This window comes from Aquarana catesbeiana, linkage group LG12, assembly GCF_042186555.1.
Source record: "Aquarana catesbeiana isolate 2022-GZ linkage group LG12, ASM4218655v1, whole genome shotgun sequence".
NCBI classification, from domain to species: domain Eukaryota; kingdom Metazoa; phylum Chordata; class Amphibia; order Anura; family Ranidae; genus Aquarana; species Aquarana catesbeiana.
Genome location: NC_133335.1, coordinates 91714529 through 91858707, shown reverse-complemented (window position 1 = coordinate 91858707; position 144179 = coordinate 91714529). Strand labels below are relative to the sequence as shown.

Below are 144179 nucleotides of genomic sequence, written 5' to 3'. Positions count from 1 at the left end.
ATGATAAACATTAAAGATGGTTGTCACATCATATTTACCCTCTCCATCGAATAGGCTCGCCTAACCAAAGACTTCTTTAATAAAAAACGTACACATAGAGGTAGCAAGTGGTTTCCCCATTGAAGATCCTGGAAAATACTGCTTGACCGTCCTCACCTCCACCCCGAAGGGGGCCACCCCCATCCGTGAGGCTTACAAGTGGTCACGCCTATTCGGGCACCCCAAGGGATGAGGAGTCTGGGAACAGGCAACACCTGGAAATCATCACAATTATTATATTAATTAATATCTACTGAATTTTATAAATTTATTGTAGATGTAATATTTAGGCTTAACGAGAAAATAATTACTAAAAAGCAACAGACCTCCTTAGGGATTGAATCGTACTGAGTTATGTGTCCTGGAAAAACATGAGCTTTCTGATGATAATATTAAATTGTTGTGTTGTGGTATAATATTGTAATATTGGATATTAGCATGTGAACTTGACAAGTGATAAAACTGTGATCAATTACGATTGATGTGATATTCCAACTAATAAACTACATTGTTATGATGAAATGTGGTGGTGAATTTACTTATGTGAAATTAACATATAATAAAATGTGAGTTCCTGATAGGTGATCATATATAATTGATAGTATATTGTAAATATGCTATGTGTATAGTGTTCACAAATAATTATAATATAATTTAATGAAATTATAAGGTTATTAGGATAATAAGTGAAAGGAGGTAAAAATTAAAAATAAATAAAAATATATAAAATGTATTTGCCATCAGTGTGAGAATGTGTGCAAACAATCAAATAATTGTGTACCATTAATACATACTGTATGTTGCTTGAAAAGAAAAAAATATATAATAAAGAGAAACTAAATTGCGTGAATAAATAAACAAAGTGAGGATGCAACTGTGAAAACATGAAACGTGCACGTGGAAAAAAATACTAAAATACAAGTGAGTACTGGTGAATGCAAAAAAGACCTTATTTAATACCTGATTATTGTATGGAACTTGTTTGAAACGTTGAGGCCCCTCCAATGTGAGGCACCAGGCCCATAGAATTAGTTTGGGTAGGCTCTGAATAAAAAAAGAGGCATACATATTGCTTAAAAAAAAAGTATGTGTAAAGAAGTGTGTACAACAGTAATAGTGCTAAAAAGAGGTATGTGTAAAAAAGTTTACAGCAGCAATAGTGCTCAATCACCATCTGCTGCCATACATTCTTACCAAGTAATCTAAGGGGTGCCTGGATTCAGCATGGATGCCTGGACTCTGCATCAGCTCTGCTCATCAAGGGTGAAACTCAAGTGTCAATGGTATGTGCCTCTATTATATACCCTACCATAAGGACACTGCATCTTATTGTAGATATATAGACGACCTGTTGTTTATTGTCTCAGACCCACATGTTAACATGGAACAGTGGTTAGAATACATGAATGATAACACGCTAAATTTAAGGTTCACAGGGAAACTCGATGCTAAGTCAATAGAGTTCTTGGATGTTCTGTTAACTGGGGAGGACAATAATATAATTTCTAATGTATATAGAAAACCTAGTGCAGGTAACACACTTTTACGGGCTGACTCCAATCATCCGAAACACACTATTAACAGCATTCCTGTAGGTCAATTCCTCAGACTTAAAAGGCTATGCAGCAAACAAGAAGATTTTGATCGGGAAGCTGCTTTGATGTCCGCTAGGTTTGAGGAAAGAGGCTACTCTAAATCCACTATAAAAAGAGGGCTATCTATAGCTCAAGAGACACCCCGTTCTAAACTACTTATAGATAAACCTGCCAGAGCCCAGGGTTTCAAACATGCCATTTCAATTCCTACTTTTTCTACTCCCTACAGTTTGGAGTTTCAAAAAATAAAAAAGATTGTAACCAAATACCTCCCAGTTTTATCTCATGATCCAGTATACTCACAGATTTTGAATAAAGGCATTCGTATGGTATCTAGAAAAGCTCCATCCCTCGCTAATGTTCTATCACCTAGCTTTTTCTCTAGTAGAGGCAAAACCAAAAATTGGCTATCCTTTCAAAGAACCTTCAAATGTGGTGGTCGGAGTTGTTCCTATTGTTCTTTTATCAAAGAAGGTGACATAGTGGTGTCTACATCCACGGGTAAATCCTACATGATCCATTCTTTTGTTAATTTTAAACACACGTTATGTCATATATGCTATTACATGTACAGCTTGTTCAGCTTGTTCCATACAATATGTAGGCAGAACAATAAGGAGATTGAAGGATCATCTCTACAACCACCTTTATGATATAGAAAAGGACCATGCTACCAATGCTGCCAGACATTGGAACAGTGTCCATCACAAGGACACATCCAGCCTAGTGATTCAAGGCATTGATAACATTGTCAAACCGCCTAGAGGTGGTGACAAATTCAACATTCTGTGTAAATGGGAAGTCCGTTGGATCTTCTTTTTAAATACTAGGTGCCCCTCGGGACTCAATTTCGAATGGGATGTATCCCATTTTTACCAATAGAGTACCCTCGGCTATTAGCCTCTTTTAGGCTGGGTTCATATCATTGTGAATTAGATGCTAGATCCAATTCACAATAGCAGGAGATTTTGACCGACTCTCTATGGAGCCGGTTCACATATGTCTGCAGCAGGTCCGGTGCATTTTGCAGAAAAACACTGTGCGTCTTTTGGACTCATACATACATACTGTACATACTCGTATATATGCAAGGGCTATTTCTACTGTCTCTTCTAGACGAGGGCAGTCCACAATTGTGACAATAGAAATAGACCTTGCCTATACTCAGTGCTGTGTTTTGGCCTAGGCCAACAAGGCCCAGGCCTAGGGCGGCACTTTGCGGGGGGGGGGGCGGCAAAAAAGCCCCCCCACCACCAAAATGGCATCCGTGCCCTCCTCCTGCACAGCAGGGCTCATCAGGAGAGTACAGCTTAGGAGTGCAGTGGCGTCGCGGATGCAGATGGGGCCAGAAAGCAGTTTAAAGAGGGGTTCCACCCAAATTTTGAACAATATCTGTATGTATTCTCTTCCTTGCCTAGATGCTGACATGCTCTTTAAAAAAATTTAAATCGCTGTAATTACCTTTTATTTTTCTATTCTTCTTTGCACTTCCTGGTTCTCCTCCCATGGGAGTAGGCGTGTTTCTAGCCTCTCCCAGACTCCTGGGAGCTAGTCTCAGGCTTCCCAGGATGCCACTGAGCATGTGCGGGAACGAACGGTGAATGCTGGGAGCACAGCATTCACCACATCCAGGAAATAAATGCTTGTGGGCTTCAAATGCCCACAATGAAGATGGAAACCGCCTGCAGTGAATAATATAAGTTATTCTTTCCGACTAAATCTGACACAGGCGGACATATTACACACAATATGTGAGTATGTAATGCTGAGAAGAAAAGTTTGTGAATGAACTCAAAAAAAAAAAAAACGATAGATAGGTGGACCCCCGCTTTAAGCAGGAGCCGTCAAGCCGCCCCCGTAAAGCCGTGATTCTCACTCTCTGACTGTCCCTCTGCTGTGGCCAATCATGGGGAGGGAAACAGCGGGCAGGAAGCTGGGCGGCGGCGCGGCAAAATCAATTAGAGCCGCTTTCTCTCTCTTCTCCCTTCGGCTGACAGAAAGGGGAGGGGGGGCGAGCGGGGGAGTTCTCTGGTAAATGGAGCAGCAGTGCTGTGACAGGGAGAGGAGAGCTGTTGGTTGTCTGTGTATCTCCCCGCTCGCCTCCCCCTCCCCTTTCTGTCAGCCGAACGGAGAAGAGAGAGAGAGCAACTCTAATTGGTTTCACCGCGCCGCTACCCAGCTTCCTGCCCGCTGTTTGCCTCCCCATGATTGGCCACAGCAGAGGGCCAATCAGAGGACTCTGGGGGCATCATGGGAAAAGTAATCCCTGAAGAGTGGTGGCCCCTGTGTGTCCACAGACATCATGCTATAGCCCCCAGAATGCATGCACTCTGCTGGGAGGGGGGGTTACAGGAGGAGAAAAAGAGAGTACTGTGCTGGGGGAAGCCAGAGAGGGAGCCACACTGTACCCCTGTACCCGCACCACCAGAGCCACGCTGTACCCGCACCACCAGAGCCACGCTGTACCCGCACCACCAGAGCCACGCTGTACCCCCACCACCAGAGCCATGCTGTACCCTCACCAGAGAGCCACGCTGTACCGTACAGACATGCTACACTACTGACTAGAGTTGGCCTGCGCAACCCAGAGTGAGCAAACGTCCAGCCGGAGGGATCACTGTTGCAGTTTCACTGGGTCTGGTAAGAGAGCCTGTTGGCCATTATCCATTACTGTTCCCAGGGACTGAGCCATTAGGAAGTGCCTAACCTGATATTCTCTAGGCCAACCCTAGTGATGCCACTGTCCCGGAGCCCACAACAAGTTCCAGCACTGAGTTTCGGTAACTCGCCAGACAGGGATGTGCCAGCATGGGCACCCAGGACATCTGCTGCCCGGAGTCCCACAAGCGGCGATGGGCTTTCCGTAGCAGCCGACACCTCTCTCCCCACTGTCAGCCACACACTCTGTACACAGCCAGGAGGAGGAGGAGCCACAGAGGAGGGACACGACTTCAGTGCAAGAGCCTCCCAAAGCACCCAGCACATATCCCCTTACCCCCCAAATGAAAAGATGCTGTATTGCTCACTGTTCTCCTCCCGTGGTGTCCCTCTGTTCTCCCATGAAGATGACAGGGCGGATCTTAAAAAGGAAGAGGTGTGGCCTTGACAGGAAGGGATGGGCCATAGTTAAATTAGGGGGTGCGCAAGCTTAGTCAGGCCTAGGGCAGCACAAAACCTAAATACCTATACTACCTGTAAAGTCAATTTGGTCATCATTTTCACAACAGTCTTAAACCAGATGTAGTTAGCAATCATGTAGTTCGGGTGGTGTCTATCAGTACCTCCTGGCTTTTCTGATAAACTTCCCTCTAATGTTTGAACCTATAGGTGCACCAGTCACAAAGCCTGAGTCCGCGGACCCGGAAGGAAGACGGGTGAAGATGGATGTGGCCCACATCGATGAAGACGAGGGCTTTGTTTGTAGGTAAGTTTCACATAATGTGCTAGTATGCGATGTGAGATATTTACTGTATATGCAGCCGATTATGTCATCGGTGCATGCGCTCTGAAGGGGGTGAAGCCAGGCAGGGAGTGACCTCACGCAGCTCAGGCTAGTCAAACAGCTGGAGTCCGCGAACCCTGAAGTAACGGAAGACGGGGAAGATGATGCGGCCTCCAGCGGTGACGACGAGGGCTTTGTTTGCAGGTAAGTTTCACATAATGTGCTAGTATGCGATGCATACTAGCACATTATGCCTTTAATTTTGCAGGTCAGGAAAAATAAAGGCGCTTTACTTCCTCTTTAAAGCATTGCCTATAGAGATTTTTAGGTACAGTAATTTGTTACCATTTCACAGGCATGTAAAAATCTTGATATGTTTGGTATATATTTACTTGGCACAACATAATCTTTTATATTTTACCAAAACATTGGGTCCTAAATTGTGTTTGTGTGCAGTAAAATGCATTTAGGTGTATTTATTCCTAAAAAGTTGCATTTGCTAAACAGCTGTGCAAATATTGTACAACACAAAACCATATTCTCCAGGGATTCTGCTTTTGGAACATATATAGTGTCTAAGGCCCCTTTCACACGGGGCAGATCCACTCAGAGGAGTCCGCCAGCTCACCGGGAGAATGCTCCGTTGATCTACACCAGAGGTTCTCAACCTGGGGGTCGCAATTGCCGTTTCACCAGGGGGTCACGAATGCTGGCTGAGACAGACCCGAAGTTACTGCCGGAGTCTGTCCGTCTCGGCCAGCGAGATATCACTTCCTGGAAAGGAGAGAGAAGTGATGTTCCGTCGCCGCCATCTTGGTACTCTAGTCTGCAGTAAGGCTACACTTAGAAGTCGGCAAGCGGACATCTTTTTACACCCACCGAAGTCCACTTGCTGCGGACGAGTGCACCAAGAGGGCGGCGACGAAACATCACTTGCTGAATCTAAGAACACCTGTGACTTTTGGTAAGTCAGAAACACAGTAAATGCTGACATGACAACATTTTTTTTTATTATGGTACATATCATTTTTATATATATATATATATATATATATATATATATATATATATAAATGTCCCAGTTGGTTCCTCAAAAGTGGTTATTCTGTGCCAGTGCTAGATACAGGTTTGGGTGCTATACACTTTGTATATCTAGAATAACCACTTTTGAGGAACCAACCGGGACGTTTATATATAAATTAGTGGTAGGGCGCAAACAAACTGAAAAAATCTGAAAAAAAAAAACCCCATTAAAATGCCGCCACTGTGCCATCAAATGCAGCTACTGTGCCCATCAATTGTCGCCACTGTGCCAGCAAACGCCTCCACTATGCCATCAAACGCAGCCACTGTGCCCTTTAATTGTTGCCATTGTGCCAAACACAGCCACTGTGCCCATCAATTGTTGCCACTGTGCCAGCAAACGCCATCACTGTGCCATCAAATGCAGCCACTGTGCCCATCAATTGTCGCCACTGTGCCAGCAAACGCCGCAACTGTGCCAGCAAACGCAGGAACTGTGCCCTTTAATTGTTGCCACTGTGCCAGCAAACGCCGCAACTTTGCCTTCAAACGCAGGAACTGTGCCCTTAAATTGTTGCCACTGTGCCAAACGCAGCCACTGTGACCATCAATTGTCGCCACTGTGCCAGCAAACGTCGCCACTGTGCAGCCACTGTGCCCATCAATTGTCACCACTGTGCCATCAAACACAGCCACTGTGCCCATCAATTGTCGCCACTGCCAGCAACGCCGCCACTGTGCCATCAAATGCAGCCACTGTGCCCATTAATTGTCGCCACTGTGCCAGCAAATGCCGCCACTGTGCCAGCAAATGCAGCCACTGTGCCCATCAATTGTCGCCACTGTGCCAGCAAACACTGCCACTGTGCCATCAAATGCACAAACTGTGCCCTTTAATTGTTGCCACTGTGCCAAATGCAGCCACTGTGCCCATCAATTGTCGCCACTGTGCCAGCAAACGTCGCCACTATGGAGCCACTGTGCCCATCAATTGTCGCCACTGTGCCATCAAACACAGCCACTGTGCCCAACAATTGTCACCACTGTGCCAGCAAACGCTGCCACTGTGCCATCAAACACAGCCACTGTGCCCTTTAATTGTTGCTACTGTGCCAAACGCAGCCACTGTGCCCATCAATTGTCGCCACTGTGCCAGCAAACGTCGCCACCTGTGCCATCAAACGCAGCCACTGTGCCCTTTAATTGTTGCCACTGTGCCAAACGCAGCCACTGTGCCCATCAATTGTCGCCACTGTGCCAGCAAACGTTGCCACTGTGCAGCCACTGTGCCCATCAATTGTCACCACTGTGCCAGCAAACGCCGCCACTGTGCCAGCAAACGCGACCAACGAAAATAATTTTACTGTTAGGGGTCCCCACAACTTTATTTTATCAAGGGGTCACGGCACTAGATAGGTTGAGAACCACTGATCTACACTGTGCCGGCGGATGACAGGTCCGTCTCTGCTCACTGAGCAGGGAGGGACCTGTCAGAGCCAGGCTGATCTCTATGGGGAGATCGGATGAAAACGGACAGCATGTCCGTTTTCATCTGATCTCATCCGACCCGACAAGACGGATGGCAGACATATCGCCATTCGTCTGTCTTGAGCGGATTGGATAGCGGACGGTTGTGAGTGGACACATCTCCACTGACATCCGCCTGCCCATAGGAGTCAAGCGATGGCCCGCTCGGATCTGCCTGTAAACGGACAGGCGGCTCCGAATGGGCTTATCGTGTGAAAGGGGCCTAAGAGTTCCAAGTAATTTCCTAGCAAAAGGAAGCAGATTTTAAGATATACCATATTTTTCGCTCCATAAGACGCACTTTTTTCTCCCAAAAAAATGGGGGGGAAATGTCTGTGCGTCTTATGGAGCGAATATTGCCCCGCCGTCTTAGAATAGTCAGGGCGGGGGCACAGCTGCAGCCGGCCACCAACTAGCTGAAGTACACTGATGCTATTGCATTCTGGGAGTTGTAGTCCACTTCGTGCACGCTCAAGCTCTCAGGGGGTGGAGAAGCAGCGGGTGGAGAAGTGCAGCCAGGGAACTACAACTCCCAGGATCTTGGAGGCAGGAAGTCGGGACTTGGGACCAACGTGACTGGCTCAGGCTGCAACTTTGCTTGACCCTAGGACAGAAGCATCACCCTCCCCCCCCAGGACTGGAGGAGGCAGTGAAAGGACCTGCTGAGCTGGCACTAGCATCTGCTATCACTGAGGGGAGAGACCCTGACACCTCCAGGGCCAGCTGATCCCCACATCCAATCTATCCCCCCCCCGAAACACACCCCATTTACCTTGACCCAGTGTCTGAGTAACTTCAAAATAGCCCTCAACACTGTGTGTCCTTCTGAGAGTTGGCCATGGTTTGTGGGACCTGCTGGCCTGTGTGTCCTACTGGCCACTGGCCTGTAGGTCCTGCTGGAAGCTGGCCATGGCCTGTGGCCTGAGGCCATGGCCAGCTCCCAGCAGGAGGACCTACAGGCCAGAAGCCAGCAGGACACACATGTCTGCGGCCAGGACCCACAGCCATTTGGTTCAGAATAATTTTTTTCTTGTTTTCCTCCTCTAAAACCTAGGTGCGTCTTATGGAGCGATAAATACGATATGTAAAAAATGTTAAAATTGCCCTGGGCAGCAAGTATTTCTTGAATAACTCATTTTGAATATTGGATCTAGCCCCAAGAGCCTGCTCTAGACCATCTCCTAATTTAATCTCCAGACTCTAGATGTAGGCTAAGGCAAAGCTTGTCATTACACAAAGATGTATTATCAAGAACAGCACTCCAGTCTGTATTCCTCCAAGCTGTTTTATTGGGTTAGCCACAATTGATTCACAGCCATACTGTTTCCACCCAGGCAAACCATCTCCTACTTACGCATTTCACCACATAGTGGCTGGATGATATATTCTGTGTATCCATTGGCCTTTGTTAATAATACCATCCAGGGTAATGTTTAGAAATTGCGTGCAAAGGTGTCTGTGTTTACAGTTGAACCAGTGTGATTCATTACAAAGAAATAAAGAGATGAATATTGGGACACTTCCACCCTCTAGTTTACTAATTACGTCAACTGGCTAGGAGGAAGTACTGTGGTTAAATTTACAGGAAAACAATCATGTTTTTTTAATAATATCTTGCTGAAATATACCAGCGAAATGATTATTTTTTTTATCAGATTATTAGATTTTTCATTATGACTGAATCAAGAGAAAAGTTTGATGCAAAGTCCAAAAAATGTAAACATCTGTTCTTAGGAGCTCGTCAATACCAGGCACTTTCCCCCCTTCCTGCCCAGACCAATTTTCAGCTTTCAGCACTGTTGCATTTTGAATGACAATTGCGTAGTCATGCAACACTGTACCCAAAACAAAATTTTATATAATTTTTTCCCCACAAATAGAGCTTTCTTTTGGTGGTATTTGATCACCACTGGGGTTTTTTATTTTTATTTTTTGCACTACAAATAAAATAAGACTGACAATTTCGAAAGAAAAAGCTTTTGTTTCTGTTACAAAACTTTGTAAATAAGTACATTTTCTCCTAAACTGATGGGCACTGATGAGGCTGCACTGTTGGGCACTGATGAGGCAATACTGATTGGCACTGATGAGGTGGCACTGATGATGAGGCAGTTATATGCAGCACTGATATACAGCGCTGATGGGTGGCACTGATGGGCACTCATAGGCGGCACTGATAGGTGGCACTGACACACCACACCATAAATCGCCAGGCTGCACGCCCCTGTGGGCGTGCGCTGGCTTGTTATCCTGCTGGACATCATATGACGCCCAGTCAGGACAACTGAACCACTTCCCGGCCGTCATTCTGCTAAAGGCCGGGAGGAAAATAGATAAAGTCTCAAATAATTTTTCCACCAACCTAATGGAACAATTTTTGACATATGGCAAGGTGAGTAAGTCACAGGGAAAGTGTTAAAACGGAGCTAAACCCATCAATTTATCAGATTAAAAAAAAAATAATCACATTACCGGTAAGTGAATGGGGGTCTTACAGTATGTGGATTCAGGGATCTGTCAGGTTTTTTACCTTCAACCCATTGGTTGAAGGAAAAAAAACTTTGTGCATATTCCCTGCTTAAGGTTAAACATTTAGGTAGGGACTGAATAAATCATGTGTGGGGGTGGCTTTAGTTTAAGGACTTATTTATTTATTCTTAACTTTAGGGAGCTGCAGATTTTTGTATTTATTTTTGGTACAGAACAAATGTATTGACCTTTTATGTACTTCAGCTTTTTCTATTTCACTTATTCACAGCTTTTAAATTTGGCATGGTTTTCATTTCAAAATTACATTTCAGGTTTTCTGAAAAAGTATGTATGTTTTAATATAATCTCTCTAAGAAAAGTTTCTCCACTTTTCAAACATTCATTAAAACATTCCTTTAAATGGGGTATAACCAGAAACTGCAGCTCATAGCTCACCGACTTTCTTTTCAGAGGAAAGTTTTCTTGATTCCTTTTGGAACATGTCACTATTTGTTTCTTTATATATACAGTATCTCACAAAAGTGAGTGTAGCCCTCACATTTTTGTAAATATTTTATTATATTTCTTCATAAGACAACACTGAAGAAATTCCACCTTGCTACAATGTAAAGTAGTGAGTGTACAGCTTGTATAACAGTGTAAATTTGCTGTCCCTCAATATAACTCAACACACAGCCACACACACAGGTTCCACTCAGAACAGGGCTCACCATGGTCGACTAGAGAAGTTGAGTGCACATGCTCAGCGTCATATCCAGAGGTTGTCTTTGGGAAATAGACATATGAGTGCTGACAGCATTGTTGTACAGTTTGATGGGGTTAAATTGGTCTGCATGGCTGTCGTCCCAGAAGGAAGCCTCTTCTAAAGATGATGCACAAGAAAGCCCGCAAACAGTTTGCTGAAGACAAGCAGACTAAGGACATGGATTACTGGAACCATGTCCGGTGGTCTGATGAGACCAAGATAAACTTGTATGGTTCAGATGGTATCAAGCATGTGTGGCAGCAACCAGGTGGGGAGTACAAAGACAAGTGTGTTTTGCCTACAGTCAAGCATGGTGGTGGGAGTGTCATGGTCTGGGGCTGCATAAATGCTGCCGGCACTGGGGAGCTACAGTTCATTGAGGGAACCATGAATGCGAACATGTACTGTGACATACTGAAGCAGAGCATGATTCCCTCCCTTTGGACACTGGGCTGCAGGGCAATATTCCAACATGATAACGACCCCAAACACACCTCCAACACAACCATTGACTTGCTAAAGAAGCTGAGGGTAAAGGTGATGGACTGGCCAAGCATGTCTCCAGACCTAAACCCTATTGAGCATCTGTGGGGCATCCTCATTGGAAGGTGGAGGAGCGCAAGGTCTCTAACATCCACCAGCTCCATTATGTCATCATGGAGGAGTGGAAGAGGACTCCAGTGGCAACCTGTGAAGCTCCGGTGAACTCCATGCCCAAGAGGGTTAAGGCAGTGCTGGAAAATAATGGTGGCCACACAAAATATTGACACTTTGGGCCCAATTTGGCGTCAGAAACCATGAATCAGACCGAGACAGAAGTACAGCTAAATCACACTTATTTAATAATAAAAGTAAATAGAACAAACATAGTCAAAACATAGCCAAAGTTTGGTAACCGGAACGGATAGTCAGACAAGCCAGGAAGTCAGGAAGCCAGAGATCAGCATAGTGGAACAGCAAGCAGGATCTGTAGCCAGAAGGAATGTCAGCCAAGCAAGTCTTCAACAGGAAGGCAGGAGATAGTCTCTGTGATGTTGACCAAGGCGAAGGCAGAGATCATCTGGGCTGGACAGCTTAAGTAGGCAGGACTGACGAGCAGGATATCATCAACAGGTGAGTCACTGTGGAGAGATAGGAGCTGGCAAATAGCCGACAGCTGAGCGGCCAGCTCTGAGAAGGAAGGGTTGAGCCCAGCCCTGACAGTACCCCTCCTCAACGACCCCTCCCCCTCGGCGGACCACCAGGCTTGAGGGAAAAATGTCTATGGAAATCACAGAGGAGGACAGGGGCATGTACCTCTGAGGATGAGACCCAAGAGCGTTCCTCCGGACCGTACCCTTTCCAATGCATCAGGTACTGTATGTGCCCACGGAACATACGGGAGTCAACAATGGACTGTACTTCATACTCCTCATGGTTCTCAACATGTACAGGGTGAGGACGTGGCACAGAGGTGGTAAAGCGGTTGCAGACCAAAGGTTTTAATAAGAAGACATGAAATACATTAGAGATACACATATTAGAAGCAAGGACTAATGTGTAAGCCACTGGGTTAATCCTGCGAAGAATACGGAAAAGCCCAATAAACCGAGGTGCGAACTTCAGAGAGGGAACACAAAGTCAGAGGTTGCGAGATGACAGCCTGACCCTATCCACAACCTGGTAGGAAGGCGCAGGCAGATGTCTGCGGTCAGCATGGAGTCTGTACCCATTATTAGCATGTCACAAAGCCCAAGTGGAATGAAGACCACGGAGATGCTCCTCTAACGCAGGAATACTCTGCGGAACAAATTAATCAGGCAACATGTAAGGTTGGAAACAATAGCTCGCCATAAACGGGGGACAACCGGGAAGCAGAATTCAAGGCACTATTGTGAGCAAACTCCACCCACGGTAAGAGGTGTGACCAGTTGTTATGATGGTCAGAAATATAGCAATGTAGGAATTGCTCCAAGGACTGATTGGCTCGTTCTGCAGCCCCATTAGACTACGGTGATACGCAGAGGAGAAAGCAAGCTGAATTCCCAACTATGCACAAAAGGCTCGCCAGAACCGGGACACAAACTGACTACCCCTGTCCGAGACAATCACCTTGGGTAGCCCATGTAAGTGAAAGATCTGCGGGGCAAAAATGAAAGCCAGTTCCTTAGAAGTGGGCAACTTCTTAAGTGGAATACAATGAGACATTTTTGAGAACTTTTTTTGAGAAGGTCAACCACCAGAAGGATAACTGTGTTGCCCTGGGAGTTGGGTAACTCCACAATGAAATCCATAGACAGGTGGGTCAAGGGCCTCACTTCATTGGGTATGGGTTGTAGGAGGCCCACTGGAAGGTGTCGTGGAGTCTTACTCTGAGCACACACGGAACAGGCAGCTACGAAGGCAGTTACATCAGCACGTAGACTAGGCCACCAGATTTGTTGGGAAATGGCCTAAAAGAGTTGATTCTTCCCAGGGTGGCCAGCAGCCTTGGGAGAATGAAAAGTCTGGAGCACGGCAGTACGGAGACTCTCTGGGACAAAGCAGCGGTCACAAGGTTTCTCAGGAGGAGCATTGACCTGAGCAGCAAGAATTTTGTCACCCAAAGGAGAAGTGAGACTGGTGTGAACCATAGCCAGAATACAATCAGGAGGAATCACACTGGAGCCAACATCTTGGAAGTGGAGGAAAATTGTTGCGACAAAGCATCAGCCCTTACATTTTTAGTACTGGGTAAGAATGAGACCATGTCATTGAAACTTGACAAGAAAAGAGCCCATCGCGTCCTTCTGGGAGAGAGGCGTTTAGCCTCAGACAAGACTGTGAGATTCTTATGGTCAGTAAGAATGAGAACTGGCACAGCGGTACCTTTGAGGAGATGTCTCCATTCTTTCAGGGCTAAAATGATCGCTAACAGCTCTCTGTCACCAGTCTCTTAATTGCACTCCGCAGGTGACAATTTCTTGGAAAAGTAGCCACAAGGATGCATAGCGCTCTCAGAGGTAGGACATTGAGACAGAAGGGTGCCAACTCCAGTCTCAGAAGCATCAACCTCAAGGATAAAAGGTAACGAAGGACCAGGATGTGCCAACACAGGAGCAGAAACAAAGTCAGCCTTGAGAATCTCAAAGGCCTTAATGGACTCCGGAGACCAACTCTGTGGGTTACCGTCCTTTCTGGTCATATCAGTCAGGGGCTTGACCAGAGAGGAGAAGTTATAAATAAACTTACGATCAGAGCCGATCCGCCCTATATGCTCACTACGCAAGCTGCGTAGGGCCTGGCCTCTGTGGGGGGGCCCCCCCAAGGGCGGATCAGCTCTGCTCCCGGTGTCTTGCCGAAAAAGGTCCCCCGGTGGATAATGACCCCCCTGTACTGTGCCCTGTACTACCCCTGTAAACCCGCCCATCAACATTGCAAAACCCGCCCTTCATTTCTTTAAACACACCCCACAAACAACTCTGCCCATTAATTTAATATTCGGCCTCTTCTGTAGCATCCGCCCCTACACGATATCACAGTAATACACCCGCCCCTTGCAGAGTAGTACGAGCATAGGGAGCGTGCGGCAGCGTCGGGCACAATGTCCTGCTCTTTGCGCAGGCGCTGTGTACAGCTGACTCACAGCTGTTCAGCTTCGGATATTTCCGACGGGGGGACCTTTCTCGGCAGAACACCGGAGCTCCAATCTGCTGCCCATTCCCCAGCAGCACCTATTTCCGGATGGCCTCTCCGTCCTCCTCCCCTCCCCCAGGCGGGCCCCTGATGGAGGAGGGCTGGCTTGGAGTGGTAACAAGTTTCTGGTCGGAACAGGGACAGGGAATCACTGAGAATGCTAGGAGGTGCTGGGGGTCTGACTGCTAATGTAAGGGGGGGGCCTCTGTGCGGACTCTGATGTAAGGGGGAACCTCTGTGCGGACTCTGATGTAAGGGGGGACCTCTGTGCGGACTCTGATGTAAGGGGGACCTCTGTGTGGACTCTGATGTAAGGGGGACCTCTGTGTGGACTCTGATGTAAGGGGGACCTCTGTGTGGACTCTGATGTAAGGGGGACCTCTGTGTGGACTCTGATGTAAGGGGGACCTCTGTGTGGACTCTTATGTAAGGGGGGACCTCTGTGCGGACTCTGATGTAAGGTGGGGCTCTCTGGGGACCCTGATGTAAGGGGAGGCTCTCTGGGGACCCTGATGTAAGGGGAGGCTCTCTGGGGACCCTGATGTAAGGGGGGCTCTCTGGGGACCCTAATGTAGGGGGAGACTCTAGGGAACCTGATGTAAGGGGAAGCTCTCTGGGGACCCTAATGTAAGGGGAGGCTCTCTGGGGACCCTGATATAGGGGGAGACTCTCTGGGGACCCTGATGTAAATAAGGAGGGGCTCTCTGAGGACACTGATGTAAGGGGGGCTCTCTGTGGACCCTGATGTAAGGAGGGGCTTTCTGGGGACCCTGATGTAAGGGGAGGCTCTCTGGGGACCCTAATGTAGGGGTAGGCTCTCTAGGGACCCTGATGTAAGGGGGGGCTCTCTGGGGACCCTGATGTAAGGAGAGGCTCTCTGGGGATCCTGATGTAAGGGGGCTCTCTGGGGCCCTGATGTAAGGGGAGGCTCTCTGGGGACCCTAATGTAGGGGGAGGCTCTCTAGGGACCCTGATGTAAGGGGGGGCTCTCTGGGGACCCTGATGTAAGGAGAGGCTCTCTGGGGATCCTGATGTAAGGGGGCTCTCTGGGGCCCTGATGTAAGGGGAGGCTCTCTGGGTACCCTGATGTAAGGGGAGGCTCTCTGGGGACCCTAATGTAGGGGAAGGCTCTCTGGGGACCCTGATGTAGGGGGAGACTCTCTGAGGATACTGATTTAAGGGGGGCTCTCTGGGGACCCTGATGTAAGTGTCAGGTGTGACTGTGTGGCAATGGCAAATGGTTTACATAGCTCACGGGTCAGGTAGAGGGCCCCTTTGCAGAATTTTGCTTAGGGCCCCAGGGAGGTCAGGGTCGGCACTGCTTACAATAATAGTTGGCAAAGCCGTGAAAACGATGCAGAGGACGTAAACCCACGGGTTGGGGCCACTGTAGGACTGCTGAAAGTTTCTCTGGGTCCATCGAAAAACCAGCAGTGGAAATGACATAACCCAGGAATTTAACCTGTTCACGATGGAATTCGCACTTCTCCAATTTACAATAGAGATCGTTCTCTCTTAGTTTCTGAAGCACACGACAGACATCTGTGTGATGGCTCTCCAGGGACTTGGAAAATATGAGGATATCGTCGAGATAAACCACTACACATAACTGCAACAAATCTTGAAGGACATCTTCAATACATTCCTGAAATCAGATAGGCATTCTTAATCATGAAACGATTGAAACCCCTATAATCAATACAAAGGTTTCAGTTCACCACTCCTTTTCTTCACAAAAAATAAACCAGCACCAGCAGGAGACGAGGATTTGCAGATGAAACCTCGAGAAAGCGTGTCTGCAACATACTCCTCCATGGCCTTATCCTCCAAGACCGACAAAGCGTAAACCCGGCCACAAGGGGGTATGGCACCAGGTTGAAGGTCAATTGCACAATCACACGACTGATGTGGAGGCAAACTACCGGCTTGACCTTTGTGTCAAAGACATCGCTAAAAACGCGGTACTCCCCGGCAGGGAAGAGAGTGAAGAGGTGCTCGTTGGTCTGAGTAGGTCGTACTTACGTCACTGCTGAGCACTGACGGCCGCAATAAGGTTTATCTTTACCTATTAGGGTGCACATAAGTAAATCTTTAGAGTCATATACATATTTTGGTTTTATGCACATTATGATTTGATACAAGTTAAAACGGGACACTTTTGGGTTACTTCATTGAGTACACTACTGACCCCACTGGTTTCACTTCCGGCGTTGGCAATTGGCTTCAGGGTGAAGCGTGGAACGCACGCCGAGCGGCCATCTTGCCCGAATACCGGAAGTGGCATTTTTACACAATGTGGAGTTGTCCCTCATTAACATGACTACTCTCTCTATATATACCTTGCTGGCTGCAGTGGGGGGACCCCCCAGACAATGTCTAATAGGACGAAACGCGTCGGGTAGGACCCCACTGCAGCCATATTTTCACAGCGCTGATTTTAAAGACTTACATGTGAGTGTATTTCTTATTTTAAATAAATTTGATACTTGTTTTATGGAATTGCGCTATGTGGCCTTTTTCCTTCTTGCTTTACATCATTACAACCTACTCCTCAATATCATCCTGAGGGACACACCAGTCCATGGTTTACTCTTAGATGTCCATCTTCACCATCTCTCCGGAACATCCAAGCCTGATTTGACCCATTTGGGCGTATGCCCTCTTGGGTCCACGAGATCTGGTAAGCCTTCTCATTTTCGGTGGTGGTGTGCCTCTTCTGTCTTCACTTCGGATGTCACGCATTTGATTTGTTTTTCACTTGAAGTCACTGCATTTATATGGACCATTAATCTTTATGAGTCATATAAACACTGAGGACTTTCTCTTTTTTCTCAGATGTTTTTTCACCATTAGTTGGACTTCATTGTCCTTATATTGAACTCTTACTTTTTTTAGCGCTACACATATTTTTGTTTCATTGTTATATGCTTATATCCTATTGGCTGTGTTAGCTGCTTATTCAAGTGCATGGGTTCATTATTTATACTTTCTTCCAATTGCACAATCATACGACTGATGTGGAGGCAAACTACCGGCTTGACCTTTGTGTCAAAGACATCACTAAAAACGCGGTACTCCCCAGCAGGGAGGAGAGTGAAGAGGTGCACAGGACCTTGGCTACCTTCTGGAAGCATCTCTTACTGTATTGTGGCGATCAGGAGAGAACCTCAGCACGGTGCCAATCAAAAGAGGGGTTGTGCCTCTGTAACCAAGTAAACCAATAACCAGCGGAAACTTAGGTGAGGAAATAACTTGGAATTGGATTATCTCATGGTGAAGAGCCCCTACAGCCATGGACAAAAGGAACAGTCTCATGAGTCACATGGGCAGGCTGTAGAGGTCTCCCATCAAGAGCCTAAATGGAAAGTTAAGTGTCACGCAGCTGCAGCGGAATCAAGTTCTTCGATTAAAGGCAGCATCAATGAACAGGCCTGCAGCCCCAGAGTCGCTTAGAGCCTGTATCTTGACGGACAATTCAGCCCAAGAAAGGATAACCGAAACCAGGGGCTTATCCTTCTGGATAACTGGGGATGAAACAACGCCACCTAAGGTCTGTCCGTGACAGGACCCCAAGGTTCGGGCATTCCCTGGACGGTTAGGACAAGACTTCAAAAAGTGACTGCCTGGACACCATAAAGGCACAATCTCTCCCTCCTCCTAAGGGTTCTCTCATCCGCAGAGAGACGCATGAAGCCCAAGTGTCATAAACCATGAATCAGACCGAGACAGAAGTACAGTTTATCACACTTGTTTAATATTAATAAAAAGGTAAACAGAGTAAGCGTAGTCAGTACATAGCCAGAGTTCAGTAACCAGATCGGGTAGTCAGCCAATGCCAATGTCAGAGTGCCAGAGATCAATGTAGTAGTACAGCAAGCAGGATCAGGAGCCAGAAGGGACGTCAGCCGAGCAAGCCTTCAACAGGAACACAGGAGAAGTCTCTGAGATGTGACCAAAGGCAAAGGCAGAGATGAAGTGAGCTGGACGGCTTTAAGTAGCCAGGACTGATGAGCAGATCATCAACAGCTGAGTCACTGTGGAGAGAAAGGAGCTGGCAATTAGCCTACAGCTGAGCGGCCAGCTCAGAGAAGGAAGGGCTGAGCCCAGCCCTGACAGTACCCCCTGCTCAACGACCCCTCCCCCTCAGAGGACCACCGGGCTTGAGGGGAAAACGTCTATGGAAATCACGGGGCATGTACGTCTGAGGATGAGACCCAAGAGCGTTCCTCCAGACCATACCCCTTCCAATGCACCAGGTACTGTATGCGCCCACAGAAACCTACGGGAGTCAATAGATTGTACGTCATACTCCTCATGGTTCTCAACCTGTATAGGGTGAGGACATGGCACCAAGGTGGTAAAGCGATTGCAGACCAAAGGATTCAATAAGGAGACATGAAACATATTAGAGATGCGCATACTAGGAGGAAGGTCCAACGCGTAAATCACTGGGTTAATCCTGCAAAGGATACGGAAAGGCCGAATAAACCGAGGTGCGAATTTCAAAGAAGGAACACAAAGTCGGAGGTTGTGAGACGACAGCCAGACTCTGTCCCCAACCTTGAAGGAAGGCACAGGCAGGCGTCTGCGGTCAGCATGGAGTCTGCACCTATCGTTAGCATGTCGCAAAGCCTCCTGGCCTTGTGCCCAAGTGGAACGAAGGCCATGGAGATGCTCCTCAGGAATACTCTGCGGAACAAACGAGGCAGGCAACACGAAAGGTTGGAAACCATAGTTTACCATAAACAGGGACAAATGGGAAGCTAAATTCAAGGCACCATTGTGAGCAAACTCTGCCCATGGTAGGAGGTCTGACCAGTTGTTATGATGGTCAGAAATATAGCAACATAGGAATTGCTCCAAGGACTGATTGACTCTTTCTGCGGCCCCATTAGACTGCGGGTGATATGCAGAGGAGAAAGCAAGCTGAATACCCAACTGTGCACAAAAGGCTCACCAGAACCGGGACACAAACTGACTACCCCTGTCTGAGACGATCACCTTGGGTAGACCATGTAAGCGGAAGATTCCCCAAGCAAAAATAGAAGCCAGTTCCTTAGAAGTAGGCAACTTCTTCAGTGGAATACAATGTGAAATTTTCGAGAACTGGTCAACCACCATAAGGATAACTGTGTTGCCCTGGGAGTAGGGTAACTCCACAATGAAATCCATAGACAGGTGGGTCCAGGGCCTCTCTCCATTGGGTATGGGTTGTAGGAGGCCCATTGGAAGGTGTCGTGGAGTCTTACTCTGAGCACACACGGAACAGGCAACTACGAAGGTGGTTACATCAGCACGTAGACTAGGCCACCAGAATTGTTGGGAGATGGCCCAAAAGAGTTGATTCTTCCCAGGGTGGCCAGCAGCCTTGGGAGAATGGTAAGTTTGGAGCATAGCAGGACAGAGACTCAAAGCAGCGGTCACAAGGTTTCTCAGGAGGAGCATCGACCTGAGCAGCAAGAATTTTGTCACCCAAAGGAGAAGTAAGACTGGTGCCAACCGTAGCCAGAATACGATCAGGAGGAATCACAGGAACCGGAACCAACTCCATCTTGGAAGTGGAGGAAAATTGTTGTGACAAGGCGTCAGCCCTTACATTCTTAGTACCGGGTAAGAATGAGACAATGTAATTAAAACTCGACAAGAAAAGAGCCCATCGCGCTCTTCTGGGAGAGAGGTGTTTAGCCTCAGACAAGAATGTGAGATTCTTATTGTCAGTAAGAATGAAAACCGGCACAGTGGTGCCTTCAAGGAGATGTCTCCATTCTTTCAGGGCTAAAATGATCGCCACCAGCTCTCTGTCACCAATCTCGTAATTGCACTCTGCCGGTGACAACACAGGAGCAGAAACAAAAGCAGCCTTGAGACTCTCAAAGTCTTTAATGGACTCCGGAGACCAACTCTGTGGGTTGCCGTCTTTCCTGGTCATATCAGTCAGGGGCTTGACCAGAGACGAGAAGTTACGAATAAACTTACGATAATAGTTGGCAAAGCCAAGAAAATGTTGCAGGGGACGTAAACCCACGGGTTGAGGCCACTGTAGGACTGCTGAAAGTTTCTCTAGGTCCATCGAAAAACCAGCAGTGGAAATGATATAGCCCAGGAATTTAACCTGTTCACAATGGAATTCGCACTTTTCCAATTTACAATAGAGATTGTTCTCACTTAGTCTCTGAAGCACACGACAGACATCTGTGTGGCGGCTCTCCAGGGACTTGGAAAATATGAGGATATCGTCAAGATAAACCACCACACATAACTGCAACAAATCTCGGAGGACATCGTTAATTAACTCCTGGAGAACTGCACAGGACCTTGGCTACCTTCTGGAAGCATCTCTCACTGCACTGTGGCGACCAGGACAGAACCTCAGCACGGAGCCAATCAAAAGAAGGGTTGTGCCTCTGTAACCAAGGATAACCAATAACCAGCAAAAACTTAGGTGAGGAATTAACTTGGAATTGGATTATCTCATGGTGAAGGGCCCCTCCGGCCATGGACAACGGAACAGTCTCATGAGTCACATGGGCAGGCTGTAGAGGTCTCCCCTCAAAAATCTCAATTGCAAGTGGAGTGTCATGCAGCTGCAGCGGAATCGAGTGCTTCGATACAAAGGCAGCATCAATGAACAAGCCTGTAGCCCCTGAGTCGATTAGAGCTTGTATCTCGACAGATGACTCAGCCCAAGACGGGGTAACCAAAACCAGGGGCTTATCTTTCTGGGAAACTGGAGACGAAACAACGCCACCTAAGGTCTGTCCATGACAGGACCTCAAGGTTCGGGCGTTCCCTGGACGGGTAGGACAAGACTTCAAAAAAAGTGACCAACCTGGCCACAATAAAGGCACAATCTCTCCCTCCTCCTAGGGGGTCTCTCATTCGCAGAGAGACGCGTGAAGCCCAAGTGCATGGGTTCATCTTCATAGACCGACTCGGTACCAGGAGGCATGGGAGGTGAGGGAGGCAAGGGTGGGACTGCAAAGCTCGGAGACAAATGTACAGGAGGCTTGCACCAGCGCTCCTTAAAAGAGAGTCTCTCTGAGTCTGGAGTCAATGAGGATGGCAAATGTGATCAACCTCTCCAGCTCAGTGGGTATATCTCTGGCTGCTATCTCATCCTTGATCTTATCCGAGAGACCATGAGAGAAGGCAGCCACGAGGGCCTCATTGTTCCTAGCAACCTCTGCTGCCAGAGTACGGAATTCAATGGCGTAATCGGCAACAGTTCTCGTACTCTGTTTGATGGACATGAGGCTCTTGGCAGCAGAAGCAGAGCATGTGGGAACGTCAAATACCCTATTGAAGGAAGCCACAAATTCTGGGTAACTCAAGACCACGGGTTCTTGCGTCTCCCATAGAGGGTTTGCCCAGGCCAAGGCTCTCTCAGAAAGCAAAGATATCATGAAACCTACTTTGCTTCTGTCCGTGGGAAATGCCTGGGGCAGCATCTCAAAGTATATCTCAACCTGGTTGAGAAACCCTCTGCATTGAACTGGATTGCCCCCAAATTGCTGGGGAAGCAGAGCGGAACCAGACATGTCTCTTATAGAGGTAATACTCGAGGCAGGTGCCTGCACAGAGACTGGAGCAGCAGCAGGGACGGCCTGCAACACAAGTTGTACTAGAGCAGCCATAGTGGAAGATTCCAGGTGAGCCGCACGACTCAGAAGCGTTTGTAATGCCAAGGCAAACTGATCCATGCGGTGATCCTGGTCATCCAATCTGGAAAAAATATTACCAACAAGTGGACTGACTGCATCTTCTGAATTCATGGCCTTCGCCTACTTTCAGAAACCATGAATCAGCCTGAGACAGAAATACAGTTTAACACACTTGTTTAATAATAAAAATAAGGTAAACAGAGTAAGCGTAGTCATTACATAGCCAGAGTTCAGTAACTAGATCGAGTAGTCAGCCAATGCCAATGTCAGAGAGCCAGAGATCAACGTAGTAGTACAGCAAGCAGGATCAGGAGCCAGAAGGGACATCAGCCGAGCAAGTCTTCAACAGGAATGCAGGAGAAGTCTCTGAGATGTGACCAAAGGCAAAGGCAGAGATAAAGTGAGCTGGACGGCTTTAAGTAGCCAGGACTGACGAGCGGATCATCAACAGCTGAGTCACTGTGGAGAGAAAGGAGCTGGCAATTAGCCGACAGCTGAGCGGCCAGCTCAGAGAAGGAAGAGGCTGAGCCCAGCCCTGACACCAAGTGCATAGGTTTACCTTCACTGACCAACTCGGTACCAGGAGACATGGGAGGTGAGGGAGGCAAGGGTGGGACTGCAAAGCTCTGAGACAAATGTACAGGAGGCTTCCGCAAGTGCTCCTTAAAAGAGAGTCTCTTTCTCTGAGTCTGGAGTCAATGAGGATTGCAAACGTGATCAACTTCTCCAGCTCAGTGGGTATATCTCAGGCTGCTATCTCATCCTTGATGGTATCCGAGAGACCATGAGAAAAAGCAGCCACAAGGGCCTCATTGTTCCAAGCAACCTCTGCTGCCAGTGTACGGAATTCAATGGCGTAATCGGCAACAGTTCTCGTACTCTGTTTGATGGACATGATGCACTTGGCAGCAGAAGCGGAGCGTGCGGGAACGTCAAATACCCTTTTAAAAGAAGCCACAAACTCAGGGTAACTCAAGACAACAGGTTTTTGCATCTACCATAGAGGGTTTGCCCAGGCCAAGGCTCTCTCAGAAAGCAAAGATATCATGAAACCTACTTTGAGACGCTGCCACAGGTATTTCCCATGGACAGAAGCAAAGTATATCTCAACCTGGTTGAGAAACCCTCTGCATTGGACTGGAATGCCCCAAATTCGCTGGGGAAGCGGAGCGGAACCAGACATACCACTTATAGAGGTAATACTTGAGGCGGGTGCCCATGCAGAGACTGGAGCAACAGTAGGGACGGCCTGCAACACAGGTTGTACCAGAGCAGCCACAGTGGGAGATTCTAGGTGAGCCGTGCGACTCAGGAGTGTTTGTGACGCCATGGCAAACTGATCCATGCAGTGATCCTGCACATCCAATCTGTACAAAATATTACCAACAAGTGGATTGACTGCATCTTCTGAGTTCATGGCCTTCGCCTACTGTCAGAAACCATTAATCAGACGGAGACAGAAGTAGAGTTAAATCACACACAAAATTTGGAAACCGGAACGGATAGTCAGACAAGCCAGAAAGTCAGGAAGCCAGAGATCAGCAAGTCTTTAACAGGAACGCAGGAGATAGTCTCTGTGATGTTGACCAAGGCGAAGGCAGAGATCATCTGGGCTGGACGGCTTAAGTAGGCAGGACTGACTAGTAGGAAATCATCAACAGGTGAGCCACTGTGGAGAGATAGGAGCTGGCAATTAACCGCCAGCTGAGTGGCCAGCGCAGAGGAAGGAAGGGCTGAGCCCAGCCCTGACATTTGGACGTTTTCACTTAGGGGTGTACTCAGTTTTGTTGCCAGCAGTTTAGACATTAATGGCTGTGTGTTGAGTTATTTTCAGGGGACAGCAAATTTACACTGTTATACAAGCTGTACACTCACTACAAAAAATGTGAGGGGGGTACTCACTTTTGTGAGATACTGTGTGTGTGTATAATATATAATATAAATTGCTGACTCACTTGTACCCTAAAATACCAAAAATCAAGGAAAAGGCTGTGAAATAGTTGTAAACTATTAGTAAGCTTTTAGACTTTTTTTTTTATAAGAATCAGGACTGAAGCAGTAGTATGACTTTTTTTGTTTTTGCAAAGTAGACTTTCAATTAACCCAGAATTATTTTGTAAATTTTTTATACATACATCCTAAACCACTAATACGTTCTTAAAGTTGTATTATTCTTGTTATTTCTAATAATTATATACTCTTTCTTATTTTAATTCAAACTATTTTAGCCTCTTATAGAATTTCATGATGTGGTAATTCCTGTGTGTTTCATCTCTCTTATCATTAAAGCGGTAGTAAACTCAGATAATGTTACCCCAAATCATCAATATGCAATTTCATGTTGCTGTTTAGTAGCTAAGCTCCACATACATTATGCAAATAGAACGTTCTTACTTGAAACAATTTACTTTTTATGATCGCCTCTGCTTGTACTCAGCCGCTGCTTCCTTTGATATTAGCAATGCATCCACATCATATACTGTAGTAGTAAAATATCCCTTGATTATACTTTGTTTTACTATTGGTTGAACATTCTTGCATTGGAATATTTAATTTATTTTATTTTCTTCAGACTTAACAGGATCCATATCAAAATTTGTGTTCCTGGATACCACCTCACTGACTACACACTGCTGGTTTTCATGTCTTTGTCTTATGATCAGTTCAGCATTGGAAAAATAAAGCTGTCCTTGGATCAAAGGCCTGCAAGCCCTCATTTATTTACAGGTCTGAATTTTTCAATTAAGTTTATTAATTGACACTGCTGTTCATTTTAGAAAGTCTTGGGTTATATCTACATGATTAATAAATGTCAGCACATTTTTTAAACTATGTCATGCACTTCCCGTAACTGGCAGAACTGAGATTATGTATTAAAATACTACAGGTGCACAGTTTCTATGTGAGTTTTCTATTTTTTAATAAATTGTTTTAGTCAGGGAATAGGTGCAGGAACTCACCTTCCCCAGCCAACTCTCCTCCGCCCCAACCCTGCCTTTCTGCGGGGAGAGAAGTAAAGCAGCGCCAAATCTGCGTATTGCTCAAGGCCCAAGAGTACTGCACTTAGGAGCGTATATCATATAGGTCTCTGGAAAGTGTACTCTGCAGTGATAAGGTGTGTGTATCCAGGACAGCCATCAGAAATTTTGGGGCCCCTTACACAGCTTTAGGCCTGGGCCCCCCGGGGCCTGACCACCAACATTTCTCAGGGCCCGCCCACAGGCTGTCCCACTGAATCCACCCACCGGCCATCCCACTGAGTCCTTCGTGCTCCCACTTTTATTTTAACACTCTTACAAATTATATGAAAAGTGTATTACATTGGCGTGGCATGGCGTGGCGTGGCTGCATCGTGGAGAGGGATGGATAGTGCTGGGTGTGGATGCATTGTGGAGAGGGATGGATGGTGCTGGGCGTGGATGGGGATGCATTGTGGACAGAGATGGATGGATGGTGCTGGGTGGGGATGCATTGTGGACAGGGATGGATGGTGCTGGGTGGGGATGTATTGTGGACAGGGATGGATGGATGGTGCTGGGTGGGGATGCATTGTGGACAGGGATGGATGGTGCTGGGTGGGGATGCATTGTGGACAGGGATGGATGGTGCTGGGTGGGGATGCATTGTGGACAGGGATGGATGGATGGTGCTGGGCGTTGATGGGGATGCATTGTGGAGAGGGATGGATGGATGGTGCTGGGTGGGAATGCATTGTGGACAGGGATAGATGGTGCTGGGTGTGGCTAGGGATGCATTGATGAGAGGGATGGATGGATGGTGCTGGGTGTGGATGGCAATGCATTGTGGAGCAGGATGGTGCTGGGTGGGGATGCATTGTGGACAGGGATGTATGGATGGTGCTGGGTGTGGATGGGGATGCATTGTGGAGCAGGATGGTGCTGGGTGGGGATGCATTGTGGACAGGGATGTATGGATGGTGCTGGGTGTGGATGGGGATGCATTGTGGAGAGGGATGGATAGGGATGCATTGTGGAGAGGGATGGATGGTGCTGGGTGTGAATGGGGATGCATTGTGGAGAGGGATGGATGGATGGTGCTGGGTGGGGATGCATTGTGGACAGGGATGGATGGATGGTGCTGGGCGTTGATGGGGATGCATTGTGGAGAGGGATGGATGGATGGTGCTGGGTGGGAATGCATTGTGGACAGGGATAGATGGTGCTGGGTGTGGCTAGGGATGCATTGATGAGAGGGATGGATGGATGGTGCCGGGTGTGGATGGGGATGCATTGTGGAGCAGGATGGTGCTGGGTGGGGATGCATTGTGGACAGGGATGTATGGATGGTGCTGGGTGTGGATGGGGATGCATTGTGGAGAGGGATGGATAGGGATGCATTGTGGAGAGGGATGGATGGTGCTGGGTGTGAATGGGGATGCATTGTGGAGAGGGATGGATGGATGGTGCTGGGTGGGGATGCATTGTGGACAGGGATGGATGGATGGTGCTGGGTGTGGATGGGGATACATTGTGCAGAGGGATGGATGGATGGTGCTGGGTGGGGATTAAGATAATTGAGTTGCATTGGGAAAAAGGATGAGGATGACCCTGGGTGGGGATGAGCATTACATAGTGAAGAGGCTCTCCACAATGTAACTGTCATCTCCACCCAGAGTCATCCTCATCTATTTTCCACAATGCAACTCAATCATGCCAACTTGTCAGCCTTGGTCCTCAGGTGTCTCATCCAAGGAGAAGGAGATTACATAAAGTCCAAATATACAGAGGCAGCACAGGGGGCACAGCAGCACACACAAAATGTTTGCGACTTACCCTCCATGCTGCTCTCTGGTATCTATCTGCAATGTATGCACCTGATAGGGCTGGGTCACCGTGCTGTTCAGCTGACCACACCCCCTGACCTTGTCATGGCCAATCACGGTGTAAACGAACCTAGCAGCAGCCAGTCGGCTCCGCCTCAGCAGGTAAGGAACAGAAGCTAGTGCTGGCTGCAAGCACCTGCTGAGGGGGGTTGCTAGTGAAAGGCGGCCGACAGAGGCTCGGGCTTGATCTAAGAATACCTTTCTCCACTTCTTCTGTACAGCCGGGGGGGGGGGGGGTGCTAGTGAAAGGAGGCTTCTTTCTCTATAGCGGCCAGGCTCCATGGCGGTGCAGTTGATTGATATTTCATGTGCTGTAGGTGGAAGGGGGCCCTGGCCAGCCGGACCCCTTGGCACGCGGGCCCCCTGTATCCCCCTGATGGCAGCCCTGTGTGTATCACACAGGGCGCAGAAAAATAAAATCAGTACAAGGGACAGTACGTACACATCTCCCCCAATGTAATCATCTATTGCTTACCTCTGTGCCCCCCATTCACACCTCACCTCTGCAACCCTTGTCCACAGCTCACCTATGCCCCCTATCCACAGTTCACCTCTTCTTCTCCCTGTCCACAGCTCACCTCTTTTTCCCCTGTCCACAGCTCACCTCTTCTTCCCCCTGTCCACAGCTCACCTCTTCTTCCCCCTGTCCACAGCTCACCTCTTCTTCCCTCTGTCCACAGCTCACCTCTTCTTTCCCTCATCCATAGCTCACCTCTTCTTCCCCCTGTCCACAGCTCACCTCTTTTACCCCTGTCCACAGCTCACCTCTTTTACCCCTGTCCACAGCTCACCTCTTCTTCCCCCCTGTCCACAGCTCACCTCTTCTTCCCCCCTGTCCACAGCTCACCTCTTCTTCCCCCCTGTCCACAGCTCACCTCTTCTTCCCCCTGTCCACAGCTCACCTCTTCTTTCCCTCATCCACAGCTCACCTCTTCTTTCCCTCATCCACAGCTCACCTCTTTTACCCCTGTCCACAGCCCACCTCTTCCCTCCCCCCCGCCCTGTCTGCAGCTCACCAATTGTTCCTCTGTCCACAGCTTACCAATTCTTCACCCCATCCACAGCTCACCACTTATTTTACAGCCACTAGCAATAATCATTTTGTTGTCCCGGTGGGGACAGCTCCCCAGCTCCCACCCCCAGTGGGAGAACACAATGGCTCCACGTGAGGGATTCCCCCATCACCACTGACTGTGAAACCCATAGTTGCAGGAAAGAAAATTGCTCTGCCTATGGCCACCTTAAGGTCCATCATTGAAGGTAAGATTGTGCCCACTGAGGAATGGTTGGTGGCTGAACCTTTTGGTGCACAATATACAGGCACAAATTAACTGGGATGATCATGGATTGATTTGTACACCAATAATTTAGAGGAATTTGGGATTTTTCACTTTTTTTATATCTTTTTGTTTATATCATGACTATTTCACTTATTGTACAATTGTAAAGTGAGCAATTTTCACTTTATATATTCCTGGTATATGTATGATAGTTATTAATATATTTTAGAATTATTGCTCGGGGGATTTTATTTGTTTATTTATTTAATATAATGCAGCAATTTTTTTTCTGTACATGTTTGGATGATATTGTTTCATTTAGGTGATAGCAAGATTGATTTTTCATAGCGGTGTTGGTGCGAAATAGCACATTGAGAGAATGACTCATTATACACATCCACATTCATCAAGCATGAAATAGTAGCTAGTCCTGATGAGGCAGGTTAGCAGTGACCGCTGATGCTAAACTTTTTTTGGGAGACACAAACCCCCCAGGTCCACACTCACCTCCTCCCCGCACTCACCCCTCCATGGCATGACCCCCCCACACACACACTCACCCCTCCATGGCATGACCCCCCAGCACTCACCCCTCCACAGCACTGTCCCCCTCCGTGGTTTTCTCGGCTTCTCCTCCTGGCCAACCCTATCTGCCTCCTGTCCTGATTGGCCGGGAAGAGATGCCGGAAGACAATAGAAAATATCGATTCACTAGTGTCACAAGTGGGTGGGTTCGGGGCGCAGTGCTCTGCCTCCTCCAGCCCAACCATTTGCAAGCCTCCGACTCTAATCATGTAACATGAAAAAAAAAAAAAACTCATACAAAACGTATGAGTTTGTACGTACGTACGTACGTACGTCCGGCACCCTGCATGCATCCCCACATGCAAACTAATGGAATGGCTGCTCCTGGGGGATAGTACATAATGCAATGACTGAAAACTATGAGGAAAAACGTTTTCACTTTTTTATGCATGCACATGCATGAATACTCATGCTGACTCACAAACTCACAAGCCAGAGTGAAAGGAATCTGGGCAATTTGTCTACCCAAACCTTGGTGATGGGAGGGAACTACTACCTGCATCAGCAAGTGTAGGATTTACAAAGCTTTGTTGGTTTGAAGAATTTACATGATCAGATCTTCAGCCCATAACTAGTCCCACAGACTGACAAGTAAAATATTAAATACATTGTAATGGATGTTTGCACAACCTAGTTGATTGTCACATTACTCTTATGTGGAGCTGATAGATCCCCTCGGTGAGTGCAGTAGTCTATATATTTTCTTTCAGATTAGATCCTTGCAACATAAGAGGATTTGTTTCTGAAGACGACAGCAGCTGCTACAATAAGTATACAAGTAGTACCTCAGGTGAATTCATCTTCTATATCCTCTCCATTCAGAATAGGAGTTCTTGTTAATGGTATTTTGGCAAAGGTACAACTTGGGGCAGAGCAGTTAGGGTTGCCACCTCATCCCTTTAAACCCGTACACCTATTAATTACACAGGTTGTGGTAATTAAACTCTTACATGGTGCCTTATCTGCATTAAATTAGCCTCAGAACCTGTGTAATTCATATGTGTTCAGGTTTAAAGAGATGAGGTGGCAACCCTAAGAGCAGTTAAGATTTAGAATAGAAAATATTAGCACACAGATTTAGAGTGCTTTCACACTGAAAGCGCCCGGGCGTAGGCGGTACCGTCATTTTAGCGGCGCTATTCGGGCCGCTAGCAGGGAGGTTTTAACCCCTGCTAGTGGCCGAAAAAAGTTTAAATCCGCCCGCAAAAAGCCACTGCAGCAGCGTTTTATCTGCGGTATGGCAGGAGCGGTGTATTCACCGCTGCTCCACCTTTGAAAATAATCTGCTGGCGGGACTTTTTGTGATGCCCTGCCAGCGGAGCGCCCCAGTGTGAAAGCACTCAGGCTTTCACACTGGGTTTGCAGCTGAGGCTTTTTTCAGGCGCTATGCAGGCGTTATTTTTAGCGCCTGAAAAATACCTCCAGTGTGAAAGGGGTCTTAGGGAAAGGACATACAGCTGCACTCTGATGACATCATGAACATCGAAACTTTATTCCATAAAGCCAAAATGACAGTCTATGCCAATAGATTGCCCACTTTGAGACATTTCATCCACACCGACTTAGTCGCATCAACCCAGGGCATCTTAGCAACCAATGACACTGTGCAGTGTGAAGTATTCATTTATTGGAGTAGTAATACTGCCTGGGCCATTAATCTGGCCAAATAGCTTGGCCGGTTCACGAACACTACGCATGCAAACTTCAGGTCGAAGTGACTGAAACCTTTAAATACTGAACATCGGGGGGGTGAATAAGGTTCAAGAGGGCAGTATTTTCAATATGAAACCCAAAACCAAGAACATGGGGACATCACCTCAAAGTAACTGGAGGAAAGTTCAAAACTAATCTTAGAAAGTATTATTTTACTGAAAGGGTAGTTGATGCTTGGCACAGACTTCCAGCAGAGGTAGTGAGACAGTCAACAGCAAGTGGTTTCAACCATGCTTGGGACAAAGTCAGACAAAAAAGCTAAAATATATATATATATATATATATATATATATATATATATATATATATATATATATATACACAAAACATCTATAAATTAAAAAAAAAAAATGCAGACATGATTGACCACTTGGTCTTTTTTCTGCTGTCACTTTTCTGTTTCTATGTCACTACCTTAAATTTGGAAGGCGTGATAGGATTGTCAGGAGTAGGTAGATTGTAAAGGGGCATTTAATATACATTTTATGGGGTTCACATTCCTAAGGCACGGGCAGGCTACATTGGTAAAGCCTTCTCAGAAGTTCACTGACAATATATGAGAGATTTATCAATTCTGCTGACTAGCAAAGCATGCAAAACAGGTGCAGTGAGACAGATGATAAAGTAGATTTACTGTTGCGTACCTTTGACAAGCTGTCTCAGTTGGATTCCCAGGATTACAGACTCAGGGGTCTCATATACTTTCCTAAATGAAAGGCAGCCTGATTTCCAATATATTTGGAAATAACTGTGTCACTAATGTCCCTCAGTAAGTATGATACACGGTAATAGATAACTGTTCTTCACTACCAGTGTGTTCTGAAATAGAGCATCCGTCGTACATATTATATGTAAGAGCTGTAAATCTTTCATTATGGTGCTGAATGGTAACTCAATTTTGAAATGTTAAAATAATTAAAAATAAATAAATAAATAATAATTGTTCAAAGTTTTAAATCCAGGCAGATATAAAAGACACACATTAATGCATCAAGTATTTTTACATTTAATGTATAGTTTTTAAATGCAAGGAATGTAATTTCCTGAGTTTGGCTTAGTATCAGACTCTTGTAGTCCATATACAGCAGCAGGTCCATGACAGCTTGTACTCAGGGGAAGTGGTTAAAGGATGCCGGCTGTCATTTAACCCAGAAGACTGACCATATCTAATGGCAGAAAAGAAGTACTGCATGGGATGAGTATTGCAGTGGAAACTGCTTTTGATTTTTTTTTTTGGAGTCCTGCCTTACCTGAGAAATGCAACAGCTCATGTCCTAAGGCACCTATGTCAGAGTATGAATTACAAGAATTTCCTTGCCCTGGCTCTAGATGGCACAGGGGAATGACTTATTATTAACTATTATTATTATTATTAACCTTGTAGGGATCTGCTGCCCTCTACTGTTAGGTGCTAAAATTACAGTGTTATGTATAATTATGTATTAGCACATCCTGTCTCTGAAAGGCTGCCTTTAAAACCCCAAAAGGAGAAAGTGGAGAGAGAGAAAGTTTCAGCCACATGTCCTGCCCATCCTGCTAAATCCAGACCAGAAGAGATTATTACAAAAGTATTCCTATGTCCCAATAGTTTAACTGCAGCTGCCCATAACTTTTTCAGTGTGTTTCTGAATCACTGTGACAGACAAAGTATCTCTTTTTTATTATTTCACCTGCACATTGCCAGATTGTTAGATCTGTGCTACTTATGTATGTAATGGTCAGGGCCGCCATGGGGGGGGGACAGCCCATACACAAGTAGGGGGCCCAGGCGTCCCGAGGGGCCAGGACCATGGTTCCCAACCTGGGCCGTCTTTAACACGGTGCAGCTGCTCTCAGATCCGACTAAACAGTAGAAAGAGGCGCCTTCTAAGTGCAGACAGTGCGGTATTTAATACAGCAAAGTTTAAAAACACTCACATGGAGGTAATAGGTGTCAGCATGTCAGACTAGTCCTGCCACCGGTGAGTCTCTAGGCACGCTGGTCCGGGGTTTTGCACAGCTCGTGTATGGATAAGTCCAGAAAGGAAGGCTGGAAAGCACATGCACCGCAGTGGCATGTGACATCACCGGAAGTGATGCAACGAAAAATGCTGGGGTCAGAATGATAGTCTTTTCTATTTGGTAACATTCAATTTGCAACAGTCACAAGCTCAAAATTGTGTGTGATTGATGACCAAAAAACTAAAACTATGTACAATTTTCATACACAGGAAAGTCTCAGCCAGGAGGTGGCCATGGAAAGCAGCCTGACGGAATCCCAGGTTCCTTTGGCCTCCAACCAAAAGTCGCTCACTGTAGGTCTTCAGTCACTGAGCTCCCAGTCTCTCTTTAGACTCTCAGACCCAATCGCCACTGAATACCCTGAGCTCTTCCACCTCCATTATTCAGTATCTTCCTCAAGCGTCACCCTCGCTTCCCTAGTGGGTCCTTGGCTTGGCACTCACAGATACTCCTCAAGCATCACATCTGCTGACTCGAAAGGTCCCTGGCTTGGCACTCACTGATGCTCCTCAAGTGTCAACCTTTGTTGTCCCACTGGGTCCCTGGCTTGGCACTTGCTGAAGTTTTCACACTTCTTCACCGTCCCCAGCTGATAAGAAGACTGCTCTGGTACTGGCACCAGCTTACTCACAATGGTCTCCGGTAACAAGGTGGATCGTCCCTTAGTGGGGCGACAGCTTCCCTCTACCTCTGACCTCAAATGGTTCCCCATCCAGCTGAACCATTACTCTCGGTTGGACTCCAATCCTACAGTCCCAACACTGCACTGCTTCTCCTGCTTCTGGATAGGCCCTCAGACAGCCTAGCAGCCAGATGTCCCCGGGTTAGGCCTCAGACACCCGGCCTAACAGCCGGGGGCAGCATAACACATGTCCACCCAGACAGCCATCCAGGTGGCACAGAACCCCGATCACCTGACTCCACCCTAATAAATAGGCTCTCTCTGCAGGCCAAGGGATTAAAGTAACCCCCGCCAATTGGCTGGGACACCCCATCCATTCATAACCTGACTTTCCTAAGCCCTTGTCTATCTAATGTCGCCAGCATAATGCCACCTAGCGACAGAAGAGAGAAGGTGCAGCAAGTCCAGAACTAGAGAGGAATCAGTGGATCTACTAACAATTAACCAAGGCAACTACTGCCTGGCAAACTAGATTTACTTAGCAACCCTGCCTAAACACCAGGGTGCTACACTAGTTTTATCTTAGGGCTCAATACCCAGCATGGGCTAGAGCCAGATTAGGCATCCAATGGCCATTTCTGGTAGTTAGAGGTTCAGTTGCAAGTCAGATTATAAAATACTAGTGAAGGACTAAAGAACAGAGTAGATGGGCTGACTCTGATTTCCATTGTCATATCACAGATTCTGTTATAGTGAGAAGCTCCATTCCAGGCCCGTAGGACAACAGTTGGAGGATCTCCCCATCACCGCTGATCTTGTCTTCTGGTCTTTGACACAAAGACAGACTCCACATCATCCTCAGGTGCAAGTGTACTTTCCTGCAACATTCATCTAGAGGTATCTCTAATAATAACTATATATATACTCGGGTATATGTGCACAACTCCTGTCTGGCTCTTTACTGATAACACCTGTTTGTACATTGGATGTATGTAATGTTATTAATATTTTCTTATACAAAGCTTGTATTATTATTATACTGGTGTGCATATACGCTTGTGGTTTATTTTGTATGCTGGTTGCAGTAGTTTCCAATTACATCGGAAATTACATGCTTCCAATTACATTGTTTTAGCTTATTGATTAATTTTCAAGGAAGGGAATCCCCTCTGTTCACAGAGGCCCTGTCCTGGGTGGCAGCAGTTTATTATCAAACTCACTCTTCCACTTAGCAAAGGTTCTGGCTCTCTTATTTATCTACAGGTTTAGTGCAATATTCTATTTGGGGAGGGTCATTTTCTATGACAACCCCCCCACCCCATTTAAAAAAGGGGGCTACACCCTTTAGTAAAAATCACCAAAATCCATCTGGAAGCAAACATCTTGCCCTTCCAAAGCAAGAATTCCTAGCTGAGCACAAATTCCTCCCTAATTTAGAAATACAGCAGCTCAAGCCACATTTGATATCAACACATTTATTTTGTGTAACAGGGATGGTGATGATGATCCCAAACTTAAAAAATCCAGCCTTTTCTCTACTCTGCTGTGTTTCAGCTATTGCTGTTTGTCATGCTGACATAGGCCTTTTTCACATGGGTGGTGGTAACAATAGGCAGTTGAACCATGGTTTTACCGCCTCCCAACTGCCTAATGCCTACCATACAGCTAAAGGGGGCAGTTCACATGCAGTACTGCATTCATGAAAATTCAGTACCGCCTGTCAAACTCACTAATTCTATTTAGCAGGTAATTAGGAAACAGCAGGATCCCCTTCTAAATATCTGATATCAGGGGCTGTTTAGCCACTCTCTGAAAAGCAATCCACCGATTATCAGAGAATCAACAACCTAGTCATGGGACATAGTCATGTAAAGAACTTTTAGTCTATAGGCAGGCGTTCAGTGTATAGACAGGCTTTTCTTTAGCGCACATTGGTAAAGACTTAACTAGATTGTGAAAAAGGACTGTAATGTTTGCTTTTCTGTACTCAATTTTTTTCCATGACAGCGGAAGATTTACATACGTACAGGAAGGATGTCTCTAACCACAGTGTGGGCGCAGTTCTTTACCATAACCAACATATACAATGTGAAGGGGCTTTCATCAGCCTATGCTTAGTGGTGTGTTAGAAAATGAAAACTATACATTATGTTTTTATTAATGTTTAAATAATGTGGCTCCGTGGTCAGTCACATATAAATGTGTGAAGACGTTTGAAATTTTTGGGGACAGACCTTCTCATTCAAAACTGTAGTGCAGTATTTTTCTTTACTGTTAGGGATGCGGTACTAAAATGCTGCTTGCTGTGCCTTATGTCTCAGAGTTTTCACAGATGACATTATAATCCAACAAAATAATGTAATCTTTACTGATTGCCAAAGGGAATATTTTTCATCAAGACATGGAAGACTCTAGTTTTATTTTCACAGTAAGGCCTCATGCACACGGACGTTTTTACAGCCGCTTTTTTGAGCGTTTTTTGCAGCTTAAAAACGCCTGTCTATGTTAGTCTATGGCTTCATGCCCACCTAGGCGTTTTTGAGCTGCAAATGGCATAGGCAGACCAGTGCATTCCGTGGCGCGGCGCTAGAGCTGTAAAAATGCAAAATGTGCAAAAACGCTCAAAAACGCCAATGCAGTGTTTTTGAGCTCCAGCGTTTTTATGCTCCAAAGGGAGTGCATATAGCTGAGAGATGTGTTTTTCTTTTAAAACGCTACTTAACGCTAACGCTAAAAAACGCGCAAAAAAGCTAATGCAAAACACGGTAAAAATTGCGTTTTTAACGCCGCTTTTTCCAGGCGTCGGGCCTAGCTTTACAGCACGTTTTTTAAAACGTCCATGTGCATGAGGCCTAAATCAAAAAGACAAAACATGACTGGTTTCAACGAGGAGGTATTCCAGTTTTTATATGTAGTGCTAACCCCCAGAGGAGCCGCTGAATTTCCGGAATTTCTCCACACACCTGAAGATGACAAACCTCATTCACCCAGCGCTTACTGACACACCTTGAGGTATTTCAAATAATTTATTAGGCTGAGCATAGCAGACAACAGATTATCTTGTGCAATGTTAGTCTTTTACCAGACCCAGGACCCCCTCTGGGTCTACAGATATGTGCTCTGATTCAGTTCAAGTCCTCAGACAGGGATAGGAGTTGCTGTGATCTCTCTTTAAATCCTGCTTAGACAGTGCCTCTTTCCCTTCCTTACCAGCGATGAGAGTGCTCTCTTGTATAGTCTAATCTCACCAGGCATCCAAATTACACCTTGAACCCTCCCCTTGGTCTCTTTATTTCTTAAAAATCTTACTCTATACAAGGGCAGACTTTCTCAACTTTTTAAACCCAGAGGGACCCTTGAAATTTTCACTAGGTCTCAGGGATCCCCTTCAAAAATTAAGCCATTAGGGGTCGGTTGGAAAATGACTTGACCTTGGTGGTCAGAGAAGAATGCTCTCTTTGAAGTGGTGGTCAGAATGACACCCTTCCAGGCAGATAAAAAGATCTTTGGTGTTGAGCTATTGGCTCTGCTAAGTGGCCTTGGATCCCGAGCTATCCAGGCAGGGCAAAAGGGGCAGCTGCCCTGGGCATTGTTGTGGGGCCCAAAGCAGCTGCCTCATACTTGCCAACTATCCTAGTTTAAACAGGGCTGGTGCTACCACTAGGCAAACTAGGCAGCCGCCTAGGGCGCACTGCTGCCTAGGGCTCCTGGCCACTGGTGTTCCTACTCTCTTCTCTTCTGCAGCAATCAACTAATTCTCAGCATCAGCAGGCAGCCACCGCTCCTGTCACGACTAGTACTTACCGAGGCCAAGATGCCGAAAGCGGCTCGCCCTTACGACCACGCGCACCCTGTCCCCCGAGGATGATACAGGGAGCAGGGGGCACGCAGAGGCACGGGCCACCAACAGGTGAGTTCTCCAGATGTTTAGAAGGACTGTATGCAAGGTGGTGAGTTTCAAGAGCTGACTGGAGGTTCTAATACTGAGTCAGAGGATCAGGTGCAGGATAAACAAGAAGTCCGTGAAACTAGCCAGGGGTCAAAAACCAGGTGAGCAGACAAGCAAATCCATAAGGCAGGCCAGGGGTCAACACAGGTAAGCAGATTAAAGCAGAGTCCGTTAGAGTAAGCTGAGCGTCAAGCACAGGTAATCAGATCAAGCAGAGTCCGTTTGGATAGCCAGGGGTCAAGCACAGGTAATCAAATCAAGCAGAGTCCGTTTGGATAGCCAGGGGTCAAGCACAGGTAATCAGATCAAGCAGAGTTTGGATAGCCGAGGGTCAGATCGAGGAGAGAGGTGGTGAAGTCAAGAACAATCCGGGTCAAACAGGTGATCAGAAGAGCAACACAGCAAGCAGGTACTACGGGAAGCTGACGACAAACCAGCAACCCGTCTGGGTGCTGGAGCCATCTAAAGTAGCCCACCACAGTGCGTGCGTCGGCGTGACGTGCTACCGCGCACCCGCACGAGCGACCGCGCGCACCCGAGGACCGTTGTGCACCCGCACGTGCCGCACCATCGGGCCGCGTACGGGTGTGCGCCGAAGCGCCAGTCCGCCGCGCATGCGCGCAGGAGCCAGGTGAGCGGAGGCAGGAGACGCCCTCTGACAGTGCCTCCCCCCTAGGGGCAGACACTGGACGCCCAAGCTGGACATCAACTCTGGGTACTCCCGGTGAAAGGCTTGAATTAAACGTGGTGCATGCAGATTCCTAGCGGGCTCCCAAGAATTGTCCTCAGGAGGGTATCCTTTCCAGTGGATCAGGTATTGAAGCTGCCTGCCCCTTTTTCTGCAGTTCAAAATGGACTCCACTTCAAACTCATTTTCCCCGTCCATAATAATTGGCGGAGGAGGAAGTTCCCTTCTCCCGGGAAAAGAGCTGGACACAACAGGTTTCAACAAGGATGCATGAAAGACAGGATGAATTCTGTAAGAGTTCGGTAATGCCAGTTCAAACGCCATGGGGTTAATCATCCTTTTAATTTGAAAAGGCCCGATGAACCTAGGTCCAAGTTTCCGTGATGGCAGAGGTAATTTAAGGTTTGTAGTTGATAATTGGATTCTCCATCCTCCCTCGATCATACTGTTTCTTATAGTTATCTTGAGCTTTTTGTAACATATCCTGGATCCTTTGGAAGTTAGATTGTAAGGAAGTTATCCGGTCTTGAACAGCAGGAACAGCCATCTCAGGGATGTTATTAGAAAGAAAAGTAGGGTGAAACCCAAAGTTTGCCCAAAAGGGTGTTTGATTAGTAGCCGAATGAATAGAGTTATTATAGGCGAATTTGGCGTACGAAGGAGACTTGCCCAATCGTCCTGAGAGCCAGAACAGAAAGGAGTATTGCTCCAGGGTTTGATTTGTCCTCTCCGTCTGGCCGTTGCTCTGAGGGTGGTATGCTGAAGAGAGGAAAATTTTGATATCCAAGGTCTTGCAGAGTTCTTTCCAGAATTTAGAAGTAAATTGCACGCCCATGTCTGACACAATACTTTTAGGCACACCATAGAGTCTAATTATCTCTTTAAAAAAGATATTGGCTGTGTCCACGGCAGAAGGGGTGCCCATCATGGGCAAAAAATGAGCCATCTTGGAGAGACGGTCAACTACGACAAAAATGGTAGTGAAGCCTTCTGAGGCAGGTAAGTCCACAATGAAATCCATGGACACATCAGCCCATGGTCATTCTGGGATGGGCAAAGGCTTGAGCAATCCCCAAGATTTGGTGTTTTGCCCCTTGTTACGCTTGTAAAGGGTACAGGAGGAGACGTACTCCTTACAATCCTGTCTCCACCCAGGCCACCAGAAGGAACGAGAGATTAATTCAGTCGTCTTCTTTGTCCCAAAGTGAATTTAATGGCCAGCAGCTCCCTATCACCCACGTCGTAGTTGAGTTCCGGCGGGCTGAGCTTCCGAGATGCAAAGGCTGCAGGGTGTAAAATGGCTTTAGGCACATGTCTTTGAGAAAGGATAGCCCCTGTTGAGATTTCTGAAGCATCTACCTCCAATACAAATGGTCGAGTTGGGTCAGGATGGCGGAGAATTAGTGCAGAACTGAATAAGGCATTCAACTTTATAAAGGCTTCTTGTGCTGCTTGAGACCATTGAAAGGAACTGTGCTGACGCGTCAACTGGGTAATAGGTGCCACAATAGAAGAGTATCCGACAATAAATTTCCTGTAGAAATTGGCGAACCCTATAAAACGTTGCACCCATTTTTTATCAGATGGAGCCGGCCATTCTTGGATTGCTTGAATTTTTTGTGGGTCCATTGCGACCCCGTTGGTTGAAATGATGAATCCCAAAAATTGTACAACCGACTTCTCGAATTCACACTTTTCGGCTTTCAGGTACAACTTATGCTGTCTAAGTATGGTGAGAACTTTCTTTACATGCCCTGGGTGCAGTTCAATAGTGGTGGAAAAGATAAGAATATCGTCCAGGTAGACAACGAGGAAGTCGTCAAGGTATTCTCGAAATATATCATTCACCAGCTGTTGAAAGGTGGCCCGGGGCGTTGCAGAGCGTGAACGGCATCACCAGATATTCAAAATGTCCAAATCTGGATCTGAAAGCTGTCTTCCACTCGTCCCCAGCCCGGATCCTGATGAGATTATAGGCACCTCGGAGGTTTAGTTTGGAGAAAATTCGGGCTGCTCAGAACCGTTGGAATAACTCAGGAATGAGCGGCAGCGGGTATCTGTTTTTGATGGTTATATTATTAAGCTGTCTGTAGTCCACACATGGCCTTAGGGACCCATCTTTCTTTCCTACGAAAAAAATGCCAGCTCCGGCAGGTGAGGAAGAGGCACGAATGAAGCCTTTCTCAAGGTTTTTGTCAATATACTGTTTGAGGGCTTTTAGCTCAGTTTCTGATAATGGGAATATGCGGCCGAACGGAACCTCTGAACCAGGCAAGAGATCAATCGGGCAGTCATATGGCCGACGAGGTGGTAAACAGTCGGCCATTTGTTTGTTAAACACATCCTGAAACTCGAGGTATACTGGAGGAACATGTTGGAGATTGTCAGGCGTGGTTGTGACTGCTGCGCAGACCCTCTGAGCTGTGGGGAGGCAGTGTTGGGAACAATACTGAGATGAGAAAGATACTTACTTGGTACTCCACTCGATCTAAGGGTCATGTGCCTGAAGCCAGGGCAGGCCAAGTATAATGGGGAAGATTGGAGAATGGATGAGGTCCAGTCGTAGAAATTCTTGATGGCCAGAGTCCGTGGTAACGAGAATGGGTTGAGTCTCCTGGGTGATGGGGCCTGAGTGGGGAAGCGACCCGTCTGCCAGGTGTATTTGTAAACCTTGTGCCTTGGTCTGAAGGGGAATATGCAGACTGTGGGCCAGAGTAACGTCTAATAAGCAGCTGCAAGCTCCTGAATCAATTATGGCCGGTAAGCGAGTTTCCCCTTCCGTTAGCTGTAGGGAGACAAATAACATCACCTAAGTCTCACGAACAGTGCTGACTTGACAGTTCATCAAATTTGGCCGATAGGACTTACTGGGTCTGACTGGGCAGCTGCGCAGGAAGTGTCCGGCACCTCCGCAGTATAACCACAAGTTAGATTGCCATCTGCGTTGCCTTTCCTCAGAGGTCAGCGGAGCACGGACCAAGCCGAGCTGCATAGGCTCGACCTCGGGTGTTGGTGTTGCGGCTGCAGTTGGATGTGACACCTGAGTTGGAATGGGTCTGAACGACGTCTAGGCTGGACGTGGCCCCTGAAAACGCTCTGAGCGTCGCTCATGCAAGCGCCTGTATAGCTTGGTGGCTGCTTGAATTAACTCTTCCAAAGAAGCTGGAGTCTCCATCCTGGCCAATTCGTCCTTAAGAAGTTCAGACAGACCTTGACGGTACTGGTATCTTAAGGCAGGTTCACTCCAATTTGTATCGGCCGCCCACCGTATAGTCCTAGATTGGTCTTCTTCCTTGTGACAGACTGTGTAAAGTCGCTTCAGCTGTGGCCGTGCGCTGTGGGTCGTCATAGAGTTGGGACATGCTCTCAAAAAAGGTGTCTATGTTATTCAGCACCGAACTTCTTTGTTCCATCAAGCCGTGGGCCCAGGCTTGAGGTTCCTCGGTCAGCAATGAGATCACAAAACCCACCTTAACAACCTCTGATGAAAAAGTTCTGGGCTGGAGGGCAAAATAGAGGGAACAGGCGTTTTTAAAAGCCCTATACTTTTTGCGGTCCCCTGAAAAACGCTCCGGTGTAGGAACCCTGGGCTCTGGGAGTGCCATTACTACAGTGGGATTAGTGGTGGCCTGAGAAGAGGGACCCCCACTGCTGGGTGCGGGAGCTGTGGCTGTAGACGGGAGTGATCCCGTGAGTTGCTGTAGGCGGTTGTCAATCTGAGTATATCCTTCCTGCAATCTTTGGATGGAATCAGCAAGAGCGGAGACCTGCTGGCACAAGATCTCCAGAGGGGAGCGCGCTCTGTCGGCCTCGGACATCTGGCTGGTTTGTACTGTCACGACTAGTACTTACCGAGGCCAAGATGCCGAAGGCGGCTCGCCCTTACGACCATGCGCACCCTGTCCCCGGAGATGATACAGGGAGCAGGGGGCACGCAGAGGCACGGGCCACCAGCAGGTGAGTTCTCCAGATGTTTAGAAGGACTGTATGCAAGGTGGTGAGTTTCAAGAACTGACTGGAGGTTCTAATACTGAGTCAGAGGATCAGGTGCAGGATAAACAAGAAGTCCGTGAAACTAGCCAGGGGTCAAAAACCATGTGAGCAGACAAGCAAATCCGTAAGGCAGGCCAGGGGTCAACACAGGTAAGCAGATTAAAGCAGAGTCCGTTAGAGTAAGCTGAGGGTCAAGCACAGGTAATCAGATCAAGCAGAGTCCGTTTGGATAGCCAGGGGTCAAGCACAGGTAATCAAATCAAGCAGAGTCCATTTGGATAGCCAGGGGTCAAGGACAGGTAATCAGATCAAGCAGAGTCCGTTTGGATAGCCGAGGGTCAGATCGAGGAGAGAGGTGGCGAAGTCAAGAACAACAATCCGGGTCAAACAGGTGATCAGAAGAGCAACACAGCAAGCAGGAACTACGGGAAGCTGACGACAAACCAGCAACCGGTCTGGGTGCTGGAGCCGTCTAAAGTAGACCACCACAGTGCGTGCATCGGCGTGACGCGATACCGTGCACCCGCATGAGCGACCGCGCGCACCCGGGGACCGTTGTGCTGCTTTGATGGGCGCTGGTGGGCTGCATTTGATGGGTGCTTCATTAAAAAGGTGGGGTATACATGGGCAGGGCAAAGGGGGTGGAGTCAGGGGTGAAGCCCATTGGGGGGGGGGCACAAAATGAGGTTTTCGTCTAGGGTGCAAAAATCCTTGCACCAGCCCTGAGTTTAAATTCCCTTGTCCCTTGAAGTTTTAGTCTCGTGCTGTGTCCTGATATCTCAGTGTAAAATTCTGTTACTAATGCTGCCCAGCTCTGCCTTATTGACTCACCTGCAGACCCCGTGTTTACATGTAAATAATCTGCACTTGAAAGTCCTGCCCGCAGGGCAGCACGTTTCTGTGTTGTCAGGAAAGCGATTTTGCATGCATTCCCGACACACACAAATTTAAACGCAGGCTAAAAGTCACAGTTACGTTGGGGGTCAGTGTAACTCTTCTCATACATGAAAACATTGGGGATTGGTGTCCTTTCATTCACACTATTGGCCAGTGTGAAGGTCCCCCTTACATTGGTTGTCAGTGTAAATTCTTCATTACATTGGTGATCACAGCAATGTAAACGGAAATCTACATTTCCGTTTACATTGGTGGTGAGTGCAGAATTGCTCTTACACTAGTGGTCAGTGTAAATCCTCCTTAACATTGGTGGTCAGTGTAAATCCCCCCTAACATTGGTGGTCGGTGTAGAAGTGTCACCTTACATTGGGTGTCAGTACAAATCTCCTTGACAATGGTTGTCAGTGTAAATTCCCCCTTATATAGAGGTCATTGTAAATTCCTCCTTACACTGGTGGTTGGTGTAAATGCTCCTATTACGTTGCTGTCAGTGTAGAAATCCCACTTTAGATTGGCGGGTGGCGTAAAATCCACCGTTACAAGGTGGTTAGTGCAAATTCCCCCTCACAATGCTGATCAGTGTATATCCCCCCCCTGACATTGGTGGTCAGTGTAGAATCCTCCACTATATACTTGTCAAAGATTTCCAGCTTTGCTCTACATGATTCAGAATTTGCCACAGTGTACTGCCTCCTAACTAATCCCATCCCCCTACCTCTGCCATTGATCCCATCAACCCCCCAGCATTTCCACTGATCACATCCCCCTCCCCCAGTATTGCCACTAATCCCGGGAGCCCTAGGATCCCTAGGAGTGTTTTGTCTATTGATGGGTCCCCTCACCTCCCCAGTCCATGGTGTGCAGGCAGTGAGGAGATGATGTGCTGTAACCTTTAGCAACCAGTCAGTGAGCAGTAATGATGTGCACTAACCTCTTGCAACCATTCACTGAGCGGTAAGGATATGCAGCAAACTCTCGCAAAAAATCAGTGAGGAGTAATAATGTGCAGTACCTCTAGCAACCAATTAGTGAGTGGTTAAGATGTCCAGTAACCTCTAGCAACCAATCAACAAGCAGAAGTCATGTGCTGTAACCGCTAGCAAATAATCAGTGAGCCATAATGTGTGCTGTAACCTTTAGCAGCCAGTCAGTGAGTGGTAATAATACAGTGTAACCTCTGGCAACCAATCACAATCGCTGCCTGATCTGATTCAGTAAGCTGATTTTGAGTCTAGCTGCTATTTATTGTATGTCTCAGAGCAGGTGGAGAGCGAAATTACATTGAAGGGGGGGGCCAAATAAAATGTTTGCCCAGGGTCCTATCAATATTAGCTGCTTCCCGACCGCCTCACTCAGATATACTGCGGCAGAAGGGCACATACAGGCAGATTAACGTTCCTGTACCTGCCCTTTAAGAGGCGGCTCGCGGGCTTGCGCGCGGGTTGCCGGGAGCTCCTTGAGCGCGATCGCAGGTCCCACGGATCCGATGTCCGCGGGGATACCCGCGATCGTCTCACGGTGAGGAAAAACAGGGAGGTGCTAATGTAAACAGCATCTCCCCTTTCTGCCTAGTGACACTGTCACTGATCTCTGCTCCCTGTGATCAGGAGCAGCGATCAGTGTAGTGTAACACACAGCCCCTCCCCCCCACAGTTAGAAACACTCCCTAGGACAAACTTAACCCCTGCAGCGCCACCTAGTGGTTAACCCTTTCGCTGCCAATTACATTTTTACAGTAATCAATGCAATTTTTTAGCATTGATTGCTGTATTAATGCCAATGGTTCCAAAAATGTGTCAAAATTGTCCGATGTGTTCGCCATAATGTTGCAGTCATGATAAAAATTGCTGATCGCCGCCATTACTAGTAAAAAAAAATTATCAATAAAAATGCCATAAAACTATCCCCTATTTTGTGGACGCTTTAACTTTTGCGCAAACCAATCAGTAAATGTTTATTGTGATTTTTTTTTACCAAAAGTATGTAGAAGAATACGTATCGGCCTAAACTGAGGAAAAAAAAATTTTTTAAAAATATTTTTGGGGGGTATTTATTATAGCAAAAAGTAAAAAAGAATGTGTTTTTTTTTCAAAAGTGTCGCTATTTTTTTGGTTATAGCGCAAAAAATAAAAACTGCAGAGGTGATCAAATACCACCAAAAGAAAGCTCTATTTGTGTGAAAAAAAGAATGTCAATTTTGTTTGGGAGCCATGTCGCATGACCGCGCAATTGTCAGTTAAAGCGACGCAGTGCCGAATCGCAAAAAATGCTCTGGTCAGGAAAGGGGGTAAAATCTTCTGGGGCTGAAGTGGTTAAAGGTGGCCCTGTACCCAGGCATCATCCAATGGGAGGTCAGTCAGCAACAATCAAAAAAACCTTACAGTAGAAACCTCCTGAGGGACCCTAAGGTACAACGGAACTCTGATTGAGAAAGGCTGGTCAAGGGTATGATCTAGAAAACTCTGTATACAGTAAAACCTTGGATTGCAAGCATAATTTGTTCCAGAAACATGCTTGTAATCCAAAGCACTTGTATATCAAAGCAAATTTCCCCATAAGAAATAGTGGAAACTCAAATGATTTGTTCCACAACCATTTATTCATAAATCCTTCAGTTTATAGTCCATATAAAAAGATTATAGCATTATGTGATAGGTTGTGTAACCATAAAATTTCCATCCACAAAAATCCAGCAGGAGCTACAGTGTATAAAAGAGAAGAGAAGCTCCTCTAATGCCCCGTACACACGGTCGGACATTGATCGGACATTCCGACAACAAAATCCTTGGATTTTTTCCTACGGATGTTGGCTCAAACTTGTTTTGCCTACACACGGTCGCACAAAGTTGTCGGAATTTCCGATCGCCAAGAACACGGTGACGTCAAGCACGTACGACGAGACAAGAAAAGGCCGGTTCAGAACCAAGCGCGGCACCCTTTGGGCTCCTTTTGCTAATCTCGTGTTAGTAAAAGTTTGGTGAGAGACGATTCGCGCTTTTTCAGACTCGTGGCTTTCAGATCGTTTTCTGCCGTTCAGTTTGTGCTTGTGGGTTTGTATCTGCTCTTCAGTGCGTGCAGTCAGTTCGTATCGGAGTTTTCTGTGCGATCTTGTCCGCTCGTTGCTGTTTTTCAGGTCGCTCTTCACAGGCCTTGCTGTTCTTCAGTGCGTTCTGTTACTTCGTTCTGAGCAGCCGACCGTTTTCTAGCCATGTTTCGTATGCGTACTCCTCGTAGAGTTCGTGCTGTGCGGGGGCTTGGTGTTGGGGTCCTGACCTTGACACAAGTCCAGTCCATGAACAGGGTGGGGAGGAGTTCATGGACCAAGAATTGGTTGCTTCAGCGTGACCAGTTCTGTCATATGCCTTTGCTCCGTGAGATCCGTGAGAAGAATCCTGAGGATTTCAGGAACTTTCTCAGGATGACGGACCCCGTGTTTCACCGTTTGTTGGCTTCGCTGACCCATTATATTAGCAGGCAGGATACCTGCATGAGGCAAGCCATCACTGCGGAGCAGAGGTTGGTTGCTACCTTGCGGTATTTGGCCACAGGGAGAAGTCTGCAGGACCTCAAGTTCTCGACAGGCATCTCCCCCCAGGCTCTTCTTTGTGGACATTTACTGCTTGTGTTTGTTTTAGCTGACCCTGACAGAAATGTGTGGAGTCCAGAAAATGGCGTGATTGTGTAACCTTATACAAAGCACTGTTGGCTGTTATTTACTAAATGCAAAGACACTTTTCACTACAAGTGCACTTGCAACTGCCCTGAAACTGCACTTGTAGTGCAAAGTGGATTTGCCCTTAGGAAATAACCCCCATTTTCTCATCAAACAACAATTACATCACCCCAAAAGTGTTGTAGCGTTGAGACAATAATCCACACATTCTTGATGAACAATCTTTTTAATACCTGCACAATCACATGTGCATTTACCAAAGGTTTTTCTGACAAACCAACATGTTTATTGTATAACATATTTTGTGGTGTCATTATCCAAAATCAAAATGTGCATTTTATAGAAAACAGGCCTGTGTAAAACCAACAAGAAAGAAACAAATCTTGATCTTACAAAGTTCACATTTGGTAGAACTTGAAGGCAATATCAGACATGAGTATTTAGGAACTGTGTTTGATATTGCGTTCAGATGGGGGAAATCACCCCTGGAAAAGCCAAATTTGGAAGATGCACACAAATTTCCCAATGTCAACATGTGCTATCTGCCATCAGGGGGGATCAAGGGACGTGTTTTGGGGGAGAAAGCCCTTCCTCACCGCTACTTTATAATTGAGGAAGGGGTTGCACCCCCAAAACGCGTCCATTGATCTCCCGTGATGGCAGATAGCACATGTTGGCACACTGTGTGCATCCTCCAAATTTGGCTTTGTGCAAAATCACAAAAACATTTAGCACATTGTAGCACACAAAAGAAGAAAGTGATTTGGAGGGGCTTTAAACTCGCCCCAAAACATCAATGATGTTTTTATATTTTGGAATAACATCATTGATGTTTTGCTTGATGTTTACCAATTGTAAATTACACCCCATGATCTCCCCGATCAGGATCTGGGCACTTTCTGATGTGAAAGGATCTTCATCCACAACCTCACGATCACCTAAAAAGAAAGGAACCCCAAAATAAATTAGGTCAAAAAAAAATGCCGCCATCCATCTCTTATCTGAGCCTGTAGTCGCAGACACTCACCTGTTGTGGTGACTACTTCCACCACGTCTTCTTCCTCCTGCTCAGCTTGTGTTGGGGGGATTTCACCTTCTTCCAGGGGGGGGGGGCTCTGGTCTCCTGGGATGAGGGGTGTCCTCCGAGTCTTTTCTCCCCTATGTAAAACAAAAATGGTATAATTAGCACACAGATATTTGATGGCAGAACTCTAAAGATGAAACATTGCTTGGAAGTGGGGTACAATTGTCTATTTTAGCAGAGTTCCAAGATGTAGCTTTTTTAGTGTCCTTTGTCAAGCTGCAATACTTTACCTGTTTAGTACAAGCTTCACAGATGTAGCCCCCCCTATAGTATACACTGGAGCACCTGTGTGGCCCCCCTAATAAAAATGGTGTTCTGGGGTCCCACACTAGTGCTCCAGTGTCCAGATGTGAAAACAGCTGCTGAGTGTCCTCTCCTTACACACAATCTAGTTTGCATTTCATTCTAGTAACAAAGCCATCTACACAACCCAATTCTTTGAAGACAAGTATAGGGCCTCAAAATGGTGGCCAAATGCATATGGGCTAAACAATGGTGTTTTATAGTCCGAAAAAAAAATGTGTGATCCGAACGAATAATGTGCCCATGAACATGAAAGTTGCCATTTTAAACTGTACAACAGTTCCTAAAAGCACATGGAGCAGCACGAACGTAAGAAACATAAAAAGAATAGGAACACAGCACAACTACTTACTTTTTTGCAGCACTCTCCGGATCTTTCTGTACTGCTCATGTTCTCGTAATTTGAGGTCTGACCACTGCTTCCTGAGCTGATCTTTCGGTCGTCGTACCCTGAATTTCCGGTGCAGACTCCTGACCACTTTCCCCATGATCTTGGCCTTTCGGACATTGGGGTTGGGGTAAGGCCCATACTTTCCATCATAGTCGGCCTTCTTCAGGTTGTCCACCATCTCCAACATCTCCCCAAAGGACATATTTGAGTCCTTTAATCTCCTTCTGGATCGGGACGTTTCAGGCTCCAGCCTTTCCTCCTCCTCCTCCTCCTCCTCGTTGCTGTAAATAGCACGATCCTGCTGTCTATCCGCCATGTGCTCTTCCTCCACTGCGCCGAACGAAAAGGGGCGGGGAATAGAATAGAAAGAACGTCAGGGGCGGGCGGAGTTATACGCATGCGCAGTGTGTATAAATCGTAACGCGCGCGTCTTACGTACGATCTGTGAGCGGAGGAAGGAGCATCGGAGACGCCGATCGTGCTAACGAAGGTAGGATCTAAACTTGGGCCTATACTGCTTCGAAATGGAAGCCTATATTGTAACAAGATTAGGGGAGTTTGGCCTGACATTAGGGTTTGTCTTGTGTTGTGTCTTGCAGAGAAAATGGATAGGTTCAACGACCACAATTTCCTGCCCCTGTTCATAGACAAGTACAAGGAGCTGCCCTGTCTGTGGCAAGTGAGACACCCCCACTATAATCACAAACAGAAGAGGCAGGCAGCGCTGGAGAAACTGCTGGAGTTGGTGAAGCCGGTGGTCCCCACAGCAACCATCCCTTATTTAAAAGCTAAAATTGGGGGCCTGAGGAGCACTTATCTTAGGGAGCGCAAGAAGGTCACAGATTCCCAGAGATCAGGAGCTGCAGCAGATGACGTTTATGTCCCCAGGCTCTGGTACTATGAGAGACTGCGATTTCTGTCAGACTACACTGAAGTCAGGGAATCCCTCTCTACTCTTCCTTCCACTCTTCCTTCCACCCCAGCTGAGGCTTCCGATGTCCAACCTGGGCCTTCCAGCCAGGAAGAAGTGGAGGAGCCCAGCTGGAGTCAGGTATAGCATTCTTCTACAGATTTCTGGGCAATAAAGAAATGATGTTTACTAGATGTTATTATTGATCACTAATTGCTGCTTGAAAGTGTTTTACATATCAATAGACAGTAGTGGGCACCCAAAATTGGGACAAGAATGAAAAATGCTGGGCTCAGAAGGATAGTCTGTTATATTTGTTAACATTCAATTTGCAGCAGTCAGGAGGTGAAAATTGTGTGTAATTGATGAAAACAATACTAAAACTATGTCCCTTTTTCATACACAGGAAGACCTCAGCCAGGAGGAGGCTGTGGAATGTGGCAGTCAGGAGGAGGCGGGGATTATCAGTGTCAGCCAGGAGGAGGCGGGGATTAGTGGCAGCCAGGAGGAGGCGGGGCTAAGTGGCAGCCAAGAGAAGCCTGGGACAAGTCGCAGCCTGACTGAGTCTCAGGTTCCTCCCCTCCGCCTGCCATATAAAAGGGCCAGGAAGGCCACTCCCAGTCCTGTGCAGGATTCAGCATACAGGCTGATCCAGGAGGCTTCGGCGTCCCTCAGAGCCTTCCCCAGTCCTGAAGAGGCCTTTGCCTGCATGGCTGCCACCAAATTGCAGGGCATGCAGGAGGGTCAACGCAAGATCTCTGAGGACCTGATTTATAAAGTCCTTCGTAAGGGGGAGAGTGGGGAACTGACACCCAAGACGGATGTCATGGAGAGGGACGATCCTCCTCCTCCTGCTGCAACAACTCCACCACCACAGCCAAAGCCTGTAAGGAAGCGTGTAAGGAAGACCAAAGAGTGATTGCCCTGGGTTCAGTCTGGTCTGACAGAAGCTGCAGTCTCTCGTATGACCACAGCCTGGGGACACAGATGTCATCTGCTGCTTTCCGGATCTCTGGGACTTCTGGACCAGACTGCCCTCCCTTAGATATGGACTCCTCAGGCCACCAATTTTGCTTTTAAATAATTGATGTCTGCCCTGGGGGTCCAAGGCTTCGCCCACTTCTGCAGTTTCTCCTGCGTTGCCTCCCTCTTTGTTTATAGTTGTGACCCCTTAATAAAATATTTTTAGGTAAATTCTACTCTCCTGTGTATGTTTTCATCCAAAAAGGACAGTTTGTTGGTGACGATTCAGGTACATTTCTAAAGTACAATGTGAAATTAACAAGGGACAACAACACCAAACAATCTCCTCCTACAGATTAAATAGAACAACATATCAATGGTGTTGTGGGAACTTGTCACCAAAAACACACAAACATTTTCGGGAGTACAAATCAAAATCACCAACAAAAAAAAAATAAATAAAAAGAGAAACACAAAAAAAGATTCTACATTAAAGTAAAAAAAAAAAAAAATTAAAAAATATGTTGTCAGATGTGAGAAATCAAAATATATTGAGGGAATCCCGATAAATAGTAACGAAAAAAGTTTGTGAGAAGTGTGTGTGAATATGAGCATCAAAACGACTTAATTCTTGTCACATTATAAAGAAGAAGAGAGTGCGCTATATTAAACCATTTTTTACATTGCAGCGTGACGAAAGTGCTTTATCCATTACGAACGCTAAGTTTACCAGAACGAGCTGTTCCGTGTCGGAATTTCTTCTGAGCATGCGTGGCACTTTGTGCGTCGGAACAGGCCACACACGGTCGGAATTGACGCGATCGGATTTTGTGGTCGGAAAATTTTATCTCCTGCTGTCCAACTTTGTGTGTCGGAAAATCCGATGGAAAATGTCCGATGGAGCCCACACACGGTCGGAATTTCCGACAACACGCTCCGATCGGACATTTTCCATCGGAAAATCCGACCGTGTGTACGGGGCATAAGTGTAGCAATATGGTTACATTTAATGAAGGTACAACATTTAGCAACTCACATGGTTGATGATTAAAAGAGGCACATCTAAGTATGTAGGCATCCAGGGTAAAGCTGTCCACATAGACCATCCTCCGCACCGCTGGCTCTCACCGCCGTCAGTCTGCAATTGTGACTGGGAAGACTACCCTGCAGTAGAGCGATCTGAAAGCGAGGCTTGAACTGCTTGTGGAGCGCAGTGTGGAAGGGAAGATGTCGATGGCGGTGCAGAGGATGGTCTATGTGAACAGCTTTACCCCGGATGTCTGCATACTTAGATGTGCCTGTTTAAATCATCAAACATGTGAGTTACTAAATGTTGTACCTTTATTAAATGTAACCATATTGCTACATTTAAAGGTGCCTCGCTTCTCTGTTACACTCAGCTGTGACATGACGCTACTTGTATATCAAGTCAAAATTTATTAAAGAATATTGCTTGTCTTGCAAAACGCTCTCAAACCAAGTTACTCTCAAACCAAGGTTTTACTGTACTGTGTTTCAAAGCATATAGTAGTGTATTTGCTGCTCCATGCCCTGGACTAAATGGCACAGTGCAATGGCTTATAACTGTCAGTAAAAATCAGAAAATAATCTCCACACTCCCAAGCAAATCTCCTCTCCCCCCCCCCCCAAGGAAAAATCCTCCCTCCCTCAACACCACATGTAAAAGTCCCACCTTCAACAAAAATTTCCTCTGCAGCACTCCATGTGTTTCTAAGGCTAGAAAAATTTCGATCCATGTATGGGAAGGCTGGTTGTACTGAAGTCAATTTACAGATTTCTGTAAACCAGTCTGTAGGAAAAGGGAAGTGTGGGAAATTCAGAAGAATAAAAAATCATATTTATCTAGATAGCAGCAGCACTGATCGCAGCAGTCCTCCACCGGCTCTACTCTGAGAACTAAGTGTTTAAAGACCACTGATCGCTCACTTATCCCCCTCCGCTCTGAGTCAGCAGCTCTCTGCTCTGCTTCTCCAGAGCTCACTGGAGTGCTGGGCTGCGGAGGGGGCCAGAGGGGCTGGCTTAGGCTGTCAGTGGCATGCTAAGGGGCTTAGCCAGCTGCTGGTCCAGGCATCTGGGTGTTGGGATCTCTCCTGAGCCTGGCTGAGTGACGTCGAATGAACTGCACTCCTGTGATCTATAGGAGAAGTATAGCCAAAAGAAGAATTTTTGTAGCATGAAAATAAAGAAAACTATTGCAGCACCACATCTAAGGACTTGCAAGCTGCAATATATTATAATACCTGACAGCGTGAGTTCAGAGACAAGCACCCACATGGTTTTCAAGTTGGGACCAGTGGCTGTGTCCATGCAACTGCTGCATCTCATTAGATCTTAATGTTGCTGCCGACATTTGGATGCATGGAACACCTGTCTCTCAAATATCTCTGTCAAAAAACTGATTAAAAGTGGTTGTAAAGTCTAAGATGTTTTTTTTTTTAAAATAGGCGTGTTATATACTTACCTGCTCTGTGCAATTGTATTGCACAGAACAATCCTTAACCTCCTCTTCTGGGGTTCTCCACCAGTGCGTCCATAGACACACACAGCACAGCTCAGCCCCGCCCCCTGCTTTATGCTCACAGGATTTGATTGACATAGGCTCCTGGTGTTCTCAGCCATGCTAGTGAGAGATGGGAAAGAAGAGAGCCCCACTGCAGATGGGCAGAGCTTTGGATCAAGTGAGGACTAAAGTAAGTATTTAGAAGGTGAGAGGAGATATAAATACTGGGACTTTTCTTTACTTTAAAGTGATATTAAACCTTCTGATTTTTTTAAACTAAAATAACAAACATGGTATACTTACCTGCTCAATGCAATGGTTTTGCACAGAGCCTCCCCAATCCTCCTTTTCTGGGGTCCCCCGCTGGCGCTCCATGTTCCTTCTCTTTGGCAAATGTCCTCATTGAAAGCCACTTTTCCTTGTATTAACCCGTTGATTTGTATGTTCAATAAAACCCTTTGTACAAGAAAGCCACTTTTCCTGGGGGCACCCGTCTGGGCCTGCTCCTGAGCCACCCAGTCTGCATCTATTAACACAGACCAGCAGTGGCAGCTGGTGCTGAATATTTTTTTGGGGGGGGGGCAGCAAACAACTCCCCCCCAAAATGGTCAGACAGGAAGGCGGAGATCTGTGCCTTACTTTCTGATGACAAGGTGGTGCTGGATCCTGGAAGTGGCTGTTGCTGCCCCTCCGACCGTTGCCTCTCGCTCCAGCTGTTGACGGGTCGCCGGAACACTGGGGCCATTGCTTCTCCTCCCAGCCAAACTGGAAGTGGGCCCTAAGACTCCCTTGCGCCCTGCATGTAGATTAGGAAATGGATGCATGGATTAGGGGGGCGTCGCCCCTGTGCCCATATGGAGCGGCCGCCACTGCAGACCGGGTGACTCAGCCCCGCCCCCCGTTCCCTTGTCACAGCTTTTCGATGGCTGCCAATGGCTGCCGCTGCTATCGATCTGCCCAATGAGAAGGGAGACAGCGGTGAGAGCTGCTGCTGTCGTGCTCATCACTGGATCGAATCAGGCTCAGGTAAAAAGTATTAGAGGGGCTGAGTGGGGGCTGCTGCACATAGAAGGCTTTTTATCTTAATGCATAGAATGCATTAAGATAAAAAAAAAAAAAACTTCTAACTTTACAATCATACAAATATCATGCCTTTACAACCATTTTAATTTATGCAAAATAGGAAAAATTAGCTACACGCCAACATCAGTCCAACAGGTTTATTGAAAGAATGTCACCAGGACTATGACAACGGACCAAGGGATTATGACGTTTCACACATACATTGTGCTTCTTCAAACACTTTAATTTATGTACATCGCTTAAATTATGGTTTTTAATTGATTGTCTACATTTGTAATAGTGGCCATACAGATAACAATCTGATGTAAGGATTCTTCACAGATTTAAATAATTTATTAGATCTATACATTATTGAAAAGACAGTGTTGAACTATTATACTGATTAGTCTGGACAGAAAATCTGATTGTAAGCGTTTGGCTCAATAAGCAATATTTAGTAAACACAGACTTCATTCAACAACATTTAGCAATATTGTGTTTTATTTTGTACATAATATATTAATGTTGTACTATAAAATATGTATTTGTACATAGATATATCTTTTGTAAAACACAAAAATAATCTAAGATTAAGAGTTCAAAATGTGCGTTGCTTAACCTCTTGCCACCCATGCAATGCATGTCATGTGCAAAATAGGGATGTCAAGGTTTCTGTGTTGAGGGTGTGCTCATGAGATTGGGATGTCTGTTTGCTCCGGGTGTAAAGGCCCATTTAAAGTGGAGCTCAACCTAACTTTCGTAAAACTGTAAACATGCAGCTTTTCCTTGCAAAAGAGACATGCTGTCTTTTTTGCAATAATACAAACTTACCTGCCTGCTTGCAGCTTTCTACCGAATGTACAGAGCTGCGCATTCCTTGCACACTTCGGCTGTGCCAGAATGACTGATTAATGTGTGCATGTGCCGGACAACGTCATCTCCCACCAGCCAATCAGGAAGCCAAAAACTGTTATTCAGGAGAAGGTGGCAGCAGCTGCCAAGGAATGTAACTGCCATGTAAGGGTGGGGCAATAGGGTGGTCAACATATCCTCTATGTTTCTCTCCTCATTGGGCTCCAGTAAAGGTCACATGAGAGGCCTACCCCGGGGTAGGTTTTTCTGGGCTACGCTAGGCACTTTGTATAGGGTTACTGAATACTGCCATACACATGGGGTACCTTTACCTGAGCCACGCTTATGACCCGGTAGATGACAAACATGAATGAAGTACAGTAAACTCTCTTGATGTCATATACAACTACACTTGTGCATTTAGGAGAGACATGCAGAGCCAATACCCTCTCCACCTGTCCAGCGTATCACACCCAGTAAGGGGATGGGGTCCCACCGTGCACCTAGTGTGGACTGCATGCATGCACTCCACTTAACTCTTCTTCTTCCATACCCGTGTACAGGATGAGAGCCCCAGGTGTGCAGATCTGCTCCCGCAGCTGTGGGAGATGGATCATGGATGAATGAGTGCCGACAACGTCTCCCTTGCTGCAAGAAGCTATTCCCTCTGCCACATGTACACGCTTAATGATCTGCTTGAGAAACCTTTGTTACCCTCAGTAACCACTTGTGTCTTCACACTGTAGTTGTACTGATGTATTTATACTCATGTTTTAATGTCCCAAGCTGTAGACTATATGTGTTGGTTACTTACATTGAACCCCTTTAGTAACATCACACAAAGGCTAAGTTTCCAAAGCTTTACTTTAAGAATAAATTAACATGATGACAAGGACAGTGGACAGTCTGAGATAAAGTGCAGACATTCCCTAACATCCCTAGTCCCCAACTACAGGCTTGGGGCTGCCCCAGCATACCTGTTCAAACAAAGTCCAATGCTGGAAGAGTTGATATCTGGAATTTATCTCTGGTTGCGGCCATCCAGACCCCAGCAACGGAACTGGGCAGAGCATTCCTCTCCGAGTGTGTATGAATTTCCCTCCAGGGCTCCCTGGATCCGGGTCCTTATCCTTTTTATAGCACACATGACCAGAGGGTCGAACCCAAGAAAAGCCAGCCAAGAAAAACTTGGGAGTGCAGTTAACCCTTAACTTCCCTCTGAGACAGCAGTAACCACTACCTGCCTACAGTCACATTGCATGAAGTTGGAGGTTAGTATACTGGGGGTTTAGTTCTGGGGGTTTAGTTTAGTTTAGGAAGTGCTGGGGCCGGGTGGAAAGGGTTTTGTCTACACCAGTGGTCTCCAAACTACGACCCTTTGCTTGCTTTTATCTGGCCCTTGGGATACTATTTTCATCCACTAATACCAACAATGGGGCATAATTCCTCCCCACTGACACCAATGAAGGGGCACAATTCCTCCCAATGACACCAAAGATGGGGCACAATTCCTTCCATTGACACCAAAGATGGGGCACAATTCCTTCCATTGACACCAAAGATGGGGCACAATTCCTCCCAGTCCCACCAACAATGGGGCCCAATGACACCAACAATATGGAGCTTTTCCTCCCACTGACACCAAAGATGGAGCATTGTTTATTCTCACTGACGTCAGGACCTCTCAATGCCCACATTCCAACCCCCATAATGTCTGAACGACAGTAAACTGGCCCTTTGTTTAAAAAATTTTGAGACCCCCTGATCTATACCAAAAAATACAGTACTAGTATCCATAGACATCTTTCTATAGATGTTGGTTTAACTGCTTCAGGTCCACCCTATAGCAGTTTTTGGGCGGCACCTGTGCACCAGATCACGATGCTTCCGCTGTGATTACACACAGTGGAAGCTGCTCAGTGGGTGCATGGTACACAATGCCCTCTGGCACCCTTTGATCGTTAGGCAGAGAACCAGAATGGTGATATGCCTATGTAAACAAGGCAGATCACCGTTCCGACAGGAGGGAAGGGACAGCAGTTGTGTCTCTGTGAAGCAGGGAATAAATTCCATCTCTTCCCCTAGTAAAAGCACCGCACACAGTAGAGTAAAACTCAGTTAATCCTTTGATCGCCCCTGATGTTAACCCCTTCCTAGCCAGTGTTATTAGCAGTGGCGTCGCTAGGGGGTGGCTTTTGGGGCTATAGCCCCGAATCTGGGGCCCGAGTCTCTGCAGCGGTCCCCAAGGGTAGGGGATGCTCTCTGGGGACCCTGATGTAAGTGGGGGGCTCTCTGGGGATCTTGATTTAAGGGGGAGGCTCTCTGGGGACCCTGATGCAAGAGGGAGGCTCTCCGGGGACCCTGATGTAAGGGGGGGGGCTCTCTGGGGATATACACACACACACATGTATATTATATACATGTGTATGCCCGTCCAAGCATATGACTTTCTTACTTCTTTCTACAACGCCCCAGATCTTTTGTAGACCTAGCTACACCCCTGGTTATTAGTACAGTATATTTTTGAGCATTAATCACTGTATTAGTGTCACTGGTTCCCACAAAGTGTCAAAAGTGTCTGAATGTCCGCCGCAATACTGCAGTCCCACTATAAGTCGCTGATGGCCGCCATCACTAGTAATAAATAAATAATAACATCCCATAGTTTGTAGACACTATAAAAAAACGCTTATTGGTATTTTTTTTACCAAAAATATGTAGCAGAATACATATTGGCCTAAATTAATGAAGAAATTAAGTTTTTACAACGTTTTTATTGAATATGTTTTAGAGCAGTAAGTGAAAAATATTGTTTTTTTGTTTGTTTTTAATGGTCAGTCTTTTTTTATTTATAGTGCAAAATGTAAAAAAGGCAGAGGTGATCAAATACCACCAAAAGAAAGCTCTATTTCTGGGGGAAAAAAACATAAAATCTTATTTGGGTGCAGTGTTGCACGACCGCGCAATTGTCAGTTAAAGTAATGCAGTGTCGTATCGCAAAAAATGGCCTGGTCATGAAAGGGGGTAAATCTTCCGGAGGTCAAGTGGTTAATGAAGCTTTTTATGTAGGTTACAGCACATCACATGGGATTGAAATGGGTCAGTCGGTTCCTAATGCACTAATCCAAACAGTGTGTTGGCGCCTGATCGATTTTCTGATTGTATTTTATTCCCTGTGACAAATAAAATCGTATATAAGACATATATCCAATATGTTCCCCCAATCTGTGTGTGTTTGACCAACATGATTGAACATATAAATGTATTTTTTCCCTAATCTGTGTGTGTGCTGCATTGTTGGATATTTTAAATGGATGAGAGATGAGTGGGATCAGATTGCTGGTATGTGCTTCCATGTGTGATATGATGAGGGCACAGCTCAGGTAGGACACGTCCCTGCACGGGTTAATATGATCACAGCTGAGTGAGTGTGACAGGAACAGGGTGTGACAGCTCCCCTCCCCCTCCGGGTGACGTGTCTCCCCGCCCCGCCCACTGCCTGTCATCGGTAAAATCTGCGGGTAGTTGGAGGTAGTGAGCAGAGCCGAGAATACACAGCGGCACCGGGACCATGGTACTGATCACTGACGGTAAGTGTCCACCGGGATTACCTGTATACCGGGGCCTACCATCCCCGCCCGCCCACCCAGGGGGTGATTGTACCGGTGTAATGTATACAGTGATTCATTGTTATATAATGGATCTGACTTCATCATATCCTCTACATACATACACTGCACCCACATCAAACACCGCTCACAGCCTGTCTATATTCTGTGTGTGTGTGTATATATATAATATTGTGGATACACACACTGCCTATATACTATGTGTGTATGTATGTGTATATATATATACACACACACACACACACACACACACTGTGTGTGTGTGTCTCTCCCTCTCCTGTGTGTGTGTGTGTGTGTGTGTGTGTGTGTGTATATATATATATATATATATATATATATATATATATATAATTACACAGTATATAGTGTGTGTGTGTACACGAGATAGAGAGATATATAATTATCGTGGGCACACACTATATACTGTGTATGTAGTATGTATATACTCACAGTGTGTGTGTATGTGTGTGTGTATATATATATATATATATATATATATATATATATATATATATATACATACACACACACACACACACACACACACACACACACACACACACACACACTCTGCCTATATACTGTGTATGTATATACTCACAGTCTGCCTATATACTGTATATGTGTATGTATAGTGTGTATACACATATATATATATATATATATATATATATATATATATACATACACACACACACACACACACACACACACGTAAATGCTGGCTGGGCAGACAGCTGCAATATTGTATTGTGCCCACCGATAACCTACCCTTCTAGTGAACGGGATCAGAAGATCCCTGCTGCTGCAATTTACACCGGTCCGAATCAACCTTGGAAATCCTGCCTAAAGCTAAAACCCATTCTGGTTATTTATTTGTGTGTCCCCCGTTACACATTTTCTCCTCACTTCCTGTCTGGTGAAAGTGTCAGCAGGACAGGAAGTGGGGAAAGAGTCTTTAGGAGCTCCTGACCAGGGTTCATAGTCCTACCTCACTCTGTCAAAAAAAAAAAAACTAGGAAAAAAAAAAAAAAAAAATAGGGGCTTGGCATACCCCATAATAAAGTGTCTTTTGGCTGACTGCTGACATCCTGCTATAAAAATGTATAATATGAATGATGCTATATATTGTGAGTATATACATACACAGTATATAGTGTGTGTACACAAGATAGAGAGATATATAATTATCGTGGGCACACACTATATACTGTGTATGTAGTATGTATATACTCACAGTGTGTGGCTTTTTTTTTTTTGGCTGACTGCTGACATCCTTCTATAAAAATGTATAATATGAATGATGCTTTCATCACAATGTAGCGATCATAAATATAACTTTTATTTCATATTAGAGGATTAGTAAAACCCAGAGGAGACAAAAACAACTTGTACTTTCTTACATTTTAACCAGGTCTTTTCATGTTCCATATGTTTATGTGTATATGTGTGTGTGTGTGTGTGTGTGTGTGTGTGTGTGTGTGTGTGTGTGTGTGTGTATATGTATATATATTCACTTATTATTATTATTCACATATTATTAATCCTTTTTATATGTGAATGATATTACTGTGTATAATATTGATAATAATAGTATTTATTCTTTTATATAAACACACACAATATTCTATAAATTATTATTTATAGAATATTGTGTGTTTATAAAAAATATGTATTTACGTAAGACCCCATTCACACAGGGGCAACACGACTTGCAGGTCGCCTCAGCGAGGCGACCTGAAAACGAATGCCTGGGCGACTTGCAAAACGACTTCTGCATAGAAGTCTATGCAAGTCGCCCCCGAAGTCGTACAGGAACCTTTTTCTAAGTCAGAGCGACTTGCGTCGCTCCCCTTAGAACGGCTCCATAGTACAGAACGGGAGGCGACTTGTCAGGCGACTAGGTCGCCTGACAAGTCGTCCCTGTGTGAATGGGGTCTAAGTGTGTGTATGTTTGTATAATTTTTTTTATATATATATATATATATATATATATATATATATACACATTTTGCATCATTTTCAATTTAGATTTTACATGTTTAATACAAGCTCTTCGTGTTACATTGCCTTGATCTGTTCGGTCATTTTTGCATTAAAAAAATTGCCCTGAAATGACTGTTTTTTTATGACCACCTTAGTGGATAATCTGTGGGTGTCCTGTGGCCCTCAGATGCTGGAGAAAAGCACATTTTAGGGAAGCCCTGACTGCCTTTATCTGGCAGAAGAAGATTGCCTATCAGAAGGCGGCAGACATCACCACTAATCTAGACGGTGACTATTCCGTAGGATGTGCTGGGACATGTACCTGGTAGAGGGTTACTTACTGTGTGATTATATGAAAATTAAGAACCCGTTTTATTATGGCTATCGCTTCCTATCGCATAGGTCACCCTTCCTTTCTTTTTTTTTTTTTTTTTTTTACGAATATGTTTTCCCTATTTTTGTTCCTTGATCAGTTCTAAAAACAGGTAATTCTGAAATATTACCTATGTATTCTGTATAGACCATTTTTAACTTGATAAGATGCTTCAAACAGGATCCTTACATGGATATTGCCCCTCTAATCTTCTAGCAGAGATGAGACCATCTGACTTAGTGGCAATCGACTTGTAAGAAACATAGAAAAGTGATGTCAGAAAAAGACCAAGTAGTCCATCGAGTTAAAGTTCGATGGACTTTAAACTTTACGTGGGAGAGAATCATGAACAAAGACTTGCCAAGCATGTGTTGAAGGATTTAAAAATCTTCTGGCAGCTCTTACCTGTATGACTCAATGTCATATCCCATATAGCCCAACTATCCATCTCCTAAGTAGCCAGTAATAGATGTGATGCATCCTTCCGGTGCTTGCTTTCTAGTAACGTATGGCCTTTCTGTAAACCATAGAGGAGATTTAGGCAGCTGACAAGCTTCCAATACCTTCTACACATTCCCCCCCCATTTAGAGCCCGATGACCCTATTTAAAGTGCCTATGTGCTGCTGTTAGTCAAATTTTTACCCACAGAATAGCTTGGGTACATGAGCGTTGTTTACCTGCATTTGACGTGCATTTAAATTGCACATCAAATGTAGCCCGACAGATTTTGAATCGGCCTCAATGTTAGATTGCGGATGGTAGTTAGACTGTGTTTGACCTGCTTTGTGTTTCTCTGAATGCAGTATGACCTACTGGAGATACATCAGCATTGCAGTTCATATGTGGCATACTACGTGTACGCATGTGCTTAAGCCATGCTGTGTTTGTAAAAGCCTGTATTTGGAACGATGTCTGTGTATTCAAGCCCATAGGTGCCTACAGATTTACTGGATTCCACCTATTAACAAAATTCCCTGAGGCCTTGTTCGCACCTGAGCGATTCAACAGAAGTGCTTCAATAATTGACACTAGGGGGTCTATTTATAAAAACAATTTGCTGTGTGAAAGCTTCAGGTTTTTGCACAGCCATCAACCAGTACTCTTTGTAATCTAATATGTTTATTTCCTGTGATTGTCAGCCCCATCTAGTGGCCATGATGAGGTATTTACCTGAATGAGGTATTTCAGCAAAATACTACATTATGGCCACTAGATGGAGCTGATGGTCATAGAAAAGAAACTAGACAGATTACAGCTTCTTTGGGACACGTTCTGGCCCCTATAGTCTTTAGTGGGGGAGTCTGAAAAACATGCATTTCCTTTCTTAGTAATCAGCGTTTCATTGGCTATAAATCATTATTATTACACTCAAGCAAAAACATTTTCTACAAATGCTAAAAAAAGAGGCCTAAAAAGCAACCCAAGGTGCTTAAATACAATAAAAGTGTCGCCTTCTCCTGCCTGCGCCAGCCAAATGAGCCAGACACATAGGCAGTTTGCTGCACTGAGCTCTATATAGAATCTCTAATTCCAGATTCCACAGTAAAAAAACATTAGCAGCTCATTGAGAAAGGTTTATTGAAATATCTCCAGAACAGAAGCTAATATAAATCTAAAAAAAAAAGGTTGGCTGAAGTCCTTGGCATTCATGTAGCAGAGAGGGAAGAAGGATGTTTAGCTAACAAAAAGCTGCTGTTTCACCTTTTTCTTTTTAGCGAATGTGCCAACCTGGAAACTTGTCATCAGAGCGGGTGCTGCTCACTATTGGGAAGCAGGTTATTGCAGACTGACGTAAGGATAAGGAGCATTAACCACTTTCTGCCCAAGCCATTTCTGACACTTCTCACGTACATGTAGAAATCCTGTTTTTTATTTTTTTTTTTTTATTTTTACTAGAGATTATCTCTATCTATCTAGATAGATAGAGATAATCTCTAGTAAAAAAAAAAAAATAAAAAAAAAAACAGGATTTCTACATGTACGTGAGAAGTGTCAGAAATGGCTTGGGCAGCAAGTGGTTAATGCTCCTTATCCTTACGTCAGTCTGCAATAACCTGCTTCCCAATAGTGAGCAGCACCCGCTCTGATGACAAGTTTCCAGGTTGGCACATTCGCTAAAAAGAAAAGGTGAAACCGCAGCTTTTTGTTAGCTAAACATCCTTCTTCCCTCTCTACTACATAAATGCCAAGGACTTCAGCCAACCTTTTTTTTTTATTTATTTATTTTTTAGATTTTTATATATATAGCTCTAAACTGGTAACCTGTAAAGGCTTTTAAAGCGTTGCCTATGGAGATTTTTAGGTAAGCAATTTAAAAAGTGTGACATGTTATGCTGAGTAAATGTAAACCTAACAACATCTTTTATATTTTACAAAAAATAAAAATCGGTATTATATTGTGGAGTTTTTTTGTGCATTAAAATTCATTCTCCCCCCCCCCCCCCCAAAAAAAAAGTGCTGCACAAATATCGTGCAGCGTTAAAAAAAAAAAAATTGCAACAACTAATATTTTTTTTACCAAAGGCCCTTTGATTTCAGAGTATATATATATATATATATATATATATATATATATATATATATATATATATATATATTTTCTCTGAAATCAAAGGGCCTTTGGTAAAAAAAATATTAGTTGTTGCAATTTTTTTTTTTAACGCTGCACGATATTTGTGCAGCACTTTTTTTTGGGGGGGGGGGGAATGAATTTTAATGCACAAAAAAACTCCACAATATAATACCGATTTTTATTTTTTGTAAAATATAAAAGATGTTGTTAGGTTTACATTTACTCAGCATAACATGTCACACTTTTTAAATTGCTTACCTAAAAATCTCCATAGGCAACGCTTTAAAAGCCTTTACAGGTTACCAGTTTAGAGCTACCCAGGAGGGAGGAGACCACCGTCTGCCACATGTATGTGATCTGGTGACCATATAGTTGCTCCGATCACTTTTACATTATAGATCTGGTAGAACCACTGTAATGTCCTGCCATCTCTTGTACCCGTTAGCCTCACAATAATCTTCAGAGAAAGCATTCACCTACAATGTAGAAAAACCTACATTTGGCACCATGTTAGTGAGCACCGAAGTGACCGAACGCTCCAGCTCATACTTGGCATATTCGAATAGTCATTTTGGTATTTGGTAACAGCTGATAGAACCTTTGCTAAATGAGTCTTTCAAGCACATTTGGTTAGCATGCTTTGTGTAACATACAACTCAAAGCTACATACTAACACTAGTTTAACTTTCAGCTTCTTCTAGTGGTTTTGGGGTGTTTTTTCTTGCAACTTTTTGGGCATTTTTCTTGTAGCCAATGGCAAGCTAGTTACAGATGCAAGAAATCAAACAAAAAACATGGTTACTCATCTATTCAGATGCTCCCATTGAAGCCTTTAGGGACCAAAAACGCACAGCTATACCCCAAAGAAGCTAATGTGTGTGGTGGTGTTTTTGTTTTTTTTTTGAGCTTTAATGAAGCTCAAGTGCAAAATGGACCTAATTACAGGATATACAGATTTTTTTTTTGCAGACTGCTTGCTATGTAAAAAAAAAAAAAAGAAAAGCCATCCCATAACCCTTATGAGTAATGTGCAGCTATGTCATACCTGATGCATGCAATCGGATGGAAAAGCCTATACACGTGTTTGTTTGTTTTCTTTATAGCTGTGTTTATTTTTGTGTCAACAATAATAGACTAGACTTGAAAACAGAGAAAAATATTATTTTTATTATTATTATTATTAGTTTAGTTTTCTGTTTTAATGTGCAATTCAATAAAAACGATAAAATAGCCATGACTTTAATCAATTTAGACTCAGATTTGATCAATCTGCATCGATCGGCCAGGACGGAATATTATCAACCTCACTTTGTTCCTGAATAGGATCCTATTTTGATCAGAGTAGGAGATTACATGATGGAGACAGATGTGATTGATAATTTTATGATAAATCCACTTTCCTGTGTTTGGCATATCCATCAAATGCGCTGTCAAGTATAGAACGATTATTTCTATTAGAAAAGATCATAAAAGAAATTGATCATTTATTGAATCGTATATGGTCAGCATAAAGTCAAACCTAAAGCAGTTTAGGTCTAGTTTTAACAAATAGTGAACATTATGAAAGGGGGGAGGAGGGTAGATGTCCATGACCTTACTAGTAATAAATCTTGGAGCATTGCGGTTCTCTGTCACATGATCTAAGCACAGCTATAGGATCACATGGCCTCTGGCACTTCTCTTTTATGAGCACTGTTGTCAGCAAAGTCTTCATTCACTTTAACTAAAGATTCTAGTGACAACATCCAAGTGTATGCGTGTCAGCTGTAAGTCCTGAGACCTATAGTGGGGAGCTGCATTATAATGCATGACAACTATTTTATACATATTACGGTCTCCCTTCCTAAGGCCTCCCTTTTAAAGTGGAACTAAATTTTAAGTTTAGGTCCATTTTACAGGGGTTGTAAAGGCAGGACGGTGTTTTTTTGTTTTTTGTTTTTTTTTAATCTTAATTCATTCTATGCATTACGATTAAAAAGCCTTCTGTGTGCAGCAGCCCCCTAATACTTTCCTGAACCCCCTCTCTATCTAGCGATGTCTGGGTCTCTCCCTCCTGATTTGGCTGAGACACAGCAGTGGCACCAATGGCTCCCGCTGCTGTCCATCAAAGTCAGTTAGCCAATAAGGAAAGAAGGGGAGAGCCGAACCGGGGCTCTGTGTCTGAAGGGCTACACGAAGATCCTGCTCAGGTGTCCCCATAGCAAGCTGCTTGCTGTGGGGGCACTTGGCAGGAGGGTGGGGCCAGGAGCTCTTCCCAAGAAGAGGAGGATCTGGGCTGCTCTGTGCAAAACCACTACACAGAGCAGGTAAGTATAACCTGTTTGTTATTTTTATATAAAAAAAAAACTAGACTTTACAATCTCTTTTTAAGAGTTGCCAAATAGCTCATTTTTAATTTTGCATAAATATGTCTATCATACAAGAAACATTAGTCATGGTGCGCCAAAGCTGTATTATCCCCACAGTTTACCAGGACCTGTGCCACGTTACCAGAATAGGACCTCCGATGTTCTGCTGAGTATCCATGAACCGTCCATGGCACTCCATCAGGCAGGGCATATGAGAAAAAAGGGACCATTCCGATCACCAGACAGATCATCGTTCTTGGGGAGCCATCTGCCTAAAATTTCCAGATGCTGCAAAATGCACCATTTATCACTTTCCAAATTTTGCCATTCTACAGACAATGAAATGTGGATAAAATATTAGAATCTGTGCCATTCCTCCAACCGGGAAGAGGTGGTGGAATTTTTTGCTTCAGAATAACTATGCTTTGCTCATGCAGGGAAAGTGACAAGCTCAGCAGATATCGCCCCCTGCTGCTTGTGCATATCTTTCAGCTCCATTCACCCATCTGAGTACAGTAGTAAAGGGCCACATACAATAAGTTCCACGTTAACCTGGTCAGAGGAAGTCTTATTAAAGCTAACTTAGTACAATATGTGCTGTGCCATTAGGCCACGTGGTAATTAATGTTACATCACTCCAATATCTGCTGTGTAATTACACCTCATGTTAATTAATGCTCCACTACTCAATATCCGCTGTCCATTGGGCTTCCGACATTCCTTTCTGAAATGACAGTTTTTTGAGTTGATTCACAGCTAAGGAAGGTGTAATAGTTCTCTGGCTGTTACTTTCTAAATCCCAAAGTGTGCAGATAAGGACACTTAAAGGAGAACCAAGGGCTGGTCCACCTGTGCATTCCCATGCCATCTGGTTTTGCAGCCTGCAAAACGCACTGAAATATGGAAAGTAGGGCAATCCCTACTTTCTCAGAACGCACTGCATGAAACCACATGGTACTGAGGTACCATGCGATTTGGTGCCTGCAAACACAGTGCAAGTTTCATATGCATTGCCATTAACAATTCATTGGGACCTGCATGCAGATTGCAAAGGCAATGCATTCACCTGTGGTGCAGGAAGCTTTGTGAAACCAGCCCTAAAGGCAAAACTGTTTTTTTTTTTGCAATTTGAATTGAGTAAGAGAGGGTTACAACCCCTGTCAGTTTTATTTTTTCCATCCCACTGGGGAGATTTACCTTTACTTCCTGTCCCTTTAGCATATGGTAGGGCTAAACCATTTGTAACTGGCAGCTGCACTTCCTGTGCAGCCATTGAGTGGGGATTTGTGGAACAGAAGACCCCACAGGGGAGGGGCTGTAAGTAGTCTTCAGAGAAGGTGACAACGCTGCTGTCATTTTAACAGCTGTGCTGCACCGTTGTCAGCCCTCTACAGGAAATTAAGTGGATTTGAAACAACTGGTAAAAAACTAAAGAAGTTAAAGGGAAACCACTATAAATAATATGCACAAGAAGTAATGCATATTGTATAAATTGCCTTGACCCAAATGTCAGAAGTACAGCCAGGCAACCTGCAATTTCAGAAAGAGAAGTTCAGCAATTGCCATCAGTCATGATAGGATTTTTTTAACAATACCTGGGTAGTTTGAGCTAGGAAACCTATTCCAAGTTAATATTAGACTAAAAACGGATTGTCCAGCTTGTGACTTCTTATACAACCATTTGCTGTTCACTAGAAGAGGACATAAAAAAGAAATTAACAATTTGTTCTGTTTTGCAGTCTAAGCTACTTAAACAGTTCTGTTCCAGTCTTTCATTTTTATGACCTGATTGTTCTTAATTAATCTCTGTTTCTAAACTGCTGAGCAGGGATTTTTTTTTTCTTGGCTCATATACGATGACCTCAGCAGAGTGCTGACGGAGTCCTGATGGAAACTCACCAGTTAACTCCTAAAGATTTCTCTCCTCCGCCCTGCGCTGCAAGCATATCCCAACAGGTTTTGGGAGTTTGAAACAGGATGAGATCTGTCTATTTGTTCCAGCCTGTTCACACCTCAATGTTCTTTACATTCCAACTTGGTGGAACAATTTGAGCACGTGCAGAATGTTCACAGGCACAAAAAGAAACAATAATATATAAAAAATAAAGATGTAGCACAAGAATAAAAAAATCTAAAAAGAAATATAGAAAAAAATAAAATAGAAATATAACAAAAGAATAAAAAAATTAAAAAAAATTGAATGGGGGGGAAAAAATATATAGAGACATAACGGCTTGTGCAAAAAGAAAAATGTAGCATAAGAAGTAAAAAAAAAAAAAAAAAAAAAAAAAAAAAAAAAGTGGATAGCTAGTAATGGCAATAAAATCCTTTTTGTGTTACCATTCTGTGTATTAAGGAGTAATGCGCTTTCAGTATAAATTATATTTGTTCATAAAGAGGTACTGCAGTCTGCTCACAAAATTTGTAATAAAAACATCATTGCCATTCTGAAGCTTCCCTCCAACCACTTTGCATATTTTATATATATACTGTGATTCTGTACTTGCCAAATTTTGCTGCAGAAATCTCCCTCCACTGAGTCTGGCTGCAGCCATTTTAACTGTGGACAGCTGAAGATGCTATCTGTTCACTTCCTGGATTTACACAGATGCACAGGAGCCAGCTCTGCAGCTTTTGTTGGCCCTCTTATGACTCATGCCCCCCCCTCCTCACAAACTCTCACAAGTGCATGATGTCATAAGCCTAAGCTTTTTACTAGACCACAAATAGGAAGTGGGCTGTATAAGGTAATATACTGGCAGAAAAAAAAAATTTACTATTCAAAGTTAAAACAACAAGGGCAGAAGGTTTAATAGATGGAATGTTGAAAAAATGACTGCAGGTCCACTTGGGGTGCATTCAAACTTGCAAATGTGCTGCAGTCCGATCACAGTGGGGAGTCCTGCTATAATATTAGCTGCAAGAGGCAACCCCATTGAAAGCAATGGGAGGCTGACGGCTCCCCCAGCTAGACACGTCCACTCCCATATAATCACTCAGACTGCCTGCATCCAGGGCCGATCACCCTCATGTGAATGCTGCATGAGCGATTACAATGGGGCTGCCTCTCACAGCTAACCGTGTGTACCAACGCAGGGGTTTTCGCATGTGATGTGTCTGTGGGTACATTCACAAGTATGGATGCACCCTTAGCCTGCATTCATAGCTGAGCACTTTGTAGCTCAAAATTGCATTCCCCAGCATATTTTAGCCTACCCATAGACTTTGACAGGCTGCCAGTATTGTGGCTGGACGCTGTGCGTGTCTCCTGGGCACACAAAAATGCCTTAATTGGGCGCTCAGGGGCTAGACGCCTAATGTGCATGTTGCTTAATAGTTGTTTACACTTCCCAGATAACTTCTCCTGCATTTTAGAAAAGCTAAATGCAGCAGTGCTGATGTGAATGAGGCATTAAAGTGATCAAAGTTTTCTTGAGATCTGACACTTCTGGGAGTGTCAAATCCCTCGGTGGTTGCCACCTATGTCCCTGGAGTGTGTGCTCTAGAGCTGAAACAACTAATCGATTAATCGACAACTAATCGATTATGTAATTAATCGATTACTATTTTCATAATCGATTAATCGGCCAGTAACATAATGGGGTTAAAAAAGCTAAAATTAGCCCTATATAGTACAAAAAGAGCAAATAATCTCTACTGTAAATATTACTTTCACTGTTGCACAGTAAAAAAAACAATTTTTTTTTTATTTTTAACTCCATTATGTTACTAAATGTCTTAGGCCTGGTTCCCACCTATGTGTTTTTTGGTGCTTTTTGCAGAAATGCACTACAGTTCATGTAACGTTCACATCTATGCTTTTTTCAGCTGCTGTGTATTTGGAAAGGGTCAAGGACCTTTTTCAATGCAAAACGGTGCTTTTTTGGTTTAATATACTTCAATGGAGAAGCTGCAGAAAAGCATGTAATATTACAGTTCTGTTTGAAAATCTGCAAAACAGTCTAGAATTTTTTTTTCTTTAAATAAAAAAAATTGATCTGAGTCCAGATTCAACCTCTAATAGTATATAGAGTATATCTCTTCTGTCTGTCATTCTCAGAGAGGAATAAAGATTTTACTCCCTAACCGTATAGTTGGTTATTTATATTTACCCCTGCGTATAAAGATATTTAGGAATAAATTGCCTTTTTTTAAATGTTGCATATTAACTAAATTATACACCACACATTTTTTTAGGGTTATTAACCGATTAATCGAAACAATAATCGGCCAACTAATCGATTATGAAAATAATCGTTGCAGCCCTAGTGTGCTCAATGTACAATCACAGGGCTGAACTTTGTAAGTATAGGCTGAGCCAAACATTACTGCTAATTTATCCTGAGGTACCATTGTCATTATAAACAAAGGCATGATGCCAGTCCTTATTATTGTTAACAGTGAGATCTGCTGTCTGCAGGATGTACTGGAAATTTTACAGGTTTAGGCACAAGCATAACACTGGTCCATCCTGCAGCTGCATGCTTTATCTTCCACTGTCAGCTGCAAGAGACGATCTTTGCTGTATGCTTTGGGAACATGCAAATGTAACTACAGACAGAATTCTGGCCCTTTCTGCTGCTGTCAGCTCTTTCTTTCACCGTCATTGGTAAGAGCCTCTTTATATTCTGTGAATACGCCATAAAGGCACATACAGCTGCTGACCATGAAAATAGAAAACTGGCAGCAGTAGTAAGGGACATCCTTGTGTCTGTGTTTTAAATACATTAGCAATACACCTGATGAATGTGGCACCACACACATATACAACAAAGCTACACTGGCTTGCCGACTCGGTTGGGGCCACTGCTGTCATAGCCAAGATTGTGGTGCCCAGCATCGGTCTGAAGCCTACTTGCTGTGTTCCAGAAGAGACAACTTTGCAGGCATATTGCTTGAAATAGATTTACATATTATGCTAGATGCACATACTTTATTATTATTATTATATATATATATTTTTTTTTTTTCTGAAGGAGATGGGTACAGGGTCTGTTTAAAAAAAATGAAATGGCTAGCCTGTATAGACAACCCTGAACACCCTCAACAGCTGATTGTTTTTCATTATTTTGGCGTACTTAGAAACAACAGTTAGAAACATCAGGACAATTAAAAAAAAGAAAAAAAAAAAAAAAACCTTTTTTGGTTTTGCTTGAATTTTAGTAATGAATTTGAGCTGATCATGATGTTTGGTAATGGAAAGAGGATGATACCCTTGGAAAATAATGATGGTGTTGATTACGATGGGACTGCACTGATTTTTCAACTATCCAGTCAAGCGTTTGCTGCAAGAAGTTGTGCATGGACTCCATAGACCACTAAAACTGGTGGGTTATGTCCTGAGTAGCTTTTGGCCCCATTCAAATAGGAACCTATATTGATCTTGTTGGAGAAGATGCCAGCTTCCTTGTATGATGACCTTCTTTTATCTCAGTGGTAAACTGAGCAATCAGGCACATACAGCAGAGTTATTGATCAACCCTTTTGGAACATGAACACTCCTGTAATATTGGATTCCAAAAGTCCACTGCAATTTTGCATTTGTTTGGCAGCTTTGTTCATCAAACTGAGGCCATCCTACATATGTTAAAGTGCAACTTGTTCTTTTAGTTTGAATAGTTTGGGGAAGGTTTAGAACCTATGTCAGGTTCTTATGTCTGTATGTGCCCTACCTGAGGAATTTTCTTTTTCTATATTCCTGATAGTTCTAATCTCTGGGCTTGAAAGTGATGGGAACATAAAGGCTTTTAAATTGTTAAGCTATGTAAGTTTGGACAGCTGCTCCAAGTGTGCTTAGTTTCCATACGTCTCCATGAGTAGCTTACCCCTAGAGATGAGCTTGAGCGTGCTCCGAACTATCAAATCATGTTTGTTTTTGTTTTTCAAATCCACCCAGTTGCAGGTGGGGTCATTCATTGCTCTGTAGCACACAGAAACAAAGGGGTGATATGCTGATGATGTCTTACCTTATGTGGATATAAGTGATGTAGCACCCTGATGTTTAGGCAGGGTTTCTAATAAATTTATTTGCCAAGTGATAGTTGCCTTGGCCAATTGTTAGGTCAATTGATTTCACCCTAATTCTGGAATCGCCGCACTTCTCTCTTCTATCACTAGATGGCCGGGTATCTGGTGATGTTAGATAAGACAAGGGTATTGCAAGAACAGATTATGAATAAATGGGGTGTCTCAGCCAATAGGCAGGGTATTTTTTGGGTCCCTTAGCTGGGAGAACCTATTTGGGTGGAGTCAGGTGATCAGGGTTCTGTGCCACCTGGATGGCTGTCTGGGTGGACCTGTGTTGTGTTGCCCCGGGCTGCTAGGCCAGAAACCTAAGGCCTATCCCGGGGACATCTGGCTGCTAGGCCTATCCAGAAGTAGTGCAGGGTTGGGACTGCGGTCTTGTAGTCCAACCAGAAGTAATGGTCCCGCTGCCCGGGGAACCAGTTGTGTTCGGAGGTAGAGGGGAAGCTGTCGCCATCCAGGGACCATCCACCTCATTACCGGAGACCACTGTGAGCAAAGCTGGGGCCAGTACCAGAGCAGACTTCTCGCCAACCGGGGATGGTGAAGAAGTGGGAAAGCATCAGCAAGTGCCAAGTCAAGGACCCAGCGGGACAGCAGAGGTGATGCTTGTGGAGTGCCAAGCCAGGGACCTAACGTGTCAGCAGGGGTGAAGCTTGAGGGGTATCTGTGAGTTCCAAACCAGGGACCGAGCAGTGAAGTGGGGGTGACGCTTGAGGAAGGTGCTGAGTGCTAGATTCGAAGAGCTCAGGGGATTCAGTGGCAGTGGATCAGTAAGTCTACTGAAAGACTGGGAGCTCAGCGGAGTGAAGTTCTACAATAGGAGATTGTAGAGGAAGTGAAAGAGTTCATTGCAACCTTTGGTAGAAACTTTCACAAGACTGTTACCATAGACAGCGGTCCTACTCATGCAGATGTGGTGTCTGGCTGGATACCTTTTCCTGCATGGCTGTCTGGCTATAGAAGTCTCGGAGTCTGCCAATTAACATTGCATCTACTTAAGGGTATCCAGGCCCCAACCCTCTCTTCCCCCAGTTCTGTTTTGAGACAATAAATCTTTTTGCATTCAAGAAGTGTCTGGCACCCATCAATCCACCTTGCATTACACCCACCATGCCTTGTAACCCACTATACACAGAAGGATGTTGGCTGTCCCTGACTGGAGGTCACCATTGGGCCGAGAGAGGCTCGGGACTTTGCTACACCATCTCAAATCAATGTCATTGCTATATATGAGCATGTATCCATATAAAGGTACTTACAGCGTCAGCATCCTATTCCTTTTGTTTATGTATGCTGTGGGGTAAGGAATGACGTGGTCCACAGTTGATTGGTTTAAAAAAAAAAAATGCTTTGATAGTTCAGATACTGATGAGTTTGGAGGATGCCAAAGCTCATCTCTACTCATCATAGTAAAGAATAAGCTGGGCCTTGTCTCAGGCGTGAGTCTAGCTTTTGTGTCCTTGTTGCTGAACTTCCGTCACAATAACTGGATAACCTTGCAGGCAGCTGCTAAATTAAAGTTAGTGCAGTTGAAAGTGGTGGTCTTGAATAGATTTGGGGCATTCTATGCAAGATGGAGCCATCCTGGGGGAGGGCTTGCGTGGGAGGGAGCCATCCTGGAGGGGATACTGCTGTACAAGAGGGACTAACTTTATTTCCAAACTATAGGAAAGGTTTTGAGGCACAGGCATGTATGAAGGGCAATTTATTAGGTTTTGAGGCACAGGCATGTATGAGTGGGGCAGTGTCATCTGGCGTGTGTGTGTGTCCTTTTTTTTTTTTTTTTTTTTTTTTTTTTTTTGTACTACTGTCCCATCTGTGCCCAATGTTAGGGTCACACTCATCTTGGCTAATATTTTATTTTTGGGAAAGATGACGAACCTACGGCAAAGCTATTGCAAAATCTTTTTCGTTTTAGTGACCTACTAAAAAAGGGAAGTGTTAGAAAAACATGCAAATTATGACCCATATTCAAGTTAGGATAACTTTTTTTCTTTGCCTAACCTAACACCTTCCTTTTTTTGAGTTTGGTTACCTATTTGTAATAACCTTGATTTAGGCGTGTGTGTGTGTGTGTGTGTGTGGGTTTTTTTTTTTTTTTTTTTTTTTTTTTTTTTCTATGAGTTATAATTCACAAAAAATGGATACTAGTACAGTTTTAAATATTTTTCCCACAATGATAGATATACATATACATACACTTTGTTTATATTGAAACTATATATCTAGCAGTATGATGATCAAAATAAACAAATATCTAGTGGTTATCAAAGCTTGACTGATATATTAAATATGAAGCAGTAAATGTACTTTTGTTTAAGTGGCTTCTGGCTTTTGTTTATTTATAAAAATTAGTAAGAAAATGAGATTGTAAGTTCCGCTGGGAATAGATGTCAATATGTCATCATTGTAATAGATTTCCGCTCTTGTCCAGAAGATATTAGATTGGTTAACCTAATACCCGACCAGATTAGATTAGGTCAGTTGATTTAACATAGTCACATCCAGGCAATTATTTAGGTAGTTCCCCCCTGTCTGCCCCTATCTCACTAATGGACAAAGCAGGGACCAGGGGCGGATTGATAACTCATGGGGCCCCCGGGCAATCAGAGATTATGGGGCCACACAGTATACACACACACAATATACAATCACACAGTATACACATACATGTACACACAGTATACACAGGCAGATGTAAAAAAAACACAGATTTATACATACTGTCCTTGGTTTTACTGAGGCTGGCAACCCTGATGGGGCCCCCTAGTGGCCCAGGGCCCTCGGGCAGTGCCCGAGTGGCTCAATGGTCAGTCCACCCCTGGCAGGGACTATAGAAAGGAATCATAGAATCACTTTACACAGAAATGTTAGTAGTGGGTTTTTTGTTTTTGTTTTTTTTTTTCCTACTGAATGAATGTACCCCCCTTCCTTCCTCATTTTATATCTGGTTTTGTAAATAAAATTAGATTGGGAATCCTGCTTTCCCTTTGACCCAGGCTCACATTCCTGGGTATCCATAGTGAAAATAGTCATCCTCCAATCTCCCATTCTCACGACAAACTGCTGAGGCTTCTAGTTCTGGTCCCTACTAAAAAAAAATCCTATAGCTAAGCTTTTGTTTGTCACTGTATTGCTTGAGCAATCTAGGCCACGCTGTTATGTAAAATCCTTGGATTGCTGGTAACTTGGTGTTCTAAACACCGCATAATACAGAGCCTCGGATTCAGCAGGCTGAAGATTTCTAATGCTACTCATTAAAGGCTTTCCGCTGCCTAATTATGCATACCCTTCATTCACAAATTATTTATGCCTCTGCTTGTACATCAAGTACAATTCTTGTGGAAGGCTGTAAATCTGAGGTTTCACAGCAAAGAATGAATTGCAAAAATCTGAGTTTCCATCAAAAAGCACCACAGGGCCGTTTTCATCTGGCTGTAAGGATCATAGGCCATGTGTATTGAAGTGAACATGTACTGTATATGCACAAGGCATAACACAGGTTTGCTAAGATGCATATAGCAGAAAGAGAGCTAAAAATTGGGCTTATTCCTAAACTGGCCATACATGGTTTGAATATCATCCAGTTCCTATTCAGTCGGCCAAAATTTAAGTCCTGGGTGGCCCTGTCGGCACCTTCTGGGTCCACAAGTCAATTAAAAAATCAAAAGTGTTAAGTGGAAGCTTCACAGCTGAACAGTGACTCCATAATGTTGAAGGCAGCCATGGATGCTGTGGCTGTTGAAATACAGTAGCCAGCAGGGGTAATTCCTCCATCTAAGTTGTCTAACATGGATGGGGGGGGGCGGGGGATTTTTCTAGTTTTGCACATGGTGCTGAATGGGAAAGAAGATCCAATAGGATAGGTCTAGCTTTACATTATACCATGCAAACCTTTCACCCTGACAACTCCTTGGTGGTGGTAGGGGAAGGATATTTTTTCTTATTTCATGTTCTAACACCCATTCAATTGACAGGAAGTAAAGAGAACTTGCCCATTTGGAGACACCGATTAAACAAATCATTAAAGCATCACATTCAAAGTAAGTGGTGAATAAGCAATAGCCACAGTTGTACGCTCAAGCCATCAAATGGCTGGTGTCATAACTGATCACACGTGCAGCTCCATGGCCACTGTAGATCAGACAGAGGCTAAGATGGCAGCTTCCTTGTATGTAAACGATAAGAGGGTTTAGTTCCGCTTTAAGAGAGGTTTTAACCCTTTCACACTCTATGCGTAGAAAACATAACTTCCGCATATGCGCATGGGAGTTAATTCATCCTGGCACCCAACCCATGCTAGGACTATACAAAAAGGTGTGTTTTTATTTGCAACTCGGTGAACAATGTAAAGAAGATTGCAGGGAGGAAAGTTAGAATGATTTATGGGAGAACTGACATGGTGCAAAAAAAAAAAAAAAAAAAAAAAAAACAAACAACAAAAAAACCTAAAGTCCGACTATGACAAATTGCAAATCGATTTTGCATGTTGCATAGTGTGCCCTGCCCAGAGGTTTGTACTTGCATATAATGTTGTTTTTCTATTTAAATTGCTTAACTTTTAATATATTATAATGATAAATGAGCACATTTTTAAATCCAAACCTTTTATGCAATAGGGTCAAAAGTTTTCTGTAGTTTGTAAATATCACAGAAACCTATTATATTATACATTTTTTTTTTTTTTTTTTTTTTTTTTCTTTTCTTTTCTTCATTTGTCTGGTCTCTCTTTAGCAGGATGGCGTGAGAGTAAATTTCAGAAATGGTGATGATATCAGATTTTTTTTTTTTTTTTTTTCCGCAGAAACTGCTAGCTTTGACTTCCCCATTTTGACAGCTTTGCATCATTTTCACTTTAAGTGTATCTATAGACAGAACTAAACCAACATGCAAAATTCCATACTAGTAATGACTAAAAAGAAAACCAAAGCTCTTAGCATAATCTTTATGTAGAGTGGTAAACACAGTAGGGGCAGCTATTTAAACTGAAATTTTCTTTTCTTTTTTTGGGTAGAATTAGAATGCCTGTCAGGTTTTACTGCAGTCAGAGGAACCGATGGAGAGATTCCTTAGTGTTTAAACTCAACTGATAAAAATATAAATCTATGGAGTCACATTTACTGTTCTGCTATGCTGTTTCCTTTGTTTCTTATTACCATGGAGCCATTGTAATACGCACGCTTTCCCCATTGGCTACATACTGATGTGCAACTATATTGTACACCGACATGCGCAGGTGCCTCAGAGCGGCATCTGCTCAACCCACATGAACTTGATTCATGGCTGGATCATCCCCAACCCCCCCCCCCCCCCCCCCCCTTTGCCTCTGCAAAGCTATATGGACAAATTGATTTTTCTTTTTTTTTTTTGTTTTTAACAAAAATTCTATACTATGTATATAGTCATCTTTCTAGACCTTTGCGTACTGTGCCATGGACCTCCAGGTCCAGAGCTATGGCACAACCTCTAATGTGGCCTAGTCTCTAAGGACTCATTTAGTGAGTAAGGCTCCTTTCACACATACGGATCGTTCAGGTCCGCCTGTCAGTTTTTCAGGCAGACCTGAACGGACGCTCCATTAACCTCCTATGAAGCGATGGATGTCAGCGGTGACATGTCTGCTGACATCTGATCCGCTAAATGCAGAAGAATGGAAACCCTATTTTCCATCCGTCTGGCGGATCGGATGAAAAATAGACAAGCAGTCCGTTTTTAACCGATTTCCCCCATAGAGGAGAGCGGTGCTCTGACAGGTCCATCCCTGCACAGTGAGCAGAGACGGACCTGTAATCCGCCGGCTAGGCGGGGATCAACGGTGCGAGCCCTGCTGAGCAAGCGGAGTCCGTCAAAATGGACAGCCCCATGTGAAAGGGGCCTAGGCAAAATAGGGTTTCCATCCATTTGCATTTAGCAGGTCGGAGTGGAGTGGATCAGATGTCAGTGGACATGTCACCGCTGACATCTGTTGCTCCATAGAACTGTATGGAGCGTCTGTTCAGGTCTGCCTAGAAACTGACAGGCGGACCTGAATGGCCCACATGTGTGAAAGGGGCCTAAGGCTGGTTGGGCTGAAGCTATTTGAGGTAATTCACAGCTGATAATCTTGGACGCCATTTTGATATTCATGCCACCACCATCTTACATTAGTAACGGTTAAGCCTGAGCACTGATATTCACTAGGTGAAGTGTTGCGCAGGCGTTTCCACTATTCCAGTTAAAGGAAGCATCTTGCTGCTGCTTATGAAACGTTTTGTGGATCAACCATCGTTGGTCTTGTTCTACTGCCTGCCTTCAGTGACCCTCTTCGGTATCTGCTTGGGTTTGTAAGTATGCAAGGCCTTGCCTCACTTTGGACCTAGTTGTTTTTCAACTATGAGGTGCACCATCTTTTAATAGACACACACAGGGCAGTCCCACTGAAAAGCATGGCTGCAACCCCTACTCTTCCATTGTTTCTACTGAAGATTTCTCAATATCCTAGACAGATCCAACATCTATAACCTAAATTCTGGGACTCCTATCACTATAGGTTCCTCCTCATTGGTGTCTTCTAAAGCTCTGCAGTGTGAGGCTGAGTCCTCCCATGTATCCACAAGATTCTTAATATCCACTTCTGTTTTTTCACAATCTGTGCACAATTATTGGAACAATGTGCTCTGAGCGCGCTGCAGTGCCATTCATTGCAGAACCTAATTTGCACCCTTTTGGGCCATTATCTTTATGTATGTCTCAGGAGGACCCTTTTATTACTTCTGATTCAGAGCCCTCACCGTTTACACCTGAAAAGGTTGTATTTAAGCAAGTTTTATATGACTCAGATTTACAAGGGGTTGTCTCTCTACCCTGCAGTTGGAGGATCAGCAAAATATTTATGGCTGCAGCTGCAAACAACGTGCCAATTCACACAATGTGAAAAATTCCTTCTTGAGGACTGGAAACAACCAATAGAATCATGGCTTCTGCTTAACATTGTACTTTTCCCTTTTTGAAAGGGATTTCTTGATAAATGGTCTGTGCACACTGTTGACACTTCAGTCATCCACCTTAACAAGCATACTGCCAAAAAAGGTTGATGATGTTCCCACCATTAAGAGATTTTACTGTGAGACTCTCTTAGACCTTAGTTTGTATTATCTGGAATGACTCGCTGTGTCCTGTTGATGGTGGCTCAGATGCTGATCAAATCTATTAAAGGGGACCCCTCCGTCTCAAGGACAAACCTTATTATCCTGGAACTTTTGCATCAAATGGCTTGAGCCCTTTTAAGGGGAGACATCTCTTTGGTTTGCCTTTGACAATGTCATTTCTGATATCTCTGGGTGTACGCATGCCTCATTGCAGTAGATCTATGTATAAGGCAGAAGAACCCCATTCTTCACCTGTTATTATAGTAGCTTCCATTTTAAACCCTTGAATAAGGCATAATTTTTAGCACCTGGGGATCCCTGATTTCTACTCTGGTAAGAATCTATCCTCGGGATTTGTATCCCAATCAGTTCTGTACTCCCTCTGTTGGAAAGTCCATCCATGGTATTGCCCTGTCCTGGTTTGGAATATTTAGGTTGATCCTTCCCTTGTCCTTGGTATTTCCATTTCCATTTCCATTCCAGTTGCTGATTTCTTCAAATCCCATGATCATATGGTCTCCACATCTTTTGGATCCCTCATTGGCGGCTGTTCACACCTCAGTTTTATTTCCAAAGATCTAAAGGCTGCTATACGTTGCCCAATTGTGTGTGTGTGTGTGTGTGTGTGTGTGTGTGTGTGTGTGTGTGTGTGTGTGTGTGTGTGTGTGTGTGTAATATATAATCTAATACATATTCAATTTTTTTTTTTTTTTTTTTAATGCAGTTTGGCTACACTTTCCCATAGATTTCTATGAGGTCCTGTTGTTTTGGTTTGGTTTCAGAAAGCGCACCAAAACTCCTCCATGCTGCATCTTTGGTGCACTTTCTGAAACCACACCACAACCATGGGACATAATGGATGTCTATAGGAAAGTGCAGCTAACCCTAACGTGACCTGCAAATTAGCTGTGCTTTGCCCATACATAGCACAGCAGGACCACACCAAGCAGTGTGAAGCCACTCTAACAAGTACTACATTCTTGTATGCCTCAATGGATCATCGTTTAAAAAAAAAAAAGGACATTTTTGTACTTTCCATTGAGGGACACGAGTTCCCTCTGTATTAGCATTATGTACTGCTTGCTCACAAAATAAAGGCATGACAGTTGGAGGTGGGGTTATACAGGGGCTGGCTTAACGTGTGTTTCGTTTTTTCCCTTTGTCCCAACCTATGCCAGCTTTTCACTGTTGTCTGTTTCCTTGTTGCAGTTGTTCTCCCAATTCCTACCTGGTAAAAGTTTTTGTCCCTAGAGAAGAAAAGAAATCTCTATGTGAAACTAAATTTTAAGGTGTTTGTTTTTTTTTTTTTTTTTTTGTTTTGGGTATAGAGAACACTTTTTCATTTCAAATAGCTGGTATTCCTACAGCTCTAGGTAAAACTTTAGCTTACAGCTGTGTTTTTTTTCTTTGACATTATCCAAAAAAGGACACAATATTAATCTAATTATTTCCCACAATTTTTACTGTATGTGAAAATATAGTAAAATTAAGAGATTTTTCTATAGAAAAAATTGCTATAGGAAATTACAATGAAAGTTACTTTAAAGAATATTACAGAGTACAAACTTTACATGCATATTTTATTTTAAACTTTAAGACATAAAGGAAAGCTAAAACTATTTTACTTTGCATTTTTAGCAAAATTTGGTGATGAAGGTAAAAACAAATTTTAAACAATTATTGTAGTGCTAAAAAATACGGGAAAATTATGTAGAAATTGTCTGTATAACACTTGCCTTGGCTTACTGCTCTTAATAACATACAGACATATTTAAAAAAAAAAAAAAAAAAATGGTGAGAGTTGTATCTGGACAAATGATTATTGTAACTTGTAATTATATAGTAAAACATTTCAGTGTTGTTGTTCTTATATGAAAGACTAAAAAAAAGGTGCATACTGGGATGTAGGAGAGCTCTAAATAACAGAATTGGTACAATAACTAGGGCATGTTATGAAAAGAAACTAGTAGCTTCTGGGTGGAATGCATGATGACTGAGAAAGTTCAAGTGTTCATAAATTATGCTGTTATTCAAGGCAAACTTCAGACACATTTGTTCAACTTGAAGCCTCATGCACTCAGGGCATTTGCCCAGCTCTTATACATGCCTTTTGCTCCTGCCAGTGAAGTTTTATCAGAAAAAATTACTTGCCACTTGTAAACGCGTGCAATGCGCGTCAAAATGCCATTGCTCCTGGATGGGCTGGCAGTATTTTTTTTCTTTCTGCCTCTAAATGCCTCTACTGTCTATGTGTGCATTTAACATATAGGCTAACATGCAGGGGCCTTTTAGGGGCAGAAAAAAACACCAGTGTGTCCAGTGTGCATGAAGCCTTATGCCCCATACACACGATCGGACTTTCCGACAACAAAACCGTGGAATTTTGTTCGAAGGTTGTTGGCTCCAACTTGTCTTGCATACACACCGTCACACAAGTGTTGGCCAACAATTACGAACGTAGTGACGTACAAGACGTACGGGGAGCCGATAAATAGGAAGTTCAATAGTCATGCGCCACCCTTTGGGCTCCTTCTGCTAATGTTGTGTTTGGTGAGCATTGATTCCAAGCATGCGTGTTTGTACTTTGGACTTTTGTCCGATGGACTTGTGTACACACGAGTGGAAAGTCTGACAACACACATTTGTTGGTGGAAAATTTGAGAACATGCTAGCCAACATTTGTTGGTCGAAAGTCCGACAGCAAATGTCAGTTGAAGCATACACACGGTCGGACTTTCCGCCAATAAGCTCACATCCAACATTTGTTGTAGGAAAATCCGATCGTGTGTATGGGGCATTAGAATGGGAAAGGATTATAACTTCATCTTCTTTTAGGTTTTAAAGCTGAACTCCATTCATCACAAAAATACTCCTAATGATAAATCGCAACAATGGTGCTTCATGGGCCCTCTTCCTTTAGGCTGAACCTAGGTAAGAGCTAAAAAAAAAAAAAGCTCTCGGACTAGATTTAGGCTTTATGCAAATCAAAGCTTTGTTTAGGATTTCCTGCAGCCATCTACAAACTTTAAACATAAATGCATATACTTATTAATAGTCCTTGGCCTGTAGTGCTAGGTTAGAAGGAAGGACTAGAGCAGTGCCTTTAAAAAGACCTCACATCTCATGCCCACCTCAATACCAGGCCTATTCTGGCATTTCTCTCCTTCATGTAAAAATCATAATTTTTTTTTTGCTAGAAAATTACTCAGAACCCCCAAACATTATATATGTTTTTTTTAGCAGATACCCTAGGGAATAAAATGGCGCTCATTGCAACTTTTTAACCCGCACGGTATTTGCGCAATAATTTTTCAAACGCCTTTTTTTTGGAAAAAAAAAACGGTTTCATGAACTAAAAAATAACAAAACAGTAAAGTTAGCCCAATTTTTTTGTATAATGTGAAAGATGATGTTACGCCGAGTAAATAGATACCTAACATGTCACGCTTTAAAATTGCGCACAATCATGGAATGGCGCCAAACTTCATAACTTAAAAATCTCCATAGGTGATGCTTTAAAATTTTTTACAGGTTACCAGTTTAGTGTTACAGAGGAGGTCTAGTGCTAGAATTGTTGCACACGCTCTAACGCACACGGCGATACCTCACATGTGTGGTTTGAGCGGCGTTTACATATGTGGGTGGGACTTGCGTGTGCGTTCGCTTCTGAGCGCGAGCTACCGGGGACAGGGGCGTTTTTAATTTTTTTTTTTTTTTTTTTTTTTTTTTATTATTATTATTATTATTATTATTATTATTATTTTACTTAATTTTTTTTTCATTTTTACACTTTTTTTTTTTTTTTTTTGATTACTTTTATTCCTATTACAAGGAATGTAAACATCCCTTGTAATAGGAATCTGTGTGACAGGTCCTCCTCTTCCCTTTTTTTTTTTTTTTTTTTTTTTTTTTTTTTTGGAGAGATGCGGGGTCAATAAGACCCCACATCTCTCCTCCAGGCTGGAAATTTTTTTTTTTTACCGATCTTATGCTGACAGCCGCGATCGCGGCTTCGGTTATTTCCATCTGGTCACCAGAAATCTCTATCGTCCTCCTCTGGCACCGGCCGATTCATTCTCCGGGCTCCCGATGGCACGGGAGAGACCGGAGAAGCACCGGATGGCGGCGGGAGGGGGGGGGGACGTCCCCTCCCGTCGCCTATAAGAACGATCATTCTTATAGGCGCTATGATCGTTTTTATCGTGCACAGAATTGCTGGCTGAAAATAATATCTGAATGATGTCTGTAGCTACAGGCATTATTCAAATATCACCCCCCAAAGTCCAGGACATTTATATACAGTGGCCGGTTTTGAAGTGGTTAAAGCTAACTATCAGCAAGACTCAGAGCATAAATTGCTACCTAATGAAGGCCAGCAAAAGCTTTCCAGTTAGCTTAAGTGTGTAAAAATGCCTGGGGAGATGAACAGTGTTGAAGGTGAAGTGCTCACATCTGGTGACTACTGTTGGCATTTGTGAAAATAAGAGCAAGGAAGGAGTTGCTGAAAATAGACATAAAGAAAATGGTGTAGCCACCTTGCTCTAAGCAGGAGGGGCATATTAAATGTATCTATGCTAGTTAGCCTAAGCCTGTTTAGATTTCCTCAGGTTCTTCCTAAGCTCAGGGTTATTGTTTGCTTCTGCCTGCTCTTAAGGAGTGTTCCTGTTCCGGGCAATAGTGAGATGCTACAATAACCTGAGTTATTAATGTTTGTCTCTGTGTCCAACCACTAGGAGGTTTATTGCCAGTGGTGCATGCTACAGAATGTATAAATATTTGGCAGTGAATTTGGGAACTCAGTCTTTTTTCCTGGGGCTTTCTGCCTGGGGTGGAATGTAAGTTGTATGTCTGTCTGATCCTACTGTATCAGCTGCTTATAAAGGTTGGCCATATACTTGCTAAGACTTTTGGTTGAGGCCTAAGGTGCTGAGTAAAGCTGTTCATACAGGTATAATTTATTTTCTTTAGTTGCGCTATTGGTTTTTGATGGCCAGCGATGCATACACCGCTCGATTTGCAGACATCAAAATTCAGCCATAAGTTTAGCCGTGTTTGGCCAGATTAAGAGAATTAATGGCCATGTACAAATTTCAGTCTAAAGTTGGCCATAGATTATTAGTTTTTTTTTTTTTTTTCATTTAGCAAACAAACGTGATAGAGGAATCCCCTCCATCCCTGCTGAACTGGCCGAATGTTGATCCATTTATGGCCAGCTTTATTGGGGTACCGTGGAAGCTTGGTCCTTGACTAAATTATGGTGACCTCTCCCGAAGGAGATAATGGCTGAACCACCAAGTACTTTTGCAGCCAGGAGATGAATTCACAAAATGCCAAGTCGGCTTCAAGGTTCTCGATCAGTAAAAGCTGTAAATACTTTTTGTCCCTCTTCCAGAGTCTGCCATGTCTATAGGTGTCCTGTGCCCCAACACTCTCATCCAGAAGTTTGAGTAGAGTTAATAAACTCCAAATTTTGATCTAAAAACAATATAGACCTCACCTGTACACATCACCTCATTATTGCCAAGGATCTGAACCTGACCACAGGGGCTTGCTTTCTGCCTCTAGAATGTAGAGAAAGAGAGGCGCAAACCAGAAGGGGAGGGGGATATAGAAGTATGAAAGAAACTGAAAACTGAAGTTTAAGAAACTGAGACAAAAACATAAAGCTATGGAAACCTCAAGAGTGAGCATGACCTGATGCAAGTCAGAACAGGACGTAGAGCCTGGGGACTGCAAGAGACCTGACAATGCAGAGTGCGGCATATGGTCTTAATTTATGAACTCTGTACAGTGCACAGCTTTTCATCACTTCTCTGCAGTAGAAATTACACTATACTACAGGCACATTTCTATTCATTTGTGGACGTTTAGTCTAGATTGTGCACTTCAAATAACCGTATTAAAATGAATGCTTCACGTAAAACGGAGGACAACAAATCAGCATAAATGAAATGCCTTATTAGTTTGAGTAAAAAAATACCATTCTTACCCTAACTTTAAAAAAACATGCTTTTGGTATTTGTTCTTTCTATTGTAGGAGATGCTTTGTCGAATACTATAAGATGTATTATTATTTAATTTTGATATAACCATAATATTATTACCTCCTTCTAGTATCCGGTGACCTGACCTCGCAAGAACGAGATGAACTGGAGAACATCCAGCGTCGCAAGCAAAAATTGCTGGAAGATATACAGGTGAATGTCCTCTATGGTATTGCCATCAGAACGCTGTTAAGTTCTTGCCAAACACTAACACATCATTACTAAAATGGTGCTGTATTCACCGTCTGCAACATCAACCAAAATTGTGTTACCAGCGCCACAGGCGTATGAGTAATGGCTAAGTACCCAGCCAAGCTGCTCAGTATGGGCCTAACTCTATGTGCACACCAATGTGAATGTGTAATGAAGAAAAACTTTGAGTAGCACTAGGGACTTAAGAATATGTAAGCCAATAAACTCCTTTAGAATTGCAATATCCAAAAAGTGTTTAAACATTACATTACATATATAAATTATGCCAATAAGCCATTAAAGTGAACCAGTGCAAATGTGATCTTTCATTAAAGATTATTCCCGTATATTGCCCGAAAAAGGTGTCCATAAATAGGATGCAAGTGCACTCTGTGCTGTGTGCACCACTGCTAATCGAGTCTGTGCTCCAATGCGAAGGAACTGAAAACAGTGCCACATATCCCTATTAGAAATAGACGCGCCAGAATTTTTTTGACCCTTTAGATGGATATTGGGTCAGTAAGCACTTTATAAATTTGTGGGAATCCACCACTCTGTACCACGCTGGGACCAAAGGATTTCCACACCAGGTTGTTCTCAATCAACGCAAGACATCCAGAATGGCGTTTAGGCAGTTTTTTTACAAGTCACACGAGCCTCAAAAAAGGTCCCATGTAACCTAGTTCCTATCAGTGGTGAGGTGTGGATGAAAGAACATTACGATGTCCATGCATCGGATAGAGGGGGTCTTGACTATCTGCAGTTTTTTTGTCTAGGTTCCTTGCTAGAGGACCCAGAATGCAATTGGTGGCATGCTATCCGGTTCAACAATGCTGTTAACATGACAGGAAGTTGTGCCAGTAGTTCTGGTAGCATATGAGAAGGGGAATGGTAAAACATATGGTCAGCTGCATTTTTAGGTCTAATAGGGAGACATTGACCAAATGTCGTCATGACAAGATAAAACTGTCAACTGCGCCGGAAACTTGAAAGGTTAAAATCCAATTCTTCTTTATTAAAAGCGATGTAGGGGTAAAGAAAAAAAAATGGAACAAAATATTTAACCATTTTGTTCCTGGGTTTTTATTTATTTATTTTTTAGTTTAGCAACCTTTACTTAAAGTATAACTAATCAGCAAACAGTAGTACATTAAGGCTGTGTCAATCTAGGTCTGTTGTGACCAATTGCAAAATGCCCCCGATTATGTGTTTTCCTGTAAATGTAGTAATTCAATTTTTTTTTTTTTTTTTTTTTTTTCTCCTTTCAGCGACTTAAAGAAGAAATAGCAGAAGTAACAAATGAAATTGAAAACTTGGGATCGTTGGAGGAAAAGTAAGAAGTGTTTTGCTTGTACAGTGTTCTTGCTTTTGGAATACACCTAAATTCCCTATTGACACATTTTAACTTTGTACAGATATGCTTCCAGAAAGCTGAATAGCTTCAAGCTGAGATCTGTGGAAATTTAAAAAATTACCCTTACAGTGGATCTCCCCCTGCACTGCAAGGATTAAATGCTCATTTTTGACTACGTTACTAGTAAAAAGAAATTTAAATTTCCTTATCCCTCACTCTCACAGGCTCCTCCTTCTTGTGACCAGTCCCATGATGCTGCTCGTCTTTCACTCTCTGTCTGTTGGTCACGGCTCTATCCGTTGATCATGCCATGTCGTTGTCATGTACGATGCAAGACCAACAGTCCTGCATTGCAAGTGTGTAAGTCAACGGTTCGCCCACAACCCAAAGCATCGGACAAAAGAGAAAAGTGCTCGCTGATGCTGGCAGCTGTTTGATGTTTTTCTAGACAAAAATGAGCATTTAACTCCTGCAGTAAAGGGTGACCCACACTGCAACGGTAGTTTTTGAAATCGCCCAGGAGTTCAGCTTTAAAGCAATTCATTGCTTTGCCTATGCAGGACAAAGCAATAGGTTTGCATTAATGCCTTGCCTACCAGCGGCAACTATTTACCGTTTTCTTTGCTCTTTCTTCTGTGAACAGAATACCCGTGCATGTCATTTATTTTCTTTCTTCTTATGTGACTCTGATGTTACAGTGATGGTACTTTTTATGATTTGTCCCAGTACTGTCACACTGGGACAGGGAGATGGTCCTAGGTCAATACAGTGACTCTGAGCTTACACAGAAGCTGATGGGGATTAATGCACAGGTTAGCTTTAAAGTCCCATTTACAACAGGTACATGGTCAAGTATTTTGCTAAGTATTAGGCCGTTAATGAAAAAAGCTTTGCATGCTGCATTCTTGGTGCACTAACTTGCACATTGGAGTTAGTTGACTAGGATTCTGCAAAAACGCATCTCCCAGCATAATGCAAATGAGTATTTATAACCACTAAATGTACATGTTCAGGTTGTATGTGAAAGCACACGTCTGACCTTTCACTGTTTATTAAGACCATCTGGCAATTATATCTTCATATTTGAGTATCTGAGACATAACCAGACCTTGTGCTGTTAAGAGGAATAAGAAGAAAGTAATTTGAATTTGGCAACCAGGGTGCAACCATTTTTTTTTTTTCACCTTTGCATCAGAAATATTGGTAAATGTGTATCTTTAGCCCTGGTTCACATTGATGCTACTTTGAAGTGAAGTTGCACGATTGCAAAGTAGCAGGTCAGCACGATTGATAGACATCTGTGACATTTCATGCACAAATGTCTATGCAAGTTGCACCTGAAATTGCAAAAAATGGTGCAGGAACCTTTTTTCAAATCAGTGCGGCACCGCAAAGTCAGAGTCGCACTGATTTCAACAGTTCCATTGCCGATAATAGGGTGGGACTTGTTATGTAATTTGGAACTGTCAAATTGCATGACACGTCTCACCGGTTTGAACGGGGGGGGGCTAAAGATGGTATGAATTAGAACATGGAAGATCAAGATGTTACATTGATATAGAAATGTGCCGAACCAAATTGATTTATTTTTTGCACCTTAAATAAAAATAACGCTTTCATCTTTTAGGCTGCATGCACACTGACTTAAAAAAAAAACATTGCTTCTACAGGAGTTTCGTGTTCTGCCTGTAGAAGCAGCTCAATGTTATCCTATATATCCATGCACATTAGGACGATTACAGTCATATTTTGAGCTCAATGTTTAGAGGCAGGAAAAAACCCTTCTTTTTTGCGTTCCTGATTGGAGCTTACTGGCAGAAAAAAAAAATTAAAACTCTCATAAACTCTTCTAAATTTTGTACAAAAACTTTCTATATGAGCGTTTTTTTACTCCCAAGAGAGTAGATGTTTTTTTAAGCCCAGTGTTCCCAAAAAAAATATTTTTGTTTAGGTAACTCTGTTGTTCACTCTGGCTCTCTTGCACTCTCGAGAATATGCGAGATATATGTATGTGTGTGTGTGTGTGTGTATGTATGTGTGTGTGTATGTATGTATGTATGTATGTATGTATATATATATATATATATATATATATATATATATATATATATATATATATATATATATATATATATATATATATATATATATATATATATATATTCTCTCTATCTCTTTTTTTTTTTTTTTTTACCAATCAACCTTTTTAATGCATGGCAAAAAAATAGCTTTGAGACTCCCAATGTCTGATAAGAACCTCCTGCAGGCCAGCTGATAAGGGTCACTGCTTTGCTGACTCATTGGGTAAATGGGCTTCTTCCAGGGTGTGAAAAACTGGCTAAAGTGCCACCTGCTGCCTGAATAGAAGAACATCATACTAGCTTAGTGGTTGGCACTAACTGTGTGTGTGTGTGTGTGTGTGTGTGTGTGTGTGTGTGTATATATGTATATATATATATATATATATATATATATATATATATATATATATATATATATATATAATATTACACCTCCAGAATCCTCTCTGCTGACTGAAAAATATTATAGTAGTTTTTGGCCAGGTTTACACCTATGCGGATTTCCCCGCATCCAATTCGCGTGACAGGAGAATGTGACTGGCTCCCTATAGAGCCGGTTCACATATCTCCATTGTGGCTGCGGAGCGCACTACGCAGAGCGTCTTTGACTCCGTCTCAGGGCCGTATTCCTGGCATCGATTCAGCCCTGATTTGTCCCTGAAACGGGGAACAAGGACGCACAGTGCTCCTGTGCGAGCCGCAGATAGTTCCAGTGTGAACCGAGCCTTAAGGTACCTCTAAATGCCCCTGACAGTCAAGTGCCAAAACCAGTTATGCCATACGCAAGACTCATATCAAACAAACAACAACAACAAATATCCTTTCACCTTCCCTGACAGAGCCAAGTCCTCCATTTGAGTCTCACAATCTCCCCCTCCCAGACACAGCTGCTCACAATGGGAGGGCTAGCAGTGCTGTTGCCAGGTGCCGATTGACAAGCTACAGACTTGTGAATCAGCCATGACAATGCAGATAACCATGGCCCATGCAACACCTTCTCCTCCCACTGTATTGCAACCAGACGCCTCAATCATGAGTGACCACAGGTGCTCTGAATTCTGGAGCAGTGCAGCATTGTTGCCAAACCCTCACAGGAAGCTGCATAGGTAAACTGGCAGGATCAAGTGGGACTACTGTAAGAGTGAACTGCAAGTGCAGATGAACTTTTTTTACTTAAAAAAAATGTTTTGCCTTTAATTACATTTTAAGTTTTTTGGCTAGAGTAGAGAGGGATTAGAAACCAGGTCTGTTTTTATTGCAGTTTGTGCCCCTGTTACAGAGATTCCCCCTCTCTATTTGTCCTGATTACTGTTCTCATCAAAAGTGAAAGTAAAAGAAAATCCCAGATTTTGAGTTGACATCAGAACGGTAATAGAGGGGAAATCTTCCAACAGGGACACTAGTTCTGGTGACACCCCGGGATTCCTTTTACCTCCTATTCTGGCCATGGGGCAGGAAGTGAAATGAAATCTCCCCAATGGGACACAGATGGCAGAAAAATAAATCTGATGGGTTATAACTCTCCCTTGCTCTATCCAAAATGGGGGGGGGGGTTACACCTGCCTTTAGTTACACTTACCGTAGGTGATGCAATGCTTTTTTTTTCAATTGAGAGGCCAGAGTTCTGCTTCTGATGGTTTCTGAACAGAGAGTGAGAAACATTTAGAGAATGGCTCTAGGTATTTAGTAAATTGCTGCCTTTCATGTCAACCATACATAAATCTGTAAATTGGTGATAAGCTGATATCCACATTAGAGCTACTGCAGGATGCATTGTCATTATTTCTTCATTGTTTCTCATTATTTATTTTAGTCTTTGTCTTCACTATCCTTATCGCATCAGGTTACTCTAACATCTGTTCCAATTATTTATTGTTCAACAGGAAAAACTTGCAAAAGAATAAACAAGTTGCAATGGGAAGAAAGAAATTCAACATGGACCCCAAAAAGGTATATTTTATATTTTCCTGCAAACTTTTCTAGATGAATTCAGTGAACCAGAAAGTCGATATTGTTTCAACCTTTTGCAGGGTATCCAGTTCCTGATTGACAACGAGCTACTGACAAATACCTGCGAGAGCATTGCCCAATTCTTGTACAAAGGTGAAGGACTGAATAAGACGGCTATAGGAGACTACCTAGGAGAGCGGTAAGATGAACGATTTATGTCATGAAGTTTTTGCTTTCTTTCTGTTTACCAATTAGCACACAGTGTTAACTATAATTATTTTGGTAATGTAAATAATCTGTTCATTTTTCATTCATATTACAAAACCTTAAACATTATTATAAAAAATTGCAGAACAGGCCTCAGTTTGAGGGCCATTTAAATGGTAAGTTAAAGCGGGGGTCCACCCACACCGCCAAAAAAAAAAAATATTAAAAGCCAGCAGCTACAAATACTGCAGCTGCTGACTTTTAATACATGACCACTTACCTGTCCCAGGGTCCAGCGATGTCGACAGGCGACGCAGAGAACCCGCTCGGTTCTCGGCAGCTGCCGCCGCCATCCTAGGTGAGGGAATCAGGAAGTGAAGCGTTGCGTCTTCACTTCCCGGTTCCCTACTGCGCATGCGCGAGTCGCGCTGTGCGTCCCAAGTGGTCCTCGCTCTCTCCTGGGAGCTGTGTGTTTCCCAGGAGACAGCGCGGTGGGGACGGGAAGAGGCGTAGACTCCCATGGGAGTCTATGCTGGAAGTGGGTGCAAATACCTGTCTTAGGTATCTGCACCCCCCTCTCCCCTGAAAGGTGCCAAATGTGACACCGGAGGGGGGGAGGGTTCCGAAAAGCGGAAGTTCCATTTTTGTGTGGAACTCCGCTTTAATTGGCTTCTGTCTAAATTGGCCTGAGTATATGAATGTGATTTAGGGACATTAGATTGTAAGCTCCTTGAGGGTAGGGACTGATGTGAATGTACAGTGTATATGTAAAATGCTGCATAAATTGACAGCACTATACAAGTACCTTAAATAATATGTGAGCTTTCATTGCTGACCTCCCTTTATGAATGTTGGCTGACATTCTGATACTTGGCTTCACTGACCCAGGTCAAGTGTAGAGGAGGAATTCTGACACTTATCATTTTACTGCATGGTTGTTCTGGGTCTGTTCCTCAAAAGCATTGAAGTCAGACTCGGCTAGCCAGCTAGCATTATCAGAAGGAGAACAATGGTATATTGTAAAGATGCAATCCTCAATTTTCTCGCATGACAGGTGTACCTTATTAAAAAAAGCAGGAATGGGTCAGAAGTTCTATCCCCATGATAGCAAGCGAAGAGTTTCTCCCAACAGGCATAATTTCACACAATAATGGCTATAATATTTTTATATAAACACACATCCAAAAAGGCAGCACTAAAAACAAAAACAATGATAAACATATATCAAAAATGCAGTACAGTCAGCGGTGGCGTTTAAAACAAACAGGTTATAAGTCCTGTAATTAGTGTAAAGTGAATAAATTAAATCTGGTTAAAGATATCATTCAGTCCATTATCCACAGTGATCTACCACCAATAGGGGGGTGAGCCTCCCCTATTGTAGATGCTCTTACCAGACTATACTGGAATATAAGCCTCAAACAGTGACCACTGGTATCTCTTTATAGATGGATGTTCTCACTGACACTCTCCTGCACAGGGGTTGGATTTCACACTGGCGCTCTCATACCAAAGCAAAAGAGATCAAATCCATAGCATAATTTCTTTTTAAAATGCTTTATTCCAAGAAATCAAGCCCCCCTTTTAAGAAATGCACTTGCAGTGTAAACAGATCAAATAGGCAATTTGACATCTGTACACATTCGAATGGGAGCAGTTACCAAGCGGCGTCTCCTACCTTGCTTTGTACTCAACGCTCTCGAGTACCTGTTCCGATCGGCGTGATGACATCCCTATTGGCAGTCGCTAGGCCCAACACTGACGCGTTTCATCATCGACATCATCTGAGGGGTTCCCCCTCAGCTCTGCTATTGTAAAAACAAACCCATTTTTTTTAAATGTTAGGTTTTTTTTTTCTTTAATCAAGACTCTGCTATACATCTCTGCTGGAGGTTTCCCCTCCAATCGGCAGCAATCTGGCTTTCATCCTCAACCTGGCTTTTCGTGAGCACATGAGCACCTGGACCCTTCAGGATTGAACATTGCGTGACTATCCTGGAAGTAATCTTTGTGCAATGGGTTCTATGTGGGGTGCTTTCCAGACCTGATTCTGGTTAAGGTAACTGCACAGCATTTTCCAGGTCCAAAGCCTCTGACAATTGCCTCTGCATTTGCCCTGTCTTTGCAAATCCACTTAGTAGGTAAACTGCTTGGGCTGAGCACCACCATTTTCTTTGGTCGCTTGGAACCATTATTCCTATGGAAGGGGTTATTTATGAGAGACTGAGTACTGACTACATCTACTGGGTAGAGTGTTGCGAGCTGCGTGTGCTCTTTCCTGCCCTACAGAGCTGGCTAAACACCCCTCTGCTGCTTATCTTGTAAAGTGCTACGGGAAAATGTGATCTTCTCGTTACCCACCTACACTGGCTTTGGTCACCTTTTAACCATTCAAACCTTTGGTCCCAACCCCTTGCCTGCTACCAGCTTTCTGAGTTTCGTGAACACTTGAGTGCCACTTTGCACAAGTAACATGTCTAAATCTAATCTTCCAAGGGATAGTCGGGTGATTGCTTTTAAACTTCCTTCTGATGGTGCCAGTTCTTGCAGCCTGCAATCATATTGTCTTGTACTCTTAGAGTCTCTACAGTCTGGTGTAGCCTAGTCCTCTGCCCTCTTGGCTGAAGTTTTTTACTATGGTCATTCAGGTTGAGGGCATAGCCGGTGGGGGCTCTTTCAGACAACAGAAGTTCAGGAGGATCCTGAACGGTCTCAAAAATCTTTGCTGGAAATGACTCCTGGCTTAGAGAATCTGGGTCTGGTGCTGACCACATCTTAGGCCAGAGTTTACTTTTCCCAGCAGAAGCTTAAGACGTCTGGGTCTTGAGTTCAAACTTCTCAGCCCAGAAGTCGTCTGTCTCTCAGTTTTTGCATGAGAGCTTTTCCATGTCCATTCCCCTGTGACTTTCTGGGATCTGAATCTAGTTCTCTCTATGCTTCAGAAGCCTTCCTTAGAGACATATCTATTTCTACTCTTGCCCACAAAGTTGCTTTCCTTGCAGCTGTCACCTGGGGGGTCTATTATGGGACACGGGTTCCACCTTGCTGTGGTTATGATCCTACTCTTGGTACTGCTTTGCAACAAAACTGGGGCATGCTGGTAATGGTTGGGGTTATACTCTGTGATAGACTTTGTTGTATTTGCCAGTGTCCAATCCTCTATTTGACAAAATAACACGAACGTTTTAAGAATTTGTCTTAAAAAAAAAAAAAAAAAAAAAAAAAAAAAAATTTTACAGGAAGTAAAAAAAAAAAAAAACCTGTTTTCAGCTCATAAATCATTTTGTTCAAAAGAACATATTTAATGAAAAAAGACACCAGCAAACATGTGCATGCATTGTGCTGCCATTCATTTTTTAATGCTCTAAAGCAAGGTGCCTCTAATACACATGAGTTGCAACACATTACCATGTGCTGTGGTGCGTTGTCATAAATATTGAGTGCACGTCAATTTTTTAAGTGTTGGAGCAGCTCTTTTAAACAAATAGGCTGCTTTAATGCAACACGTTATTGTGTGATATAAGGCACCTCAACAGACTGGATAGAAGTAAATGGGATTGAAGAGTATTGGAACTTGGCACCAAATATGAAGTAATCATCATTGTTGGTTGTTTAATATGAGGTATTTAGAGATTGTAGAATAATGCCAGCAATCCAGTACTAGGTAACTATCAATCAGTAAATCATTGCTAACCACATGATATCTTCTGCAGAGACGATTTTAACATTCGCATACTTCACGCCTTTGTGGAACTTCATGAATTTACAGACCTTAACTTAGTGCAGGCACTTCGGTAAGTTGGGATCATGAAGACAAATTTAGAAGGGGAAATATTTGTCAGATTGTTCATACTCGCTATAACTGTTTTTTGTTTTGTTTTTTGTCTCCCCAGCCAGTTCCTCTGGAGCTTCCGATTGCCAGGGGAGGCTCAAAAGATTGATCGTATGATGGAAGCATTTGCTCAGCGGTACTGCCAGTGTAATCCAGGCGTCTTTCAATCAACAGGTTCATTATGCATTGCTTACCTGTTTTTGCACTGAGATTGTCTTCTATTCTCTCCTTCTTCTTTTTTTTTTTTTTTTAAGAAAATTCCCTGGAAAGCACAAACAGGGTTTCTGTAATAGGCAATGTAAATAGTAATCGTGATGTGCTAATAAGCAATCTAATGTTGTTCAGGTTTAACCGAGATGTATGTCTTAACTCAAGTTTCTGTACTTTTGTTCTGATACAGCTGAGCTCAAAGCCTAGGGATCTATGAAATTGGGGGGGGGGGGGGGGGTTGATGGAGGAGGATTTCAGCTAATGATAGAGACAGCAGCACAAGGGAGACATTCTACTGACTGTATGTAATGTCCCTTTTGTACTGATTAAACTTTAAGATTTAGTTTATTGTTAGCCTTGCTGGAGTAAATACGGTAACTAAAAAAAACGTCTTGAGGATTTGAGTATCTTTTGCTTTGTAAACCCTAACAATGAACTTCTTCTATTATCTGCTTCATCCTTTTTCATCTGTTAAATTTATGATTGAAAGCCTTTTGGTAAATCTGTTGGATGAGTGCAAAAATACTGTTGACCTGTCAACTTAAAATGACCAAAAAAATTAGGTATTTGGTCGTATGATTTCTGCTGCAGGACAAGACTTTGGGTTGCTCCAGTCTTCCCATACAGCAGAGGTCATGTGACCACAATGCCTATGAATTTGAATTTAAATTTGTATTTGCTTTTGTATGACCAGCACAAGAGAGGTTAGATCAGCATTTCCCAAGTAAAAGTAATTTGGCCCTTCTGTTACTCTATTTTACTACATTTTTATTATCAACACTATTCACCTATTTCCTCCTCCTTATAGATACCTGCTATGTATTGTCTTTTGCCATTATCATGCTGAACACCAGCCTGCACAATCCTAATGTCAAGGACAAACCAGGTACAGATCGTTTCATATCCATGAACCGTGGCATCAATGATGGAGGTGACCTGCCTGAGGACCTGCTAAGGGTAGGTGCAGATGTGGGCATAGATACACTGTACAGTGCTTTTGGCAAAAGCAGTTGATTTTGGTTACTTTAATTCCCTTCTTAGTTTTTTAAAACACACCTTTTGTTATATGCTGTATATCACCTATTAATTGTTAGTCCTTCTCAGAGGCTGACTGGAGATGTGCCAGCTCATCCATACACTGCTCCCTATCTTTTCTGCTAGCCCACATACTTCACTATTCTTTACCCCTTTTTCTCTAGCCAGGTTTTTAGTGGTATCAACAAGCTTGCTTAATGTCATCTCACCATCTCCAGCAGATCCAGTCCAGCACTAAGCAGTGAAATGTTCTTTCTGATGTCTGATGCATCTATAGGGGAACCCAGGCAATCGGCAGAAAAGAATGGGCATGTTGCTGAGTGCCCGCCCTAACCTTTGACAAAAAGTAGCTTTAAACCTTGCACAGAATTCAAACTGGAGTTTTTTTCCTTACTTAGTTGACATGGGGTAAAGTGTTTGTTTTTGTTTTTTATTTTATTTTATTTTTTTATGTACTCTTTCCTCAGAATTTGTATGACAGTATAAAGAACGAGCCCTTTAAGATTCCGGAGGATGATGGAAATGACCTTACACACACTTTTTTCAACCCCGACCGTGAGGGTTGGCTGTTGAAGCTTGGTGAGTTTTCGTCTTCCTTTTTTGTAAAATTGAGAATTACCTACCGAATTAAGTGATTAAGGATAACATGTACTTTTTGTTCCTAAATAAAAAAATGGTGAATATACTGGTAACAGGCTTTCAGTAATACATTGGAGGCCTTTATTAGTATAGGAATCTATTATAAATTTGCTGGCCCAGTTTTCAGCGTGAGATTTTCTTTTCTATGGCCACTTTTTAGAGCTGTTTTCCTTTTACAAAACGCATGCCTTTCTACAGATAGGATTCTTTCATTGAAACAATCTTTTAGAAACTGATTACCTCCCCCCCCCCCCCCCCTTTACCTATATAACAAGAACGTGTTATCCATTCCACCTCCCCTCACTTTATTAACTACCCTCCCTACTCTCTCTTTGGCTCCATCTTGTAATCCTAGGGAATTTTTGTAAACAGATCCATCCAGGTATTTCCTCATTGACGATAGTTACTGCCCTGATATGTTTTTATATTTCTTTAGCTATCCCATCCTGGTACGTATGTCTACAACCCCTAGATTACTTGGTTTACCTAAAATGACTCTGTAAAATGTTCTTGCAAACGTTGTTCACAATATTTTATGGTTTTTATATTTCAATAAAAACTTTTTGAAAAAAAAAAACAGATTGCATTAAATGGGCGGTTTGATCATTATTTTCACTGAAAAGGAATGACCAGTCCATTGCAAAATTTAGTTGAATTTAACCAAATTAAGCTCTAGCTGTATTTTATCGAACTGTTGTTTTTAAAGGAAAAAAATATTTAAAAAGATAAAATCCAGATCAGTTGCTAATTTCCATTGCCTGATTAGTCAACAGTAGCCTTCTGATGTTGGGAATGCACCAAAAACCATTAGAAAAGCCATGACTAATGAGTGCTGTTGGGACCAAATAGTCACCCTATTGTCACTTTTTAGTAAGAAAAGGGACATAACACTTAGATTCAGTCAGTGTTGCACAAATAAAATTGTACACCTGTATATATTTTCTGTATAGAGGTCCCTGCCAACTGCATTGGAAGAGCTCCATTCACCCTGTGTTGGGTGGGACCTAGAGATAAAATGCCCCCCTTTTTACAAGTTATTGGAAAAAAACATGCTAATCTTGTCCTTTTGAAATAAGGAAGAATTTACTTTACCTGGTCATGGTCTTGGGCCTCCTTATAAATAAGTTACTATAAATACTACAATTTGAAGAGCACGTTAACTAAGGATGAAAAATCTCTATCCTAGCAGTATCTTACTACTGTCCTCTAGATGGACCACAGAATTTTTTCATAGATTACCAGAGGCTCATTTTACTACACTGTAACTTGTGTCACTTACCTTAGGCCTCATGTACACTGCTGCTGGTAAACGGATGTTTCGGAGCAGTTGGGCATTTTTTTTCAACTGCTCCTGAACCCTCCTATGTTATCTTATCAGTACATGTACACAGGGTCGTTTACAGTCGTTTCTAGGCAGTTCAGTTTAGAGGCTTTTTTTTGGAAAGCAAAAAATGGGTTCAAAAGCTGAGTTTAGAGGCATTTCAAGCGCTAAATGCGGTAACTCGCGTTTAGCCGCGTTTTGTTTACAGGCGTTTTTTCATTTTTAGCTATTTAAAAAATTTTTTTTATTTAAACGCGGCAGAATGGACCTTTTTAAATGTGGGTTACTATCTGTCAAGTTAAATCGTTTAGGAGAGGTTGTAAAAACGTCCCGTGTACATGAAGCCTAAAAAGCCCAACTTCTGGCACAACAACATTACCAGAGTAAGGCTTCATGTACACGGGACGTTTTTACAACCTCTCCTGAACGATTTAACTTGACAGATAGTAACCCACATTTAAAACATCCGTTTTGCCGCGTTTAGCTGCGTTTGCGTTTAGAAGCGTCTTTTAAAAAAAAAATTTATTTATTTTTTTTTATTATTCTAAATGGCCAAAAATGAAAAACGCCTGTAAATGAAACGCGGCTAAACGCAAGTTACAGTTTTTAGCCGTGTTTAGAAGCTTTTGGCGCTTGAAATGCCTCTAAACTCAGCTTCTAAACCCATTTTTGCATTCCAAAAAAAGCCTCTAAACTCAACTGTCTAGAAACAACTGTAAACGACCCTGTGTACATGTACTGATAAGATAACATAGAGGAGAGTTTAGGAGCAGTTGAAAAAAAATACCCAGCTGCTTCTAAACGTCCATTTAGCAGCAGCAGTGTACGTGAGGCCTAAAGTTGTTAAACAATCTTTTGCCTCAAAAGCAACACCAGCATGTAGACTCTCTGCCCCTGCTGTACATCCAGGCCGTCCTGATGTAGGCAATGCAGGACTGATGGACCCCAAACATTTTGTTGTGTGAATGGTCAGGAGGAGAGGGGTTTGGAAACGCAACCTAAGCGATGGGGTCTATGAAACCTGTAGCCAGTACATCTGAGTGGCCTGGAGGTACTGCAGATGTACTGTACTAATTATGGCATTTTAAACAAGCAGATTTGTAAGGCGTAGGAGAGAACCTTCATGCGGGGGGACTTTTGAGGCAAAGGAATGTCATACTGCTCTAATCCTGGTAGGGTTACTGTGCTTGGACTTAACATTAAGTCTGTTAAGGATCATTAAAAGCTTATTTTCAACTATTGTTTTCTCTCATTAAAGCAGATCTTCACACCCCCCACCCCCCATTTTCTTTTTAACCACTGCTTACCTGTCACAAGGTCCTGCACAGTTAAGATACTCACTTGCCTAGTAGGTCCAGAGTTGTCCTGTTGTCTCTTCTGCCCCTGGTTGCCATCAGGAATGATGTCATCAGGAAGCTGCTGGCTCTCCCAATGACGAGCCACTAATTCCGGCCCCCTCCTCCTTTCTCACTGAAAGACTATGCCTCCTGGCATAGTTGATGCACATGTCCCAGGAGGTACAGTGGGCAAAGTACACATCATTCACCTAGGCGAGTGATCTGCACAGCTTTCTTTAGTTTAAAAAAAAAAAAAAAAAGTTTGATTTGTGTAGTGGGAGATGAGGCAACATCAAATTGAGGGTGATGCTTTAATGGAAAAAAAATGAAAATGGTCATTTTGGCACATAATGGGGTTGATCTACTAAAGGCAAATTGGCTGTTCACTTTACAAATGCAGTTGCACTTCGCAAGGGAATTTGCTTCAGAGCTTAGTAAATGAGTAGATGCTCTGCTAACTTCCATCATCCAGTCATATGCTGTTTTTATGTGTTTATTTTTTTTCTTCCTTGCATGTGATTGGGTATGCTTTGAAAGTATAGCTTCCCTTAAATTTAATAAACCCTGGAGTCAACTGTACATGCAAAGTGATCAGACTTCTGAGCCTTTTAATCAATCCACCCCAGTGGTTGTTGAAGCCTATCGAATTAAGTTTGTCTTTCTGCAGTCCCCCTTTTTGTGCCCAGATTTTAATTGCATCGTATCCTTGCTGGGGACAAGCTAGAGGAACATGAAGTGGAAAGTTTAAACAGGATAAAAACAGAGGCACATGGGTGAAACACACAACTTTAGTCATACTGTTACTATGTACCAATCTCGGAGGAGCATTTTTGTGCTTGTGACCCCACCTTGCAGCTGTTATTATGCAGAATTGGTATAATCCCAAACTATAGCACAGTGATCAGATATTTGCTGAAACAATTATGAGTTCTGTTGTATAATGTTCATTTATTTAAAATGCCCTTTTCTTCTTTAATTTGTATGTTTTCTACATTTGGGATGTCCCTTTCATACGCCTTGCAGGAGGTATGTACTATCTATGTTTGCTGTGTGTGGGTGCTAATGACAAACTGCTGCTTTTTCTCTTCTTGCTTCTTCTTGCTGATGGTAGCTGCTGCTCTCTTTCCCTTATTCTTCCATATACATTAGAAGAATGGGGGGTCTTGCTGACCTATACGATATATAGAATTTCCCTTATTTATGAACCTAGCCATACATGCTACTATTAGATTTTAAAAGTCTATGATCATATACAAGGACATAAAAGAGAAATCCCTAATTCGATTTACGCAAGCGGTAATCACTGTTAAGAAGCAGGCAGCTGTTATTACATTATATAGCCATTATATCACCGGTGTACTGTACATATTATGTTGCTAAGCCTACAAACATTGCTATTAGCTTTAATTACTGTTTTTCAACGTAGTCCATATACGAGAATTTGCTGTCAAGCTTGTCCCCATGAGTCACCCGGTATACAGTAAACCTCTCCTGACAAACATCTGTTAACGTATGCAGATTTTCTTAAAATGAGAGGTTACTAATGTTATGGTTGCCACCTCTCCTTGCAATAGAAAAAAAAACAAGCAAGTGTGCAGTCCAGTGAATGACGCATTGTGAAATGTTGTGTCCATCCTATTCATGATATGGTGACTTCAATAGGAATGGTGCAGCGCTAAAAATATTAATGTAAAAATGTCCCAATAAGAACCAAAATAAATATGGTCAAACAAAAGTCCTCTCCGTCAGGAAGAAATAATACTCTAATCAGCGAGATCCATATTGAAAGGAGACACAGAAGAGAGATGAAAACACCGTCACCAACACCGTGTTTTGGTTCTTATTGGGACATTTTTACATTAATATTTTTAGCGCTGCACTATTCCTATTGATATCTCTTCAATTGTATCCAGCAATTTTTGTGTCCGCAGCTTCCATTATGTTTTTATTAAGCGCAACAGATTCTGTTTTATGATATGGTGACTGACAGCACAGCTTACAGACAGGCAATTTTCTAATGCATTCTGGAAGCCGTTCTTCAAGGAGCACACTTCTCCTTTGCCAGTGAGCATTATTATTAGGCTTCCCTGAAGAGATGAGTTTTCAGGGATCGCCTGAAGGCAGCCAGTGTTGGAGATAGCTGGACAGAATGAGGTAGAGAGTTCCAGAGGATGGGAGAAGTCCTGGAGTCAAGCATGGGAGGGAGGAGACAGAGGAGCTTGAGAGCAGGAGGTCTTGAGAGAAGCGGAGAAGACAGTTTGGGTGATGTTTGAAGACCAGGTTGGTGATGTAGTTGGGGCAGAATTGTGAATGGCTTTGTATGTTGTAGTTACTATTTTGAACTTTATTCGCTGGGCGATCGGACGCCAGTGTAGGGATTGGCGGAGAGAGGTGACAGACACTGAGCGGTTGGTAAGGTAGAGGAGTCTGGCAGCAGCATTAATGATAGACTGAAGAGGCGATAGCCTATGAGGAGAGAGTTCCAATAGTCAAGGATGCAGATAACAAGGGAGTGAATGAGTAGCCTGGTGGTTTTATTAGTTAAAAAGGGGCGAATTTTAGAGCTGTAACAGATGTGAAGTCTACAAGAGTTTGACAACAATTGGATTTCGGGCTGAATGGACAGGTCAGAGTCTAGGATTATACCTGGTACCTTGGCATCAGGGGAGGGATTGATGGTTGCCTTATCGATTTTGATGGATAAGTCTTAGAGGGGGCACGGGCAGGAGGTAATAATATCCGCTCTGTTTTAGAGAGAGAGATTTAGTTTAATGAAGTGTTGGGACATCCATGCTGATATGTCAGTTAGTAATTTAGCAATGTGAGAGGAGACTGAAGGAGTGAGGTGAGGAGTAGACTGATAGATTTGGGTGTCATCAGCATAGAGATGGTAATGGAAGCTGTGGAGGGTGACCAAGGGAGGAGATGTAGATAGAGAAGGGGTCCAAGAACAGAGCCTTGAGGGACCCCTAGAGAAAGAGGAAATGGAGAGGAGGAGACAGAGTTGTAGGCAACACTGAAGCAGCGCTGTGATAGGTAGAAGTAGAACCAGAATAGAGCAGAATCTTGGAGGCCAAGGGAACAGAGTTTATTGAGAAGAAGTGGATGGTCAACAGTATCAAAGGCCGCAGAAAGCTCAAGTAGTAGGAGTATGGAGTAGTGGCCATTTGTTTTACTCCTATCATGAACTCTAGAACAGTGGTCTCCAAACTGGGGGCCGGATGCGGCCCTTTGCTTGCTTTTATCCAGCCCTTGGGGCAATATTTTATTCCGCTGATACCAATGGGGCACGATCCCCCCCCCCCCCCACTGATACCAATGATGGGGCACTAGCCTCCCAAAGACACCAACAATAGGGTCCAATGACACCAATGTTGGGGCACAATTCTTTCCAATGACACCAACGATGGGGGAATCATTCTTCTCACTGACTCCAAAGAGGGGGCATTATTTATTCCCACTGACACAGACTTTTTCTACTCCCAACGGTCACAGTCTGGCGCCCCCCCCCCTTAAGTCTGAAGGACAATAAACTGCCCCTTACTTTAGAAAGTCTGGAGACCCCTGCTTGTCATCACGTGACATAATGATTACATTATCAGGAACCACTCTGTTTAGTCCTCGATTATTTATTGAGGACCCCATCTGTCACCGAGAGCTGAGATTTAGAGCCAACCGCTGCATGAACGGTTTACTACTGGCTCTTAATGTGCAAAACATGTATTTGCATATCCCTGGCTAGGCTTATTGTGTTAGGGAACATTAATAGAATGCAAGAAGGAGTTAAAACCACATTCGATCTGCCTTTTAAGGGTGCCAGTTTCTTTTGCTTTAGTATGGTAGCTATTTGCATACCACCTTTCTTATTAGCTGCATAACCTATGCTGCATGTTGTGTTACTACTGCGTTTTTTACATTTTGAGGTCTTCTGCCATTTACTCCTTTTGGCTTTTTCAGGAGGTCGTGTTAAAACTTGGAAAAGGCGATGGTTCATTCTGACTGACAACTGTCTGTACTATTTTGAATACACAACGGTGAGAGAAACGTTTTTGAATGTGTTATTATCCCTACCTATATATGGACAGACCTAAAAGTTGAGCAAGACTTATTACCAGCAAATGTATAGTAGAAAGCGGTAAAATAACGAGAGAGCTAGGGTCACAACTGAAAAGTTGTCAATAGGAAAGCAACTGTAGATGGGCTTTAACATGGCCAGAATTTCAAATTGTATCCTAAGGACAATGGGAGCATGTCCAAGTCACTACTGGCTTTGATGTCAACAGACAGCTGTAGAGATCCACTTGAAGTAAAGAAATCCTTCAGGTACTTTTTATATACATAAGGAAAACTTGGGAGAACTACTATATTACAACATAATGCAACATTGTAAGAATCAAAAAGGTGCTGCTTTAAGAAGCAGCAATTAAATGAACAGATTAGAAAAACCTGGGCCAATAGATATTCTTATTTCTTCCATCATTTACGGTAGTCACACTTGCTAGAAGCTTCGTCATTTGATTTGTTACCCCGATCATGGACATAAACACTTGCCCAAGATAAGCTTTCATGTTTGCAGTGACCAGGCATGGTCGGGTCATAGCTGCAACTCCTTACTGCCTGCTTAAATTCATTGGCACCTTATATGTTAGGAGTCAAATCAAAAAACATTTTGAGAAACGCACACAAATCTTCATAACTGTCACTGTACATAGTCTGATTTTATGCTAAGTAATAACAGAACTAATTTTCAACAGGTTTTTCATTTAGCATAAATTAAACTATACTGTCAACTCCGTATATTTACCTACGCAGAAAATGGAATCACAGTATACTGTATTCAAAACACTTTTTCAGTATACGGTTTTAGTGGATTTCTTCTATTAGAGTAGTGATGCTTTCAGTTTGTTACATTATATAGGAAACACGCTCTAGGCAGTTATGTAAACTTACTAGAATTTTACTGATACGGTACAAGTCATAGCATGCCTGTCCCTTACATCTTGGTTCATGCAGTTTTTTTTGTACCTTCAAGCAAAATGCTGAAAGGGGGCCATTATACCTTTTTTTAATTATAAGTTTATCCTAAAAATACCATAAATATTCCAAAAAAATTTGAAACTTTGGTAAACAAAATCAGTCCGTGAACTCTTATGCCCTGTACACATGGTCGGATTTTCTGACGGAAAATGTGTGATAGGACCTTGTTGTCGGAAATTCCGACCGTGTGTGGGCTCCATCACACATTTTCCATCGGAATTTCCAACACACAAAGTTTGAGAGCTTGCTGTAAAATTTTCCAAAACAAAATCCGTTGTCGGAAATTCCGATCGTGTGTACAGAAATCCGATGCACAAAGTGCCACGCATGCTCAGAATACAAGAGACGAAAGCTATTGGCTACTGCCCCGTTTATAGTCCCGACGTACGTGTTTTACGTCACCGTGTTTAGAACGATCGGATTTTCCGACAACTTTGTGTGACCGTGTGTATGCAAGACAAGTTTGAGCCAACATCCGTCGGAAAAAATCCATGGATTTTGTTGTCGGAATGTCCGATCAGTGTCCGACCGTGTGTACAGGGCATTAGGCTGGCCAAACATGGTCGAATTACGAAAGAATTTTCTTTTGAAAATTAGAAATTTTGTGATTCGATGGTGCCACCATTGATTTCAAAATCCTACCAACCAAGCTTTCAATTTCGCCTCCTGTTGCTACAGAAAATAATTTTCATGGCTGGGAATCTTCTTTTCTTGTACATGCGCATTTCTTTTTCGATTACATTTCTCGCACGAATCTCCCATCCTTGATTAGAAAATCATTAGTTTTTAAAAATATTTCCAACATGCCCGATTACTCAAATTTGATGGCCACACGAAAATTGACTGTTGCTGCAGCCCACTAATGGTGCAAAATTCGAACAAAAATTCTTAGATAAAATTTTCGAAAAAGAAAATTATTTAATAGACCCATGTATGGCCTGCCTTTAGGCCACAATTCCATGGGATTAAACTCACAGCTGTGGCAAGAATCCAGCATATTCCTGCTGCTGGATTCACAGGTGGATGCAGATAGCTGCAGCCACTCAGCCAGTGCAGAGCAATGACAGGCTGACAGCACTCGCAGCTGTGTGATGTGTTCACATTTAGACCTTATTCACACAGGGAGATTTGGAAGCTCTGCATAAATTGCCGCCATTAAGACCATATTCCATTTTTTTTTTTTTTTTTTTTTTATTTGGCCCAGTTTGTTCCCTTCATACCATTTCTGTTCAGTCAGGCTGTAAAAATTAGTCACCTAACAAGATTGGAAGTGTTTGCAAAATTCAGCCCATGTCTATTCTAAACTAACAAAATCTGATCTTTTATCTTTAATTGATTTTTCACCTACTAAGTAATAGGAGGTAGAGTAACTAACTGACTATATATTTCAATATCGTACATATGCAGCTGTAATGGAGAAGGCTTGTATTGGGTATTCTTTCAAAAAATTGAATGTATAGGGGTGCCGCTGATTTTCCTCCAAGTAGTTATCCACTTGGGTGAGAAGGATCCTCATGATACTGGCAATGTGCACTGCCTGGGGCACCTTCAGTATCTCGCAAAAGTTAGTACACCCCTCACATATTTGTAAAAAAAATTTATTTTATCTTTTCATGTGACAACACTGAAGAAATGACACTTTGCTACAATGTAAATTAGTGAGTGTACAGCTTGTATAACAGTGCTAATTTGCTGTCCCCTCAAAAATAACTCAACACACAGCCATTAATGTCTAAACCACTGGCAACAAAAGTGAGTACACCCCTAAGTGAAAATGTCCAAATTGGGCGCAAAGTGTCAATATTTTGTGTGGCCACCATTATTTTTTAGGACTGCCTTAACCCTCTTGGGCATGGAGTTCACCAAAGCTTCACAGGTTGCCACTGGAGTCCTCTTCCACTCCTCCATGACGACGACATGGCCTTGCGCTCCTCCAACCTCCATTTGAGGTTGCCCCACAGATGCTCAATAGGGTTTAGGTCTGGGGACATGCTTGGCCAGTCCATCACCTTTACCCTCAGCTTCTTTAGCAAGGCAGCGGTCTTCTTGGAGGTGTTTCTGGGGTCATTATCATGTTGGAATATTGCCCTGCGGCCCATTCTCCAAAGGGAGGGGATCATGCTCTGCTTCAGTATGTCACAGTACATGTTGGCATTCATGGTTCCCTCAATGAACTGTAGCTCTCCAGTGCCGGCAACACTCATGCAGCCCCAAACCATGACACTCCCACCACCATGCTTGACTGTAGGCAAGACAAACTTGTCTTTGTACTTCTCACCTGGTTGCCGCCACACGCTTGACACCATCTGAACCAAATAAGTTTTTCTTGGTCTCATCAGAGCACAGGCCATGCAGACCAATTTGATGAGGTGTGCGGCATATGGTCTGAGCACTGAAAGGCTCTGCTAGGAAACCTTGGTCCTGCCATTCATGTGGATGTTACTTTGACATGTACCACCTACATAAACATTGCTGACCAAGTATACTCCTTCATGGAAACTGTGTGTTCCCTGATGGCATTGGCTTCTTTCGGCAGGAAAAAGTGCCTTGCCACACTGCAAAATGGTTCACACAACAAGTTTTGAAATGTTGACTTGGCATACAAATTCTCCAGATCTTACTCTAATTGAGCATCTGTGGGATATGCTAGAAGAACACGTCTGATCCACAGAGGCCCTACCTTACAACTTACAGGACTTAAAGTATCTGTTACTGACTGCTTGGTGACAGCTACCATAGCATACCATCAGAGGCATAGTAGTGTCCATGCCTCAATGAGTTAGAACTGTTTTGGTGGGAAAATATGAATACATTATTATTACTACTCCCATATTAGGTGAGTGGTCATAAGGTTATTGCTGATCAATGTATTTTATATTATATTTGTTGCGACTTCTCTTTTTTATTTATACATTTAACAGGGTTACCTTTTGGATTCATGTTAATTTCTACAGTTTGGATATTGACTCTTACACTTTGCTTTGTAGGACAAGGAGCCCCGTGGGATAATACCATTGGAGAACCTCAGTATACGGGAGGTTGAGGATTCTAAGAAGCCTGTGAGTGTTCCTGTGTGAAAGAAGTTAATGAAGCATGTTAATCCTTGTGACAGCAGGACCTTATGGAGCAGACTGGGCTCAGTTTGTATGACTGATTGAGCTCAATCTGCTTCATATAGTCATGCTAGCAGAGAAACATCAATTTGTATGACATTTCTCTGCTAGCAGGACCGTATGGAGCAGACTTGGCTCAGTTTGTGGGATGTTTCTCTGCTAGCAGGACAATATGGAGCAGACTGGGCTCAGTTTGTATGACATGTCTCTGCTACCCTGTAAAGGACCACTCTTGGTATTAATATTATAGCCTCCCTATTAACAGGGTATTACAGGGTTTTAGCGGTCTATTTTGCTGTTGCATGCATTTTAGCTTTGAATCTGTACCAGTTGGTTCTTGAAATATTTAAAACCTTAATGGACACTATAGAGGACTACATCACATCATCCCAGATTCCCCAACTGACGGCAGAAACAGGTGCAGAATTGGATGACCCCATCACCCTGGAGGAGCTGCAATGAGCGGTAGGAGGGATAAACTGGCAAAGCACCGGGTCCTGATGAGTTTACCCTACAGTACAACCAATCCCTCCTGCCACTTCTAGGCCCCCATTTGGTGAAGATCTTCAACGGCCTTGGTGAAGGGGGCGCTTTTTCCTAGAGATACCCTGAAGGCACACATTTCCCTCTAACCTAAAGAAGGTAAAGACCCGGTGGTGTGCAGCAGCTACAGACCAATATCCCTTCTGAATATAGACCTTAAGCTTTTTACGAAGATACTGACCAACAGACTAACCCAATATATGCCGGATATAGTCCATCTAAATCAGGTGGGTTTTATCCCTGCCCGAGAGGCGAGGGATAACACCACCAAAGTACTTAACCTTATTGAAGTGGCTACCGCGACTAAAACTCCTTGCATCTTCCACAGCACAGAAGCTGAGAAGGTGTTTGATCGCGTCAACTGGGTATTTATGTCCTCGGTCCTTGAACAGATTGGCCTGGGGCACAGAATGCTACAATGGATTTCCAGGATTTACTCCACACCAATGGCTCAGGTTAAAGCTAATGGAATCCTTTCGAATTCATTCTCTATAACAAACAGTACCAGACAGGGATGCCCACTCTCGCCCCTCCTTTTTGCCCTAGCCCTGGAACTCTTCTTGTGTGTCTTATACGCTCACACTCAGATATATCGGGAGTGAATATAGGTAATGTCCACTACAAGATTTCGGCTTTTGCGGATGACAGTCTGTCAGGTCTGACCTCGTAATAGGCACGACTCTCCGCATGGACGCGTCAATCATACTTGCGACCTCCCTCTCCGCTAGAGACTCTCCCCTTTACCCAATACTGGGTAACCCTGCATTCCCCCCTGGAATGGAACTATCAGAGTATGAGACACTTGCATCGACTGGTAGAGATCGTGCCTCACACTTCTTAGAAGACAATCAGTGGCCTTCTATTCAATCCCTGACTAGTGACACTGGTCACTTTGGACTGCCATTCTGGAAAGCGATATGACTACACCACTTCCTACATTCGATCGCCAATCCGGCAAAATTTAATCGCACCCTGATGACCTTTGAGGACTACTGTAGGGACGAGGAGGTCTTACCTCAAGTACTATCTAAAACTTATGCTATGCTCAATTCCCCTTCGGAACAACCTGACATGTCATTCATACAGAAATGGGAGACTGACTTACAGTGCTCGTTTACCGATGCCAAAAAAAATCTTTTATTACATTCTCCCTAAAAACGTCTATTTGTACAAAAATACAAGAACTTGACTATAAAATCTTAACCAGGTGGTACTACACACCTCAGTTATTACACAAGTACTTTCCAGCCACCACAGACACATGCTGGAGATGCCAGGCGGACAAGGGGACACTTCTCCATATTTTTTGGTCTTGCCCTCTGCTGCAACATTTCTGGACGACAGTCCCGGCAAACACCCAAAGATTTACAGACCATATGATTCGTAACGATCAAGCTTTTCTCCTACTCCATGCCACCACAATTCTGGCACAGAGCTATAAAAGATCGATAGTACGTCTTTTACTGAATGCTGCTAAATCCTGCATTCCCCTTATGTGGAAGAAAAGCTTACCTCCGTCTATTGGGTTGTGGCTGCACGGAGTGGAAGAGATTAAAAAATTAGAGGACCTTGTCCTCACAGCACAAAACAAGATAAACCCTCTAAGGCATGGGGGCTCTGGATTATATATTTGTCCTATCTGATAAAGGAGTGTCCCTGTTTAACTCTTGACTAGCAAATCACCACAGGCCCAATGGTCACTAATACTCGCAACATGCCCATCGCTCCCGGGTCAACATCCCCTCCCCTCCCTTCTTTCCTTCCCCCTCTCTGCTAACTCTATCTCTCCCTTTTTACTCTCTCAGAAACCTCTGGGTTTCCCCCCTTTTTTAATTTTTCTGTTATTTCCGACTTAATTGTATTCAGGGATTAGACAGCGCAACTAGATCTCTGATTATGGAGATGAGGTGATACTTTTTACCCAATAACCTCGGATATTAATGTCAAATGTTGGATACTGATGCGGAATATGTTATCACAAATCTTATTGATATCGATGTCCTATGCTATAAACGCCAGACAGATCGCCGGCTTCTATCAAAAGTACTTACCTATGTACATTTTCTGTAATGGTTGTCATTGTACTGTACCTTCCCTGACTTTCTTTCTCTCCTAAAAACAATATAACTTATATTTTGAAAAAAAAAAAAAAAAAACCTTAATAGACAATGAATAAAACTTAGCTTGGACATATGAGACACCTAGCCCCTAGTCTCATTTCTTTGAATGATCAAACCAAGTATAGTGTGTGAACTTTCCATAATTTGCACTCAGTAAAGTGATTGTGGAAAAGGTGTGATATGTATCAGTAATGATTACTGTCCTAGTAAAATAGGCTTGATTGATCATTGTGCTGGAGTTCACAGCACACTTCAGTAACTCTGGGAGTGACAAGTGACTTAAGCTGTTTGCAGTCTTTTTCATTTTATGGCTTAGTATTTTTACACTTAATTTATTCCCAAACTTTTTATTCATATGTTGCAGGGTTCTGCTAGTTGCCAGTTTACTCTTTTCTACCTCCCAATTTCACTTCAATACTAAAGAGAGGCAAGCATTGTACATGTAAAGCCTAAGTTTAGCTAAAATTAAAAACCTAAGAATCAGAACAGAAGGAACATAACTTAGTTAGTATGATGTATCACTTGTGCTGATTATTTTTCTTTTAGGAGAAGTCTTTCTGTTTCGCAGGGGTTAATACAACTAAAGGGCTATCGGAAGCTCTCACAAAAAGAGCTTGACTATACCTGCCCTTTCCTGTCAGATTGCCATTCATAAAAGCCACACTACCACTTTTATGAATGGCACAGAACCTCTGAATGGAGGGAGGGAGCGGAGCTATCAATGATTCACCCGTCTCATTCATAGATCCTGTGTCATTAATAGAAACTGTAGTATGGCTTCTATGAATGGCATATGGGGCAGAAAAGGGTGGGCATAGTTCAGCCCTCTTGATGAACGCTTCGGATAGCACTTTAGCTGTATTAACCCCCAACTCATCAGAAGATTACGGCAGGGGGTTAGGACAGAGGGAGATTTTCCTAAAAGAAGGATCAGCACAAGGCACACAAACATATCTAACTGTAGATTTATGTTTTTTTTATTTTAGCTAAACTTAGGATTTCAGGTGATGTATTCCTGCAGTCCCAGTAAAATTAAGCAAGATTTAAGAATAAAAACCAAGGAATGTCAGTACTATCATTCACACTTGGTGTGATTACAGCACAGCTGTGTTGAAAATGCATGTCGTTGTACAAAGTTGGCCAATGGGTCAACTTTGTAAAAGTACTTGGTGCATCCTAAGGATTTGTTTCTTTGTGACTTGATTGGTATTTAACAGTCCCCTTCCTTACAAACTACACAAAAAACCAGTCCAACAATTATCCTAATCCTTATCTATTCCTCTGTAACTGCTATTTATTCCTCACAGAATACCTTACTTTGCTGTTTTCATTCTTTTGTAGAACTCTTTTGAGCTCTTTATACCAGACAACAAAGACCAGGTGATCAAAGCCTGTAAGACAGAGGCTGATGGAAGAGTGGTCGAGGGTAATCATACAGTGTATCGCATCTCTGCGCCTTCAGCAGAAGAAAAGGATGAGTGGATAAAAAGCATAAAGTAAGTGGCTTCTAGTGTGTCCACTTATGTGTCTGAGCACATATACAGTATAAACCTGGAAATACACTAGTAGATTTATTCTACAGAATTCTCATTCTTGCAAGACTTAATGAATGTTTTGTTAGCACTTCAACATGTTGTTTGCCTTTTTAACATTGAATTTTGGAAAGAGTTGACTTTCCTGAACGAAAACCACATTCACTCTTAGAAATTAATTTGAGAACAATTTTCTATCTTGCTCCTTTGAATTTTCTCGTCACTGTAGTCAAAACTGAACGTGGATTAGACCCACTAATGATTAGTAAACTGTAGAATTCAAATCACATTCTACTAGGGTATGGCCAGCTTAAAGTGGTGTTCCACCCAAAAAAAACAAAACTACATGAAAGATACAAAAAAACGTTTGGATATATATTTATTTATTTTTTTTACACTCACCTCTAAATGTCTGTTGCTAGGGGGTCCCTCGTAGTCTGCCTCTTTCAGTGCCTGGGCTGGTGACATCACTTCCAGCTCTGCTCCCTCCCTCCTGTCAATCATCTGGGACCCATTACAGGTCCCAGGTGACTGAGCGGCCAATCACGGCGTGCAATCTAGGGTGAAAAGACTGCTTCTCTATAGATACATTACAGTGAGTGAGTGTTTTTCACTCTAGGACAGGAAATGTATTACTGGCAGAATCGCCAGATGAAATTAAAGGAAGCATAAAACAAAAAATAAATGCAACCACCACAAATAAGGGCTGGTAAACTGCAATATATTAGAGCCCTTTCACGCTGGGGCGGTTTGCAGGCGCTATTGCGCTAATAATAGCGCCTGAAAACCTACCCGAAAGTGCCGCTGCTTTCATTCCAGTGTGAAAGCTTTGAGGGCTTTCACACTGGAGCGATGCGCTGGCAGGACGGTAAAAAAAGTCCTGCCAGCAGCATCTTCGGAGCGGTGAAGGAGCGGAGTGTATACCGCTCCTTCACCGCTCCTGCCCATTGAAATCAATGGGACGGCGTGGCTATACCGCCGGCAAAGCGCCTCTGCAGAGGCGCTTTGCGGTGCTATTTAACCCTTTCTCGGCCGCTAGCGGGGGGTAAAACCTCCCCGCTAGCGGCCGCATACTGACGGTAAAACGCCTCTAATAATAGCAGTGTTTTACCGCCGACGCCGCCCCCGCCGCAGTGTGAAAGGGCTTTTATAGTTTTGCTTTTGAGTTTAGATATGGTTTCAGGTGCTATACCCCCTTTTTTTTTTTTTTTTGTGAGTAGGTTATCTGCCTTTACAAAATTCCTTGTATCTCAGTGTGGCACAGTCTTTCTTGATGTAATTCTAATTGGTGACTTGAACTTGGGGTGAGAGATACCTTCACATCTTGCATTCCACTGAGGCATCTGGAGAGAAGCTGAAACGGCAGCCATTTCTAAGTAGTTTCACCACTTTTTTATTTGATCGGTATGGTCGTGACTGTGGTTCAGAGGTAATTAGAAAGTCTTAAGCCAGCCATACATGGATCGAAATTCATCCAGTTCAGTAGGCATTAGCCAAATTTTTTTTTTTTTTAAATCCATGTACTGTATGGGCACTGTGGTTGAACAGAAGTTGATCTACTCATCAACTTCTGTTCAATCAGCCTGTTGGAAAAAATCCACTCTATTTAGCGCCGAAAACTATAGCCTACAGTGCTGATCAGTGTATTCTGATGTCGGGGAAGTCTCCCCACTGTCAAAATACCGTGACACAATGGGGAGGATTCCCCCTTCCACTTCAAATGTGTGGATGGAGGAATTGTTTTTTTTTTTTTTTTTTAAATGGAATCCTCTCTGGCCAGCTTTACAATGGTTTTGAATCCATATCCAAACTAATAGCCTTGGTAGTTTATTACTGTTGGTCTTAAATTACATTTTAGTAAGATACCTTTTTTGGATCTCTGTGATATGGGGGGGTTATTTACGAAAGGCAAATCCACTTTGCACTACAAGTGCAAAGTGCACCTGAAAGTGCACTTGGAAGTGCAGTCGCTATGAATCTGAGGGGTATATCTGAAATGAGGGGAAGCTCTGCTGATTTTATCATACAATCCAATGCTGGTTTTTATTTCCCTTGCATGTCCCCCTCGGATCTACAGCGACTGCACTTTCAGTGCAATTTCAAGTGCACTTTGCACTTGTAGTTTGCACTTGTAGTGCAAAGTGGATTTGCCTTTTGTAAATAACCCCCCATGGTTTTTGCTGAGATTTAAAGGCCAGTTTATGTAAGAAAAATAGATATTTAGTCAGACATTGGGGTTGATTTACTAAAGGCAAATCCATTGTGCATTTCGAAGTGCAGTCACTGTAGATCTGAGGGGAAGATCTGAAATGAGGGGAAGCTCTGCTGATTTTATCATCCAATCATGTACAAACTAAAATGCTGTTTTTTATTTTCCTTGCATGTCCCCCCCTGATCTACAGCGACTGCACTTCCAAGTGCACTTGTAGTGCAAAGTGGATTTGCCTTTAGTAAATAAACCCCATTATGATGAACAACCTTGTATTTCATTTTTCTAATCCCTCCTGTTATAGCAGCAGTGTGTCTAAACATGACTGTGTAAATTCCCTCTTAGATTGTAAGCTCTAAGGAGCAGGGCCCTCTGATTCCTACTGTATCAAATTGTATTGTATTTGTACTGTCTACCCTCAAGTTGTAAAGCGCTACGTAAACTGTTGGCGCTATATAAATACTGTATAATAATAATCTAGTAGTCACCAGAGTTTAACTGCTATTCCCAGTGAATTCTGTAATCTAACAGGACTGGTCAGACACACCCCCCTCTGTTCTTCAACATAACAGTCACCCTTCACTTACAGTGGCTTGTAAACCACCTACACCAGCATAGAACACTGGAGTGAGTAGGCAGGAAGTACAATTCAAATAGGAGACAAAAGTGCTCCAGGTCATATTAAAGGGAAAACCATTACACATTATAACATAGGGTTGGACAGGATAAAGAGAAAACTGAGGTGTGTTTTTAATATAGATTTAAGCAGCCAACATTAGTAGACAGGGTTGCCCAAATCATAACTGGCTATATTTAGAAAGCGGACTAGTTGCCCTCTAAGTTATTAAGTTATTTAAATTAATCACAGAAGTTTCTCTCTATTAAGAGGTGTTGAGGACCGGTACAACAAATTCATTGTAAATTTAACTTTGCAATATTTAAGAAAAATCTCGTGTGTGTGTGTGTATGTATGTGTGTGTGTAATATATATATATATATATATATATATATATATATATATATATATATATATATATATATATATATATATATATATATATATATATATATATATATATATATATATATATATATATATATATATATTCATATGAAATTCAAACTCAGCCCTTACATTGAAGTCTTTGCCCTTTGAACTCAAATACTGTATACATTAATGTACAGCAGTTAGAACAATACTAATTATATATAATTTAAAGTGATTTACATTTTTTTAAGCTGTAAACCTTTTCTTTTGTTGGTATAAAGAGCACTTTAAATTGTGTATACTGTGCATTATTCAATTATCTATATCGTTATTTTTCTACTCTTTGGTTTTTTTTTTCGTTTCAATATTTTTATTGGAGGTTTTTACAAACGTTTTATACTTACCTGCTCTGTGTAATAGTTTTGCACAGAGCATCCCAGATCCTCCTCTTCTCCTCACCGGCGCTCCAGGCCCCAAGCTACTTACCCTGGGGACACTCGTGCGCATTCACTCCTGAGCCGCCTCTGTGTGTCTGAGACGCACAGCGCAGTTCAGCCCTGCCCCCTGTTCCCCCCTCACTGGCTATGATTGACAGCAGTGGGAGCCAATGGTTCCCACTGCTGTGTCTCAGCCAGTGAGAAAGCAGAGACCCAAGAGAGCTTCTGCTTTTGTGCACATTGCTGGATCGGGCTCAGGTGAGTATAAGGGGGGGGGGGGAGCTGCGTACTAAATGCATTGAGGTAAAACGCCTTCAGGCTTTAGAGCTACAGTACCTTAACAATACCACTTCATATATATGTAAAAGTACTTACAAAATACTTTGTCACTATTTGAATACCCATCCATCTCCCCTTGTGGAGCGCACTAGCTGCCCCTGTCTCTTTTGCAACCTAAGAGGCAAGTAGGCATGGTTAGGGATGATGAGTCCCCCACATGCTTCTAATTCCCCACTAGTAAGTCACTATCTTATCTCAAAGGTGTTCTACAAGAGTCTGATGTTGGAAGCCTCTACTGGGCTTTGTCTGAGGCATATCTACCCTTGCATCTTTGGCCAGGTGGGGAAAAATGCCAAATGAGATGGGGTTGACTATCCACTTTACCTTTAGTGGCAGCACTGGAGGATGCCTTTCGTCATTGCATACTTTGCCAAATGTCGTCATTTTATCATGTGACCTCCTCAGAGTTAAACTCATCGTGTTTCACTCACCCAGGGGTGGACTGACAACTCATGGGGCCCCCATGCTTACAGATGACCGCCACGTGGCAGCCATCTTTTTGACGTAACATTAATGTGGGCATACCCATGTGGAGGGGCTCCATGCTCAGTGACATGCAGAGTGGCAGTGGACTTAAAGCTGGCGACCCAGTAAAGGCACCAGGAGCCTCTCATGGGCAGTCCCATCTTAATGGCATCATGGGCCCTGGGCAAAATAATGCACTGGGACCGCTACCAGGGAGATGACCTGCAGCAGGCATAGTGCACCATGGGCAGTGGGAGAGTCTTAAAGGAGGATTGAACAGAATCTGCATCTGCTGTATACAACGCAAACATACCACAGACCTTGTACCCATTAAATTCAAATTGCTGTGTCGCAACTGATAATCTCAGACACAAATAAATCTCAGTCTCAATAGTTTGTCTTTAAAATAAATGTTTCCATGATATATGTTTTTATGCACACAAAAAAGCATATTTTTGTCTTGGGGCTGGTTTATACCACAAAAGTGCACTTTTAACACGTTTTTTGATGCGTTTCCAGATGTGTGTTTTTTTTTTTTTTTTTTTCCCTTCTCTTTTCCTGTTTCTTTCTCCAACTTTACTGGGGTCCGTTTTTGATGCGTTCCAGTGCCTTACGGTGTGTTTTTGATGCATTTTACTGCGTTTCAGTACAGCCCAGTGCAGGAAAAATGCAGCATGTTATACTTTTTTTTTTTTTTTTTTTCCTGGAACTGGAAAGCCCTGGCACTGACTGCACTGGTGTGAACTATGCCATTGGAAACCATATAACCTACTTTCAAAGTTTCCATGTGTTTTTGATGCAGAAAAAAAATGCACTGGACTGCATGTGGAGTGAACTGGCCCTTACTGAGGCTACCTTACAGAAGAACTTAATTAAAACCAGCAACTGTTGAGACAATGAACACCGTCTATGTACATAGTACGTGGGTCAGGAGTAAGTCGCAAACGAAACATTCATGCCGTGTACACACGGGTGGACTTTTCGACCGGACTGGGCCGACGGGACGAATCCGTCTGACAATCTGACCGTGTGTGGGCTTCATCGGACCTGCAGCGGACTTCTTTGGTCGAAAATCAGACTGACTTTAGATTTGGAACATGTTTCAAATCTTTCCGACGGACTCAAGTCCGGTCGAAAAATGCGCTCGTCTGTATGCTAGTCCGACGGACGAAAACCGACGCTAGGGCAGCTATTGGCTACTGGCTATCAACTTCCTTATTTTAGTCCGGTCGTACGTCATCGCGTACGAATCCGTCGGACTTTGGTGTGATCGTGTGTAGGCAAGTCCGTTCATTCGAAAGTCCGTCAGAAAGACCGTAGGACCTTTGATGCCGAAAAGTCCGCCCGTGTGTACACGGCGTTAGAGTGCACCACTCTCAGATCAGTGTCCTCCCTTACATCAAAGTCCCCACGTTCTTCGTATACATCACAGTCCGCAGAGTCCCACCTTATGCTAGCGTGCCACATAACGGCAGAGCCCCCCCATGTGGCATCTTCTATCAGTGTCCCCAAACACACACCTTTCTTTTCACCTTGGTGCTTGGTGTGGTAGGCAACTGGCGGGAAAAGGCTGTAAAAAAAATTTTAAAAAAATAAAAACTACTTGTTGCAGGCTCTGAACTGGGCATTTGCAGTTGTGAGGCCAGCTGAATAGTGAACTGCTGTGGTTGGCCTCAGATCGGGCAGTGGGGCATGTGAATAAAAGCCATGCTTTGTGTGCCATATCATCACTGCACAGGTGCGCACCCAGACCTACCCTGCTGCCTGATACGAGGCCAAGCTCAGCAGGTCATCATTCAGCTGCCTCCAAATGGCAACAAGTGGATTTTTCACGGACATTTTCTTCCTTCTCTCTGTTGATGGGTGGCAACACAGCCGCTGATTTTTCCAACATGTCTGTTCAACAGAAATCGATTTGTTAGATTGACTTCTGTTGAGTGGCAGTGGACACACATGGATCATTCAGTAGATGTATACACAGACATACACACAGCGTATATACAGACATACATCATCCCTTTTTCATCTAGAAATCAGCCTGATTGAACACCCTGCTGCTGTTTCCCCATCTATAGGCATGCTGGTACTTGTAGTGCCCCAGCAGCTCACAGACATAGGAGGTGGTGATTACAGGAGAGGAGGAGAAAACTGTGCCTGTGTACTGGTAGGGAGGTGTAGTAGCAGAGATTGGGATAGAAGTTCAGAACATCCTTCCTCCAGAAGTAGTGCACTTCTCCCACAGAAGATTGATCTAACAACCTCAGACAGGAGGAGCCCTGCAAGAGGATCCTCCTCTTCCTCCTTCCAATAAGTCATGCTGTTAAAGGGGGCGTGTACAGTGTGTTCCTATTGGCTGAGGAGATAGTGAAGAGCTTTGTCAAAGCTCCTGTCACTAAATTTAAATGTTTGGCTTACAGTCCTGTTTAAACTTTGCTTAAAAAATTATGCCCAATGAAGCTTTAGTGGTGCTTCAAAGCCTCCATAGAAGTCAATGGCAAAGCTTGCTTGAAGCACCAAGCAAAAACAAGGTGTGAACGGGACTGTAGGCGTACCATTTTATTTAGTGACAGAGGCTTTGACTGGCGTTCAGCAAGCTTTAACAAAGCATGTCCGAAGCCTTGTTTTTAAACAAGTGTAACTAGCCCTATGTAGCACTTGCCCCCGAAGGAGCTGCTGGTTTAGATTGGGCTTACAGTTACCTCGTGTCCGTCACAGGGGAGTCAAATTAAAAAAAAAAAGATTCAATAATGTCTGCACCAAACATTACGTTTCTTTATGTTTGCATTTCTTTTATTCTTCAATGTTAGGTAGAGGGATGGAGGGTTAGGGGGGATTCAGGTACCTTGTATTGCGGATCAGGGTATTTCTTCTATCCAGAGGACAATCGGTTTTCTCAACTAGATATAGCATTCACTGGATAGGTCCCTCTCACTGACCTAGCAGCCGGTGCAATGCTCAGACACAGACTTAACGGAAAAAAAGAATAATCATTGCGGTTGTTACACAAGTCCTCTGTCACAGAATGGTGTAACCAAACTTTTTCTAGAGTTTAAAGCTTAACTGCACAGCACCAGTTTCTTTCAGCCGACCCGGCGATACTGTCCAATGATCTAGGTTGCATCCTTCGATTGAGTTTCCAGGCTCCTCCTGAGATACCAGCATGCATTTGTTCGGTCACCTTCAGAGAAGTCCTCCCCTGGTCTCCTCAAACCTATTGGCTTCTCCCCACAGGCAAGACAGCACAGGACCACCCTTTGGATCAGCAGGCCCCAGAGCTCCTGGGCCTAATTCTGTAGTAGCAATGCCTCGGGCCAGCTGACCCGGCCCCCTTTGGCCAGGAGGGCCTGAGGGTCAGGAACCACAATGAAAAGAACCCCAAAACATGGCACCTGTATCTTAAATACCCTTACCCAGAATGCACAGCGAGTGAACCACTCCCACCGGGCTGTTTCTGAGTAAAAGGGTACCCAATGCATCCAGCCTGTTGCATTTCCAACACTTACCGGTGGCCACAGCGACACCCATGGTCAAGTGGAAACTGACACAACCCAGCTGAACTGTAACCAGTAAATTTACCATAATTAGTCTGAGCTAAACTACAGCTTCAGACAACCTTAAATTTACGCAAATAGCACTTGCCCATCAGGTGCAGGGCGCTACACCTAAAAGATGGACATATTTCATATCTGCCAAAAAAAGACTATATTTAGAATGGAGGTAACAGACGGTTTAAAATAATGTTGAGCGATCACATGATGTACTGTATGTAACAAGCTTCATCCATTCAATTATTGTGTGTCTTTTTTTGCAGAGCTGCCATCAGCAAAGACCCATTCTATGAAATGCTGGCTACCCGGAAGAAGAAAGTGTCTTCATTAAGAAGACACTAGATCATTCTAGTGTGAATCTGGATCTTCTGAGGACTTTGGAAGTAAAAGATGTCCATGATTTACATTGACAATCATTATTCCTAGATTGTGGTGGAATATTTCAGTTTTACCTGCCACCCTTTACATGTCTTTGCTTTCACAACACCAAATAATCTTAAAGCTTTTAATGTTACTGCCTGCCTCCTTTCTCTGTACAGGCTGCAAATGAAAAACACAAGAAGGTGATACTAGTGTAAGTTCTGTAATAAAAATGTCAAATGGCTAAAAGTCTTTGCAACCTCTAGAAGTCCTGATTGCCACTGCTAACTTGTTTCTGCCACAGGCTGCAAGGGCAAGAAGTGCAACTTTCATTAATGCATAGTGATTGGATATGGAACTGAGCTGGTCACAAGGGTAGTTATTGCTACTGTGATAATTTGGCTACAGTGAACACCGATGAATGCTGTTTGTATTAGAATTAATTTTTCCAGGGCAAAGGTTGCATCGGTGTTCTCTGCAGTATCAGAGGGAGCATGGTGTCAGTCCTATAGTTTCATACTCTATAATGCTGCTTCAACTAGGGAGGCCTTACTAGTAGCTCTACTTTGCTGCATTTACTGAGAAGAGGTTTCATCCGGCTCATTTTTCTCCAATAAATAAGGCAAGACCATTTGATTCCCAATTTTACCAGTAGTGCAATGACCTCTTTTCTTTCTCACACACAGTAGGTGGGGGAGACCAACACCATAAGCCAATTCTTCTTTTTCTTTTTTTTTTTTTTTTTTTTTTAGGAAGAAGTTTGCATACACTGAAAGATTTCTTTTACATATTGATCAGATTCAAAAGTTAGTAGAAGCAGACACCAGGGTTTTCATACCCCTCACTATTTTTTATTTTGAATATTGTGCTTCAAATAGATGTGTCTTGACTCATAATATGCTTTGGAAGTTGCGAATAATTGAAGGCCACCTCATCAGGTGATGTCTGGATGTGCTGCCTTTTGAAAGCCAGATGGGGATTTTGTGAAAAAAAGTTTGAAAGCCACTGCTATAAAGTAGCTATAAAGCATGACTGTCTTGACATTTTGGCTTGTCTACCCAGCTAAGGTACACAAAGTACAGGATATGTCTGCAGGTACGAAATCTTGCTAAAAGCATATATGCAACAGAACATGGGCCCCTAATTTTGTTATCTCAAACCCAGTGACAAATGAGATGCTAAGGAATTCTATAAGCCAGGCTTGAATACAGAGAAGCTGGATGTAGAAGCAAACCAGGTCTTGCGTTTAAAATGCTGATGCCAGACCATATGACTGGCAATCGGTTAGGTGTGCGTGACACCCAGAGGAGCAGTATAGATAAAGGACCACAATCTTCTGTTCGAATTTATTTATGTTCGAGGGGGATTGTGTGCCAAGTCTACAGGGGGTGCTTAGCAGCATCTGGAACATTCCCATTGTGACCCCTGTGTGTATGGGACCTTAGTGATACGCTCCAAATACAGTTTAACAGAATTTCCTTGAATCCACTGTGGGTTTGTTCTTTTTTAACACATATTTATTTTTCTATTGACCTTTACTTACTAGATGGTACTATTTTAATAATATAGACTGTATCCAAAGACTTTTTATAGGCAACATAGAAATGTTCTATACGTAATTCTTATACTGTTATACTACATTTGTATGTGTTTAGAAATATTATACATCATTCTTTCCACTGCCCTTTTATCTGTTCAATGCATATTATAAGTGTTTTTTTTGTTGGTGAATTACATATTTGCTAGCATGTCTGTATATTTGTTGTATTGGAAAAATTCATTTGGGTACACATGTAAATCCACTGCATAATTTATATCTGTAAGTTTGTTTTGTTGCTTTTGGTTTTTGTAATTTAACACAGTATTCAATAAATAATTCAGCATAACTCTTTGTATGCAGAATGATTATTTTCTCTTTTTGCAGCAACTTCATGGCCCTGGGTGATATATACAGTATTACAATACAGTAAGATTTATAGTGACAATCCAGGAAAAAATAATCTAAATAAACCATTTGAATACATAAACATTAGAAATGTTCTTTAAGGCAAACGTATACTTGCACAAAAGCTTTGAAAGTAACATGCACAGCAGAGTGGGCACTATAAAGCGGCCACCTTTTACGTTCCATTACCATATTTGCAAATTGTCTTCATAGTCCCCTAAAGTACTTATGCAAATATTGATGCATAGGCATGTTTCTCCCGCAGCCCACCCATTCTGATACCAGAGTAGAAAAGTTTGAGGACAGTGTGAGTGTTCAAACTGAATATAAGGTTTTGATTAAAGAAAAAAAGCTTTGGGTGTTTCCAAACAAATCACATAGTAGTAAATAAACTAAGAGAAAAAAAAGAGGGAAAAATTTGTATTGATTCATCTTTTGAATTATTATTTTTTTTTATTAAAAAAAATCTTAATAAACACACAACATTTCCATCAAATAACCCCACCTAACAAAAAAAAGAAAAAACCCTCCTGTTTGCGTTCACCAGACTATACTTCAACTATTGCTCAAAACCCTCCATCACATCAGGCCCATTAACCATCTTTCTCCTAAATAAAATTATTAGCATTGTAAAACTAACCTGAGTGTTCCATTTTAATTATTACCTCTTAATGGTACATATACATATGCAATTATCCCCAAAATAGGTCTCATTCACTTTCCTCAGTATCATTGATATATTCAACTGACTGCTCAGATAGGTTAGATACTAACCACCAGTGCAAAATTTTAACAAATTTTTTTTGGACTCCTTCCTATGTTTATATGCCAGTTTCTCATGTCTTAAATTAAGATCTACTATTGGCGGATAGTTTGATATCCATTTTTGTAATATAAGTTTAAAGGCCATATACATAGATCTCAACCACATCACATGCTTTTCAACTGGGAGAGTATCTTCTTCAGGTAAAATCCCTAATAACAATACTATTTTTGGATCAAGATGAACCTGTGTAGAGCACAAGGAGTTTAAAGTATCAAAAACCACCTTCCCAATAGCAATGTAATTTAGGACATTGCCACAGCATATGTATAAGTGTACCTATGTCAGTGGTACACCTTTGGACAGTCTGATGTAGTTGCTTTTATAACTTTAAAGGAGTATAGTGTGCTCTATGAATGATAAATAACTGAGTCAAGCACTGAGGAGGATAGGGATATTCCAAATAAATTCTTCAGAGCTTGCTTCCACTCCTCATCACTAAGTGTCTCCAAATCTTTACGCCACAGTGCAGAGCTACCCGCTTGTGGCTTAATTCTAGCTATCATTTGTAGAGCAGAATATATACTCCCTAAAAGTCCCCGTTTAGAGCATCTCACAGTTACTGCCATAGCTAGAATTGATGAAGGGTTATATTTTAATGAAATGGTTCTTGCTTGGCACTGCAAAGCATGCCGTAGCTGTAAGTATGGAAAAAAAGATTTATTAGGCAAGTTTTATATTTCTCTGCCAGTTTATCAAATGGTTGAAAAACCTGTTTATCAAAAAGTTGAGAAATAGGCAAAATACCAGCCTTTTTCCATAAATCTAAATTTTCAAGCTTTGCTACCTCAGGTAATTGCAAATTATTCCATATGGAATTATTCCATACGGGCATGTACTGAGTATATCCCTCATAGTGAGTATCTTTTTAAATAGTAGTCCAAATTTTATGAATTTAATAAAATGTGGGATAGCTAAGTTTACTGTAAAAGTGGTAAGCCACTATTGTACTGGTGGATCGGAAATTGAGAAAATATATTTTGCTGTATGGGATCCTCAGTCTATAACATTCCAGCCAATTGCTGGATTTGGGATGCTAGATAATACAATCTAGCATTAGGAGTGGCTAGACCACCTCCATTCTCAGGCAACTGTAGAATTTCCGCATCTAATCCGGGGGTGTTTATCTCCAAAAAAGGTCTCTAAACAAGGTATCTATTTGTTTAAAAAATTTCTGGGGAAACCATACAATTATGTAGAAAATATAATTGTGGCAGCCATACCTGGCCAGGTAAGTCATGTTTTGTCTGTAATTGGGCAAACGATAGCATTCTACGTGTCCAGGGATCCACCAAGTGGCCCATATGAAACAGATTCTGTGTTGCCCAGGGGAGAGACATCTGGCGTGTCAAACCAGCAGGCATGTCAGGGTTATAAAGAAAGGAGGTGAGAAGTGACTGCTCTGAGCTGAGCCCATGGGCATGAGACAGTCTTCTCCAGAGCAACCTAAGTAGGGTCATTGACCCCAGGAGTCTCCCTGGGTCCACCTTCACACTCCATAGCAGACTGTTTGGATGTATAGGAGCTAGCCATATCTTCTCAATTTCCACCCATTTATTATATGCCCGTTGGGGAAACTAGGAGGTAATAGCCCGCAGTTGAGATGCTTGGTAATATTTCACCAGGTCAGGGAATGCCAGCCCTCCATCTGTCCGGGACGCAACCAGTACTGATCGGGGTATTCTGCGTCTCTTGTAGTTCCAGACAAATCACACCAGATCTGCCTGGAGCTTCCGCAGTTGTCAATATGGTACTGGAATGGGCAGTGTCTGGAACAGGTACAAAAGTTTGGGGAGAATGGTCATTTTACAGACGCCACTCTGCCCAAAAGGGAAATATGATGGGTTTTCCATTTTTGTATAAGGTCTCTTATGTGGCGGAAAAGGGGTGGGAAGTTGGCTTGATATAAGGATGCATAAGACTGGGTGATTTGGACCCCTAAGTATTTTAAGGCTGAAGTCTTCCAGTGGTAAGGAAAACATTGCTGTAAATGTTGCACTTCTGCATCCGGAGTGTTAATTGGCAGTGCTTCTGATTTGGATGCGTTAATTTTGTATCCGGAGAGGGATTTGTAAGTATTCAGTTCGGCATTTAGATTCGGCAGTGATATCCAAGGTTGAGTAAGGGTAAGTATGATATCGTCCGCGAACAAGGCCAATTTAAAGTCCCTCCCTCAAACCGAAACCCCCCTTATGTTTGGATTTCCGCGAATGGACGCCACCAGGGGCTCTACACACAATGCAAACAATAACGGAGAGAGCGGCAATCCCTGGCGTGTACCTTTTGCTATTGAAAAGGTAGAGGACATAGCAAAAGGGGTCTTAACCTGGGATGTAGGGTTAGTGTACAAGTGTTGGATAGCCCTTAGAAAGGCCCCCCGAAAGCCCATGTGCTTCAACGTGGCGAACAGGAAGGCCAGCCAAGGCGATCAAATGCCTTTTCTGCATCCAATCCCAAAACCAGGGACTCTTGACCCTCCCTGTTCGCCACAACTATCAAATTAATGACCCGTCTCGTGTTATCTCCCGCTTGGCGTAGGGGAACAAAGCCTACCTGATCTTTATGTATCAGGGATGGCAATATCGCATTCAGTCGTATAGAGAGGGGTTTTGTAAAAATTTTTAGATCGGAATTCAGGAGTGCTATCGGCCTATAACAAGCGCAAAGGGCAGGGTCCTTATCTGGCTTTGGGATTATTGTGAGGAAGGACCTCTGCATGTCAGAGTATGGGTGTGTGTTTGGAGAAAAGCATTAAATAATTTACACATGTGTGGTAGAAGGATAGGGAGAAAGGTTTTATAATATTCATATGGGAGTCCGTCAGGGCCTGGGGATTTACGGGTGGGCAGGGACTTAACAGGTAATTTCCTCCTCCGATATGTCTGCATTAAGTGAAAAAATGTCCGAGGCCTGAAGTCGGGGAATCCCACTTCGTTCCAGATACTGGGTCAGTCTGTCATTAAGTTCGGGGGAGGTAGAGTCATAAGGGATCTCAGATCTCAGAGTTATTATATAACTTGGTATAGAATTCCGCGAAGACTGGTGTTATCATGTGGATGGGAAATTAGGTCGCCCTCCTTGTTTTTTTTATTTGATGAGGAGTTGTCGCGTTTGAGCGTTCAGTTAATTTGCGAGCCAAGAGAGAGTGAGCTTTATTACTCTTGTCATAATAAAGCTATTTCAATCTCTGTAACGCTTTTTCCACTTTGCCAATTTGCCAATAGCCAAGTCTTTAAGAGTTGTGCGTAGACATACAATTTTTTTAAGAAGCTGTGTCGACGGAGAAATCTGTAGATTCCGTTCCAACACCCTAAGCTCCCACTCGGTCCGCACCTTAACAGCCATCGCATCTTTCTTCATGGCCGAGGCTAGTGCAATACACCGGCCCCGGAGGACTGCCTTATGGGCTTCCCAAAGGACGGAAGGAGAAATCTCTGGGGTTGTATTCTCGATAAAATAGTACTGCAATGTCTAGTCTAGCTCCATTTTGGAAGGAGGGTGCTGTAGTAGAAAAGTATTGAGTTGCCAGTGGCAAGGCCTATGGTTTAAAGAGCCCAAGTTCAATGTCATGAAAATGGGGGCATGATCCGACCAGGAGATCGGGTGTATCCGCGTGTCGGTAACTACCCGCAATGCATCATTATTTACCAAGAGTTAGTCAATTCGGGAGTGCGTGCGATGGGGTGCGGAGTAGAACGTGTATTGTCTGTCCCCGGAGTGAAAGGCTCGCCAAGAGTCAAACAGGGCATACCGTCTAGTGATCTGTCTAAAGAGTTTTGATTCTCTGGCTGTTCTGTTCTGCGAATTCCGGGGCTCTACCGTGTGGCGGTCATGTACTGATGAGTGGGACAAATTAAAGTCTCCTCCAACTATCAGAAATTTGTGTGGTGTTCGGAATAGACGTGCAAATACTTTAGTAAGGAAGTTGACCTGATGGGTATTTGGGGCATAGAGGTTGCATATAGTAACCGCCTGAGACTGCCATTGACCGCGTAATATGATATAATGACCTCGTGGGTCAATATAAGATTCTGAGCATTGAAAGGGTGAACCCCGTTTTAAAAGGATGGCCACTGACATTCAATGACATTACCTTAGCCATAGTGATGGGTATGTGCAAGAAAAAAGATGCTTATCTGATCCAGCTGCCCGAGTGCCAGGTCGCCAAGGTGTGGAGGTTGCCGAGAGCCGGGGGGCTGCGTAGGAGGTTGACAGGGTCCTGAAATGAGCTGAAGGAGGGATAAGGGAAGGAGAAATGAGAATAGAGAGAAAAGATAAAGACAGATTAACAATGTGCATAATAAACACCACATATAAATTCTGCAAGACGCAGAGTTAACTGAGTTCCAATAGGTCCCACCGGTCCGAAGTGAAAACAACAGGCCGGGGGGACGTAAGGAAGTTAAACTGTTAAGGAACTCTAGGGAGTAAACCACTGGGGGGGTCCAGTGAGCGGAAGAGCAACCACTCTCAGTTCTTCGATCAGAAGCGCCCAATAAATTTTGCAGGAAAAAGAAAAAAACAGTATGGAGGCCTAGGGGAATTTGAAACATTTGGTAATGGGTGATCCAGGGTAAGCAGCTTTGGGGAAGCTCTTATTGCGGCTGAGAGAGTCAAGTACAGGGAACTTGATCTCTACAGTCCTTTTTAGGCTTAGCAGATTTTTGAGGTGAACTTTGACCTCGAGATCGTTTAGTCGGAGGAACCCTCTGCCAGATCGAGGGAGGAGGGGGTGGAGTGGCCAGCAGGTCCCAATCCTGGAGCCGGGCGACAGAGAGCCCCAGTGTGTCACAAAAGGTCTTCAGGGTATCGCAGTACAGCTGATTGTCCGTCTTTCCTGGCCGTCAGACTAAAGGGGAAACCCCATTGATAGGCAATGTCTTTTTCCTGCAGCAGAAGGAGAAGAGGTTGTAGGAGCCTGCGTTTCTGCAGCGTGATCCATGATAGATCTGGGTAAAGCTGGATTTGAGTATTGGCAAAGACCACTTTCCTAGTGGATCGGGCTTTTCTCATGATTTCCTCTTTTAGCGGATATATGTTGACCTTGCAGATAACATCCCGTGGTTTAGAAAGCGGTCCCTTGGGACGTAGGGCATGATGAGCTCTGTCCATTTCTATGGGTGTATTTGGGGAATCTCCCAAGAGGCCATTAATTAGGGTTTGCAGGGTGTCATGTAGGTCTTCTGGTCCTTCTGATTCGGGTAAACCTCTGATTCGTATGTTGTTCCTGCGCCCCCTATTGTCCAAATCCTCTAGGTGGCGTTGCATATCCCTCAAAAGCATGCGATGATCTGCACCCTGCAGTTGGGTGCGATGTACTGCTAATTTGGTTTCTTGAATTTCTTCCTCCGCTATCTCCACCCTGTCAGCTAAGTGTTTAAAATTAACTTGAAGTACCTGTATTTCAGCTCGGCAGGTAGACTTAACGTCCTCAATTAGTTGTTTGAAATCCTCTTTGGTTGGAATGGCCTGGAGGTAGTCATGCCATGAAAGATGAGATTGGATATGAGAGTCTGGTGTCACCTGGCGTGGAGCATATTGAGAGGCAGGTGTTTGTTGATGTTGCAGGAATGTCTCTGGCTGGGCCTGGGCTGCACGCTTCGGCTGAAAGCCCCATATGGTGTTCTCCCCCAAGGTCTGGGGCTGTATAGAGGATCGCCTTTGCAATTCCCCCGCATCTGTGGTACTCGGGGGGGCCAGCAGCCTGAGCATAGGTGGTGATACAAACCCGATCCCCCCCTGTTAAGCCTGGACCCCCCAAGCGAGATTGTCTTTGTTCCTTAGGAGAAGCTGGGGCCTGGTTGTAGGCCTGTTGTGGCGTGCATTGCCTTTGAAGGCCAGTGGGTGCCCATTGAATATTAATTTTTTTTGTCCCAAGTGATTGAATAATGACAAAAAAAAAAAAATTTACAAAAAGTTGTCACTAAATGATATATTGCTCACACAGGCCATTTATTGAATTGCACCCCAAAATACATTCTGCTGATTCTCCTGAGTACGGGGATACCAAATGTGTGGGACTTTTTTGGGAGCCTAGCCACGTACGGGGCCCCAAAAACCAAGCACCGTCTTCGGGATTTCTAAGGGTGTAAATTTTTGATTTCACTCCTCACTACCTATCAGATTTGAAGGCCATAAAATGCCAGGACAGTTCAAACCCCCCCCCAAATGACCCCATTTTGGAAAGTAGACACCGCAAGCTATCTGCTGAGAGGCATGTTGAGTCCATGGAATATTTTATATTTTGCCACAAGTTGCGGGAAAATAACTTTTCTTTTTTTTTGCACAAAGTTGTCACTAAATGATATATTGCTCAAACATGCCATGGGCATATGTGGAATTACACCCCAAAATACATTCTGCTGCTTCTCCTGAGTAGGTTGATACCACATGTGTGGAACTTTCTGGGAGCCTAACTGCGTAGGGCCCCAAAAACCAATCACCGCCTTCAGGATTTCTAAGGGCGTACATTTTTTACTTCACTCCTCACTACCTATCAGTTTTGAAGGCCATAAAATGCCAGGACAGTTCAACCCCCCCCCCCCCCCCCCAAATGACCCCATTTTGGAAAGTAGACACCGCAAGCTATCTGCTGAGAGGCATGTTGAGTCCATGGAATATTTTATATTTTGCCACAAGTTGCGGGAAAATAACTTTTCTTTTTTTTTGCACAAAGTTGTCACTAAATGATATATTGCTCAAACATGCCATGGGCATATGTGGAATTACACCCCAAAATACATTCTGCTGCTTCTCCTGAGTAGGTTGATACCACATGTGTGGGACTTTCTGGGAGCCTAACTGCGTAGGGCCCCAAAAACCAATCATCGCCTTCAGGATTTCTAAGGGCGTACATTTTTTACTTCACTCCTCACTACCTATCACAGTTTCGAAGGCTATAAAATGCCAAGATGGCACAAAACCCCCCCAAATGACCCCATTTTGGAAAGTAGACACCCCAAGCTATAAAATAAATAAATAAATTTGTCTTTTTCCCGCAACTTGTGTCACAATATAAAATATTCCATGGACTCGACATGCCTCTCAGCAAATAGCTTGGGGTGTCTACTTTCCAAAATGGGGTCATTTGGGGGGTTTTGAACTGTCCTGGCATTTTATGCACAACATTTAGAAGCTTATGTCACACATCACCCACTCTTCTAACCACTTGACAACAAAGCCCTTTCTGACACTATTTGTTTATATGAAAAAATATTTTTTTTGCAAGAAAATTACTTTGAACCCCCAAATATTATATATTTTTTTAAAGCAAAGGCCCTGCAGATTAAAATGGTGGGTGTTTCATTTTTTTTTTTTTTCACACAGTATTTGCGCAGTGATTTTTCAAACGCATTTTTTTGGGAAAAAACACACTTTTTTAAATTTTAATGCACTAAAACACACTATATTGCCCAAATGTTTGATGAAATAAAAAAGATGATCTTATGCCGAGCACATGGATACCAAACACGACATTTTTTAAAAAGCATTTACAGGTTACCACTTTAGATTTACAAAGGAGGTCTACTGCTAAAATTACTTCCCTCGATCTTTTTCTCGATTTTTTTTTTTTTTTTTTTGCTTTTTTATCTTATTTTTAAACTGTTGCTTTTTTTTTTTTAATCATTTTTATTGATATGTCAGGGAATGTAAATATCCCCTATGATAGCAATAGGTAGTGACAGGTACTCAGTACTAAGTAATGAAATGCTCGTAGCTTCCGGTTTCTTAGGCCATAGAGATGTTTGGAGCCACTCTGGTCTCTGATCAGCTCTATGTTCAGCTGGCCGAATCACCGGCTGCATTCTCAGGTTCCCTGTTGGGACAGGAGAGCCACAGAAAAACATGGAAGACTGTGGGGGGGGGGGGTGGCTGACATTCCCTCCCACTGCTTGTAAAAGCAGTCTAGAGGCGAATTAGCCGCTAGGATTGCTTTTACATGAAAGCTGACTGCTGGCTGAAAGGAATGATACCTAAACCTGCAGGCATCATTCTGGTATAACCACTCAAAGTCCAGCAACATACCATTACATTGCTGGTCCTTGTTGGGCATATATTGTAATCTTTTTTTTTTTTAATGCAGCCTGTGGGCTGAACGAAAAAAAGAGATTAATCGGTAGGTATGCCCACCATTAGAATACCTCCCTTCATCCACCCACTTCTAAAGAAGGGGAAAAAATGCACCATTTATATATGCCGAAGCATGGGGGGCATCCGCCCCAAAAGTTAGGAGCAATTCGCTCCTCCGCCCCTGCTGCCCCCATGCTTTGGCATATATCACCTCCAACAGCACTGGAATCACGACTTTATGTATCGTGGGAGCAAACGATGTTGCTGTCAAGCTGCAGCTAAATGGCGTACCTGAAAACAAAAAAATGGTTAACAATAAAACACAGTAAAGTATAAAAAATTGCATACCTGAAAAGCAAACGTGATAAAACACAATAAAACAGAATAGAATACAGTAAAAAAGAGCAATAGAGAGAGAGAACAATAAAACGACAACTATTTTTGTTTTTTGTTTTATATATATATATATATATATATATATATATATATATATATATATATATATATATATATATATATATATATTTTTTTTTTTTTTTTTTTCTACACTTTTTTTGTAACTAACTTTTATAACTGTAACCAGTTCCAGGTTCGGGTCTCTCAAAATGCGATGGCATCTTGGGAGACGCTGTGGAAGTGTGCCTAGTCTGTGCAGTGCTGTACCCTACGCTAAAACTCAACTAGTGTATGGTAGCGTTCAAAACATTCACCAATGCAAAGACCAGGATTGTCAGGACAGGAGGGACAATAATAGCAGGTGTCACTCCTATATATCCGCGCTTGCTGCAGACACGACATCTTTTTTGGGGGGTTCGTTGGGTAGGGGTACTCGGGAGGACATAAAGAAAATGCCTCTCATGCAGCCGACTGCATTTGGTTGGGGATGTGAATGGGGGAAGTATGGGTGCTTCAGAAGTGGTGGGTTCCCAATTAGGATTGGCGAATGCAGCAGGAAGGGCACGACGGGCCTGTGTTTGTCTTCTTGGTGGCAGCGGAACACTACTTGTGCTTGCCACCTCACCAGCTTGAACTGCACTTATGGGACTCGCCACGTCACCAAGTGTTGCTGCAGTGCTGGTTTGACTACGACCGGGGTGTACTAGGCCGCTGGTGCTTGCCAGTTCACCTGAAGGAAAAGCGGCGCTAGTACTGCTCTGCTCCATATGAGGGACGTGCGGTTCCTGCACCTCAACAACAGCAGAAGATTGGGGTCTGGTACGCCTGACCTTGGCAGGGACCACAACTCCGTCGTCAGAGCTATCTGTCATGGAGCCGATGTCGTCTACAGGATCGTATTCTGAGCCTAAATCTGACAGATGTGTGACTTCCTCTTCACTATCTGTCATGCTCAGAAACATGTAGGCCTCTTCACTACTGTACCTTTGATTTGCCATTTTGGGCTCTAAATTTAGTGGTACACTAGTGAGACTCACAGGTAAAAAAGCTCCTGACTGTTAGCGACTGATTCAAACGCTACCAAAAAACTGTTAGCGATCGCAGGGATCAGGCCTGACTCTGCGAACGCTGCAGTTATGTGTTTAGTGTTTTGTAAGTGACAGTGATCGATCGATACTGCACTTGGGTAGGCTGGGCTGGGCCAGGCAGAGGGGCAAAATGCAGGTGCTAGCAGGTATCTGGGCTGATCCCCCTAACACTGCGTTTTTGAGGACGCTAGTATACATCTGATCAGATCAGATATTGATCCGTTCAGATACTATACCACTAATGGAGGTTTATGCTGCGTGCATGGGTGTTAGCAGTACTGGCACTAACCTGACGCTGCCTGGGGCGACGCAGACCCTATCTGACTCTAAACCCTAACTTGTATCACCCGCCAGGTGATCAGGGGGTTAAACCTTTATTAGGTAATAAACAGCGGGTGCCCTGACACTATAAAAAATAAACTAACTAACCAGCGTCACCCGTAACAGTTATACGGTGATCACTGGTGAAAGGGTTAACTAGGGGGCAATCGGGGGGTTAAAACCTTTTATTAGGTAGTATATGGGGGTCCCTGACGCTATAAAACGCTGACGGCGAATCTAAATACTTACCTCCCTAACTAGCGTCACCTGTGACACTAATACAGCGATAAAAAAAAGATCGCTTAGTGACACTGGCGACAGGGGGGGGTTAAAGGGGTTAAAACTTTATTAGGGGGTGGTAGGGTGGTACCCTAGACCTAAAAGGGCCTAACACTAACTGCCCTACCACCTATAACAGTCACAAATGACACCAATGCAATAATCAGAAAAAAAAACTGCTATTGGTGTCACTGTGACAGGGGGGTGAAATGTGTGCCTAGAGTGTTCTACTCTAATGTGTAGTGTTGGTGCACATACTTGGATGTCTTCTCTCCTCTGCGCCGAAACAAAAAGACAGACACAAGGAGAGATGACATCACTTCCTCTGCCGCTGTTTACATTACAGCAGCAGAGGAAGATTTTCATTCGTTGGGAGCGATCGCGAGGGGGTGGCCACGAATGAGTGGCCTCCCCCTCAGCACGCATCGCTCCCCTGATGATGCCAACCCCTTGGGCACCGGGGGAGGCAAATCACGTACCAGGTATGTGATTTTGCCTGCCCGTGCCATTCTGCCGCAGTATATCTGCGTTAGGCGGTCGGCAAGTGGTTAATCAAAGACATCACTGCATTTAAAGAGGATGAAATATCTCCCAAAAATAAAAGTGTATCATCAGCATATAAAGCAATCTTATCCTCTACCAGAGGTCTACAAAACCCAATAATATTTGATGATTGACGAACAGAAGCAGCCAGAGGTTCAAGGGCCAGAGTAATAAGTAAAGGGGACAATGGACATCCCTGTCTTGTTCCTCAACCAATGGACTGTGGTCCAAAACCAAACTTTTAGAGATAATGCCACAAAAAATCCCATTCTATGCTATCAAAAGCTTTTGTTGCATCAAGCGACAATATAGCTCTATTACCCAAATTTTCAGACAGAACCTGCAAGTTAAGAAAAAAGCGTCTTACATTCACAGCTGTAGATCTATTTGGGATGAAACCAGTTTGATCTATATGCACTATCTTGGATATTACTTTCGCCATTCTAATGGATAACACTTTTGCCAATAGCTTTACATCTGATGTAAGCAATGATATTGGGCGGTATGATTCAGGGTTATTAGGAATTTTATCAGGTGTTAACAAAACTATAATAATAATTGCTTCATTCATAGAGGGTGGGAGACATTCCAATGTGGTATTAAATACCTCTAATAATTCAGGCAGTAACTCAGCTCCATAAACTTTATAGACTTCCCCCGGTAACCCATCTGCACCTGGGGCTTTATTTTTATTTTTTATTTTTTCCAAAATCAATGTTTATTGTATACAAAAGATATACTGCACAATAGGAATACCTTTGTAAAATGTCTAATGTATAGTACACTGCATTGTTATAAGTCATCAGAGATATCATTAGGAAGAGTACATTATTTTTGAGTCATTATTGTTACACCTTACTGAAATATAAACAGCAAAAGATGAATAACAAGGGCACGTAGCCCTTAGGGTGACCGGGTGGTTATATAATCATCGCGGTTACCCTATTTGGTTAGCGTTCTGGAGTTCCCCTAACTTTACAGTGCACATCACCGCTAGGGTAGCTGGGAGCCATCGTGTTTCTTGGGGTAATTCTACTATATCGTTATTAGACGAGGGTAAACGTCTTAGGGAGCAGTAGTAGTGAGTGTAGGCTCACTAGTCATGCTACCCTTTCAGAGATAGTTGTATGCTGTCATAGGTTAGGTGCACGATGGTATCTTTGGTTAGTTGCCTAATGTCTCTAGATTAGTTGATTTCCTGTGGGATTGCGGCCACCGGACCACTAGCAATTCACAAGTGAAGGGTGAATCTAGTAGGCATATTCCGCGTTCAGGTTGGTTAATGGAGTCGGTGGGGGGGAACTTGTTAGGTCAGTTGAGTGGGATACTATACAAGTTTTAAAAAAAATTGAAAAACACTGATGAGATCTCTAATGTAGTACAGTTTTGGTTGGAGAAGTTTGTAGTTCTACTACTTGTGTCATTGGTTTCTTAGCTTTTTTTATTGTTGCTAAGAGATGGCCCATGTTTTCCCCATCCTCAAAATAAAGTTGCTGAAGAAAAAAATGTTTCTGCTCTACTTTTTTACGAGAGATATCAGCATATATCTCTTGTTTTTGTATCCACTTCTTTTGTGTTTCTGTGGTAGGATTCGCTATATATTAAAGTTTTGGCCTTCAAGACATCTTCGGTCACTGAACGTTCCCAAGCCCAAAATCTTTTTATCTTTGAAATTTGAGAGATAAATAAACCTTTCATATAAGCTTTTAGGGAATCTTAATAGATCTGTAAATATACAGAGGGCTTGTTAACAATACCATAAGCCAGGATGTCAAGCAGTATTTCCTGTTTTGAAGGAAATAGGTAGAACCAATAAAGATTAACTTTCCATAAAGTGCGAATCTGTGTTGAATTTAGAACTGACTTAAGAACCAATGGGGAATGATCCGATAATCCTCTAGCTGCATAGGTCACTTCAGATATCATGGGTAGCATCATAGAGGTGACTAATGCCAAGTCAATTCTAGCCACTTAAGGACCAGCCTCGTTTTGGATTTTAGGTGTTTACATGTTTAAAACAGGTTTTTCTGCTAGAAAATTACTTAGAACCCCCAAACATTATATATGGTTTTTCTTCTAACACCCTAGAGAATACAATGGCGGTCATTGCAATACTTTTTTTTGCACCGTATTTGCGCAGCGGTCTTATAAGCGCACTTTTTTTGGAAAAAATTCACTTTTTTGAATAAAAAAATAAAACAACAGTAAAGTTATCCCAATTTTTTTTAATATTGTGAAATATAATGTTACGCCAAGTAAATTGATACCCAACATGTCATGCTTGAAAATTGCGCCCGCTCGTGGAATGGCGTCAAACTTTTACCCTCAAAAATCTCCATAAGCGACCTTTAAAAAATTCTACAGGTTGCATATTTTGCGCTACAGAGGAGGTCTAGGGCTAGAATTATTGCTCTCACTCTACCGGTCGCTGTGATACCTCACATGTGTGGTTTGACCACCGTTTTCATATGCGTATGCGTTCGCTTCTGCGCGCGAGCTCGTCGGGACAGGGGGGTTTTAAAATTTTTTTTTTTTATTATTTATTTTCAAATATTTTATTTATTTTTACACTGTTTAAAAAAAAAAAAATTGTGTCACTTTTATTCCTTGTCAAAAGAAGTTTATTGAGTATACAATGTTATAAAGATACATAAAGTAAGTTTACAAGGATCTATAAAGTAAGCTCATTGTTTTACAGTAGGGTTTCTATAGGTAAATATAATGAAATTTCAAATATTAAACATTGGGTTTACGTAAACCTAAATTAAAGATATATATCATTTCCTTAGTTACTTTTGTAGGTATTTAAATGATTTATACCTACTATACATATTGTTTACAAGTAGAGTGTATATAGGTCAAATAAATTCTGATAATGAGCTTTAATCGTAAGGTGGAGAAAAGGGAAGAAAAAGAAGAAAAAGGGTTGAAAGGTAGAGGTATGGTCCACAAGGTTGTCCCGCTCGTCAGTTTATTATTCTTTTTAGTTCTCTTTGAAGCCTTAGAATGGGTGTCTCTGTAAGTCATGTAATCTGTTACCATGGCAACAGGACAGAGTCATTGAAGTTTGACAGGAACTGTTGTTTTATCCAAGGATGCCAAAGTTTTTCAAATTTTGGAATTTGATTTTGATCGATGGCTACCATCTTAGCATTAGACATTGTATTATTCATTCTGTGAATTGTTTCTGCTAGTACCAATGTAGGAGATTTCCATGCCTTGGCCACTGTTTGTTTTGCAGCCGTTATTAGTTGGATCATAAGTTTGAATTGAGAGAGTGTTAACCATTCCGGTTTTAGATTAAGTAAAGTTAAATATGGATCTGGTTGTATTATTTTTTTAAATATTTTAGATGCAATCACGAAGACTTCCTTCCAGAAGGTTTGGATTACTGGGCACGTCCACCATATGTGTAAATATGTGCCTATTTCTGGGCATCCTCGAAAACAAAGAGCTGAGGTATTAGGTGAATATTTTGCCACTCTAGCGGGTACAAGGTACCAGCGAGTTAGGACTTTATAATTTGTCTCCAGTGCTAAGATGTTGGGTGAAGATGACTTAGATGTGAGCCATATGTTAGACCAGTCCGTGTCTTCTAAAGTTCGTCCCAGGTCCTCCTCCCACCTCTGAACGTAAGAGGGTCTATTAAGATTTGCTACTCCATATAATTGATTATAAAGTGATGAAATTGTACCTTTAGCAAATGGATCTTTTGTACAGATTGATTCAAAAATGGATAATTGAGATATTTAGATATCTCCAAATCAAAAATTTCTATACACCATTCCTAAAGGGGGATACACCATTATCCCAGAGTTTGGTAGATCATATTTTTCTCTAAGCGATGGGAATGAAAGGAATGATTTAGATGCTATGAAGTCATTTAGTGTCTGAATGCCTGATGTTGTCCAAGCTTTAAAAGAATTTGGGTAGATCCATGCCGGATAAAAGGCCGGATTTCTGATAAAAGAAAGGAGAGGATTGTGTGGAGATTGTAACTGATATTTGGTTTTTAGTTTATCCCAGAGAGATAAGAAGTGTTTAGTTATGGGATTATGAATTTTAAAGCGGTCTTTAGGATCAAGCCATAATAAATTTGATATTAATAGAGGGTCATTTTCTGAAGCCTCTATAAATACCCATAATGGGATTTCCTGTTTTGCATGGTATTTGGACAGACTGGCCAAATGTGCTGCTCTGTAGTAGTTAGTAAAATTAGGGTATCCCAGGCCTCCTTTATTTTTGGGAAGATGTAGTGTGTGTATAGGTATACGTGGTTTAGAAGAGCCTCATATAAACGAAGTTGCTCTTTTTTGTACTATTCTCAAAAAATAGGAAGGAATTGGAATAGGGAGGACTCTGAATAGATAAAGCAATTTGGGTAGAATAGTCATTTTGATTGCATTAATCTTCCCTATCCAGGATAAAGGAAGTTGCGACCATTGTTTTATTAGATTTGTGATCTGTCTTAATACAGGAGGATAATTGGTTGAGAATAAGTCAGAATGAGATGCTGTTAAATGAATTCCAAGATATGGGATTGATTTTTCTGCCCATGTGAATGGGAGTGCAGCGCTAGCCGGGATCAATTCCATGTTTGTGAGTGAAATATTAAGCATTAGGCATTTCTTAGGATTAATCATAAGGCCGGATAGGGCTGCAAATCCATCAAGAGCTGGTATTAAGTTAGGACCAGAGACCTGTGGTGATGATAGAAAAAGTAATATATCGTCTGCAAATATACATAATTTGTGTGTAATACCTCCTACTTCAATGCCAGTTATAGTTTGGTTTGTTCTGATGTATTGGGCCATGGGTTCGAGTATAAGGGCAAATAATAAGGGAGATAATGGGCAACCCTGTCGGGTACCTCTTTCGATATTAAAGGCTTCAGATTTGTATCCAGCATATTTTATATAGGCTTTGGGTTTATTATATAATGCTTTGATCCATGTTAAAAAGTGGGGTCCAAAACCCCATTTTTGTAATGAATATTGCATATATTGCCAGGATACTGTGTCAAATGCCCTCTTAATATCGAGAGATAGAAAACATAAAGGGATTTTCCGTTTTTTAGCAATATGTGCCAATAACACTGCCCTGCGTATATTATTGCCTGCCTGTCTATTTGGCATGAAGCCTACTTGATCTCTATGTATTAATTTTCCTATAATGCTATTAAGGCGTTTTGATATTATTTTTGCTAATAATTTAATATCGAGGTTTAACAGAGAGATAGGCCGATAATTCACACAGGAAGTATCATCATAAAGGGGTTTTGGGATCATACAAACAATTGCCATTAGTGTTTCTTGCCGAAAAGAATGTCCATCTAGAAGTTTGTTAAACGTTTCAGTGAGAATGGGAGAGAGTATTTCTGAGAATGTTTTATAGTATAAAGCCGAGTAGCCGTCTGGGCCTGGTCTTTTGTTAAGTTTTAGGTCTTTTATGGCGTTAGCAACTTCATCTATAGTTATAGGCTCATCCAAACTGCTTTTTTGATTCTGAGATAACTCAGGTAAGGTTATTTTTGAGAAGAAGGATTCAGCCTCTGTAGGATTAAATTCTTGTTTGTCTTATATAAAGTTGCGAGATGTGAGTGAAATTTATGGACTATTTTAACTGGATTACAAGTGTAAACATTTTTTGATAATTTCAAACGTATTGGTTTGAAAGATTTGTTAGTTGAATTTAATGCCCGAGCCAAATATGTACCTGGTTTGTTTGTATTCATGTAGAAATTGTGTTTGGAGCGTTTGAGGGATTTATCAACTGACTCAGTGAGAAAAATATCGTATTCCAATCTAGATTTTTCCAGATGAGATTTTGTACTCTGAGATGGATTATCTTGAAATGATATGTAGGCTGCATTAAAATTGAGTTCTAGTTTTTTTGCTAGATTTTTGCGTTCCCGTTTAAATAGTGCCATTTGTCTTTGTATTGTACCACGCAAGACAGGCTTATGAGCTTCCCACAGTGTTATTGGGGAGATGTCTGTTGTATTATTAATTGATATGTATTCCTTTAAAGCTTGTTCAATGGCCATCTGATGTAGTGGGTGTTTGAGCATTATGTCTGGTAAGTACCACGTTGGGTCATGCGCTTTTGGTATGGCTGAGGCTATAGTAGTGTATACTGCATTATGGTCAGACCACGGAATCGGAATTATATCTGATGCAATAATTTCTGGTATCATTCCTATTGTTAGAAAAATATGATCTATTCTGGTGAAGGTTTGATGAGGGTGCGAGAAATAAGTGAATTTCTTTTTCATTGGGTTACTTTCTCTCCACGAATCTACCAGATTGTATTTGGAAAGAAGTTGAGAAAAAGGTAATCTAGAGGTTATTTTGGATGGTGTAAAAGGTGATTTATCTAGAAATGGGAGGAGGACCTGGTTCGAATCCCCACACATTATCACTGTTCCTATTTTGTGTGTATTAATCACTTGTAATATATGTGAGAGGAATGGTGTAGGTTGTTTGTTAGGAGCGTAGTAGGAAATCACCGTGATTGCTGTATCCATTATATAACCCATGAGTATCAGGTATCTACCTTCTGGGTCTTTAATTTCTGATGATAAGGTGAATGGTGTGGATCGGTGAAATGCAATTAGAGTTCCCCTTTGCTTGGTACAGGCAGAAGCCGTGTAAATTTGTTGATAAAAAGGAGAAATATATTTTGGAGTAGAATCTTTGGTGAAGTGTGTTTCTTGGAGGCATACTATGTGAGCCTTCTTGTTATGGAAAGTACGGAAGGCTTTGGTCCTTTTTTGAGGGACATTTATTCCCTGAACATTCAGGGAAAGTATATTCAGTGGTGCCATGGCAATAGATCAAATAGTTTTGACTTACTTTTTGTTATGCAGAGCTGACTGCGCAGATCAACCTGTGTGGACTGAAGAGATGAATAGATAGAAAAGAAACCAGTGAATTCTGGAGTAAAGAGTAAACAAAAAACATATGAGATTAGATGATACATTGTATAAATTATTTTTTGCAAGTAATCACAATTTACCCGTGAAAGAGAATAAATATCTCTCTCAGGGGAATAAGTGCCTTCGTCACACTCCCACATAATATGGTTGGGAGAATGAGGAGGGCTAATGGGGGTACACGGATCTTCCGCTTACAGGAGAGAAGTGCTATGTCAAAAGACATCAAAATGATGTTTCATTAATTGGAGTGCAGAATATAGTTTTTGTTGAAATTATTTATTCCAGGGTGGTTGTATATGGTTAGTCTTGCCCTAGGCTAAATAATTCAGTTAGAAAGGTACTGTTAATAACTTTGGTATTGATGAAGATAGTTTGAATTATTTTGGGATTTTAACCCTTTTAGAGTAAACAATTACATATTTTATTCATATGCAACTGTTTAGATATGTTAACTCATAAAATTGAGGTTGTATTGCTTCAGATTAGAATAAACAAAAACATAATTCTAGGAACTAGTTAGGTACTAATATATTTGTTTTAAGAAAAGAAAGAAAAAGCTTCCATTACTTCTGGATTATTGAACATATTTGTCCTAAAAAGTAATATATATTATCAGGTAATAACAATAGATTTAACTGAACAAGAATTTCCTTATTTCACTTATATATTCTAAGGCTATATGAATCAGAAGTAATAAGAAATATAACTGGAATGTAACATGATCCCACACAGTGTGTGACTATCAGAATGCAGTTACATTCAGTTATAAATACAGGTTTTTTTATAGAGAACCATCTCTTAGTATAATAAATGAAGAGATATCAGGAATTAGGATGTCAGTCCATTGAATCTTCTTGGTCCATGGATGATGTGGCATAACAGCCTCTTTTGTGAGAATGATGATTCCCATTTTGTTCTGAAGTTTTCTGGGTGCTGCCTGAAGGTGAAGATGATGTCATTCTTCTGCGTGTGGGAGTGTTGCTGCTTGTGGGTTCTGTCAGATTTAATTTTAAAAGGGTTTGTTGTAGTTCATCTGCTGATCTGCTTCTGTAAATTGTACCTTGGTAGTTAAATCTGACTGAAAAGGGGAAGCCCCATTGATACATAATGTTGTGGCGTTGCAGTTCCATTAGTTGGGGTTTCATGGATCGTCTTTTAGTAATAGTAAGTTGGGATAGGTCAGCAAAAATTTGATAATTGTGTCCTTGAAAATTAAGTTCCTTTTTTTCTCTTGCAGCAATTAGTATTTGTTCTTTCGTTCTGTAATAATGAAATTTTGTGATTATATCACGTGGGGGTCCATCTTTCTTTTTGGCTGTGAGGGCTCTGTGTACTCTGTCCAGTTCTAAACGTTCAATAGGGATATCTGGCTTTAGTTCTTGTAATAGAGCAGTAATAGTAGATTGCAGGTCTGTCACAGTTTCAGGTATTCCCCTTATGCGCAAGTTTGAACGTCTGGCTCTATTTTCGTAATCTTCGAGCTTAGTTTGAAGTATTAAATTCTCTTTTTTTAATTGTTCCAATTCTGTTATATTTTCTTGGGTTGTAATTTCAATTTCATCCATTTTTATTTCTAGGGCTGCGGTGCGGTTTCCCAGCTCTCTTATTTCTTTGGTTAGGCTTTTTGTTATTTGGTCTGAGGTTTGTTTTAAAGCCTTATGAAGCATCTTTTCAAATTGTAATAATATTACTGGGGATGCTGAGGAGGTTTGTGGAGAAGTTTGTGAGAGGATTTGTTCTGTATCTGACTCAAATGGAGAGTCTTGCTGTGACATTTTCTGTCTGTGAGAGCGCCCTGATGCTGTATCTTGTGAGGTGACTGGAGCTGCTTCAGCTGCAGTGAGTGCCTGTGAGCTCTTTGTGAGGTGATTTTTATTTCTGCCACGGTTTCCTCCCAGTACCATATTTCCTGCCCAAACTTTCACAGTTTGTTCCCAGGGGCAAAACGGTTCAAATGGATACCTTTTGAGCCTGTAGGCTCCGCGTTGTCCTTCTCTTCTCTCCTCAGCGGTGTGGAGCTCTAACAATGCATGTCTGCTCCGCTAGGCTCCGCCTGTCTTTTCCAACTTTTATTCCTATTACAAGGAATGTAAACATCCCTTGTAATAGAAAAAAGCATGGCAGGACCTCTTAAATATGAGATCTGGGGTCAAAAAGACCTCAGATCTCATATTTACACTAAAATGCAATAGAAAAATGACATTTGAAAAAATATGCCTTTAAGAGGCGTGGACGGAAGTGACGTTTTGACGTCGCTTCCGCCCAGCAGTATCTTGGAGACGAGTGAGCGCCATCTTGGCCTCACTCATCTCCTGACACACAACGGCAGAGGACGCGATCGGTAGCGGCGGAGGGCACTGGATCGCGGCGGGAGGGGGGGGCCCCTCTCCCGCCACCGATAAAAGTGATCTCGCGGCGAATCCGCCGCAGGGACCACTTTTATCTGAAAGCCGGCCGCCGCACGAAAACGGGGATACCGGGGTTATGGCAGCTAGCTGCTGCCATAACAACAATATCCCCGTTCAAACTTAGGACGTATATAGTCGTGCGGCAGTCGGGAAGTGGCTAGACAAGGTCCCATGGGTGTTAGAGAAACAAGAAAACATTCTATCATTATGGATGTCTGGAGAATACTACATTCTAAGGCCAAGCTCCTGAATACAGCCAGCAAAGGACATGCATACAGAAGTCACTGGGGCCATAGCCAAACCAAATTATCCAAAGAAGGGTCAAGGTAGTTATTAACCACCTCAATACAGTGCACTTTCACCCCCTTCCTGCCCAAGCCATTTTTCAGCTTTCAGCGCTGTCACACTTTGAATGACAATTGCGCGGTCATGCAACACTGTACCCAAATGAAGTTATCATTTTTTTCCCCACAAATAGAGCTTTCTTTTGGTGGTATTTGATTACCTCTGCGTTTTTTATTTTTTGGGCTATAAATAAAAGACGAGTGACAAGTTTGAAAAAAACACAATATTTTTTAATTTTTGCTATAATAAATATCCAATTTTTTTTTTTTAAACAAATTTTTTCCTCAGTTTTGGCCGATATTTATTCTTCTACATATTTTTGATTAAAAAAATTGCAATAAGTGTATATTGATTGGTTTGCGCAAAAGTTATAGCGCCTACAAAATAGGGGATAGATTTATAGCATTTTTATTATTTTTTTTTTTTTTTAACTAGTAATGGCGGCAATCTGCGATTTTTATCATGACTGCGATATTGCGGCGGACAGATCGGACACTTTTGACACTATTTTGGGACCATTCACATTTATACAGTGATCCATGCTATAAAAATGCACTGACTACTGTATAAATGTGACTGGAAGGGAAGGGGTTAACACTAGGGGGTGATCGAGGTGTTAATTATGTTTCCTAGGGAGTGATTTTAACTGTAGGGGGAGGGGACTCACAAGGAGAGGAGACCGATCGGTGTTCCTCTGTACTGAGAACACACCATCGGTCTCCTCTCCCTTGACAGGACATGGATCTGTGTGTTTACACACACAGATCCACGGTCCTGCTCTGTTACCGGGCAATCGCGGGTACCTGGCGGACATCGTGGCCGCCGGGCACGCGCATCGGGTCCCCAGCGACAGGGCGGACGCACGCGCGCCCCCTGGTGGGCCGGGAAGGCGAGGGAGTCATATATTAGTCATCTTTTTTTTATTTATTTTTTAATCAAGTACTCCTTTTTTTTTTGATTATTTTTCAATTATTTTCTAGTGATCTCCATAATTTTTTTTTTTTTTTGGTGTGTGTCAAGTTTCCACAACAACATTATTATCTTGCATTTTTTAAAAGCTCAAGGAGGTTGGTGCTGGTGTCCCTTGTTAATTAGACATTGTATTTTGGAAATGTACCTGCCTACTCACAAACAAACTGTCCTATTTAAAGAAAAATACATAGGCAAGTATTTTCATATAAAAAAAAAACATTTATTCTGGCTCATAATAACAAAATAAAGAGGAAGGCAACGCTGGAGAATCTGCTGGAATTTGCGAAGCCTTTGGCCCTCAGGGCAGACATCGACTCTTTGTAAATTAAAATTGGTAGCCTGAGAAGTCCATATAATGGGGAGCACAATCTGGTCCAGGACTCCCAGAGATCAGGAACAGCAGCAGATGACATATATGTCCCCAGGCTGTGGTACTACAACAGCCTGCGTCTTCTGTCAGACCAGACTGAACCCAGGCCATCACTTTCTTTTCTTCCTTGCAGCCTTCCCTCCATGCTTCCCTGCAGCCTTCCCTGGAGGCTGTGGCTCTGGAGGTGGACTTGTGGCAGGAGGAGGAGGATGGGTGAGTG

General features: G+C 43.0%; 1 protein-coding gene and 1 long non-coding RNA gene across 2 annotated transcripts in view; one reads left to right on the top strand and one right to left on the bottom strand.

Moving 5' to 3' along the window:
- Window positions 1-1176, bottom strand: part of LOC141113898 (uncharacterized) — a 1445-nt gene extending 269 nt beyond the window's left edge. The window contains exons 1-2 of the long non-coding RNA XR_012236829.1: window positions 1000-1176; window positions 39-254 (exon numbers count right to left, since the gene is read on the bottom strand). This is a non-coding gene — a long non-coding RNA (uncharacterized lncRNA). The remainder of the gene's footprint in view (window positions 1-38; window positions 255-999) is intronic.
- Window positions 1177-57946: 56770 nt separating this feature from the next.
- On the top strand, window positions 57947-121348 carry LOC141114498 (cytohesin-1). The gene is made up of 13 exons (XM_073608210.1): window positions 57947-58096; window positions 84684-84766; window positions 86074-86138; window positions 90124-90190; window positions 90271-90389; window positions 94111-94191; window positions 94291-94403; window positions 95248-95396; window positions 95942-96054; window positions 102727-102805; window positions 106796-106867; window positions 110926-111080; window positions 119366-121348. The coding sequence occupies exons 1-13, from the start codon at window positions 58078-58080 to the stop codon at window positions 119442-119444; spliced, it is 1194 nt and encodes a 397-aa protein (XP_073464311.1). The 5' UTR covers window positions 57947-58077; the 3' UTR covers window positions 119445-121348.
- Window positions 121349-144179: the final 22831 nt, after the last annotated feature.

Coding starts and splice junctions, on each gene's coding strand:
- LOC141114498 (XM_073608210.1), top strand. Junction 96,055..102,726: donor GGTTGGCTGTTGAAGCTTGG/TGAGTTTTCGTC, acceptor TTTGGCTTTTTC/AGGAGGTCGTGTTAAAACTT. Junction 106,868..110,925: donor TTGAGGATTCTAAGAAGCCT/GTGAGTGTTCCT, acceptor ATTCTTTTGTAG/AACTCTTTTGAGCTCTTTAT.